Raw genomic sequence first — 144,179 nt, 5'->3', positions numbered from 1 at the left:
TTAAATTAAACAGTTAAAAAACAGAGAGAACATGCTAATTATCTCATTCTCCTAAATTTTGAGTAAGTGCTTTTTAAGAAATGGGGGGGAAGAGTAAAAATGAAAGTAACTTGTATCCCTGAAGTCACTCTTTGAGACAGAGTGTTGAAAGCTGGCATGCAGGATTTTTTTAGAACGTTCTCTCTGTTGTCATTATGTTTTCCTGTGGAGAATGTGTTTGCCACACCTCTCAGTGGAATCACTATAATTGAATGAGCAGGTAAGTTGAATTATGGATGTTGAAGCCACATCTTGCTAAAGGGAACCAAAGCCCTAACATCTCCTTGAACAGAACACTAGGGCTGCTGCAGTGTGATCAAATTCCATTTTGCCCATTTTTAAGTGATTTTTGACTGCACTGGGGTATCTGCAGGAATCACTTCTCTAGATCACGTGGGAGAAATGAAGGGAAGCTTGAGAGATATTAAATGTTCATTACTTTCACCTTTATGATATTTAATTAGTAGTTGTGTATAATACTCATTCCTCTTTATGAACTTAACATTTTTATTAAAAACATTATGTGCTCATATAAACAGGGATTGAATATTTATGTTATTATTTGTTGTTTTTTAATGTTGTACGTAAGTTGAAAATTCATAAACAATTTTGATTGGTATTGAGGTGTGTCAGGATTAGATAAAAGTACTCTTTTTTACTTTGAAGTTGTGTTTTCAAGTGTATTTTATGACACATAATTCAGTCTACTTAATATATTTATTTGGGAATATCTTTTCCTACAAGATAGGCCTCAACTCTCAAACCTCTATACCAACTAGCTTGCTTGTTCTTGTCAAATACACAATCAATATTGGTTGAATGAATAAGCAATTATTGCCAAGTAGAATTCACTACCAACATAAACCATGGGCTTACACAATCTGTAATAATTCCTTAAATTAACTAGACCTTAATGATATACACCAACATTTTCAGAAAAGCTGTTTATGGGGATGTGAATAAAGCATGGGCAGTAAATATAATATTGGTATAAAGTAATTCATTGTTTAAGAAAATGGGAGTTACAAATAGATTGTTAGGAAATGAGAAGAAAGAAATAGGGGGGAAAAAATCTTTGTGGCATTTTGTGAGCCGTTTGACTGAAGTCAGAAAGTTCTACCCAAGGGAGAGGACAGGGCATCCTAGCCCAGCAGGTATGGCTTGACAAGAAGGCAGATTAAAGAGTGGTAAAGGAAACCATCAACAAGTATAGATTGGCTGTCTACTGTGTGCAAGTCATAGTGCAAGGGAGAAGGAAGATAAATATTTAAGATGGGAGAGGATAGTCATAACCCTTCAGGAATGTAAAATTGACAGAGAACGGCAAGATAGGAGAAAACCCACCAACATTTGTGAAAAGTACAATGTTTGAAAGTCACTGCTGAGAGATTTGGATAATAGAAATCCCAGGAAGCCACAGGCTTGTGAGCAATATATTATATGAGATAATGGATATGGAAATGCTTTGTAAACTGCAAGGTGCTGTAAAAGTGTGAGATGTAATCATTATGTGGCTCACTAGAAAGAAGTCTACAATTTTCTGGCAAGCCCTTTTGGAATGATGTATGAGTTAGCCCTAGGAGATAGAGGTTATAGATCCAACCCACCAGTTGGATAATGGCAGGTTAAGCTGATCTGAGATAACAGAGGAAGCAGGAGACAGGGGTTATTAGCAAGAATTTACATTTTCTTCTTATTAGGCCTTGAGAGTTTCTAATATACATATTGCTAATACAAGAGTTTATACATTTGTCATAATTCAAATGACTTATTTACAAACGATGTTCTTCCAGTCATTGGTATAAATGGTAGATCTCTCAGCCTGTCTATAGAGCTGTGTTAACTTTGTATATATAAATCATAATATCCGCATGTAAATCAAGAGCACTCAGCAAGTTCTCTTGGAAATTGCTTAGTAAAAATATTTCAAGAATATATAACTTATATATATTATAAATTATTTGCTTGTATTTTATACTAATATATTGTGTACCTTTAAAATATTCATAAAAGTCCAAAAGGATGAGACTAAAGAATAAATGTAAAATTCTACTTTTCTATTTTTTCTATTGATTTAATTTTTATTTTAATTTTTATAATACCTTTTTGAAGTTGTAATCCACATACCATAAAAATGGCATACAACTCACTGTTTTTTGTTCACAGAGTTGTATAACCATTACCACTAATTCCAGAAAAGTTTTATTTATTTATTTTTTTATTCTACTCCAAGGATCCTCTTGTGTATGTAGAATTCTGTTTTTATATTACTATGACAAGTGTTGTTTTATATGGTATTATAGCATACAACCAAAACTGGTAATAATAAAGGCATGGCCATTAGAACACCCATATCCATTTCTTGCTTGAGATGCCCCAGACACATTTCTTGAAAAGCAGACCCTCTCTAGTTGAACATTCTTATCAGTTTGGTGAGGACATGGAGACTCCTCCAAATTTTACACAGTTTTTGTGCTTTTAGGCAGATCCTCTAACAAGGTGGGCTTTGGGGACATACAGATAAAAAGGGAGTGGAGGTCAGTGAACTTTTTAAGAGTTAACAGGGGTCACTGCACTTTGTAGGACACCCTTAGTCTATTTATGAAATACCACCTCTAGATAACTAAACAAAGCATTAAGTTTTATTTTACATGGGCAAAGTCTTAGCATAACATTTGAAATTTAGATTTTGCACTTTAGTAGCTTAGTTCCTTAATTTTTCAGTTACCCCCCTTTATGAAAGAAGTTATCAAAGCAGTCTTATTGCTGGGCTCTGTGGTACACTCCTGTAATCCCAGTGGCTTGGTAGTCTGAGGCAGGAGAATCAGGAGTTCAAAGCCAGTCTCAGCAAAAGAGAGGCACTAAGCAACTCAGTAAGACTCTATCTATCTCTTTAAAAAGTACAAAACAGGACTGAAATTTGGCTCAGTGCCCCAGTGCCCCTGTGTTCAATCCCCACTACCCTGGAAAAAAAAAAAAGCAGTCCTATTTACATGTTAGTAAACCTAATACCACCTCTCAATATTTTAGATGGTTCATACTATACTTGGGCTTCCAATTCATACTTCTGAAGTAGCCCCTAGCTTGTAAGCACAATTTAAAATATACCAATATTGTTAATAAGCTAGTGATTCAAGCCTGCATTTAAACGGCATATTCCTGACTGATTATATCTCTACTCCATTCCAACAGTGGAGACATGGAGGATTGTTTATTTCTAGGTGCCTCATAAGGAGCATCATTTTAAATTTTGAACAATATTCAGAAGTTGGGGAAACCAGAGTAGGAATACCTATTATTGGCAACAAATGGGACTTCTTTCCAGGGAGTGTGAAGCCAAAGTGTCAATAATAAGTACTATGAGAGAGAAAGCAAACTGCCAGGGAGACCTAGGTATAGGTATTAAGCCTGTGAAGCAGGAAATTGAGAAGTATGGCAGCTGATATGGCGAAATGTCCATTCTAGGTGACTAGCTTCAGGGTCATAAAACAGAAGTTATCATTTCTTTATGGGTCAAGTTATGTTCTTAGGATAACTGGGGTAGTGAAACAGAATATCATGCCAGGACTTGCTGTGACAGAAAAGTAAGAATCAAGTTGCTGACAATTTCTCGACCTCATCTCTATGATATAGATAACAACCATTCCTCCCAAATAGAAGCCAGTCCCATGTTCTCAGAGTAGGCAATGCCCAAGGGAGCCCACTGAGTTCTCTATACATCCCATGTAACCTGTACTCCTCACCACGTGCACGCTCACTTCCCAGTGTATTTTGTTCCTCTCAAACTGAACTCTTGGCAGCTTGCTTTTTCATCCCTTGCTTTTATCTTTTCCCCCCAGTATTTTATAAGTATATAAAAATGCAAACACATTAAGAGTCTCCCAGAAAACTGTTCAAGAATACAATTAAGAAACAGCTTCAGGATCTTTTCCTGCTTCTTGTTCTATAAAACAAAGTCCTCTCAGGTTCCACATTGTTACAACTTTCATCATGGTCCCCTCAAAACATATTCTGCTTAGAAGAAAAAGACCTATAGTAGTGGTCCCATGTTTCTTCAAATGCCCTGCTGCTGGAAGTTTAAATATAACTCAAAAAACTATAATTTTTAGATCTTAACTCTATCGATCTCATGACTTTACTGCTAAAACCAAATGAATCAATTGTAACCATCAAACTATTCCATGCATCAAACAAGTAACCCTAGGAAACACAAAATATAGCAGGAATAAATGACAGGCAATGCATGTTTTATAGCCCATCATTTAATGCTTTAACTACAGTATGCACTCATTTAAAGATATTGCTTTGCTCTAGCAAACAATAAAAGCAACTGAGTATTTATTTCATTGTTGCCAAATGCAATGATCCCATCACAGTGATTTAAGGAGATGAAATTGTAGCCCCTAACTGGCAGGGTTTATTTTTTTAGACACTTGAAAAGTGGTCAATATTGTTGCCGTGAAAGCATCATTACTAACTAGCTGGGAAAATAAAAACAATTATGGAGGGAGTGACTAATCATGTGTGGGAAATAGCAAATTTGGAGTATATCATATTTGTTGTAGGGGATAAGAATGAGACCTACCCACATAATTTGTAAATAAGGGAAATAAGATTTTCTTATTAGTTATTTAATAATAATTCATTTGGTTATTTATTGCTACTTACAAGAATCCCAAGGCATAGAATGCCAGCTAGAAGTTCTGTCTTCATAAATCATAGCCATGTTGTCTCAAATATACATCCTAAATTTCCAGGTGATTTTTTTTTTTTTTTTTTGTACATTGGAAAGATGGGATGTCACAGTCAGGGTTAAAGATCTGGGACGGGTTTCCTGAGATCTCCTGGATGTGGTCTATGAGAGCAGTATTTTCCTCAGCCCACCCTCAGATTCAACAGGTTTATATATTTAGTCATTCTCTCCAGTGATTCAAGAAAAGCATTGAGCCTACTCTATGTGCCAAGCACAGTGTTAAGTTCAATTTCCTGCTTCAGGGAATGCATCCGCCTTGTTCCAGCGCCCTCAGGCTCTCCTACCTAAAAACCCTTTTGTGATCTGGAGGGTTAGAACACCTGCTACCAGGCCCACCTACTCCTTTCTCCTTTTCTTATTGTACAACGCCAACTTTGAAGCTGGACCCTGACTATGCATTGTGACAAAGTCTGCATCAGGAACTAGGATAGATTATTATATTTCAAGAACATTGGATGTAGGTTTTGGGAGAATTTCAGTTAAAAAAAAGAAAGGTCTTTGGAGTTCTCTTTATCATATAGTAAAAAAGAAGAAAAAGCATGTCAAATACTACAGACTGCTGTGAGCTTTGTCAGCAAAAATACAAGATTAACTTTTCCCCTTAGATACAAGGATGTCATATGTTATTTGGCCAACATAATTAATCTAATTCTTTTCTAATAACACTGATATGTTACCAAAGTAATGCAAAGAGATTAAACCCACTTGTCCTCCTCCTGGAACCTTAAATGTATCTCTATGGTAACAAATCTATGCTGGCACCAACAGCACATAAAGCCAATTAAGATAAATAATGAGAGATCAGTGTGCACAGATCACTCTAGCATAAACTTTTTAGGAAGTTATGGGTATCACTGGGTTACAAACTGGGTTTCAAACTTAAAATAGTTTGAAACATAAACCTGTTTGATGTATTTAAACAATTGTGATTACACTGTGGAAAATATGCTATTCAAACCTACATTTTATAAATATATTCTTCGCAAGGAGATTTTCATCCTTTGTCACATTTTAAAAATGTATCCATGTTGTCCTAAAAATTATCAACTAAGGTAGACATTTTTTTTCTAGATTATAAAAAATGTTTTTCAACTTCCTCATGTCATTAGTTATTAATATAAATTAACACACACACACACACACATATATATAGGTTTCTTTATTTCTGCTTAAATATATAATGATCTCTTGCTCATCAAAAATATACTGTTGTTACTTTTTATTAAAAGTATGTCAGCTGAGGTTAGAAATTTGGAAGAAAGTTGTCATAGTTTATTTTCAAGAATCACCTACTTTAGGTAATTATATTAAATTAACATATACGTAGCAACCTGTTTTTGTATTAGGGCTCAATACCAACAACAAAATCTCTCTTGGTTTTTGTGCTGTCTTGCATGTATAGATCAATTGTCCACTTAACATATTTTTATTCTTTTCAAATTGTCTATTCTGTTCTATGACATTCATGGATTCTAGATTCCATAGTAGCCTATGAGAGAACTAGTAAAAACACTTCCATCAGAAATTTGTCCCACGAAGTCTACTTCAATATCCATTTCTAGAACCAACCAAAGAACATTGAAAGATAAATTTGGGGGAGAAGTGAAACACTTATTTTATCTGAAAGAGGTATAGATTATAATATTACATGAATGATTTTTTTAGGTAATTTAGATACAGAGGTGAGCTTTTTGAATATTGATATTGATCTTAGCAGCAAACAATTAAATTCATAATAGTAAACTCAGTTTCAAGATTTGTTAAGCATATCTGATAAAATCAGGGGATGTTTTGCATACATTAATGAAGATAATCACAAAAATCAGATACCTTTGGAAGTTTCTCCTATTAGAAGTTGTCTAAAACACAAACAAATCTCCCTGTAGCTAGCTTCTCACTTACACTGAAATATTGAGATATAGTCATGGGAATGTCCCTTTTGAGCCAGCTCAGGCTGAAAAGGCTTGTCAACCTTTTGTTCCATTCAGCTACCACCAACTGATTGGAATGTCACCGAAGTGAGAAACTAAATGCCACCCTCACTTCACATCTTGCCTGTTAAGTTACACTGCCATGTCAAGACTTTAAACTTTCTATTGTCTTTCATAATTATGATCCCATATGCCTTGAATAATGGAACTTAGCTATACTTAGTCTGTTCCATTGTTACATACAGTCTCTCTAGGTGAACACAGAATCCCACATGTGCTTTCACAAGAGATATTTGTTGAGTGCTTTTTACTGTGAGGAATTATACTAAGTGTTTTAAACGCTATTTCATTCAATCCTCATAGAAGCTATGAGGTAAACATTATCATTGTCCCCACTTACATGAAAAAAATTGAGACTTAAAGTTATGTAACTGGCTAAGGTTATAAGTAGATTTCAGACAGGAGATTCTAACCATGGCTATCTGCAGCTAAAGTCCACCTGCCATAAATAAAACCATTGTTTATTTTATTTTGTATGTTTCAATTATAATAATTGATATAAATATAGTACAAAAATTAGGCTTCTCCATAATAACTTCCATATAATAGCTTATATTCTGACCTCAGTTTCTTCACCTATAAAATGAGGTTCTACTAACTAGTTATGTAGGATTATTATTTTTACAACAGACCCTGGGAGAGTCCATGTAAAATCACATTGACTGAGAGACAATGAAATTGTCAAATATCTCAAAAGAAGTACAACTTAAGCACTGAGATTGCAGTTCATAGTAAAGTTCATGCTCAGTGTACGTGAGTCCCTTGGTTCAATCCTCAATACCACACACACATTAAAAAGCAGAATTTAATAAGTAAATGTAGAGAAAGTATTATACACCTCTCAGGAAAAGAGGAAGGAAAAAAACTCAGAAATGAAGAGATTTATTATAGGATTCCAAGGATCTAAAGAGACTGCACAAAGCTTAAGGTAAAAAATCCTAAGTCAATAGGAAAAAAAAACACATTAATGGCATATGATTAAAAATAAATCTAACCAACTAACCATGCTATTAAAATTGCCTATTCACTTTATATTTCAAATTTTAAATTTTATTTTTATTTTTCTGTCCTAAATTTGTGACTTATCTGGGACTTTGTATTTTTTTAAGCACTCTTTATAATTCATTGTTTATGAGCAAAACTTTTAAAGCTACAATTTTATTATCAGAGACAAGATTTCAGAATAGTGTAATCTATTAACTTATCTATTTATCTTATTTCATTTTAATCAGGAAAGGTGTTTGTAAGATTGAAAATAGTGCACTGCAAACTGTACCCTATAATAAGAGTGTAGAGAAATTCCTATATCCTTTGGATGTATTTTTTTCCCTATTTCTACCCAGTTTTGTGTGTGTGTGTATACATATGTACACACACATATGCATAATACAGAGCATATATATTTATATGTATTTACATATATTTATAGATATTTATATGTGTGTGTATGCATACACATGAATATATTACTCATCAATAAATCTTGCTGCTACCTTCAACTAAGTATAAGATCTCAGGAAAATAATTTAAGCTATTAAGTTCAGTTTCACATTTCATGAAATTAAAATATTAAATTAGAATTTCAGTATCATTAGAATTTCTGTATAATTATTTTGTTTCCTTTTCTTTTAAGTCCCTAAGTGTCTATCACTAAAGAGAGAGAGAGAGAGAGAGAGAGAGAAAAGAAAAAGAAAAACAGGAATATTATGAACATTGAATAGTTTCTGGAAAATTTTGAATAAATAAAAATAAATAAATAATTGAGAATAGAAAAGAGTTTGCAAGAGAGGTCACAGTTTGAATTGCTCTAGATTGTTTTTCACAAGTGGTTCTGTTTTGTTTCTCATGGTTCTTCTGAGAGCAGTGAGAGTTATGGACCCACTTAGGCTTTTCTCTGCAAATCACAGAGCAGGGAGAAGAATTAGGAAAATAGGCTCATCTTTTTTTTTTTTTTTTTAAGTGCCATCTGGTGAAGAATCATTCCAACTGAAGACAAAATCATATAAGTCAAAGTAAATTTCAACAGGGTTGAAACTAACTGAAATAATGGTCATGAGATTCAAAAGCCAAGTACACAAAAATGATCACAAACTGTCTCTGTCTTTGAGGACTTTGCAGACATGTGGAAAATGAAACAGTAAAAAACTCTGAAAAAAGGAAAGAGAAGAAAAATAAGACTGTCTTATGATTAAACATTTACATCAAGATTAAAATATAACTTTTTAATTGTATTTTCAGAATTTCTAGAGTATTTAGGCTTACAGATATTCAGATTTCAATAAAATTAAAATATTAGTTCTCAGACTTTAATTGTGCACAAAAAATCACCTGGATGCTGTGTTAAAACACAGACTGTTGCCCACCGGTCCCAGAATTTCTGACTCTGTGGCTTATGGAAAAAGTCTGAGAATGTCTAGTTCTAACAATTTCCCAATTAATGGTATTGAAAACACAGTTTGGAACCACTGCTCAAAAATTTTTCTCAAATGGGAAGTGCAGAAGTTGTTGAATCATATATAGAAGTATCACAATAACTTATAGTAACTTCAGTCAATTAAAAATTTATTTCCCATTGGAGTATTGATTTATATCATACTGACCAAGTACTGTATTAGCCTCTCTCTTACCATGTATACTGCTTTATTGTTGTTTGGTTTTGTTTTTGTGGTCCTGGGGATTGAACCCTGGAGTTCTTTATCACTAGTAAGTTTCTATGTCTCACAAACCCAACCCTCTGTTTTTTATTTTGAGGCAGGTTCTCACTAAGTTGTTTATGGCTTTGATAAATTTCTGAGGCTGGCTTTGAATTTGCAATCCTCTTGCCTCAGCCTCCCAAGTCGCTGGGATTACAGGTATGAGACATCATGCCTGGCTATATATTGCTTTTTAAGATGTTAAATATCCAGTTGTCTTCAACACAGGGAAAATAGGGCATTCTTATAGACCAAAGGCAGGGTAAGTAAAAATTCTCCTGATCCTGGTTAGTTTTTTAACAACGTAAAAACATTTCAAAAGTTGTCACTAATTATGGAATATATTCTAATAGTGACTGACTCAATTCAACTTTTGAAACATGTTTCCTCAATTCTTCTTTATTACCACTGCCCTAGTCTTTGGCAACATATGTCCTTTGAAATTAACTGAATTGAATACTTATGGAAAAAGGGCCCAAGACTTTGTTTTGTCACTCTCTTTAAAACTGACAATTAAATGTGGGAAGCATTGCAAAGGATCCTACTATATGACTATCATTTTCTAATATTATTTTTATTCAATAATAGTATTCCCTCCTTCTATAAACACTATAGTATGCTCCTTCTATAAACACTATAGTTACTTGGAATTCACAGATGAGTGAATGATTCTTTTTTTAGAAGGAATTCAGTGATAATGGATGAGTTGATAGTAAACAGATCAGAGCATACAAAATGCAGCTTTTTCTAGTAAAGACACACAGAGGACTGGGATTGCTCAAGGGGGATAGTGATGCTCTACCTGTGGAAAACAGAGAGACTTCAACAGAAATCATATTTGAGCAGGCTTTTAAAAATTAATAGAAAAGGAGAATTCCAGATCAAGAGAGAGAAAGGATCCTCCAGAGAGGTAGAAATGCATCCTTATTTAGCGATTACCAAAACAAAAACAAAAACAAAAAACTATCCTAAGCACCAAATTAATTTTGTAGACTTATTTGCCCAAAATAATGTGTAGCAACAATATACAGCTATTTATTATTTATTTTATTATTAGCATTACATTTTTAAAAGAATAAAACAAATATGCAAGAAATTATGTGGGTTATTAAATATTGTGACAAAGGCCATCATACACATTTGCCAAAATATTCGAAGGAAGAGTAGGCATGGTGGTTCACACCTGTAATCCCAACATTTTGGGAGATTGAGGCAAGAGGATAGCAAGTTCAAATCCAGCCTCATCATCTTAGAAAAACCTTGTCTCAAAATAAAAATTAAAAAAAAAATTAAAAGAGCCAAGGATGTGGTTCAGTGGTTAAAAACCCCTGGGTTTAATCCCTGTTACCAAAAAAGATTTGAAGCAAAAGGAAGATTTTATTTTATTTAAAAAGAAAGACATCAGACAAAAGCCTCCCCAGAGGAGGTGAGTCTTCAGTTAGTTCTCAGGGGACATTTGGGGTTGAGGATTCAAGTCTTAAAGGGGAGAGAGCAGGATGAATAGAAACAACCCAGATTTGCAAGAAAATAACATGACTGAGAGCACTTTCTGATCCTGATCTGCTTTAGAATATCACTGCTGGGAAAATAATAGTGTATTTAAAATGCAGTTTTTCTTTATATGCATTGAACCTGGATAATTTTGTTTTAGAATTTTGGTTTTTAAAGGGCAATTCTCACTATAGTTTTTTTTTTTTTTTGGACATTTCTATTTTCAAACGATATAAGATTCATGATTTTGGCAAGGAAGAATGATTTCTACTCCAACTCCTGTTAGTGTTTTTTAAACTGTTTAAAAAAAAAACTAGTAAGTTTTTATGTCTCACAAACCAAAATAATAAGTTCATTTTAAAAAGCTGTCTGAAAATATCCTGAATAACGGCAAAGGAATTTTTTATACATGTTCCAAAAGGGTTTTTAAATGCCTTTCATCTTGGGAATCCTGTGACTGGCTTACTTTCTTTTCTTTCTTTAATCAGTAAAGGCAAATCAGCTAGTCATAGGGCGTGATGGAAATTGGAACTGGGCTCCAGGAAAGGCAAGCCTATTCCTGCTAGGTGCCCAAAAGTCAAGGTCAATACAATAATTCCTGACAAAGAGATGAATGCCTCTGCTGATCCCCTTTATGTTATCCAGACCTATCTTCCCTGCACTAACACATAATTTGAAGTTTATTATACTTACTATCTACTCTGAAAGTCCCTGTCTCCTAAAAACAAGGGCTATTTTTAAGTGAAAATAATTACTAAATTGGAATTTATATTTGTTGTTTCACTTTGCTGTTCAAAGAGAATTTTCCCATCTCCCAATCTACTTTGAAGATGCCAATAAAGTCAGCAAGTTATATTCTCTTCCTGAATTACTTTCTAATTAATTGTATTTTAGATTTACTACCTGTCTTTCCTTCTCTCAGTTTAAAGTCCTTTCTTTATATTTGCTTCTGATGTAATCCATATGAGTCAAGAAGCCAAGTGGTGCCAAGACGGGAAAAAAAAAAAAAAAAAAACAACACCAATTAGGATGAAGTGTTCATGCCTTGAAGAAAGCTATGTGTTAGCAGAGGGATAGTTAGGAAGCTCACTTCATAGCTCTTATGTGAAAAAAAAAAAGGAGCTAAAGTGAGTTATTATCATTTAAAGAGTCCAGCAGTCCGATTAACTGCCAGCATAAATAGTATTAGACATAATACTACTTTTATGTGTCACTAGATTAATAGGATGACATAAAACCTTATTTGTCAGTGTGTGCTTAAGGAACACATATACATATTATATGAATAAGGGGTGAATTGATTTGAGAAGGGTAAGTTCATTTTAAAAACTGTCATGGAAAGATCGTGAATAATGGCTAAAAAAAAAAAAAAGAGTTTTGTATGTGAAGGTATACATCAATACATGCTATCCTCTTACCCAGAGAAACACTGTATTCCTAGACTGATAAGCCAGGAGCCAGAAATTTTTTTGAGTGGGATCTCTCTGATTACCAATTTTAAATTTGAGGACCTTCATTTTAATGAGCTTAACTACCTTAATCTACCTGGAAAATCTAGTTTAGAAAATATCAGGAACCAAACATTCTTATTGCCTGACATTCATCCATGAAATATACAGTAAGTTTCTAATTTGTGTTAGGTATGTATGCAGTGATCAGTAAAACTGTCTTGGCTTTTGTCTTCATGGGGTTTTTGGTCCAGTGGAATATGATCATTATGAGTAATTCCAGTTAATAATACTAAACATAATATCAGAGGAAACATTCAGTTTGGCTTGCCTCCTTCTTAAGGGAAGATAAAAACGACTTTCTGAACAATGAAAATTCTCCCTTGAGGACTGATAGTATTCTATTGTCATCTCCTTGGAGGGTGGAGAACAGGATGAAGAGGTTCTAAACACAAATAGAATTCACAAATCTTCTGTAAATGGTGAAGTATGTTTTTGGATTAGAGTTCCAGACTTCTTTCTGTGATAGTTTGAAGAGGACATTCTGGAAATTATCATACCCTTCTACTCTTTACATACAATGTAGGGTTTGATCAGTCCTTTATGAGTTTCAGCAAATATTTACTGAGTGTTTATTCTGTTTCAGACAACTAGGGAGATCACAGATTTTTGGAAGATTTTCAATAACATATTTTGAAATATATAAGATCCCTGGAAATGTTTCATTTGGCTAGAAAAGCCAAATTATTAAAATATTGTGTTCTCAAAGCAATCTGTTAGTAATCATGTTTTCCCAAGGTGCTTGCTTCTCTCGTTTTTAAATGGCCATGAAGCATAGCATTGGTTATGAGCTCATTCATAATTTATTATATGAAGGTCACATGCATTTTAAGACGCATTAATTTAAATTATAACATTAGTTGTAAATTCGGATCTTTTTCTAAATAAACAATCATTAATATTTTAAACAGATAATATTAATTTAATATCTAAGAAAGCGTAGCTTCCAAAGATTTGTAGAAATATACTCACCTCATATGGAGGTATATACTATACTCACATGCCAATAAAATTAAAAATATTTGTTTAAATATGAGACTTTTTTAACAATTTACTTTTTAAAAATACATATACCTTTATTTTATTTATTTTTATGTGGTGCTGAGGTTAGAATGCAGGGCCTCACATGTGCTAGACGAGTGCTCTACTGCTGAGCCATAACCCCAGCCCCTAAATGTTAAGACATATTTTAAAGCCTTGTTTCCATATCTACATACTTTCACAGATTGCATGATATATTACATTTGCTTAACTATCTGAAAATTGTTTAAATGTTAATTTAATCTACTTTTCTTGTGTGTAGTAACATTTAAGAGATTTAAAGATCTTTCGGGCATCAAAGTTTTTACACACTGATGAAAGTCATGGTTTGGGACTTAGTAAAGGGTGAGTTCCCATCACTTATACATTTGAAATGTTAAAGCTTTATTTTGAATGTACTCAGGCATATTAAAAATAAAATGGATGCTTTTATGTTTCATACATAGCCAAGGAGATTTACTCAAAATCATTTTGAATTCTCCCCAAATCTGAGGAGGGAATCCTTCAGGTAATATTTGAAACATTTTGAGCACTTGTATTTCTAAAAGACACACTTGAAATAAACAAACAAAATGCTTTTCAGCAAAAATAAATAAATAAATAATGAAAATAAAATAAAATAACAACAACAACATCAAAAGCCTAGATGATGATTGTGAAATATGGCAATATTGGGTCATTTTTATTATTAAAGTGATGACTCAAAATTTGTTTTACTTTTCCTGAAATAATCCAGAGAGAGTTAAAAACAATTCCTTTAAACATAATTACTCCTCTACCAATAAAAAAGTAATTAAGAAATACTATGAAAAGCTTTATGCAATGGACATCTTTTATCCTGTTGTAGACATTTATTAACAAAAAATCATGCATTAAACTCTGCTGACATCTTTGATGTGTCTCTAGTCCTTAATTATTTGTCAGCATACTGAGCTAAATATAGGCTACTTTTACTTTTGTTAAAAAAAATTAATGTCATCTTTCTCAAAACATGACAAGATGGTTAACAGAAGGGATAGGGTGGATACAATATTTGCTTATCAGAAAAGGACTAAGAATCTATATTGGTGCATCTGACAGCAGTAAGTGAAGATTTCCAAATAAGCAAGCAAGCTACGTGGAAAGATATCTGATCAAAAATACCACAATTTTTATTAGTGAGAATAACAATGCAGGACTGGGGACATAGCTCAATGATAGAGCACTTGCTAGCATACAGGAGTCCCTGGGTTAGATCTACTACAACCACACACACACACACACATACACATTAAACACTATATATTATATACACACACATATGTTCACACACACAGATATATGTAGTTAAGAATAACAATGGAAAGAAATAATTGCATCCTCATGATTTAGCTATATAAAATAAATCTTAACACACCCGATTTATGTCTAAAGAAAGAAAGAAAAATAAAGACATGTTCTTATGGTAATGTTACAAGATTTCAATTACAACAGAAAATTTCAACGTGTATTTAAGGGGGGAGCAAGAAAAGGATCTCTTCTTTCAGTTAACTGGCTATGTTATAAATTCTTGGGCACATTTATATATTTATATATCCATATGATTGGCAATGCTTACACAGAGGAAATGAAGATAAAGCAAAATGTATAGGGTTCATCAGGTCTTAAAAGACCCTGCCAAATTCTTGACCTCATTTCTTATAACTGTCTACTTGATCTTGGTCAACCACATGGCCACCATTCAGATGCAAAATTCTACCCTTCCCTGGCTCAGGATTTTCATAACTGCTTTGGTTCTTTCTTAAGCTCTTCACATAAACCTTCCCTTGGAATTGGGCTTCAGTTCCACATCACTGGGAAAACTTTCCAATCCTGTCCCCTTTGACTAACTCCAACTCCAATAGTTGCTTGCTAGCCCAGTGGATCACCCAGTCTACCTCATTCACAGTACTCCCAGCTATCTGAGCTCATATGGTACTGATTTTTATGTATTTGTTGGCTGTCTTGCCATATAAGCATGTAAGTACCAAGAGAAACAGCACTTTGCCTAGTTGACCTCTGTATTTCTAGTGCATGCCTAGAAAATTGTTCTGCCTGGTTTTAAATAAGGAGGCAAGAGATATTTTTAAATAAATCAACAGTTTGTCAATTCTCTGGTTGATCCACAATAATATATTAATCTCAAGTAAATTAAGTGGGGAAAAGATGGAGGAGTAACCTGAATGAATACTACATACCCTTAGATTTGGTTTTCACCAGAAACTACTCCCTATGTATTCATGTAGAGCTGATCCAAGTGACAGCACCTGACTCTGGCCTTGTTTTAATTTACTTTGATGGAAATCTGTCTGAGAGGCACTGAAGATGGGTGTGCTGTGGATAGTTACTTCCATGCACCAAGCAATAAAACAGTGGGATTGGCAAATCTGGACAGAAGTAACATAAAACCTTTTGGTCTGAGCAGCCTGTTTGTAATTCTAATGATTTTCTGTGTTAGATGACTTCTGAGAAGTTTACAGTCATCCATCTCAAGTCAAAAACTACACTTACAGGGATCAATGATACATTATAGACATGCCGTTTGGCACTGGATGAATATTCATTTGCAAAAACCTACAGCCTAAAAGGTCATCAAACAACATTTTTTAAAACTTTCAAAAATGCATTACTGTGTCTATGATAAGCGTGCGCCAAGATGTATTGTGCTAAACAAATATAATGCCCATACTTTAAAGATGTGTTGGATATTCATTCACATGAATGTTTTATTCCTTTTACAAAAAAAAAAAACTGGAAGTTCATTTTATTTCATGGCTTTATGTAAACATGTTACATAGAGATACACAGAATGCTTTCCTGAATCAGATGATGATAGTTCTTCATATGTGAAGAGAGAGGAAATACCTCCCCTTCTCTTGACCCCTTTATCTTCACCTACCCTTGTCCTTCATGCCAAAGTCTTTCCTTGTGTTTAGATGGCAGCAGCTTGCTTTGCAAAATGAAAAATTATAATACAATTGAAGGCACAGCTGTGGGGCCAAGGAAATGCTGTATTTTATAGTCCAGCAGCAATCTCACATGGGTGTACTCACAAGGGTATTATTAGGCAGTTTTCCCTACTGCAGCAATAGTGGGTCAGACTCTGAGCCAGAGAGCAGACAGTCCCCAATAGGCTGATTTCCCTATTGCTCACTGAGGTTCCAAATCCCAACTATAAATGAGCTAAGTCAGAGGTTCGGAAGAGATAGTTCATGAACCTATGAAGATACATGTCAAGAATGAGAATGTGCAAAGCAAGATTTTTATAAAATTAGATTTATGAAATCTCCTTCGTTTTAGGATTTTTATTTTTTATACTACTTTGTGTTACAAAGTTTGACATTTTATGATATGATGGCATTAGGAAGTCATAGAAGTGTAACTGTGATTTTAAAATGTATTAATTGTCTCCCCATATATCAAAAATGGACACTGTCCTTCCATCCTCCAATGGCATTGTAAATCATATTGATTCATCAAATTCCAAAATGGGGAGACTGCTGATTTAGAATTCACTCTTTATCCTTATAAAATATGTATATCATTTTGTTTTTAAAATAACTTTTTTAGCCTACTTCCCCATAGCTATTTTTCACTTCACCTCTCCCACCTTTATGATAAAGAAGCCCAGGTTGGGTATTTTCATATATCCGACCAAAAAAGCTACTTCTTATGCATGGCTCACACATATATGCAGGGTCTTATTTTCTAAGGAGTGAGCATGCCTTGTTTAATTTCATTACATTTTATTGATACAGTTTCAGTTTCAACTGCCAGAGAGAATGTGGCATTTGGAAATTCTGGTCTATGAATCATCCCAAGTACAGAAAGAATGCATACATTGCTTAATGAGTTTTTTAGGACTTGGCATTTTTGTCCCCAAATTAATCTGTTGGTACATGCAAGGTAATAGTATAAGAGTCATCTGTATCTTCATTTCCAAATTGAAATGAGATGATAACAAGTCTGTACTTACCATAAACGACATCAGTGTGATTGATGCAACTCAGTTTTCAACACTTACAGGTGACCTGACATGCTTATTGCCCTCTGTCTGAGGCAATATCCACACACTACCTGCTCCTGCCCACAAACCCAATCACTGACCATGGCCTTCCTTGTGAAGCACAAGCATTTCACTTTGTGATTTTTGTCCTCAGATTGTGCAATTTGAACTTCTTGAGGTCAGGGAACATCTTTTCTCATGTTGATATTCTCATTACTTGGCAAAGATCCTGGCATGATCTTTGATAGAGACAATGAATATGCAAAGAAATAATTACAAATTCTTTCCTGAGTCCTAGCTTTCTCACCAACTCTCCAGCTCCAAGTGTTTCGGTGGCTCTTGGGAGCTGAGTGTTTCAGGGTCAGATGCGCACTTTTATGAGAACAGCTTGCTTATAGTGATGTTAAAGAATGAAGCCTGTGATTTGTTTCACATCTAAACAGAGAATGCTTTCACAAAAAAATTACAAAGTTTGTGTTCATATAGCACCTAAAAATAAGTGCATCACTCAAAGAAAGTGGACTTTGCTATTAGGATTGTACTGAAACATTTATGCATAATTAAAAATTCCAATAAAGGCATCATTTAGAGCCATTCTTCAATGATTGGGTAGATTTGATTTGAAGAGAAATTGTAAATTGCGCTACTTAAGATGAAAATGAAATAATTCTGAGTCTGGGTATTTTGCATTATCTATTGAAATGTTTCTTTTCTAAAAATATCTGTTTTTATATATTCTCCCGAATTGCTATCTTTTCAGAAGTCATCTTATCAACAAATGTGTTTTCACAAAGCATAGCACTTTATGAGATTTGAATGAAGAAAGATAACACATTTATAAAAGCAATACATAGTAGTTGGAATACAAATTCTACCAGGCAGATATTTGTCATTAGTAACAACAGCTCATGGTTAAATGTGGCATAAATAAGTGTCAAAAGGGATCATTATAGAACTAAAATTAAGAATGTAGGCTTAGTGGAATCCAAGTATATTTTCCTCAGACAGTGAAACAATTAATTATCACATGAGTTATAAAAGAGGAAAGGAAAAAGGAAAGAAAATACTATTTATTGAGTTACTACTACATGCCATGCCAGGTATTTATACATCATAAATTTTATCTTTTATACTTCCAATACACTCCCAAATAGTTAATTCTCCTCAAAGGAAACTGGTGCTCAGGAATTTTATATAACTTTCTCAAGATTAAAGGTAGTAAGTGAAAGAACCAGAATTTATCTGACACTACTTTTTATAATCTTTCCACTTTTTCGTGATGCGCTGAGCAACTGATACTAGGAGCATTGCCACAATCTAAGGGTGAAGCTATGATTTAAAGATAGCCTTCATTAAGCATTGAGAATAGAGCAAAATGCTTTGTCAGAAGAAGCCAGCTTGAATTAAAATCAACAATGATAACATATGTGCAATGAGGAATTCATTTGTGTGGAAAGTGTCTCAAACTTAGGAGATGCTTCAGACAGAAGGTAACCAGGGAAAAGTCAATGAACTTGACCAGTGGTAGAGCTTTGAATCCTTGGTAATTTTTACATCTTTTTTGTTTGTGTATTTATTTATATATTTTTTGGTGCTGGAGATTGAACCCAGAGCCTCACCTATGCTAAGCAAATACTCTACCACTGAGCCACATCTCCAGGCCTGTCAATCCTTGGTGATTTTTTTTTAAGAAAGCAGTTTTGTGGCACAGGGTTAAGTGAGTACTAAATATTATAGTATGTGGATAAGAATAGCCATTCTGTTTGAGGTTTTATCACATGCCAGACATTACCAAGAGCTTGAATCTCACACTGTGCATTCTTTAGACTCTGAATTGTCAGGACCATTGTAGAAATGAAAATGAAAAAAAAAAAAAGTCAATGAGATTAAAAAAAAAATTACCCAAAGGCATCCAGCTATTAAGTGTCAAAACTGTGATTCACCTACAGATGTCCATATCCAAATATTTTCAACAACATCATCTTTGCCAGTCTAGGAAATTATGAATACAATTCGGAAGAACTAAAAGAGAGGTAACCTAAGTAATGGAAAGATATGCTGGTAAGAAGTAGGGAGAAGGAGAAGGGCATAGGTGAAGGAATTCATGTGAGGGAGGAGAGGGTTGATTCATTTTCCCAGAGTTCAGGAATGAAGTAGAGACCAGTGGATGTTCAACACAAAGCAGAAGCTGCCCCTGGAGACAGCAAAGAGCAACCTGTCTAACCTACATGCCCCTATCCTTCTTTCTTTACTGCTAGGAAAGGTCTTTTATAGCTGTCATGCATTGCTTGTCTGACCCTGTCACTGATGTTACCCCTGACAGAAAGTCACTCACCATCCACACTATCTTGTTAATGTCAGTTTCAACTGCACCTGATATTTCTATACAGGCTGCCCCTGACTGTGGAAAAATGTTGGCTGATTTACAAAAACTAAATAAAATGCACAGAGGGGGAAAATCATTACATTAGAACCTCTTCTTTCCCTGGTGAGTCATAAATAAAGGAAAATTTTCTCACCTAGCATATCTGAGTTTTAATCTCCTAATTGTTCAACAGGAAAATTCACTAAAGGAGAGGTATGCAGACACTGACCTGAGAGAAGACGTTTAAGGGCACTTCTCTTTTTGACACAATAAATTCTGTACTGTGCAGTCAAGTGAGGTTCTGAAGCAGAATATGGGCAACTTGGTGGGACAGGTATTCTCTGGCAGAAACTCTGGATATACTTTAATAGGACTCTATAGACCCATGTTTCTCAAAATTGAATGTGTAAATGAATCATCTGTACATCTCATATAATGCAGATTCTGATTGAGTGATTCTGGGAGAAATGTTTGAGATTTTGCATTTATAATAGATCTGTAGATGAAGTAAAGCTGTGGTCCCTCAGAGAATGCTTTGATGTGCAAGGTTTGGAGAAGATTGCCCCATTGCGTTTCCCTTAATGGTCCATTTCTATGTAGTTCCATGGGAGTAGCCTCCACTAGCTCTATCTTAAGCCAGCTTTAACACCTCTGCCTCTTGGATGCAAGGTGCTCATCCAGAGCTGATCATTTGCATCTCTTCACCACTCTGTGTTCAATGATCCCATGTGCTTGCTTGATAATGATGGGTGGGAGTATTTACCTTATGGAAATTGGCAATTCCCACCCATCAAAACTTTTGCAGGAAAGAGCTTCCTCTCTCTCACTATTTTGTGCATATTGGCAACCAACCCAATGATATAAATTGAAAATGTGTTTTCTTCTAATGCATTTATATCATGCCACAAGATGTTAACTTATAAGTATTTGTATTTGTAGGATGAAAGCTCTAGGCTGTTCAGTAGGCTATGTTCTCTGAAGTGCTTTGTCTGAAGTAAACTGAAGGAAGGGCCATGACTTCATAATATAAGATGGATCATGATGTGTCTAAGAAGACATTGAATTAGTAGTAGCAGAGCAGAATTTGGACCTCTTCTTGAAGAGGCCTTCTTGTACTCGGGCCTCTGTTTCTTTATATGCCCAATAAGGACATTTGCCACATTTAATTTATTTTTCTCAAAAATAAACATGGCAAACATATAGTCACAATGTAAATGATATTTTTAATGAGAAAAGGTATACTGAGATAAAAATAGCCAACCTATCGACATGTATGTGGATTTGAAATCACTTAGCAAGTTGGAGAGAATAATGAGACTTGGCTCAACTGTTCTTATTTCTTTACGGTTGTGCCAATATGCATAAAATTTAAAATAAAATCAATGTGTGTATTTGTTTATAGAGAGAAAAAGAAAAGGAATGACAGGAAAAGAAAAAGAAGGGAGGTAATCACTTGCTAGGCAAAGAAGCTTGCAACAAAGACTTGCTGAAACTAACTCAAAACTAAATGGCATAGCAGTTGATGTCAAGGGACTGAGAGGCACAGCAATCACAGATGGTGTGCAAAGCAGCATAAATCCCTGGAGATCTTGTAGGACCTGCTTTGGAATGGAAAAATGAACTTTACTGAATGTTTCCCTCTCTCTCTGCCCTCTTTCTGTTTGAATAAATGTGCTTAGGTGCAGTGAAATTATTCCAAGACTGGTAACAGAGGGTAGAGGGATGAAAAATGAAGAGGACCATTGTTAATTAATAAATGGATAATATGCTCTGAAGGTTGACTGTGCATGTGTGATACACATGAGGGAAAATAGCAAGACCACAGGAAAATTTGGAAGGGTTTAAAGTAAGTCTTCTTAAAAATGAGTTCATTATCGTGATTACCTCCTTATTATTCACCTTATCAACAAAGAGCATAAAATTAAATTTGAATATATTAATAGGGGATTGAGCAAAAATTCGAAGTCTTTATCAGTTAGCTCAACCAATTGAATATATATTGAGCTTACATGGATCATTCCGTCTATAAACAGCAATTCACAAGGCTAACATTTGTCTATCAGTTTCAATAGAGACAATAAACATCATGGAAAATATCTTAACTGCCTAGCACAAGTAACAAACACTACAGAATTGGGATTTGCTGTCAGTTTATTTTTCTTTAGCAATCGCTATAGTAATACATATGATTTCACAGCATTAGTGAAAGCAGAAAAGTGTAATAAAATGAAAAGTGGTGATGTTTAATCTGGGTTCTAACATGAACTTGTCATAAGAGACATTGACAAGTCATACATTACCTGGGCTGCTATCTCTTAACATGTAAAATAAGTATATTTTTATTCAAGGTCTCTATTATGCTAAGATTACCTAACACTATTATTATTCTCTAATATAAAGTGAAAAAAAAAAACCTTTCATAATAACATAACATTGGTCTGAGGATACCTACAAAGAGGAGTGCTGTATAATATAATCCAACCTTCCACCAGCTCTAGATCAGGCAGAGTATCTGACTATGCACTGTGGTAATGATAGAAAAGGCGAAAGTGACAAGTAGGAGATATAGCAAGTGACTCACTGTAGCCCAGGAAATGAGAGAAATGCTGGTCAGCGATTTTTCACAGACCAGTGTTAACAAACAAAGCTCACTCTATATTGAAGAAAATACTGCCAGGCTGAAACTCACCACATAACCTCGATTGATTCTCCATCATTGAAACATGATTACGCTTTGTCTATGAATCCGGAAACCTATATTCATATGCTAATTATTGAGTAACAAAATATGTTAATAAAATACTAGAATGTGAATCAGAACAGTACTTTTCAATTTTGCTTCCTTGGGGGATATTCCTTAAGATCTGAAAATATTTTTGGTTGTGATGAATGGGAGGATGGGACTGGTATCTGGTGGATGGAGGCAAAGGATGGTGTTGATCATCCCACAATGCTTAAGGCAGCTTCCTGTGATAAAGAACCACTCAGTAGTGCCAAGCCAAGAAACTCTGAAGTAGGAGAATTTTCTCCCAAACCACCTGACCCAATGTTCTACTTGAAAGGATTGAGCTCTTTTTAATTCCACAGCACAAGTAGGGCAACGATAAGGTACTGAAACATCACCCAGGGAGGGGTAATGAAATGACACCCTGAACCTAGTCTCTTAGCTCCCAGTTCAGTGTTCTTCCCTATAGTCCTGCTCAATGTGGTCAACAGGGAAGGACATTAGAACAACTGTAAAGATTTTTAAAAACAACATCTGATTCTCTGTTCTTTCTTTGCCACTTGACACTACTGAGTTGTGCAATTAGAATCTTTCCCAGGATAGGAAACCACGTTTCTGCATTTTTTAAACTCCCATATTAATTCACAGAAGCATTTGAGCCCTGGATTAGGCTAAACACTTTCTGTGCACCAAGAATTTTTCATGACACTGGATAGAAGCAATAAATATGTAGAGTAGGATGAGAGTTTCAAAGAGTTTCTTTAATTATGCCCCTACAAAAAGTTTCAAAATATGGACTCATGAAACAGTAAGTCCTGTGACATAATTATGTTTTATTTGTTCTTTTTAGGTATACATGATAGTAGAGTGCATTTTGACATATTAAACATGCATGGAGTATAACTTATTCTAATTAGGATCCCATTTTTGCAGTTGAACATCGTGGAGTTTCACTGGTCATGTGTTCATATGTGAACATAAGAAAATTATGCCTGATTCATTAACTATTTAATAATTTAAAAAATGTTAAAAAATAAAATCAATTAAAATATTTTGAATATCTGAATGTCTAGCTGAGAGGCTAAAAGAAAACTGGGAGAAATGTTTAAGGTGGCCAATTGTAAGAATATTTAACTTATAACCATAATCTTTATTTTATTCCCTGGCCCCTTAATTAACAGAAAATAATATGCTCTCTTGTCATATTGTTTGTAAGTTAATATTAATACTAAACCAAATGAAAGTAATGGGGGAACGTACTGCTTTGTTTCAATATTACTGCTTTTGCCCCAGTTCTTTTGCAGAGACTGTAATGAACTGCCTGCTTTAAGAATCGCTGATTTAGCGGATGGGGGGTAAGAATATTCCATGCCAGGCTAAATAATGTGCAGTTGGCAGTTACTGTATTATTCTTGCAACCTCCCTGTGTGTTTGCAGATTGCCCCTGCTAAGTAGAAAGGGTGCTGAAAGCAAATTGTGTGGTGATTTTTGATGAGTGCACAAACCCTAGAGGCACACAAGTGAATTTCTTTGGGAATTCTTGTTGTCCAGTGTTTGCAGACTCAAAGATATTCACATTTTCTAAGAACACTGATAACATGCATGTATTATAAGATCAGCATAAAACTTGAGTGGGTGAGAAATTCAGATGGTTCAATCTCCTAATAGTTACCCCAGGTTTGTATCCAAGGCAACACCAACATTTCTTACATTTACTTTTGTAATGCGAGAGTGAAAGATTCCTTCCACCCGAAAGTGAAAATTTAAAAGAATGTATTTTAGTTATACAAATATATACTTAAAGTACCTGAATCCCATAAAAAATAAAACTCCTTAACTATTTATCAATACAAACTTCAGTCATAAAATGCAGACAAATCAAGCTGTATTTAGAGTAAGAAAAAATTATGTTCATGTTAATTTTAATTTTTTAAAGAGTTCTTTGAGGTTTATTTTAAAAAGTAGATTTAAGGTCCAAAGAAAGTCATGTGTTTATACGTGGTGGTTATGATGATCGCTTATCTATAAGGTAGGAGCCCATGAATCAGTGATTCTCAAACCTGTCAGGGAGGACCATCAGCTGGGTGATTTTACAAAACACCCATGCCTCTAGCTTTAGTTCCAAGATTTTGGGGTAATTGGTATGTTGTGCTCCCAGTCAGGAGAATTTTTTTAAAAACCCTCTCCAGGTGATTATAATGTGCAGCTGGGGTTGAAAGTCACTTGTGAACAGAAACTTTTCTAGCTCTAGTATTTTACAGTTATCATGAAGCTGTTAATGGAATGCAAGCTTTCTGCTCTATTAACGATCTTCTGCCAGCCATTCAGGGAAAAAAATTGGCCTCTGCTTCAATAAGTGTCATCTGTATGGACCAACTTTAAAAAACATTATCTCTTAATTAGATTCTAACCTCTGTCGTTTCATTTCCCTGTGCAACTGGCAATGAATAAAGGGCAAGGGAAGAAGAAAAGTCATGTGGGTGACTAAAAATTCAAGGGTTAAAACTACATAAATCTTTACCTGTGGGTCAATATTTTGATAAGTGGTAAGCAGTATTAAAGAAGGATTTACAAATAAAGATTGTTTGAAGTAGTTGTTTATACTTGGTCTTGGAGAATGTGGTATAAGTGTTGTTTAAGCTGTTTTAAGCCCTCTGTGTGGTGAGGAATGCTTCAGCTGCATGTTTTATGATCCTAGGCTGAATACATTTTAAATTCAAATATATACAGGCTAGAAAACTCTTCATTTCTTTTATCATCAACACATTGTAATCAATATGGAAACCCCAGTGGACAAAGTAATCATAAGATCAACCCTCTAAGGATTTTAATGAAGAACCCACCCAAGATGTGACCCAAAATTCTTATGTGTATTTATTTACACACACACACACACACACACACACACACACACACACACAGGCAAACATGGATCTCCATGAGAGTGCACACTTGATTTACAAGTCTCATCATTGGTTTTTTCTGTTATTTATATTACAAACATATTGGTTTACTGTTTATTAGCAAATTGCTTATTTTTACTACTCTAATGAGAATAATTATTTTTGGTCTAAAGGGAATAATATGGATGCAAAGAGCTCAACTTTAAAAGTGTCAGTGGTGTTTGTATGACAGGTAATGAGGCAATTTGGCAGAACATCAGAAACTAATTGAGCTCAGCTCACATCAATGAGGCTTGTTCAGCTGAGGCTGTGCTTCCCAAAAAGAACAGTGGAATTAAATGAGACAATGTGACATGTACAATTTTAATTGGAAGCTCTAATTTAAAATATTTAAAAGTATGTTTAAAATAATTTGTGAATCCATACAGATGCATCCTTCCCCAACTAATTAAGAATATTCAGTGGGTCATATAATGTCTGAATGTCAAAAATATGAATTATTGAAGTCCCTGCACATATAAGTATACCTGCACCTTTAGGCAAGATCAAATTTAGTTTAACAGAGGGAAGAGGGAAAGAAACAACCCTCAAGACTGCAGAAGGGTAGGTGATTTTTAGCATGATATTTTTAAAGCCATTGAAATATCACACATATTTTGAAAAAAATGAAATTTTGTTTTACTGTATTTTGACATAAATCATCCAGATGAAACAAAATGTAATTTAGAGGTGTTTTGGGGCACTGCTATTTTGATATATGTATTCTTTTTATTTGTTTTGTTTGGTTCTGGATCTACATGATAAGCCATGATTTTAAAGACAGTCTTAAATAACCCTGAAATTTTTATGGTTTCTAATGGTGCTTAAAATCTGTGATCACTGATCAATTAGCAATTACTTGCTATGCTGATTTTTAAACAATTAAGGGTAAAATTGATAAATAAATTTCAATTTTACTTTTTCATTAATTAGTAAAAAAATAAATAAAAATAAATCACTGTTTAAAAAAAAAGAAAAATTTGTAAAACCGATCCCTGCTAACTGAAAGTGTAACAGAAAAATCACAATATATTAATGATGTACAATAGCACTAAAACAACTTTACTGAAATTGTAGCAATGTAACACAAGTTACTCCAGCAGGTTTAAAGAGATTTATTAAAGAGAATATTATAAATTGAAGTGTTTAGTCACATTTTTCATACATTAGTAAATGATATTGACAATGAATTATTAGAGAACAAGGTGTTTTGCCATGGTTTTGTTATTTACTTTTTTATTACTATGGGCTTCCAACTGTTAACTATGTAATGGATCAGTTTCTAAAGCACTAAAAATAGAGGACTTTTTAAAAAGGGAGAAATGCTTAATGAGATAAATGGAAAATTCTCAGGAAAAAATATGGAAGAAAGTGAAATATAATAAAAGAAGCAGAGCTGGGGTGGATGAGAAAAGGCAATGACTAGAAGTGATTTCATTTTTACTGGGGTCTAGAAAAGTGAATTAAGAAGACTAAAACATACTGGGAGAAAAATAGGACCTAATAACATGAAAACAGACAATTTTAAGTGAAACATTTATCTCAAAGCTGGTATATTCTTGCTCTTAAAACTGCAACAACTTGGAACATTATTTTGTACAGTATATATTATCCAGGGCCTTTCATTTATCTGGCAGAATTGCAGAAGGAAGCCAAAACTGAGGAAAAAATGGCATCTTCAAGGAAAAATAGAATGGAAATTTAATTGATTATAAACATACATACTTACACATATCATACAAAATTCCTACACCAGAGAGACATCGGGTATGCCCACATGCAGTGGACTACATACATATTGCACATATACCTTCCCCATGTACACACAGACATACATATATATGGCTACCTCAGTCATGCCTGAATGTTCTGAAGGAAGGTCACACTGACTCCATTTTTTTTTAAGTCAGGGTTTCTACATGGTACCAAAAGATGTTATTACTCTACTGATTTAATCTTTATTCTTGATATAAATATAAGAGCTACACTCAGATATAATCCTTTATATTCTATTGTGAACAGATGTGAAAACTTTCCCATTTTATTTCTTAATGAAACACAGCTTAATGTTCCCTCATCCCTGAAAGAAAATGATTAATCCCTCCCCCCAGGTTTATATTGTCTTGCCAGGTAAGAAACATAAAGACCAGGCAGCATTAGTACCCATGTGGCTTTGTCATGATGTTTTACAGTTAGCCCAGATTTACATAATTTTGAAAACAAATAGATTGAAACTCAGGAAAATCTTTCCTCGATTTAAAAAAATTAATGCTTCTTTTATAGCTCAAATGTTTTTCATATAACTAAAATTCCATCAGAGAATCATTACCTTTGTCAATCATCTATAGTGTTAACTGTTGTAAAAGCAAACTCAAAGAATAGCTCTTTTATTTTGTGAATAAGCTTCTAGTGTTCTTCAGTCATCTTTATAAATAATTATTATTGCATATACCAGTACTCATTTAAAAATGATTTATACTTAATCAGCATGTAACAATCCAAGGATTCAGAGGATGTAAATAAACGCTGGAAGTGAACCCCCAAGCATATGGACCATTGGTCTATTAAGTTCTGATTCTTTTTGAAAAATCACATATGGTCCCCTAAGACAAAGAAATCCCATCATCATTCTATTACTATATAAATTCTTAGAAACTGTGGGACTCTCAATTTGACAATACCTTAGTACATTCTCTGTTCTTTCTGTGTACACATGCAATGTCTACTTTTACAGATATTATGATATTTCAAAATACTAGCCTTTTGGGTTTTGTGATTCAAACTATTTCAAGAAAGAGAAAGAAAATGTATATAGTGTTTTATTGGTAAATTTTGTTTTGTTGTAAACATTTCTATATATTTCAATGTTTTATCCATAACTGTGCATTGAAAGAGGTTAAACTTAATTCCTTTCTATGCTAAAGGGAATGCACTTCTAGGTACATGGAGAGGAAAAAAATATCATAATTGAAAAATTCTCACAAAATTATTTCCTTATGTAGTTCTAGAATTAACCTCCCATTCCTTAGAAGAATCATGTAAGGTGAATTAGCAATAGTATCTATTTCCTGCAATTATAATTCTGTGATACCTTATATTTCATGCCTCTTAACAAGTTAGGGAACTAAGTGGTTAAATTTCATAAAGTAAAAATAAATATAGCAAATTTTATCTTGGGTTTTGACACTCCTCAAAACTTTCCTTCTATCTCTTACTTAACACCTCTGCCTAGGCTCAGTATTGCCAATTACATTATTAACTCCTAACATGGCTTGTGTTTTCAGTTTTTCAAAAGATCTAAAGATAGGCAATTGACAGATGAGATGGTTGTTAATATATTTATAAACAGATGAGATCAGTAAAGAGCAAACAAAACATATCAGTCAAAATCAAACATCAAATTTTTATATGAAATATTCTTTTTCTAACATGTCAGGCTACACAATTTTGTGATGTGAATAGATATTGTTACAATCTGTTATAACCCCACCAGATATGCTTAGTGTTTCCTTCTTTTGACATTTAAACTACTAGTTTGATTATTCCAAATTGAAGACAAATGTGCTCTTTTAAATGAACAAAACGAATTTAAAGTTAGCTTTTAGCCAAAAAAATTTCAGGAACCAATGGGAAACGAGTTTAGTTAGCATTTAGTTGTAGGATACAATGGTTAAAGCTGAAGTGATTTAGAAATATAATTAAGGTATTTTAACTATATTTGCCTGATTTCATTGTAAAGTCTCAAAAACTTGTGGTGCCTAGCTGCAGATTTATATCAGTATATAAATGTAACTGCAGCTTGGCAAACACTAACTTTTCCAGAAAAGTCATCTTGTGTTAGAGACTATAAAGTGTGTCCAGTGAAAGATGATTTGTGTCAGCTAAAACTGTAGCCTGGAGCCACACTTGGTGTGTTATTACTTTAATCTAGTTATTGCAGCCTTGAAGTGTATCTTAGCAAGTCCAGGGAAGAATGTCAAAAACACAACCCAGCCTGATCATTAAGAATTTCTAGGAATAACCAAAACCAAAGCCAAAAAATAATAAAGCAACCACCACCACCACCATCAACAACAACAACAAAAATCCCCACTGACATGTATTCTTCATTTGGTTATTTATTTGGGGACATGTAAATTCATTCTCTCTCTCTCTCTCTCTCTCTCTCTCTCTCTCGCTCTCTCTCACTCTATCTTTAAAAAAATATTTCTTTAGTTGTTGATGGACCTTTATTTTACTTATTTTTAATTTGTTTTGAGAATCCAAACCCAGTGCCTCACACATGCTAGGCAAATGCTTTTCCACTGTGCCATAACCCAGCCCTAAATTCCTATTTAAGATATAATATTCCCTAATATAACAGAATATTTAGAGTTTAACTTAGTGTAATACAGCCTTCATGATGAAGCCTGTGAGGATTTATTCTAAGTGATAGTATAAAAACTAAAAATGTAAACTCAAATGCACCCTTAAATACTGAAATGAGAAGATATATAATGCTATTCTAATGACTTATGCTGTGTATTACTAAATATAAAACAACTTTAATCATCACAAATGCTAGTCCATGTATAATTGCAGATAATTATAAGAAAATATCATAAATGCATTAATATCAAAGGCATATCATGGGTTAATATTAAATCATAAATATTAGAGTGAAAAACAAATTATAAGTCTGGTATTATTTAAAGATGGATATTTCAACAACAACTTGTGAGTTTTCAGCAATAAATCATGAGTTTTCTTGACAAAAGGAGACAGTCAGAATTTTTAGCTTTTTATATAAAAAACTTATAAAATGTACTCATTGAAAAAATAATTCACAAAAATAGTAAAATCTTATTTGATGTTTGAATTATAAACAGCATAATGTTTGCTATTTGTGTTCTATTTTTGTTCAAGATACTGAAATATCTTTAGTTTTATTTCACAAAGTGATATTAGCTAGGTTATTTCATAATATTTGAGTTGAATTCTTAAATTTGGAAATTAACTCACTATATTGAAAATGCTTATCAAAATTACCAAAAGAATAAACCAGTTTGCATACTCAAATTCATTACTGTAATATTATATTAATAATTCCATTCTATTTATATACACTGATATAATATTTTATATTATAAGGCAAATTAAACACTTTCATAAGAAATACAAAATTAAATATACTATTGGTTAGTATGAAAATAAAATTCAAATGTGACTTTATTGACTCTGATAAGCAATTTATTAACTACTTATATTAATTGTACCAAGTTAGGGATACAATTAAATATAGTAATTTTATCAGTCTGAGATTATAGTATGATGATATTTCAATCAGGCATGAATAGGAAGCAACGCTTATGGAATCATGATTATATAAATATATTGTGAACATAGACTTACTGTGAAATATTAAACATTTAACAAATAATTCTTTATATAGGACAAATTAAACAATTAATAAATAAGATAAAAAGTCCATGTAAATTCATTGATATCTAAAAATAAATTGTGATCATTTTCTCTCTTTCTTCATGAATAAAAGGGAAATTATTTATATGTTGAATTGATATGATTAATTAATAATTTCAATACAAATTTTGTTTCAAATACTGGAGTGTCAAGTGAGTGCCTCTTTTGTGTTCATTCATACAAGTTTCCAGGATAGCCACATAGGCAACATAAAGACATTCTTATATAATATTTGCTTAAACTAATTAGACCACATGAACAGATAACATGGAAGCACCTTGAAGTTGACTGTAAAACACTTTAAAATTGCTTTCTGAAATTGAAGAAACTAGAAATTCAGTCATTCAACAGAAAATTTCCCCAACCCTCCCTAGTAAATATACAATGTATGCAAGTGATATGGTGGTAAGAATTTTTTTTTCAGTGCAATACTGTATGGACTGTTAATTGAATTTGGATTAGATTTATAATTTTAAAAACCTGTTTCAGTTTCAAATATTGTGTCAGAAATTTAAATTCTGTTGAAAATAAAATAAAATGTTTGAAAGGATTCTAATTTATTTTATCATATTGCATGTTTTAATTATCTGCATATCTGTGAGAAAGTAAAGGAAAAACAGTATGTCTATTTGAAAAATCCCACATGGTACTTTTTAGTTTTATTGTTATATTTAGCATGATGAGTGAATAACACTTTCAGTTAGATTAAGAAAAGAAATTTTCAGTAATAAATATGTTTGTGAGCAATAGAATGACAGAATAATCTTATACATCACTGCCTACACATTTTTAGTTAATTTCTTCTCACTCCTTCTATTATAGTAATCAAAAAATTTTAAAAGCTTACCTATCAACATCCCCAGGAAGGGTTCATTACGTATTTGGCATTAGGAAGTTCCATATTTTATTTGTAGCAAGTATTCTGAGATACTATAACCTGAGGGGAGACACCTGGTGGGGTTAATTAGATTGCATCTGGCAAACAAAGGATAAAAGTTGAAGCAGCTGTTATAATCTGGGTGACTTCGATTGTATTGAGAGAGTGCAGCACAAGATTCCTGACCCTGAGAAACAATGAAGAGCTCTTTAAAAGAATTAGAGTGGGCTGGGATTGTGGCTCAGTAGTAGAGCACTTACCTCATTTGTGTGAGGCACTGGGTTTGATCCTCAGCAACATATAAAAAAATAAGCAAACAAATAAAATAAAGGCATTGAATCCATCTACAGCTATTTTTTTTTAAATTTAGAGTACTGAAGGATGTTTGAAAATAGTTTTGTGAGGTTGCATCCTACCTGAGTGGATGGGAGCCAGAATGAAGTAGTGAGCATTTGAAAACTATGTCTACATTGGAGTTCTTATTATTCTGGTGATTTAAATAAGTTCAAAACCCAAGTAAGAATTTAAAGAGGTCTAATTCGCTTGGTTGCCCATCAACCTCAATTGTTCTGTGTGTGTATTATTATTTCATTTTGCATATGTTGATGCAAGGATAGAAATTTCAATGTTACATACATGTGACTATTTGATGCCAGAATCTCTATATATACATTTTATAAAGATCTGGAGTAGTTTGCAGTATTGGGGGAGTTCAGGGTAGATAATGCCGAAAGTTTTAATTTGGGTTTTCATTTTTAAAACAGATGATTTTGTGTATATCCTGCATAATTATAAAATGCCCAAATGGTTCTTCTTCCACTGTGCCATTCTTCACTCTTGCCCTTCGCCAAAACTTGATTTGTGTTCAAGTGTGAGTTCTTGTTCAAATCAAATGAATCTGTTGAGATGAGCATTGTGATCTAGTTTGTTGTTGCTATTATTGCTTTGTCTTTAAGTAGAAATGTATCAATCATTTGGGCTGAGAAGTTCTGATGTATTGAATGAGAAACCATCATCATCATCAAAATTACCTTTTTTTTTTCCTGTCTTTTATGCACATACTCTCATATACCTAAGGTGAAAGACTGCTGTCTATAGAATCTTGTTGACATGTGAGTCATTTCTAAAACTGAAAATGTTCATCTAAAATCATTTTTTCTATATATGCAGTTGGAATACCACCCAAAAAAACCCTTACATATATGACTCAACATTTACCTAATTAAATTCGTGACTAAATTATGCCATATGTTATTGCTACAGATTAGTCATATGTAGATCAGATTATCACTTGTTCTGCCTTCTAATTTATTTCCCCTGCAAAAAAACACTTAAAATTAATTTTGTAGAAGCAAAGTTAATTTAAGAGATGGAGTGTTTCCATCACTGCAAAACGTGATACAAGGCAAAGAACTCTGGTTCAGCCCTGTTTAAAAAACTTTCTGCAATAATGGGAATATTCTCTTGCCCTGACCAATAATATGGTAGACACTTATCACAGGTGGCTGTTGAGCACTTGAAATGTAGCAAGGGTGACTGGAGCACAAAAATGTTTATTTTAATTTGATGTTCATTAATTAGAGTTTAAGTAGATAAGTGTGGTTAGTGTCTATCATACTGTCAGGGACCTAATTCTTGACCTGAACTAGACGTGGATACAGGCACCCTATGTAACAGAATCACAAAGGAAGTCAGAATATCATTGTTTCTTTCATGTTTGCATGTCTTCTGATTTATTTCTATTCTCCATTCCTTGAAAACAGGAGCAATGCCTTATCATTTTTTATGCATTCAAAAAATAATTTCTAAATTGAATTTAAGGAGTTATATAAAAAAGAGAATGTGAGGAGGACAATGTGTTGTATGGATAATAATGAGTGTAGAGAGAGGCAAATGAAGGAAAAGGAGAATAATTCAGAACAATAGGAAGAAAGGTTTTAAAGGCCAGGGGTTTTTCAGAGTTGTTTCTTTATCACAAAGGAAGAGAAATTACATCCTGCTTATGGCTTTATAATAGAAGAAAGGAGCAGAATTTTGCATAGTGGAGAGATTTAACTTTGGGACCAGTGTCAGCTACAGTAGAAAACTGCAGCTATACCAAAACAGCAGATCAGGGGGATTCTCAGAACATGGCTCTGATTCTTCCTGCTGCTCTTCTTAGCCAGACACACCTCCTGAAAAGCCCAGGCTAGTTCCTCTGGCTTTAGAAACTGTGTCTAGTTGACAGACAAGGAAGGGATGTTTTAGTCAGCTTTTTCACTGCTGGGACTAAAAAACCCAAGCACAACAATTTTAAAGGAGAAAAAGGTTATTTAAAGGTTCATGGTTTCAGAGGTCTTAGTCCATAGAAGACCAGCTCCATTCCTGGGGGCTTGAGGTGAGGCAGAACATCATGGCAGAACAGTGTGGCAGAGAGAAGCAGCTCACATGGTGATGGTTATGTTATGATCTCTATGATCAGTATGTTAAGATCTCCACTTGCCAGATACAAATATATACCCCAAAGCCATGCTCCGAATTCCCTCCTTCTTCAGCTACACTCTGTTACTTCGATTATCACTCAGTTGATCCCTGTCAGAGGATTAATCCACTGATTGAGTTAAGACTCTCACAACCCAATCATTTCTCCTCTGAAACTTCTTGCATTGTCTCACACTCAAGCTTTGGGGGGACACCTCATATCCAAACCATAACAAAAGGCTAACACATTCGGGGTAATATTGAAGAGACAAAAGCTAGTATAATTGAGATAATGAGTAGCTATGATTATGATGATGATGTTGATGATGAAGGTGATTGTGATAATTTTTACAAGTTGGAAGTTATGCTTTACAAATTAAAGAAAAAAAAAAGAAGGAAATTATACCAAACAGTGTAGCACATGCCTATAATCCCAGCAACTTGGGAGACTGAGGTAGGAGGAATTCAAGTTTGAAGCCAGCCTGGGCAATTTAGCAAGACCTTGCCTCAAAATAAAACAAAACAAACAAAGGAAAGTAGAAAGGCTGGGAATGTAGCTGAGTAGGAAAGCATCCCTGGGTTCAATCCCCATTGCCAATTAAAAAATTAAATAAATAAAAAAGAAAACCTAAGACAGTTTGAGCAGCTATTTTTGCCAATCAGTATGTTAAGTCTTTTACAAGAATTAGTTCTTGTCTCCCACAAAATAATCCAATATGTAGAAATTACGAACCAACCAATGCCCAGTCTATGGGCACAGCTAACATTCTGTTTTGATTTCTTAGGAAAAGAGATTGATTCATATTCCCAAAATACACAGCAAAATCATAGATTTCACTGTATGTAGGAATAGTTTCTGAATTTGAGAAATAAACTAAAGGGTATGATTTTCCAAATAATCATTTCTTTAAGAAATATTTTGGGTATAGTAACCCATGCTATATCATTTGGCTTGATCCTGTCAATCTTCTGTTGAAATTGCTTCATTTCCAATCACAGCTTTGACGTGTCCACAGAATCTTCTGGGACTATGCACACATTTGAAAAGGCAAGTTTGTCATTAAACTGTAGAGAACTGTCATTATTTCTCAAATTTGCTTCAAAAAAATGTTTTGATCTTCTTCATTGCTAAATCTGGAAAGCATATTAAAATGAAGATTGATTTGTTTCATGAAAGGTATATTAAATTTTAAAAAATTTTGAAATAAAATATAAATTAGAAATATTCTGCCTCTGTTCAATCATGTAGGACAAATGTCCATTACCTCAGAAGAGTAGAGATCACAAGACATTCAGGAAATTACAGGGTTAATATATCACAAATGCAGACTGTCTCTCCACTGTCAGAGAAGATCATTACTTAATTAAACAACTGAACCAAAAGTTGGATTTTTTTTCATATATTTCAATAGCAAGCCTATTACTGAAAAGTTGTTATAAAATAATTTGAGTGTCATGACTATTCTAAGAAATACCTTTGAGATCATCCCCTCTGCTTTTTTTTTTTTTTCTTTTTTAAGAGATGTGGAAGTTGAGGCTTAAAGAGTTTGAGAAGTCACAGACAAGAGCTAGAATGGCTAGAGTCAGAACCCAAACCAAGTGGTCCAGATTGGCTGGAGGGGTGCTTCTGCTCTCCACTGGAATAATACATATTTCCTGAAACATTACTCACGTGTTTTTTTTCTCTTCTATGGAATACTATTTCCTTAAATAGTGTTGAATGAGAGAGAGAGAAAATTCTCAAGATTTCTGATCATCTAATTATTTCTAAAACATATAATAATACAACTCATCACATTTCAATATTTAAAATTTAAATGTATTTTTATTTTCAAAAACAATTTTAAACACTGTACTATAATAGTACTAACATTTTGTAATACCTTTCACAAAATTTAATTAGAATATCAGTGTGGATATAACCTCTAATTTGAAAGCATGTTTAAAGTTTGTCCATTTTGATGACTGAAAAATATAATGATATTTTATTAAACATATAAATTATTTGCACTTTTGATATTCTGCTTTTGAAGTTTTTCATGTAATCTGTATTCAGTTGCCCTAATTTAAGTGGGATTTACTGGGGTAAAAGAATAACTTTTTATTTTACACATTATTGTGCAAATAATTAGAATAATTCTCTTCCTATAATCAGAATTTAGCACAAGGTAATATATTGTAAGCCATCCAATTATGCTGTTTAGTAGAGAATTTTGCCCATTAACATGATATACTGCCATTTATTTTCTGCTTGGGCAGCTGCGTAACCTCTGCAGAAGCTTCAATATCTAACTTGCCTAGTAAAGATGAGGATCATTTGTGAATAATATATGAGGTAAATAGTTGCTGAGCCTGGCACAAAATCGGCACTCCCTTACTGGGACTTATTATTATTAATATTGCTGCTGTTGTTGTTATATCAAGGTGAAAATTTCAAATATATTTAACGAGTTTTTGTTCATTCCCAAATTCACGTATGCTCTTTTTCCTAAGACAGAGAGATCAATCAGCAATCTCCAGAATTTAGAAAGACAGGATGGAGAGGAAATGCAGAAATCAATAACTGATTGAGTCTTCCATAATAACTCTTATTTCCTACTTTGGAGATAATTTCCTTTGAAAGTTAGATTTTTTTTCATTGCAAGAGCTAGAGTCTGAAGGCAGGTATTCCCAAAGCATTTCTTTGTAGGTAACTGAAAGAGTGGGACCTAGATTTTTATTATAAGGTACAGAATGGAAAGTGTGTGCACTCCACTCTATGGTGTAGGCAATTGCCTATTTTGCAGGAAATGACAGTAATAAATAAAAAAAATTCTTCCTGTGGAAGGGGAAAACCTGGAGATATGGAAAGGAGATACTGAGATAGTCTGTAAGGCTTCCGCTGAATCCCCTGGAGAGTGCATGTAGGCCTAAGTCAGGGTAAGATCAAGAACCAAGGTTAAGGCAGACATCTGAGTTTTTGAGTCTATTTACTTGGTTCTTGGGTACAAAGCAGAAGGATAATATAGTTTCAAATACTTGGAGGAAAAAAAAAAAAACACTTCTGATATCCTGCCAGAGTGGTCTTCCACTTAGTTTTGGATTAGAGTAAAATAATCTTCACACAATTGGATGAGATGATCATGTATTATTTTTCAGTTTTTTTCATGTGTGAGATTGAAACCAGGGCCTTGTGCATACTAATGGTGCTCTATCACTGAACAACATCCCCATCCCACCTCCTGTATACTTTTTAAATGACATTTAAAAATAGATTAAAACATGAAATGCTTTTCCAGTGATTTTGCACTATTCCCTGTATGTGTTAAGCTCGTACTGGTTCAATTCAGGAGTAGTATTAATTGGGAAGAGAATTAAGTACCACTTTACATCCCTTGGCAGAGTGTATGTTGAACTAAGTGATTAAGTACCACTTTATGGCCAATGGCAGAGTACGTGTTTTCACAGATAAAAAGTGCAAACAGATTACTTGGTTTAATGATATAGTCAATACAGATTTTCCAGCAGTCAATATGTAAGATACAGGAGGATGCATTTCCTGCCCACAAGAAACTCACTGTCTGGCAAGGAAGAAAGATACATGAATGCAAACTGCAATGCAAGTAATATGATTTATAACAGACTTAAGTGTGAAATGCTACAGGAGTATAGGAAAGCAATTATTTCCTCTGCCTGGGAAAGAAAAGAACCAACCCAAGGGAAGTAACTTTTCAAATAAGGTTTGAAGATGTGATATGGGTATATCATAGACTTGGCAAAGTTTTAAATGTGATTTCACTGTGTATTTAAAGTCTGTTATTGGGAAGACATGAAGGGGTTTGAATTCTGAAGACATCAATTTTAAAGGTTCTCTTTAAAACAGGAGTATAGCTCAAGAACTCCTCTTGTCCTCAATTTCCAGGAATTGTTTTGGGACCCACAGAGGAGGTAGGCTCTTGAACTCATGCATGAAATCATTTCAAAAGACAGATGACATACATATCAAGAATGATTCTGGAGCCAGACACAGTGGTGCACTCCTGTAATCCCAGTGGCTTGGGAGGCTGAAGCAGGAAGATCTCAAGTTCAAAGCCAGCCTCAGCAAAAGTGAGGTGCTAAGCAACTCAGTGAGACCCTGTCTCTCAATGAAATACAAAATAGGGCTGGGGCTGTGGCTCAGTGGCTGAGTGCTCCTGAGTTCAATCCCTAGTACAAAAAATAAAAAAAGTGATTCTCGAATACATTGTGAAAACAGGGAGAACAATACTAAAACAATGAAATATAGGCTTGTAAAGAGATTAAATTATGCAGTATAAAATAAAGAGAGGGCATAGGAAACAAGATTTACATAAAAAACTGAGTAAAATACCACGGATTTCTTTTTGTTGTTGTATGTTTGGAATTTTACCTTTTATATCATGTGACAATATTGTTTCCATCATGAGGAGATGAATACCTTCACCAAAACTCAGTAAACTGCCCCTACATTAAGAATAGAAGAAAGGTATTCCCCAAACCACGGCAACATTCTTACAGACTTGACATTGGTAAAAATTTGAAGTTACATGTGTCTAAATGTAACATAAACATTCCATTAATATGTTAAATGCAGTAAAAGCAACAGTGGGTTTTCCATGATAATGTTGCCATTTTGGTGTTCATGGAATGATTATTAACATGTCTCCATGAATGTGACATTAGGCTAACAATATATTCAAATACATGGAAAATATCAGATACTTTATTAAAATAAAAACCAAAATAATTATATAAATAAGATAAATCACATCCTAAATACATAGTAGAATGTATATATAAAGTTTCTATCCTAAAGAATTAAAAACTGTCTTATTGCAATATCAATTATAGCAAAATTGCAAAGTAATCTATTTATCCAGAGTAAATGGAAAGGGGTGGATGGACCGGGCAGCCAGGAGGATTGACAGTTGTCAATGTTCTGTGCAGAGTGCCATTTGAGTATCGCAGTTGCTCAAAGGGTAGAGGGACACTGGGTTTCTGCCAAAGTATGCAACTATCATGGGAATACGGTGATCTGTAAACCAACCTCCTCTGTCCAACTGGTTCAGTAAGACTAAGGAAAGATTGACACATGAGGATGTGAGGCTGTATCTATAAGAGCCATGGAAACCATTCTACTGGTGTCTGAGCAGTTGTGACTCCCAAAGCTGCATGGTTTATGAAAACTTTTTGACAAGCTCTAGTCAAGATTCCTTGATTCCTTGGTAAATGAATAGCTTCTTTCTTTTACCTGAGGCACAAAGTAATGCCAGATAGACCTGACCTGACTGAAGGAACATATACTACAATACGGAAACACTGCAATTCATTAGAGCACATCTATTTTCTAGTCCTTTTTAAAAAGAAAAAAACACTAGGGAAATAGTTAGTCTAGAAACTTTATCTTCAATAAGTCAGTTTCACCATTATATCTAGAAAGATGCAAGTTTAAGGTTTTAAGACCCAGTTGAATTAACTACCTGTCACTGAAAATTCTATCAAGGCCCAGTCCATCATTTATTCTCTAATGCAATAAAGAAAGATGGTAGTGCTATAAACACTTGTCATATGAGCCATTTTAGTCTCCATACTATAGGCATTGTCAAAACAGTGGATGTCGGTTAGCATCATGATGATGCATTTGAGAGAGAATCACAACAGAAATGATCCATTTGTCTCTTCATGGGAAGGTCCTGCAGATCCTAGTGTAATCCAGCAGTTCCTAGGCAGTGAACCAGCAGGGTTTTGAAGAATCCCAGGAGGCCCAAAGCTACTGGTTGATTTTTCTGCTTACTGCTTCTAATTCTGGATTTGTGCTGTCAACAGAAGTCTGATAAAATCTTCTTGGGCTCTAAAGAACAGTCTTCTCCTGCAGAGGAATTTTATGCAATGTGCAGGAACTGGCCTTTTCAGTGGTAGGTAGCATTTAGTCAGATGTATTCTTTATTTTTATTATAATTACACACAACTGCAATGGGAAGCTGCCAAGAGCTTTATATTTTTATAAATTTTCTCTGAAGAAACTGTCTTATGACTACATGGATATGAGTCACATTTTGTCCAAAACCAATATGGGATGTAATGTAGAACTCAAAGAGTCTGACTTCTAAAATCTGTGATTTTTTTTTGTATGAAAAAAAAAGATGAGAATCAATGACTTTCAAGCTTTAAGAAATAAACATAAAAAAAAATCTTATGAAATAGTTCTCCTTAAAGAAATTTTAAATTTTCATTAAAAAATGACCCCATAAACTGTTTTTATACATTCTTATATATAATGGGATTTTTCAAAGCAATGTTCTTAAGTAAATACAAGTCAGTGTTTTCTAAGAGCATTATCCTGTGTTCGCTTCTCATAAATTAGATTCTGACACTCTATAGGCTGATTTTACAAGACCTAGTAAATTCAGGACTTTATCTTTTAAGTTATCTGCAAGATGTACTTCTTTGAAAGCACATATGCAGTAATACAGGCATATTGTAGGGCAATTTAAGGCTGGAGAAGTAGTTTAGTTATATCACTTTACTGACATCATTTTAGTCATTATCTGGACTCATAGAAGTTTTTAGATATGAAAGGAAAAGGAGTCTGCGATCAAGTCAGAACTCCATCATTTTAGAAGTGGTAAAATTAGTGCTTCTGCAGTGATTTGCCAAGGCCACACACAGAGCTGTCTAAGGATCTAAATCCAGATCATCGGTCTCCAGGTTCCCTGTCCTTTGCTCTCGAAATTATAAATAGATAGTTCCTGTCATGAAAATAGTGGAGTACTTTCACAAAATTATGTATTCAACAAAATAAAAGTTCTTAATTTAGGAACTTAATTTATCTTTGTTAAATATCCTCTTGTCAGTTACTGCCTGTCACTCCATCTGCCAAGATCTTTTTCAATCCTAATATTCTCATCCAATGCATTAATTGACTTGGTGCTTAGAGACACTAAGCTGTTATATTTATCTTCCTTTTTTATCTTTTAGGCATAATTATTGTTACTTTCCTAAGATACTGGCAATTATAGCAGCAGACACAACAACAGAGATGAATTCTTGTTTTCTAGATTTCTACTCTCTGAACATTATCCCTATTTACTAAACCACCTGCTTAATGGTTCACTTAACCTCATCTCCCTATTAAAATAGATATTTAAAGTTAGAATACTGTCTAAGAAACAGCTCCCTGTTTGAGGGAAATAAAGCATGTTTGTATTGACATTCACATATTATTAGAATGAGAAGTTGACCCAGAATTATTGTTTATCAGAAATGTTACATAAGGAATAATTGAAACAAAGATGGGTCACCTTTGAATTGTATTTTTTTTTCACGTAAACAAGCTCTTCAGAGACACATAGAGTTGCAGAAGTGTTGATTTTGAATTTATGGCTTATAATGCACGTAAATTATCTCAAGGTTTTAATAATTCCAAGTTAAAGAGAAAAAATGCTATAAGAGGAAATATAATTTGAAAGTGACCATATTCTACTCAGAAAAATGATCTAAATAATGCACTTCAAATGACTCTGTACCTCAAATGCATGCAAAAAGTGAAAAGCTCAAGTATTTGTCTGCGCTAAAGGAACACCTGTACTATGCCCTTGGTAAATGCTTCAGTTAACAACCATCCACTCAGAGTGAAGCCAAATAGCTTCCTCATTTAGGGTCAGCCTCTATCAATTGGTAATTGTTGCTAGTCCTCTACTGAGAAGGACTTTGTGCCTGCACTAGAGTTCAAGGAAAGAATGCTATGATTATTGCAAATGACATCAAGAAATACAAGAAAAATATGAGATGTGAAGTCTAATGTTGTCATTGGTCTTTTCCTTAACCACCAGAATGCACAGGGGCAGGGACACAGAGTCAAGACACAGATACTGGGAACTGGTGAGAGCAGGCAAGTGGCAGACCTCCAGCAAACTCCTTTAATATGGAAGAGGTTACAACTGATATAGGGTGTATCCTCCAATCATACATAAGCAAGCAGGTTACCTAACATTTAGAAACCAATCATCTTATGATTAATCTAACCACACTATGAGGAAGCTCTAGATATTGCTATGTAATGAAAGGCTGTCTGGAAGGATCATTGTCCCTATGAAAGGGGGCCTTATGAGTTGGGGGAATCATGCCCTGAGGCCTTTGTCTCTTGGTTCCCTGGCAATGCTGACATCAATCACTGAGGATGTGGTTTTGCTCAAATTGTTCACTAGTGCAAAGTTCCCCATCCTGCAAGTGTGCCTGTCAGGCCTGTATGAATGTAGGTTGTCCTAGCACTCTGAGCTACTCATAGCTGCTAGCTGCAAGCCAAAAGTTACTCCCACAATCTAATAGGTATCTGAAACTCAATGCAGCCAGCTCCTGACTCCTGTTTCTCCCTAATCTCACCTCACACCAAAACTCAGACCCTGCAGATTTCTCTATCACCTATTGGGTCATCCTGTTAACTCTAACTAAAAATAAAATACTTCCCACCACTTTGTGCTACATAGACAAAACTATGATCATCTCTTACCAGGATTAACAGAATAGCATCCTGACTAGTCTCCATGTTTCCCTTTTTCTTTGTTCTAAAGTCCATTTTGAATAGAGCAGCCAAAGGGATTTGTAGAAAATTATTAGACCATGGCCTTATTAGACTTTGTCATTTCTATACTCAAGCACTCTTGGTGGCTACCATTTCCATTAAAGTAAAAGGCAAATGTCCAGTTGATGGTACATGGGTCCTTTCATGATTTACCAGCCTCCTCCACCATCTCAGCTCTCTTTTCTTAATCTGCTCTCAACTTGCTGTCTTTAAAGCCTTTTTCCTGGTAATTCTCTTCACCTGCTGACATCTTCTCTGTTGTATTTACATAATTATCTCCTCACTTCCTTCCAGTCATTGATCAAATGTCTTTTTCTCAATAAAATCTTCCTTGGCAATTCTATTAAAAATTACAGTTACACTCTCATTCTTTTCCCCTAATCTACTGATCTCCTTTAGCTTATTCTGTTTTTCATAAAACTGATTTCTTTCCAAAATGCTAATACAATTTATTGTTTATTGTGTTTATTAAATGTTGTCTTCCTCTATCCAGACTGCAAGCAACAAAAGGGTATTCTCTTTTTTGTTGATATACAGTTGTTTGAAAACATTTAACAAAATGTTTCTAAGAAACATGTACAAAACTTCTTTTGAGGAAAAAAATTATGTTTTTAAAAATATAACTGATATTTATTTTTGAAAATATGAGTGGAAATGAATTGAGTGATAACATTCAGCTGTGAGGAACAGGAAACACTTAGAATCTTCCTGACACAAAAAAGGTAATGCTTCTCATATGGGAGTATGGGGTGAGCAGACATGATCATGCATGAGAGGATGCTCCCATCTAGCTCTTTTGAGGACACCACTGCCTGTCATTCAGTCAGGAGCACAATAAACTACCATTGAGCACACAGGTACTACATGGTGCAGTGGAACACACCTATAATCACAGTGACTTGGGAGGAGCCTCAGCAACTTAGTGAGGCCCTAAGCAACTTAGCAAGACCTGTATCAAAATAAATAAATAAAATTTTTAAAAAAGGGTTGGGGATATGGCTCAATGGTTAAGGGCCCCTGGATTCAATCCCTAGTACCAAAAAAAAAGCAAATATTCACTAAATAAATTAGACCTTCAAACCCAGACTAATGCTAAGAAGGTATTTTCTAGTTTCTCCAAAATGCAGTAAGATAGTATGTAACATATCTCAGGAATTTATTAATTATTTCTGCCAAGAATTTACCATCATTGGTGGAGATTCCTAGAGAGCAGCACACATGCTCTCAATTATTAAGGCATTAAACTTTTTAAGAGTATATCAGATAACAAGTTAAGTAGCAAATCACTAAAATATTCATGTCAACCTTAGGAAAATTAGAGAGGGGTTAAGCATATTCAGGGCACCATCTATCCTATACCTGGCCAGATTCAGCAAAGTTAATAAGTAACAGGCTTTTAATTTTCAAAAACTTACCCCATATTGAGCACTTTCTTTTTTCTAGAGGTGTTCAGTATCTAGTGGCTAAAACACAAGGTGAAGTTAGTTATATTTCTTTCTCATCACTTACCAATTATACAACTATCTGCAAGTTGACTCATTCACCATGAATCTCTATTTCCTCACTTGTAAAATGGAATTGATCATCTAATTCTTATTTAAAAATGAAGATGAGATGAGAAAAAAATTAAGCATTCATAGTATAGTCCCGGACCATAATAAATATTTATTTGAAAACAGCTATTTTCTGGAAGAAATTAAGCCTTTTATATAAGATTCACAGTCTCAAAGACAATTTATTATATTATCTCCTTTGAATGACTCAATATTACTGTGTGTTAGAGTTTGCCTAAATCTGTTGACTTTAACAGTCTTTGTGCCTCCAAGTCAATTACTTGAGGTAATTTAAAATATATTGAATTAAGTTATGCAAAAGATATTAAAATGGAAATATACAGTATTACATGAAATTCTTTTCAGTGGTAAAGTGACAGGATCAAAATAGAGATAGAGACCTGTGGTAACCAACATGATACATAATTTTCTAAATAAGCATTCAGAAGCTCTTAAATTATTGTGTTTTGAAAGTAAACACATTACAATGATTTTCTGCACCGCTTTTTAAAGAAAAGAAATGAATACTCATTTAAGAATGTGAACTTTCCAAATATGTTTGTGAAATTGGATAACTTCAGAAACTATTGGTTAAGAGGAACAGTTCCCTAAACCCATCTGTAGCCTGTTGAAGGGGGAAATGAAACAGACAAGCCATTGTCATACCATTTGGGGACCAGCATAGCTGTGATTATCAAGCAAGTGAGGAAGTTCAGTCCTGAGTTTGTGTCATTAATTCAGTGAGTGAATTGCATGTAATTTCTTTTAACAATGAAGGTAGCCTTTGGCTTGGTTATCATGTAAAGAGTGGCACATGAGGTATTCTGTTAGAAAGGATGATAGACAGTGCTGTCATCTTCCCCTGCCCTCAAGCCCCTCTTACTCAGAGAAACTGCAATAAGCAAAGAAGCCCTAGGCAGGCCTTTTCTTTATAGTCATTTCTACTCCTGTTCTTAAGGTAAAATAAACACATCAGAAAGGAAAATGTGAGTGTAGCAAACCATGTTAGTGGAAACTTTCTGGTTCCTGATAACAGACACTTCCCAAAACCATTAATACTACATTTTTTAAAATTCTTTCTTACTTTTTCCTGTCAACAGTAGTGACAAAATGAGAATTAAGAAAGATCCTAATAGTGTAGGTGTCTTAATAAGAGCAAAATAATTCACATTATTATGATGTTTCAATTTTAATATATTAAAAAGCTTGTTTATTTTCTACCTGCCAAATTAGAATTCTTTAATTTGTTTGGTAACTTCTAGAACACCCATTGTGGTTTTTAAAAGATAACTTTCATAAAAAGAAAATTTATTATGTACTAATATTTTGATTAAGTTTCAAAACATACAGAACCTTAAAGTTTTCAACTTAATATCAGAACATGTAAAAATCAAAGCTATAGGTAAACTTTGAGACAAAATTATTATTAGAATTTTATTATCAGAAGGGTATGTTTATAAATACAGAATTAGTAGGACAAAAGCAAGGAATCTGTCGTTTCCATGATGAAAAATGACACAGACACAAATGTTTTTTTCAAAATGCTATCAAACATTATTGGCTTCATCATTAGCATTGAACAGAAAGTAGAATGGCTCATTTATGTGACTATTGGTTTCCTTTATTAATAAAATAAAATTGTCCTATTGGTAATTGCTTCATGTAAATCTAGAAATCCGAGTTCTCTTGAAAAATTATACAAAGCAACATTGTACTTAGCATTTTTATATTTAATCTCTCTATATATGAGACAACAAAATGTTTTAGTTAATTGAATGTTTTCTATTTTATCTTTAGTCATTTTTAAAGTTTTGGGTAGAATGGGCACCCAACCACTGAGCTAGACCCACAGCCCTTTTTGTTTTGTATCTCTCCAGAGTAGCTAGGATTACAGGCATGCACTACTGTGCCCAGAAGTCATTTGCTTTTTATTTCGTCCCTTCAACAAATATGTATTCACTGTCTATCAGAAACCAGATTTTCTTCTAGGCACTAAGGATATTGAAGAGAGGGAGATAGAGAAAGAGGTGGGGGGTGAAAGGAAACAAAACAAAAGAGAAGATTTCTTTTGCTGGACGTGTTTGTACATGCCTATAATCCCAGCAGCTCTGGAGGCTGAGGCAGGAGGATATCAAGTTCAAAGCCAGCCTCAGCAACTTAGCAAGGCCCTAAGCAACTTGATGAGACCCTGTCTCAAATAAAACATACAAAGCGCTGGGGATGTGGTTCAGTGGTTAAGTGCTCCTGGGTTCAATCCCTAGCACTCCCCCAAAAAAATGTTTTGGTAAAATGTTCATTCTAGTAGAAAAAATAAATAGCAAAAAAAAAAAAATAGTATAAATAAATAATAAGACTAAGTTATTAGTGAAGGAAAGAAAGATAAATTTGTACAAAGAGATAGAAACATGTTAGGGATGCCTTTTAGAGAGGAAAATTGGAGAATTTCTCTCTGAGAAATTATATGAATGATGTTAAAGGAATAGCTATGGGGAAATATGGAAGAAGGTCCCCGAGAAAGAGGGAGAAAGTGAAATACCTGCTGTTTAGAGAAACTGTAGCACAAGGTGGGGTCAAGAGGCTTTCCAGACACCAGTTCACATAGAATCTTGTACCTTATGGTAATGTTTTGAATTTCTTTTTCTTATGGTGATGAGAAGCCACTGGAAGATAAAAGACATGTGAGTGACTTAACATGACTCTAAAAATACAGTTTTATTGCCACCTATTGAATAAAGAGTTTGGTTAGAAATGTGGGTTTCAAAGCACTGACATAGGGGAGGGAGTATTTTTTGAATGAAAAGAGCTCATGATGCCTAATGATATGGTGATGGTAGTCAGGGCAGTATTTAGGAAAGATTGAAAGCTAAAATGCTTACTGATGGGTTCAGTGTTGAGGCTGAAGAAAAGTAAGGACTAAGGAACAAACTCCTAGTTTTTTAGTGAGAACAACCGAATGCAAGGAAGAAGCTCTTAACTAGAAGGTAGTGAGGACAGAAGGCTGAGGGATGAAGGGTGTTTTTAACCTATTCAATTGAAATGCCTGTTAAACATCAGAGTGTATAATCGAGATATTATTCAAGACAGGCACTGATAGAAATATGTGAAATCAATTGGGGACAAGAGATATGATGCTGTGTGTATAAATAAGATAACATACTTCTTTGCATTACATCTTAAAAAGGTCTATTACTACTTTCAAAATTTTTTCTAATTGTGCCACATTAGTTCATATTTTGTGATGAGATTTAGTGCTATTGATGTGTATGATATTTTTCTTGTAAAGTGAAAATCTGTGATTATTAGTAAATATAAAGCTACATAGATGATAGTTTCAGATGAACTATTAGTGAGTTGTTGGTAGAACTGTCAGAAAATAGGAATGATTGGGGGTAACAGGTTATGTGCAGAAGATTTTTTGGTTCCTTCTCATTAATTTATGTGAGTATATTTGTGTTGAATTTCTTAGATATTTGATCATTTTTCATTCTTACAAATTTTCTAAAATTCTTTAGCAATCAGTATTAAAAGGAATTTTGTTGTTGAACTTTGCAGTCAATTCATTAAAGCAAACACAATGCATGAAGGTAGAGGGGATTTTCTTGCAAGAAATAAGTATTTTGAGTAAATGTTGCCAGTGTGGGCTAAATGCATGGAAGTATGTTTTAGGGTGTATTGCTTCATGATCAAAAATAGCTATGTCAGAACCTTAGCTGAAACTAGGAAACAGTCAAGAAATACTTCTTCATGTTTCTTCTGAGCAATGCTGGACTGGACTTACTATTGTCTGAGTTCTTTCACAACTCTGTAGAGGCAGAAGTTAATTTGTAAGTTTTTGTGCAGTGGAGATGGAGATAATTTTATCAGATGGAACAGATAACCCCAAATGTTACAATTTATGCCCTTCTTGGACATCAACACCTTTTATATATAACCCAGACACTTTATACCAACATTGCCTATAAATGCCTAGTTTCTTAAATGCTCTTTTGACCAGTTTTAACATTTCAAGTTCCATCAATAATTTAGTTGCATAAAAATTAAACACTGTTTCCTCTAATAGTCATCATATAAGAGTTCTGATTTTGTCTTTTTGAAAAATTTTATTTTAACTGCTTATAGACATCGGAAAATTTTCCTCCTGCAAAATATTGTAAAATGTAATACCTAGTTTCATTATATGTTTGAAAACACCATTCATCCCTTAGTCCTGACTTCTCATTATATGTTTGAAAACATGTTTTTGGTAATGACTTGTAATTATTCTTTCCTATACAAAATATTTAATACACTAATATAACAATTTAATGATGGAAAAATGCTAAAGCATTTCAAGATAATAAATAGGTTCAACACTGTACCCCAAATAAAAACATGCTTAAATTTGTATGCTTCATTTTGAAGGTAAGCCCTGCAAACATTATAAGTTGTAGAAAATTTCTTTTCCAAACTTACTTCAAAAACATGACTGGAAACATACCTGACAAAGTATATATGTGGTAAACTTTTATAATTAATATAAAATACATAGAAAATTGTTTCGTGAATGACTGAATTATTTACTTGTCCTTTTTGAATATTCTCTCTGCACTAAATATTTAAAAATAGTTCAGGTAAGAAAATAATTTCCCTTCATGGTCCCCTCCTTCCCATGCCTTTTACCTGAGTTTATGCTGTTTTATATTCTTCTAGAAAACTTTATAGAGCTTTGTTGTTTGTTAGATTCTGAATTACTCTTAGACTCAATTTTCATCCAGATATAATGGGATCAAAACAAATTATTTAATGTCCAAAATGACAATATGAATAATATTCATTCTTAAAGAGGGGTATAAATGTTTTATAAGAGAAATGAGGCAAGAAGAATGAAAGGTGAAAAGATTGCAGATAGTTTGCAATTAAAACTCTGAGATCATATGTTAGCTGTATTCAAATCTGGTGTTGCCCCTGTCTTGAAATACTGTCCCTGCAAAGCCTCAGGGAAACTAGAACAGGTCATTGGGCAAAGTGTTTGCTCCCAGGGGCATCACAGGTGTGAGAGGGTTTCATGGGGCAAACTATCTTATTGTCTTGTCAATTATGTGATAATTAGGAGTCCCAGAAAATGGAGAAAGTGTCTGACAGGGGAATGTTTGGAAGCACTAAAGAATATGTGTTCAAGGGCTGGGTTGTAGCTCAGAGGTAGAGCGCTCGCCTACCATGTGTGAGACACTGAGTCCGATCCTCAGCACCACATAAAAATAAAATAAAGATATGTATCCACGTGTAACTAAAAAGTAAATATTTAAAAAAGAATATGTGTTCAGTATGACTGTTGCTATAGAAACTCTATAGTCCAAAGAGAGCAAAATGTGTATGAGGAAAAAAAGAATCCAAGATAGGCTGGGCACAGTAGCCAGCCCAAAAGATCACTCTGAGATCTGAGGCAATGCTGAGGAGCTCTTAGAGCACAAGTTATATTTTTAGGAAGTGTAGTACATCTATATATTCATTCATAGAGGATTCATTTATTGAAGGTCAAGTACCATAGGCAAAGGCCTGTTTTAGAACCCGTCAAAAATAATGGAACACAAGAGCATATCTACAATAAGTTTCTCCTTACAATATTCATTATTATTATGGCTAGCCTTTATTGCATACCTGCAATATGCCATGTACTTTGCAAGGTACTTTACATTATTTATCACATTTAATTTTATGGATGAGAAAAATGAAGACTCCAAGAGGTTAAGTAACTTGAACAAGCTGTTATAGTCCACAAATGGCAGATCCATCTTATTTCAAAATCTTGATCTTTACATTATGCCAATTCCCTTGTAATGAGAAAAGGTCTCTGTATGTGTGCATGCACAAGAGAGAGAGAGAGAGAGAGAGAGAGAGAGAGAGAGAGAGAGAGAAACTGTAAAAAGCTGTTGTTAAGACATTGCAAAATATTCTATGTTTGAAAGTTTTGCACACAGTTTCCTGGAAATTCGTAGAAGAAAACTTATGTTTAGGTAGAAAGATTAGTAAATATTACTTGACAATTAAGGTATTATCTAAACCTGGATAGCATATAGGTGTTCAATTTTCTGAACCAGAAACCAGAGTAATTCAGAAGAAGAAAAAAAAAATTAGCTCAGAGACAAGACATGTTTGGGAAATGCCATGCAGCCCAATTTGATTGAGAGTGGGTGTGTGTTAAGGAGGAATTGGAAATAGGTTGTGGCTCATCCTGGAGAGTCTTTAATAAGTGCTAAGGGAGAAGGAGTGAAAGTGAGGTAGAAGGAGAAAAATTATTGCAGAATTACAAAAAGAAATGAACATGAATGGTACAGGCATATAAAGAAAGTGGCTTATCCAAATCATGAAGTAAAACTATAAGAAACTGTCTACTAGTACAATAAAGGATAGATATGAGACTTCCAGTTTGGAGGACTGGAAAAATAGTGATGCAATGAGAAGCAATGAGAAGAAAACAAGAAGGAACTACTTCAAGAGCCTATAGAGCTTGCTCTAGTGCATGCCATAGTTTTATCTATGGATATATTTCTAACTTGTGAGTTGTACAAGGACAGAAGCTGTGTCCTGCTTAGCTTTGGATCCTCCAGGAGAGCAGAGCATCTGGCTCATACTGGATTCATTATCCAAGGATGACAGAGCTAGACTGAGGCCCAGGAGTTCAACTTCCTGTAGGATATTCATTCATTCGAGTGTGTGTGTGTATGTGTGTGTGTGTGTGTGTGTGTGCACGTGGAGAAATACTACATGAAATTTGAAATTCATGACTGGTTCTTGGAAGAGAAATAGAAGTCTAGGTGTATATTTTGGAGTCAAACACATAGAGATTATAGCCGAAATTCTAAAGGCAGTAGATGAGCATGAAGTAGAGCAAGGCAGAAGAAGAAAAGGGATAAAAATGAAAAGCAGAACCCTAGAGCATGTCCATTGGTTTTGGGATGAGATAAAGGTGAGGGGATAAAATCTAACACCATAGAAGATCCTAAATGAACTCTTCAGTGAGAAGAGAGCAAGTAGAATGTAGTCCAACAGCAACCCATCATAGGAGAATTTTAGATACTATAGCTGGTGCCATCCTGTGGACTTTCAAAAGGTATTTGTTTGGATAACCACAAGGTCATTACTCACTACTGAAAAGTCTTCAAAACCCTTAAAATGCAAAGGGTTAAGGAGTAAGTGGAAACTTTTAAAAAGACATACTTTATCTTACTTTCAGTGGTAAAAATCAGACACATTAGAACGGTGGCACGGCGTGTATGGTTGGTATAAAGATGAGAAATTACAGGGTTCAATGATAGGTTGATTTTCACCTTATTCATTTGGTGGGAGAAACTGTTTCACCTCATTGATTTTTCAGCGCTAAACAAGTCATGTTCGCCTGTTCATTAGAGATTGCTTCATTTCTTTTCAATTCGCTTTTTTTTTTCCATCAGTTTGGCAGTTCTATGTGTTAGGGCTCTGCTGCATAGCAAGTGTAATTCCCAACTATTGATGGATGTGACATCCCCACTCTGAAATATGAAAGAGTACAAAATGCAACATCATCACAAGGAACACAGATGCAAATTCACTGGAGTAGACTGAATGGTTATTTGGTTTCACTATATTTATCAATGCCCTTATAGAATAGTTCTCATGCCAAGATATGAAATAACAATAAATATTAAGGAAATAAAGATCTATACAAGCATTTATTTGAATACAATAAAAGAAATAAGTACAAATCCCTTAGCTTACTCTTAACAAATTTTATTGGGCATGTATATTCTACTTTATTACAGAACTATAAAACAGCTCAAGAAAAATTAAGTGAGCTAATTCTGCACTATTTACTAAAGGAAACTTCTCATCAAATTCATTGGGAGGTTTGCCTGGGAAAATAGTAAATAATCATGTTGGTTTTTTTCCCCCATAGAATATTCACACTGTAGTACAGAAAGTAGTTTTTCAGTGTTTAAGTGCTAGTGTATTTCTGCATGAAAAGTCACCCCTTTCATAACTCTGTATTACGGCCACAACTGCTATGTAACTTATGATGTGAATTATGGCTTCAACCTACTGCTATTAACTCCACTTGAGGGATCAGAGTGTTATCATCAACTAGCTTTTTTATTATTATTATCCAAAGAATTGTAGTCAGTATATGATTTTGGCAGAAATGTGCCATCAGAGACAAACTAGTATATCAAATGTACTCCTGGGGCAGAAATACATTCCTTACTCAAACCTAAGAGAAATATTGTGTGTTATAACTTAAGTACATGATTGGGGAATGTAAAGAAAGCTTTTTATCCATGCCTGGGTCTTATCCTAATTAACTGACAAGCAAAGATTTAGGAAATAAACTGAACTCCACTATTAAGCCCTATCAGGACACAATTAGCAATCAAATAAAGAAAATGAGTTAAAATTAACTTTTGCCCAATTTTAGCAGTATTTATTTTCTCATTCTTTAGTCTTTAGTAAAATTGCATTCTCTCATGGTATGCAAAAATCAAATTGTCTGACTTGTGTAACCAGTTATGGTTCTATGCAAAAATAACCCATGATGTTTTATGGTAGTGGTGAGCCTGAATAACTTATTTATCATCTGTACCATCTGGAACCATGCAAGGGAGACAACGATGGATAGAACATAAGTGAAAAAAACAATTTTTCTCTCTGTGATCAAGAGTTAAAATGTGTTTACGAGAAGGTAACTCTCATACATGAAGTATAGAATATTATCACAATCTTACGTGTATAATGCTGTAAAATTAAACACAGATTTTACTCAATATACATGTACACCCACATATAATGTCTGAATTTTGGACGGACAAACTACAGTTCAGAAAGTATTTTTCTTGGTCTAATAGATTGGAATTACTAAAGTGTTTTTCCTACTCTAAAACATCACTCAACACAGTATTTCTAAAATACATATAGGAATCTTTTCTCCATATACTAAGCAGGTCTTTAACAGACACCAAATGAATGTCCCTTAATTCAGCTCAATTCTGACACTACCTGGAATTAATATCAGATTCCATAGGTTAAAGGCTGAGTGACATAAGTATCTTCCAGTTCAGATACCAATTATAAGCCAAGGTTATGACCTACGGCTCTGATTGATAAGCTATCAATTCAGGTTCCCATGATCCCTTCTTTGGGTTTGATTAATATGTTAGAACAGCTCACAAAACTCAGGGGAATACCACTTATGTTTACTTACTTATGATCATCAAATATATTGTAAAGTATACAAGTAAACAGCCAACAGAATAGGTGCAACTGGCAAGACACGTGAAAAGAGGTGAGGAGTTCCCAGGCTGATGGACTCTACAAACACAGTCCTTTGTGATTTTTATGGAGGGTTCATTATCTAGGCACAATTAATTAAATATTTGGTCATTGGTGATCAACTTATCTTTAGTCTGTCTGGTAGGGTTCAAAGTACAATTCATCTAATTAAGTCTTTCTAGGGACCAGAACCTATGCTGAAGCTATTTAAGGACCCCTAGCTACCAGCCATCTCATTTACATACAGGAGACATTCTTATCACTGCCAAAGTTCAAAGAATTTTAGGAACCATGTGGCAAAAAATTGGGGCAGAGTTTAAATTTATGTATTTTTATGATGTCACAATTTCACATGGGTCAAATGACATAATGCTTTTAGTTGGATTATTCAAAAGGTATTAATTAAAGTTGTGACTTTCCCCTAATGCTTCTTAATTCATAGGAAAAACAAATCTTTCCTTCAGAGTCCTGTTTAGATCAGATGACCTGGATAGTTATTATTTGAAGCATGCTACTTGCCAAGAAAGAAGATAAACAATACCTTTGGAATGCAATTCAAACTACATCTGGTGTTACATGACTTAAATCTTGAATATGTGAAGATAATTTTTTCCCCAAAACAAATTTTGTGAAATATCCACTTTGGTAAATCTGGGTAAATATATCAGGACACTCCTCCATAATTTAGGTACAAGGGTTAGATGTGACTGAAATATTGTTTGAGTTGTTTTGATGATTTTTTGTTCTATGCAAGTTACCAATCTTGTATAAGCATGGACCCTTCTTCCTCTGGCTGACAGTCATTTTTGATGGTGGTAGGATTTTGTTCCTGTATTTTCTCCCCACCTATTTATTTTATCAGCTATTTACTAAAAACCCACAATGAGCCATTTACAAATCTCAGTGTTGGGAATTTTGACAAAAATCAAACTGGTCCTACCACTCGGGGACTCAAAGTCTAGGGGGCACTACTTATAAACAACCATTGAAGCACTGTGTTGCATGCAGTACGAGGGGCCTGAGCCTGCATCTCCAGAGCCTAGAAGATCCAGGAAAGCTTTACAGAAGAGATGCTATTTGGCTCTTAGAGGCTAAGTGGATATGGGCCTAAAGTCAGAGAAATGGAATAATGGGAATGACAGACTACGAGAACAATACACAAATGAGGAAATGTCTCCAAAGGTAGAAATGTTAGCTCTATTGAGAAAAGAAAATACATCTGTGGAAAATGGAGGTGACCTTGATATGATGGCATAATTGAGAAATGAGCAGAATCTTAAAATTTCTTCTATATCATGCTTAGAGTTTGAACCTTATTCTTCATCTGGAAACTCTTGAGATTTTAAGCAAGGGAATGGTATGAAAGAGAGTGTTTTTAGACAGATCATTCGGAGTAGCAAGATGCAGGCACCTAAATTAGTGTTGAGAATTTTGTAATGCTGGCAACTAGTCAGAAATTAGCCAAGATAATCAATTAAATTCCCATGTGAAGTCTTGTTTGGGGGAGGGTATTTTGTTATTTTTCGTTTGTTGGTTGTTTTTTGTTGTTGTTGTTGTTTTTTAACCTGGTGGTATTTGACCATCTAGCCAAAGAGGGAGACTCTGGAGGAAGACTAAAGATAAAGATGAGAGTTTTCCTTATTACCTAATTCAGTTTGTTACCCCATAATACATTTTATGCATTAATTACATTCCTGATTTCTTTTTTTCCACCCTTTCTAGTTTTCCTTGATTACTTCTCCTATTCCAGTTGAGATATATATATATATATATCAAATGGATCTTTTATTTTATTTATTTATTTATCTATATGTGGTGCTGAGGATCAAATCCAGGGCTTCACACTTGCCAGGCAAGTACTCTACCACTGAACTACAACTCCAGCCCCTCTAGTTTATTTCTATTTCCTATTTTAGTTTGCTGTGATCTACGTACTTAGGAGCTTCTGTAACCCCTTTTCTTAAATAACATGGAAACAAATTTTGCCTTAATCAAAGCAAAAAAAAACCAACCAACCAACAAACAAAAGCTTACTTATAGATTCACTTTTGTCTTTGAGTCCATTGGTGAGTTTATACCCATAGAAAAGAATACACGTAAGTCAAGGCTTTTATTTCCTCTCTAAAATATAATAGAAGTTAAGAATGGAAAAAAAAAATTAGTCTTTATCTTTCTTTTGATTTTCTTAAATTATAACATGTATTGATTACTACTCCTTTACATTTTAAACCCTCTTCTTCACAAATGATGATAGGATTCACTCAAGCAAATATCTTCAGAAATATATCACCTGTCCAAATTATTACTTTTTCATGATTATCAAAATTTCTATTATATGACTGTTGATTTTTACATTCTCTTTCCAAAACACTGTAAACTCATTGAAAATAAAGTCCCATCTGCCCCTGAAAGATAAAACCAATGTGTGATTTCTTTTGCCAATTCATTTCCCCATTTTATGTTAATTATGCATATTTTGCCTACTGAAATTGACATGTCTCTGATTAACCTGACATTGACCTCTTTTTGCATAGTCTTTGGATTTATTAGAATGTTTTGTGTAATGTGCCTTGGGTGAAAAAGGATTGAATGAGTTGCAGGAATGCATATGTTTCATTGCCAGCAGCTAAAATATACAACAAACTTGCACGAAGAATTCTATATCCTAAACTCTGAAAGAGAATTTGGTCAGTCATCAGCAGTGTTTCATAAAGCCAGGTGTAGAAATCCTTCTGGAGTTGCTAAATAACATGAATCTTCCCTTTACATCCCACTATATTTGTTGAAAAGAAAAAATTAAATTGCAAGGAATATATTATCCTTGAGCAACGCAAATGATTTAATGTACAATATAAAAATTTAATGAGATGATTGATTCCTACATGAACTATGAAAACCCATGGCAATTGATTTCAAGGCAAAAAAGACATAGGAAAATTTTTTTTAAATGCCTCTAGGTTTTGTTTTGTAGCCATAACACCTTCATATTGAGGATGTTCAGATTTGTAAAAAAATATATATGTATATATATATATATCAATCTCTTCTCATGTTTAAAAATTTACAGCTTCTGTAAATTTTGATTACAGAATTAGATACAGAATGAAATTATGGCACAATGTTTGCACCACAGTGTTCAGTATAAAAGATCCCAGGAAGATCTTATGAACTAGTTTGTTATTAAAATTCAAAAAATATTTATAATTAGAAAACATCTTATTAAAGTAATGAACTAAATTATGGAACTTCCATTTCCCAATTTGAATATCAGACTGGATGTTTCCATTACAGTGTCATTTTTTTTCCTTTGGCAAGAGAATTAAAATAATAAATTATATATTATGGACAGCAGTTTGTTGTAGCAAAGAGTATAGCTTTAGAGTTATAGAGACTCAAGTGTGATCTTTAGGCTACTACTCTTACTGGGCCATCTTTGGTAGTTGATTTACCCCCTTTAAATTTTATTTTCTTCAACTGTACAAAAAAAAAAAAGATAACAGTATCTTATCCATAGGGTTATTAGGAAAAATGAGTATTGTCTTTATATTATTTAACTAAAGGAAAACATAGTAAATGGCTGCTGCCATCATCATCAAGATCCATATCATGAAGTTGCTAAAAGGACCATCATCTAGGAATTTCTTATCTACATTATTAAATTGAATTTCCTAATATTGAATCAAAGTAAGAAGAAGAAGCAAGATTAAATAGCATAAGAATTATGTCAAGGGCATTATAGATACAAATCTTGTCTACATTCTTTAAGGAAGTGCCATGAAAATCTCATCAGTTAAAAACAAAGCCCAATCTGTTTTCTGATTTTTTGAAATTTCAATGAATTTCATAATTGTCAATCCAATCATGCCTGCAGATAAAACATCATTTTCAGGGTAATGTATTTTAATTGCTATCGAAGCTCTGTCTTGACAATATAACTATGCCTGAATTGAGCTGTTTTATTTGCTTTCAAATATTTCCCCCTACATAGATATATGTGTGGTAAGATACATGTGGAAAGCACATCCCAAATAAACAAATTTAGGCTAGATTTCAGACATATAACTGTGAAATGAAGTCCTTTCTTTCACTTCCCCACTGAATGTATCCTCTATTAAAAAATAAACAAATCACAATATAAATAAAACGATCACCAGAAAAGCAACATTCAACAGATATAAGCAAGTACTTTGATGAACAAAATCAGTTTCCATATTTAGAAACTAAATCTCTTTGTAATTATGAAACATACCACTTTTTCTCTTCCTCAAGAATTATTTTTAGTCCTATGCAATTTAAAGGAAATACAGAAGAAAAATTAATAAAGTAGATGTGTATGTGTTTGCGTAATTTTTAGATTGAGTTTACCACTTGATGAAGCAAACAAGTTAAAAAAGTAAGTAATAGTTTCTAATTTTGGAAAAAAGGCTTACATTTGGTAGGAGGAGTAATCTTTGTTGTTTTGTAAGGAAAGACCTGGTATCCCAACCATCCTGTTCTTCCTCCCACTCATATTGCATAATAATATTGGGGCAGTTAAAATTAGTGCAGAATCACTTGAGCAACCTTGCAGATAATCCCTCTGCTCCATCTGTGCAGGTCAATGAAATGATATTACTGTGGAAGTGTTAGCCTCAGGTCCAATGACCAGAGCAGAGCTGGATGCACAAGACAAGGCCTTGAAGTTATGTGGCTCACATTGCATTTTTGCTCTACCATTGACTATGTGGGTGAACATGGTCTTTGCAGTTAATTTTTCTGCCTCCTTTTTTCTTATCAGTATAATGGAGTGTTTTAGTCAACTTTTGTGTTACTGTGACCAAAGAACCTGACAAGAGGAACTTAGGGGAGAAGAAGTTTATTTTCATTCATGATTTCAGAAGTTCATTCCATGGTCAGCCAACATCTTTGCTCTGAGCCAAGATGTTTGCTCTGAGGCATAACATCATTGAGAAATGGTGTGGTAAAGGAAAATAGTTCATGAAATGGTAACCAGGAAGGAGAGCACTGACTTCATTCACCAAGGACAAAATATAAACCCCAAAGGCACTCACACCCTGGTGACCTACTTCCTCCAGTCAAACCCTAGCTGCCTATGATTACCACCCAGTTAATCCATGTCATTGGGTTAAGCCACTGGATATGTCACACCTCTCATAATCTAATCATTTAAAAGCTCTGAAAAATCTTGCATTGTCCTACCCATGAATTTTGCAGAAACTCATATCTAAACCATAACATGGAATAAGAGTAAGTACATTTATCATGGAATATGGGTTATTGAGTTAATCACATGTAGGTACCTGGAACATGCTGTGATACATATATAGTAAGTACTCAGTAAGTTAACGTTTTTTATGATTGGGTATACAAGGAGATCTGAAATTGAGGGATCCAACTAAAGATTGTAAGGCTATCCACATACTTGACTAATCCCCAACCCAGGAAGGACTGAGGCTGTTCTAGACCTGATGCCATACATGTTCATTAACTCATCTATGACTGGGAGTGGAGGAAAATGTGGTAGCTTGATTGTCATGCTAAAAGTACTAGAATTATATCATCCTGTTAATTCAAGTAGCTACAGGAGGAAGAAGCATAACCTGTGTACCCTTAACTGTTAGATTAGGGCTAGGGTTCAATTTCACTTCTTGGAACTTTGCATACCAGTGACTAAACACAGGGAACACAGTGAAGGTGTTTTCTACAAGATTTGTTGAATCTGACAGTGAGGACATGCCTGTTTATCCCTTAGTGCATGATTTTGCAAAATTCAATCTTCATTTTCACTATTAGATTACACAGGAAACATCTTTTCACTGTTTCAATTATTTCCCTTATGTCATGTTTGAAAAGGCATTATGTTACCCTCTCTTCTAAGGTGAACTAAGATTTGAGAACCAATGTCGGTAAATAGTGTTGAAAAAATATTTCCTGTTTTCAGACACATTCTCATAAAAGAAGGAAAGAAGGAAATGATGACGTGGGGATTTTCCAGGACACAATGAAGTTGGCATTAAAAATGGCCCATATTTCAAAATGGGAATACAAAAACATCAGAAGAAAACCCTGAGCTTTAAAGCATAAAAGATGTTTCTAACCCATTTATGTTCTTCCAATGTTGCTGATTGAAAGTTCCCCAAATAAGTGTATTTTTTTTTCCAAAACTAGGTCCTCCAGTAAACAAGGGCCAAATCAATCTTGGAAGATGCAGAAAAACTTACTTCTAGAAGAGTATTTCCAACCAGACCTCTAGTACAAAGGAAGACAATATGTCACTGGTTGTCTGCCTTTTATTGGAGAACCAGTTTGTGCAAATCCTATATAGTGACCCCATGTGGTAGGTTGAAATGCAAAACACTTGGAGAAAAAGATGTCCTTTGAAATAAGGTAGTTTGTTGGGAATGAGTTTACAAGAGGATTGCAAAAGATTATTGACTTTTATGAGCTTCCTTCCTTCCTTCCTTCCTTCCTTCCTTCCTTCCTTCCTTCCTTCCTTCCTTCCTTCCTTCCTTCCTTTCTGTCTTTCTTTTTAGTTGTAGATGAACAGCCTACCTTTATTTTATTTATTTTTATGTGGTGCTGAGGACCAAACCAGTACCTCACATATGCTAGGCAAGCACTGTGTCACTGATCTTCAATCTAGCCCAGTTTTCTTTATTTTTAGAAGTTTTTTTCCCTTATTCTCCTCCTAGTTCACCAATACACACAGATTCCAGGAATTCAAGAAAGCAATTCTCCTTACCAGATGGCACTCTGAAAATTCAGTAAAATAAATTAAAACCTCACAACCAATGACAAGAAGTTTGGAGGACCAATACTAGAAAGAAGACTAAAAGAGTGACACTTAGATCTAAGCCTTAAAATGGTAGTTTTAATTTTGTAAAGTGATTCCAATTTTTTTCATGGAAGTTAACATATTTCCTTTATGTTATAGGAAGAGAGGTTTTTAAATATAAAATGACTGATGTGTGAAGTTTCATCCTTGGATCTTCTATTAATAATGACACAAAGGTAATCATTTAGGTTACTTATTGTAAATTGTTCATTAATTATAAGTTCAGCCATGTTAATGTTTCAAATGTTAGATTCCAATGCTAACCTCTCCTGGCTAAATGAATTTACTGTGTCAATTTTTGAACATCACATCAATAAATTCAATAAGCTCCATTTTCACCTCTGGAGCCAATGTGATGTGAGTCCATCCAAGTCATAGCTGACAAACTGTGTTTGTCAACAAACAACTCACACATTGAATTAATGGCATAAACTCAAAGTCAGAACTGAATTTCTTTATATGCTGGCTGCTTTAGTTAGATTTCCTTCTCTATGACAAAATAATTGATAAAAAATAGCATAACAAAGGAAAGATTTATTTTGACTCACAGTTTCAGAGGTTTCACTCCATCAATACTTGACTCTGTTAAGTCTAGGCCTGTGGTAAGCCATACAACATGGCAGGGAGGGCAGGGTGTAGCAAAGTTTCTCAGCTCATGGCCATCAGGAGGCAAAGAGAAGTAAAGGAGAGCAAGATTTAGTCCCCAAGGTCACACATTCAAGGATCCACTCCCTTCAACTAGTTCCCACCTCCTGTAGTTTTCACCACTTCCCAATAGTCCATTAAGCCATGAATGGACATATCCATTGATGAGGTTAGAGCCCTCATGATCCAGTCACTTGCCAAAAGCTACACCTCTGAACACTGCTTCACTGGGATGAAGCTATCAATGCATGAACTTTTGGGGGACATTCCAGATCCAAGCCATAACAGAAGCTGTTCACATATGATAATAATGGCCTATTTTGGCTCAGTTCTTCTCTAGAACTTGTTCTCCTTAACCCTCTCATATAAATGGGTTTAGGAAACTGTTTCCATTACTAATAGTTTGAAGAGTTCCAGTTCACAAAGATATTCTGAAGTTTCACTTCCTTAAGTGTATATCAATTTCCACTCTTTAAAAAGTAGAGCAGAAAATAATCATGTTAATGTATTTACTTTCAAAAGTCAGAAGAATTCAGAAATTCTTATTTAGAAAATGGAGTGCCACTTTGTTTACCACAGTTCACATTTTTCTGATTTTTATTCATCCTGTCATTTAGTTTGTCACTGCAGATAATTTTACTTGATGTGGTTTATGTGCCTTGGCCAGCTCACCTACTTCTTTTCCATAGAAGCTGAATATGGTACTCAAATTAATTTGAGGCCAATAATATTCCTATCAGTCCTGCCTCTGTTTCCTATAGGGATTTTTTTTGTTTTATTCCTACCTTCAAATTCTGGTCTCTATATATCTTATTAGTAAAAACTGCTTTATCTTTTTTTACATGTTTAAATTATAGTCATTGTCCCTCTAGTGTCAGATATTTTCCAATCTCATTTATTTTTGGTGGAGAAATAATGGAATGAATGCAGGACAATATCAATTCATTAAATCATTTAAGAAGTATTTTCTCAACATGCTCTGACTATTATATTTGTGATGGAGGATTTCAGGAGATGATGAAGGCTAAGTACATTCTTGAAAGTTAATATACAATGCATATCCAAAATATAAAAAATATCACTAATGATCAAAAGATAATTTTGTATGAATAAAATTCCAGTAGCAACTAGAGCTGTTAACTGAAAAGGTCATGAAAGACATTTTAGTATTATAAAATGTATTTTGAATGGTTACATAATAAGAAGCTATGAGATATGATAATGACATATAGACTAGGTGAGTAGTGTATGCAGAGATCAGGAAAATAACATGAGCATACCCCTCACCTCATATTTAAGTAGCATATGTGAGAGGAGAACACTTTAAAAGCACTGGTGTTAGAGGACTATGAATCACATACTAAAGAGAGTATAAGTAAGTATGAGATCATTGCAATTTTTTTCAATGAATGAAGCTGAAAGTATTTATTAACACTGCTTTGGGTATAATGTACAGTCTTAGCTGTCTGCATTCACTTGTGGACTCTTTCAACACGAGGATACTATTGCATGCATCTATGGATTTCCTATGATGTTGAGTAAATATTTGCTTAATGAGTAGAAGAAAAACAACAGTAGTGCTTATTTGGATGTATTTGCAGAAAAGATAGATTAGAAGACGAGCCTTACTTAAGTCAAAAAGGCATCATAGCTCACTCAAAGGGACTGTAGGAGAAGAGACCCTGGTAGTTATGAAAACAAATGCTAATTTCTTAAGAATTTGATGGATACTGATCTAAATAGAATGTTATAGAAGGCTAGAATTTCCTCTTGGTCATGTAAGATTTCAAACTGAAAGAGCAGAAGAATGAATGAATCAAAAGTCAGACAACTTTAAGTGACTCACAGGATTATCTAGCATTTTTTATCATCATTTCTAAAATTAATGCAAATTATGGAAAACCTTAGTTAATAGTTTAGAATTTATTCAGATTTTTCAAGTATTAACTAATGTTAATGAAGAAATCCAATTTACTAAAGGTAAATGTCTCACAATTGTGTTGTCTTCTCATAAAATTGTGTTGAATTCCTACATTCCAAAGATAAACATCACATATAATTTTATCAACTATGTACCTATGAAAAAATTTCAAAAATAATCACTATTTTATATTGATATTGTCCTACTTAGTGTATAAAATATTTCACATTTTATCTAAAATATTGCTGTATGTCCTGGTTTTCCCCTTCCCAATAATTTTTTGCCACTGTAAACTTTGGAATATAATAAACCCTGTATAATTATTTAAATATAAAGTATAAACCCTGTATAATCATTTAAATATAAATCTTTTTCCTAATTCCAGTGCTAAAAAATATGTGTATACTTAACACAACTTAAAGTATGTTATTTTCTTCACATTTAAAACATAAGAATTTAGCATTGTCTGCTGAGATTTAATGTGTTTGGATTGAATTCACACTTGCCGTCTACATTATAAAAGCTTTTCCAAAGATACTGTGGGAACAACTGTTATTTCCTGTTGTCATACTGGCTTTTTAATAGTGATAGTTTAATATTAATGCTTCTGTGACTTGAAATAAGTTCATTTTTACAACATCCCTTTGTGGACACTTAACATCTATTATGCATGGTGAAAATACAAGTTATAAAACATCATGGTAGTGAAATAAAAACTTGTTTCCTAAAATCAAAGGTCACACACACACACACATACACACACACACACACATAATGTCACATCACATAACATCATATCATGTTGATTTCACTCACATATTTTGGGAGTCTGGAGTCTTTCTTTTGCTCTCCATAAGTGATTCATTCATTATGGTGTATTCAAACCTAATTGATTCCTAGTCCTTTCTTTTCTTCCTCTCCTTCCCATGTATGTGTCCAGATAGACACCTCACCTAACTAATTGCATCCTCAATAAAACTAGTCTTTCTCTTTAAGTTCTGCTAAGTAATAGTCTGTTTGCTTGGGCCACTATAACAAAATGCTCTAGACTATGCAGTTTAAACAAAATATATATTTTTTTTCATAGTTATGGAGGCTGGGAAGTCAAGATAAAAGTTGTCAGTTCATTGGGTTCCTGGCATGGGCATTCTTTGTTTCTTGCAGATAACCATCTTTTTTCTGTGTCCTCACATGGTTGACAGGAAGAGAGTAATAATCCCGTTATGAGGTATCTACCTTCATGATTTGATCACTTCCAAAGATCCAAGCACATGGAATGTTAGGGCTCTAACATCTACATTTTATATATACACAGATCAGTCCACCTATGAGTACTGATTTCTCTAGAATTAATATAAATCATATAAGCAATTCATTAATGATGTAGTGCTGCTGGGAACATTCCTTCATAATCACTTGCCATTCTTATATGCCTTCATTCTCTTAATAGGATTAAAATTCTAACAATTAATGATAGTTTTCATTTTACCATCTCGTTTACCATCAGATCTCATTTAGTATATGCCTGCAATCCCTTCCCCCAAAGAGTGATTAATGTGGTCAGTTCAAAGAGTGTATCAAAGTTGGGAGAGCAACAAGCATGTCATGGAACCAACCTTCCTTCTCATCTGAAGCTAAAGTCTATACATGTCCCTGGAATTTCATTCTTACTTTTAAAAACTCATTAAATATGTGTCCCTTTTCATTCATTAGTTTATTTATACAACAAATCTATTTTGAGAACTGTACTAAGAACTGTATTGATTGTTGGGGATAAAAATGAGTAGGACAAAGTCCTTCCTTCAAAGAGGTCATATTTCATTCAGCAAGAATTCATAAGCATATCATTGTTAGACCATACAATTTTCACATTCATAATTATGTATAAATTCTAAGAATTTAAAATCAGTTTATTTTATATTTGTTTACCTTTGTTTTATTTTGTGGCTTTATCTAGAAGTTTTGAATCTTTTATTTGTATAACAATGGGTGGCCCAAGGATTAATTTTACTTGGTTATTATGAAGTTTAAGGTACAATATAATCTATATTTTGACCCTAGGGACATAAATTTAGCTCTAGTATAGGATTACAATGCTTCCAAAGATATGTAAGAAAAATCATTCCTGTACTAAATAATAGCAGGTAATATAATAATATTTATTATATTACCATTATAGGAAGCCATAAGGACCCCAGATCAAAGGGCTGCTCCTCTGTTATGTCTGTGGCATTAACTATGTGAATATTAAGACCAAAACATACAAAACAGTTTGGCTCTCTCAGCATTTAGGCTGTCTCAGACATGTTTTAAAATCACAAATGTTTAGACTTTCAAAATTCTATCTTCTATGCTTCAAAAGGATGCTAGGGTGTTTTCCTCCACTGTTTGTACAGATGAGTGGGTATGACCAAGAAATGCATCTGCGCTATGACCTAACCTTCTTGTTGCTTTCTTCAAGGATTTATGCTGGCCTTTAAAGAAAATAGCTTTTGTTGATATCTCAGAGACATCTTAAAAAAATTAATTTCATTTATTCATGTTGTAAAAGAACGCACTATTACAGTTTGCCAAAAGTAACTGAATAGATAAGTAAATACAAAAGCATGGATGACAGTGAGAGTAGTGTAGATTTTGTTGACAATAGCAATATGAGAAACAGCTATTCTGTAATAACATATGAAAATGTAAAGTTGGAAGTTTAAGCTAGGAAACTGTCCAAGTTTATGCAAAAAAGTGAAGAGTTAAGCAGGACCCAAATTTTGCTCTCTCTGACCTCAAATAGAAGTGCTAAGCAAGAAAGAGAATGAACACAGGGAAGATGAGAATCCTGGCTTCCCCATGCCTAAATAGAACTGGTTTGACCTAGAACTTCCTCTGTTTTCTTTACTTCCTGCTCTCACTTCCTCTCCAACTGGTCTGTCTAATCACAAGTAGTATCAGGAAGTTATGCATGCTTGTAACATGGGGGATCCAGGAATCACTCCTGCTAATTCTTTAAAAATACAAATACAGAAATCCTTGAGGAAACATAAATGGATGGGGAAAACATCTTGGTTCAAATACCAAGATGATCTTTATACCTATTCATGCTTCCTGCATAACATTGACCTTAACAAGTTGAGCACACACTCATAGTTGTGAGTATACACACGTGCACATATGTATCTACATAATTTAGTTTGGGATTGAATGAGTTGTTGAATATTTCAATGTAATTTTGCAAAAACTTTACTTATATTGAAAAAAATGTGTGTTAAGTTATTTAGATTGAGTTGGAAAGATGTTTAAAATAAACTAACACAGTGCATAATTTATCCTCAAACCCCCATTGCCTAGTGAAGTGCCTGGCAAATATTTTGGCTTCGGTAAATGTTTGCTGAACTGAATTAAGAGTGCTAAACTGACATTTCTTACTTAGTTTACAAAATCTGAATCAAGGGCTCTTAACTATTTAAAATGTATGGCCTAATACTTCATTTCCATTGAGTAATTTACATTTTAACTGCCAAATTAATTGATGCTGTGATGTTGCCTAAGAACTTAACATTCTTTCACTGAAGGATTATTTATGTTGGTATTTTTCCCATCCTACTATTCTTTAAGAAACAGGGTGAGGTAGAATTTCAGATGACAAGTACCTTTCTGCAGTGACATAAGGTTGTTGTCTAGTGTGAAGGTTTAATTTATTTCAGGCCAGAGTTCCATCAATGCGTCAGATTTTCAAGTAGCAACAAATGATTCATATTGTTGGTACTGGTAGTTTATAAAAGTAAAAGTCGTCATTTAACTCTCGTAAATAAAACCGAGCATTTTTTTCTTCTGACTCCAGTTTATAAGTACTTGTTCTGAAAACACCACTCTGCAGAGCTAACATGCCTTACTATTCTTTCCACTCTTCTCTTACGTTAAGACCATTTATGGCAACTGCAGCCAAAGATTCAAAAATGATAACTATTTGTTTCTCTGTTTGAGTAGACTGACTGCCAAGGTGGATGGCTGGCACTTCATAGTTCTGCCATGTCATATTTGAATTTGTGCTTCCTGGTATTTCTGGTGCCTCCTCTGTTTACTGTTACCCCTCAGCTCAGCCCAGAATGCTTGCTAGGGTATTACACTGTCCTCTCTAGTTCAGACACATCAAGTGCAGAGCTTCTGAGTTACAGCACATACTGCTTAAGGCCTGGAAGAGTGGGTTTGTTATGAATAGGCATTGATCATTCTGGCATGTCGTTTGAGGTTGCATTTGCTTTAAATACAATTCTGATTTCTTCTCAAAAATCCAAAGAGCTACTCAGAATGTCTATGGCATGTTCTGAATTTACCCCTGCTGGCATCTCAGATCTGTGATATTTCCTCAGGAAAGGAAAAATGAATAAAGAAGTTGTGAATACTATTCAACTTTAGGAGGAGGATGTGAATAAGAGTGGACACTGCAGGTTGAAATTTTGTATGGTTGAGTTACTGGAAAGCTCTTCTGGGAAATAAGTTAACTCATTGTGAAGCCTTTGCTTAGACAATACCTTTCATTTCAGCCTCCAAATTTCTAGGACCTTCCAAAATGTATCACCTTCTTTCTTCCCCCTTTTCTTATTATCATAATATAATCATGGAGATGGGAAACATTTAGATTTATGATATAAAATTTATTTATTTTATTTTTTTATATAAAATTTAGACAAAACTTTTTTCATCCAAGATTTCAGTTTGATCTAGAAGTGATATCTCATTCACATGAATTTATGACCCATTTGTCAAAGAGTAGACAATACCCTTTGTATATAGTTTTGTGATGTTTTATCAAATGGTGCCAATTTTGTTTCTGTGATTGACGTTGTCAGTTGAAATGTGAGAATATCTTGGTTATTAGGTAAGAGAAATGTTCATATTGCATAAATAGTGTGTCATTATATGAGGACTTATCAAAGAGAAAATACTTTTAACCATTGATATTATTAGTATTATGACTTCTACTATAAAATAAGACTGTGTTTTTATTCAAAGTAATATTCCATGAAATGCAATATTTTATTTATTGATATGAATACATTAAAATTGAAAATTCAAGACAAGACTTTACCTTAAGAATGAAGAATACATAGGCTCCAATAGCATGCAGTTTTTAAATCTCTTTTGCATCCTGACCAGTGAAATTTCAGCTTCTACTTAAGAGCTATAATTTGTTCATATTCTAGATTGTATTATTTTGACATTATATACTATTTGACATAATTTTACATGCAGAGCCATAAAGTTTACTGTCTTAATTTCTCCAGGCAAAATTACTAATAAATCAAACACAACTATATTTGAAACAATAAAATGTGGTGTTTATGTCATTAAAATACATTGCCTTCCTAATTAAGAATACTTTATAAGTGGCTATTTTGCAAATAGTTGGTATTTTTATTTGTTCCATAGTAAACTTCGTCTGTAAAATATTTATATATTATATATATGTATATTTCATTTTCAAAGAATAGCAAGAAGTATGTGTACTTTTTTCAAGTGTAAAGAGCACAAATTGTTATGTTTGTAAAATGCCTCCATAGTGTTTTAAAATCATACGTGAGAATAGGCTAAAAATAATAATAATAAATATGGCTGGATTAAGTCACTAAATAAATTCATACTACAAATTACTTTCAAAAGAGCTAGGAAATTAACTGCTTCCTGCTCCATATCCATGGACAGAAGTCTTTAAAAAGTGTGAGACATCTTACATAGAATTGGCAGACTCTAAAATCTTATCTAGAGTTAAGAGCAATATGCTAGCCAGTAGAGGCTAGTCCAGAGGTACATCAAGAATTCTAGTCCAATAATAAGGATGATGTAACTGCAAATGTGAAATAATGTTAAAACATTTTTTAAAACAAGTCCATTAACTAGGAATCAAAGATGGCAGCTGTAGCAATGATCTCAAAATAACAGTGATTTAAACAAGTTGGAAATTCATTTTTTTTCTCCTGTGACAATCTAAGTGTAAGCAGTTCAGTGCTACTACAGTGGCTGTTTTGTCAGGGACCTGGGTTCCTGCTATTCTTTTGCTCAGTTATCCTCAGCATGCATTTCTAATCATAGGTTTCTAAGATTACTACTCTCATAATTACCATCCCTTTGTATACAGATAGCACTAAGGTAGAGGAATGAAAGTCATGCCCTTTCCCTATAAAAATAGGGTCTGAAATTACAAATTTACTTCTGCTTGTATACCATTATCCTCCTTATTTATATATACATGCCTACTTGTAAGAAAGACTGTGAAAGGCAGAGTTTCAATGGTCAGTCAAGAGCCCAACTAAAATCCCTGCAATTCCATTTTTAAAGAAAGAAGGCCAATAATGGATATCGAAGAAACAACATACTTTTTGTCATGTTAGATCAGTCATATTTATTAATAATTATCATAATTATTTTAGTTTAAACTTGAAAACCTAGTGTTTTGTTTTTATGTCTATGCCTAGACATCTATATAGAATACTTGTCTTCAGTTTCACCTTACCTGGTTAAGTTCTATGCAAATTTTAGAATTTTCCTAGGTAGTAAGTCCTTAAGAAACTATCACTGACACTCAAAAATGGCTTAATCCACCATATTTCCACAATACCAGTGCATGTCTATTTGGTTGCAGTTAAAATAACATATTTCAATTGTTTCCTCCATATCTTTACCATCTGCTACTCTTAAGATCCTTTAGGCAAGGACTGTTCTATTCTTTATATTCTCAGACCAAGACCCTGTATATGATATACACTCCTATGCTTTTTAAATGAGCAAATGAGTGAATACATAAACAAGGTTTCTCTTAGGTATTGCAGAGTGTTCAGTTCAGTGCAGTGCAATCTCAGCATAAAAAATGTATCTGCCTCAGGTTTTTATTTTCAGAACCAAAGGCTAGTATTCTGTCATTAGTGAACATGTTTCATTCTTGACACTTGGTATGGGATGCGCCATATATTCCTCAGAAATGTTCAACAAAAAATTCAAAGATGGTGACAAACTTTCAATGGCTGGGTACAGAGGTATGCATCTATGCCAGTTTTGCACTGCATACCTCCAGGAGGTGCCATTCACAGGGACTGTAATGTCATAAGCTGACAACTTGTACAAATAGAGAGGCCCTAATCATGTAAACATATTTAACTTTCTTATAAAGAGAACAATTCTTATAAATTAAACATTCTTTAATTAGGTTTTAAAAAATACTGTAAGGTATTAAGTATAACACTGTGAGAAATCAAATGTCTAAGATAATGAGTGTAATTTATAATTTTTCTTTGCAAATCTACTTAATGTGTCAGTTATTGTTGATGAGGAGATATTTAGAAAGAGATATGGGGTTATATGAAAGAGAAAGAACACTGATTGCAACAATTCTCAAGTGCAAAAATAACGAGTTAAAATGTAATTTCTGAAAACACAAGTTGAAGTACAGTGGATAAAAATCTAATCACAATCCTTAATATATATGTATATATAAAATTAATTGACCCCTGGAGAGTATTTTATTTACTTCATCTCATTTTACTATTAATCTAGATTGGATTTTTTTCCTGCCTTGAGATATTTAAAATTTAATCAACAGCATATTAAATATATGTGAATAAAAGTATATCATAGTCTGTTTATAATTGGGTATATTTAACACTTTGATACTGAAAATTCTACTTTTTGGTAAGTTCTTTTTAAAGGTTGACAAATAAACAGTATTTTTAATTCTCAAAATAGAATAATCTGTAATATGTATCAGTTTTTTTTAAACAGACAAACCAGCAAATTGGTTATAACTTTGGCTTTAAGTTATTATAATCACCAAAAATAGTACTTGGCCTATAGTATCCAACAAAAGCTAATTTTTATTTTTAAGTATTATGTTTGTTACATTACTGTATCCCAAAATTCAGACATTAGAAAAATAAAATAATGTTCTGGAACAACACTCTTTGATAGAACTTTCTGTGATAATGGAAATGTATAAATCTCTACTATCCAGTGTAACAACCACTATGACTTGTGACTATCCAGCACTTAGTTGTGACTAATGCACCTGAATAATTAAATTTACAACTGAATTTAAGTAATTGAATGTAAAGTTGAGCAGTCTCATGTAGTAAATGGCTACCACTGGACAATACAAATCTAAATAATCCTATAAAAGCTTCTTTAAAAGTTATCCTTAGTAGCCCAGTGTGGTAGCACACTTCTGTAATCTCAGCAGCTCAGGAGTCTAAGGCAGGAGGACCACGAGTTCAAAGCCAGGCTCAGCGACTTAGCAATGCCATAAGCAACTTAGTAAGACCTGGTCTCAAAATGAAAACTAAAAGGGCTGGGGATGTGACTCAGTGGTTAAACACACCTAATTTTCAATGCCCTGGTACCAAAAATAAAAAAGTTATCCTTTGTATTTAGCATAAGAATTCACCATTTTGCATGCGTTCATAAGACTATTAGTGTCTAATAAATACCTTTGAATTTGTGTTTAGAAAAGATTAAGTGATATAATTTTGTAAATTATAGCATTTTTTAAAAAAACAAAACTACCATTAGGTTATTTTCTATTGAATTTTAAAAGCTACTCTAACATAAGGATTCTGCTTTTTAAAAATTCCATCATAATAAACATGATAAAAAAATAATGCCAGGTACAGATGCATATTTTGAATAATTAATAGTTTATATTATGCCAGTAAACTCTGATTCATACTATTGTGAAATTCCAGGTTTTTGAGTGGGGAAAAAAATCTACCTGAGGATAAGTCTTTAAGGAAACACTCACGTTTATTGATTTATAAAATACTGTATTTAGATGAAACAAATTACTTTTTCATGGTGGTGAAACAGTAACTTACTGCTTTTAAATTAGATTCAAAGTGATTTTTCTCTATAGAAATGTCTTATTTAAAAAGAGTTAGAAATATCAGGCAGATTAGATTAAAATCTAAAGCGTTAAATGATTAGCAGATAGCATCTGGCAACCAACTCAGGTACTATGTCTTATTGCTTTCTGAGATAGAGATACGATCAAATGAAAAGCAAATGGGAAAAAAGCAAAATGTACATTAGGTTCTTGGTTTACCAAAAAAAAAAAAAAAAAAAAATGCTGTCTGCAATCAGTTACAGTTGACTGCAATAAAAATTAGTTTCCAGGGATCAAAGGAAACGAAAGGCTGACCAGGACAACCAGAATATCCCACAGTGTGTTAAATATTTATTACTGTGCCACTCTGCCCAAAACAATCTGAATCCTGGCATATTTCCACAAAAATAGCTCATCAGTAATTAATTTGGCATGTCATTTTGCATAAAATTAATGATTAATATTAGTCTTCGTGCATTATATTGAACTTTTTTTCACAAAGGGATTCTGTCTCCATCCCTTAAAAAACAGAATAGAACAGTCATTTTATGTTTTGTTCTCAAACTGGGCCCATATATTAAAAAGAAAGACGAAAAAGCATTGTAGTCTCCATGAAGGCGACATCAAAGTTTATAGACCCCATTTATTTGAGGTTTTTCAAGGTCACTGCATTTTTTCCCTTCCACTGCTTGATATTATGAGTACTATAATATGAATGGATCTTTCAGCCAGTCCCCGAGCTTTAATGAACTATTAAGGCATGTTCATGAGATTTTCTTTTCAATGGGTCTCTCTCAAAGTTTTAACAGGTTCTAAATGGAGCCTCTGCAAAATGCATCATTTTGCATAGGCCATTTTCCTGGTCTTTTGAAATTAATCCTTTTCCTAAGTAAGGACAATATTATAAGTGAAAAGAAAATAGCTACACTGAGTGATCTTGCCTTCTGAAATACCTCACCCTGTCCCATCTTTTATAAATTTTAGCAAAATCACTATAATAAGTCCCATATGCCTTATGGAGTTTGAATGAACAAAATGTTTTATTTAATGTGGTTATTTGAAGTTAAACTAGTTTACCTAAATAAAAACAGGCTCAGCAAATTGTTCACATCTCTTGGTGATACTTCCTTTCAAATCTTTGCTCCAACTGTGAGCAGAAGTTGATTTCTCCCTCTTCCTTCCTCCTTCTTTCTCTCTCTCCACTTCCCCAAACATAACTTTTGGAGAATGCTATTTTTGAAAAAATATATTTTATGTAGTCTTATTTTTCCCCCTAAAGGCATGAGGTTAAGTGTCAACCAAAGTTCAATACCCACGTATTTGTTCTGTCCCTCTTCTTCCAAGATGTTGCCCCAGGTCCTATCATCTTGTAGTATCAGGTCATAATTTTTGCTATCCCATTTCTTTCCCTCTCCTTCGATTTCTCTGTTCTGAAATGCTATCCAGTTAGAGACAAGCTGGTTGGATGGTAGAGAAATATTAATAGTACAACTATGAATGCCACCTACGTTTCTAATTGTGTTTCTGCATGACTACTATATGCCCTTTATTTAATATCCGGACCTGGTACTGAACGAAGCACTTAGAATGTTTTTATCTCCTTTGTATCTCACAGTATCCTCATAAAATATCTATTACTATCCCCCCATACTAATTGAGGAAACTAGGGCTCAATTAGGGGAAATCACTTGCTTAAGGTTATGCAGCAATGGAGAAAGCCAAGATTCAAGTTCACCAGCATTAAACTCTACATACGTTTGTGTATTTGTATCTGTTTGTGGATGGTGCATTTACTAATAACCTTGTTATCCTCATTCTGTATATAATGCAATACCATTTTGTTCTCTGATATCTAATACAAAATTTAATTTCAAGTTTGTGCTAACATATCATTCTTTTTGTCATTGTTTTCCATAAAACTATGATAATATTAGCTGTCTTCTTGCCAGGAAAAATTTTACTAATTGTTTCCCAGTTGAATTCTGGCCATTTCTCCCAAAGCCAGACTTCTTTCATTTGCTTATGTTACATGACAATGATGCTTCTGCCCCAGCCTGCTACTAAAACTAAAACTGTCAATCTTTGCCATAATCCTGTGGCTCTTCTTTTCCCTTCCACTTGCTTTCTCTGTCCCTTAGACTGTGTTGCCTTTCTAACTTCTGTCTTTTAGATCTGCACTCTCTGTTCTTTCCAAGGAGATGGGACATTTGATGTTCATGTATACTAGCCATCTCAAGACATTTTGAAATAATAAGACCTAAATAAACTGATGCCTACAATACAAAGAGGGAGCAGGTAGAGTGTCAGAGGGACCCTTTACTCTCCTGCTTAAAAAATATGTTTTAGAAAATGTCTCTGGTAATTTGATGGGATTACTATTAATAAATTTTAGATGTTTTAATGGTAAGGTGTTTATATTTTTAAGAGCCTTTTGGAATGCATACTGTAAGTAATCTAGTGGAAAGAAGAAGGAAATATAAATGAAAGAGAACAAGATTGGCCAAGAGTGATATATTATTCACTCTGAGTGATGAGTACATGGGGGCTTATTACTGTTCTTTCTACTTTAATATATGCTTGAAATATTTGATAATAATTTAAAAAATCTCTTTAAAAGGAAGTGCATAAAATGTTTCTTTTGTTTTAACCTGTTATGTAGAGAATCCTTTCTGAAACTTACTCTTCCAACCCTTTCAAATGAACATTTTCTTCTTTTAATGTAAGGGAGGGAGGCATAGTGTTTGGGATTTGGGGTACATCACTTGATCAAAGTCCAAAAGTCATGTCAATAAAAATCTCTGAAAATGATTTTGGTTATTTTCTTAAATATATTAGAAGCCTGGAAGGCTTATGTAAAACCTTGCTTCTATACTTTATCAGAGTTTTTTTTAATTTTCTTTTTTTCATTACTCCTATAAAAATGATGTTGGTAACTAGATGCAGTTGCATATGCCTGTAAGCCCTGTGGCTTGGGAGGCTAAGGCAGTAGGATTGAGAGTTCAAAGCCAGCCTTAGCAATGGCAAGGCACTAAGCAACTCAGTAAGATCCTGTCTCTAAATAAAATGCAAAATAGGGCTGGAGATGTGGCTCAGTGGTCAAGTGCCCATGAGTTCAAGTGCCCCGGTACCTTAAAAAAAATGATGTTGGTGGTGATGATAACAACACATAAATATTCTATGTAATTTATACTTAGAGGACTTACATCCTCTTTATACCAACTCAATGAGGAAGGTGTTATCACTATCTCTGTTTCACAGGTGGAGAAACTATAGCATGGAGAAGTAACTGCTTTGGCCACATAGTCCTCAAGTGACAGAACTAGGCTTGGAATCCAGGATGTCAATCACTATTCACCCAAGTGACCCCCACCACATATTTCCTCATAGAGTGTGTCAATGTAATAATTTTTTCAAACTATTTTTAGGTTATCAAATCTTCTTTAAACAATTAACAGATTCAGCACCCCACACTTTGGCTTTCTCACTTCTGGAATGTCTGTCTTCTTGAACTGGCTACACTACCATGCACCCTCCCTGAGACTCCAACTTTCCCACAATGCGGGATGCTAGTCACTGATCTTGCAGTGCTTCTGATCTCCGCCTTCTGCAGGAGGCAGGTGGGCAGAGCAAAATTCAAAGATGCACTCACTGATCTTCCACACACCAGCAGACTCATTTGAATGGCTCTCTGCTCCTGGCTGGACCCACGTGCTTCGGGATCAGACCAAGAGATCTGAGGCACTGCAGGAGGAGCCCGACAATGCAGGACCCCATGAGTCCTGCTTCTACTCTAAGAAGTTTCCGCAGTACAGTACTATCCCCATGGTCCTGTAACTTGTAAGGGCAGCTTTTATAATATTACTGGACTTCTCATGCCTAACTCGACTGCACCTGAAATGGAATCAGTATGACACAGAATGTTAGTTTGGTTAATTTGTTAAACAAGTTGTAGCATCCTTTAACTGGCAACTAGTTAATGCATTAGGAACTTTCTTTACTTTTTAACATGTTTATATATTCTATGCCTGATGCCAGTAAATTAAGTTACAAGTTAAAATTAACCACGAATATAAATGATCTGCTGGGCAGTAAGCTACATACCAGGTAATTAAAGTCAAATGGAAGAGTTTGCAGTTTAGAACACTGCCACAGAATATTTTATGGGAAGTATATGTTGAATGACAACATTTAAACAAGTGAAACTTTTGGAAATGAGGCAAATATAAATAATTAAGGAATAGGCTTCGGTCTGCCAATAATGACAACTAAATGAAAACTTTTTTTTTTTTTTTTGTAAATGAGAAGTCAAGCTTTGCTCTTTGGAATAAACATCATCAGATCATTCATTCATTTTGTCCACAAACTCGAGTACCTACTATCTAAACCCATTCTAATGGTTGTAGACACCGTTTCCCTCACAGTTTTCCAGTACAAAAGAAAAGGCACAAATGACCATGGCCTATACAAGTGATAATATAAGAATACTATGAAATATTTTGGAACCACCTCTGCAAATATTAAAGTGAAGCCTACAGTTTAAGGGCTCAGATCCACATTCACTGTTGACAGATGCTTTCTTTGTATTCACACAATACCAATGAAAAGGAAAGAACTTTTAGAAATGTAGAATAAGTGGATACTGTTTAATTTTTAAGATTAAAGAGTAATTAGAAAAATATTAGTCATAATAGGTACATGTTCTTATCTTGTTGGGTTGCAAACTTATATTTTCCTGTTGTGACTCTTGGAGCTACTACTTACCCAGGTCTGTTGGAAAGCAGATTAAACCCTTCAACCCCCGTTTTTCCTCCTTTTTTTTTTTTTTTTGACAATATGTGTATATTTTCCAAGTAACCATTGGAAAACACACACACACACACACACACACACACACATCAATCAGCTGGATAATTTTGCTTCTCAGCATCTGGTATAAACAACTCTCCTCCTCCTCTACCCCCACACTGATTGACTGATTGTTTTGCCTTTATATAAAAGCCCATATGAGTCAGATTTTCCCTTGTGAATTTCATTTACTGGTAATGTCAAGTACAAATCCTTATTAGACCACAGTGATGCACTGTGTAAACCTCTTTAATCACCTAATTGTTTTGCCAGGAGAAACAACTCTAGTCGGAAGAATAAAATTCCTTTAGTGATTATAGCCCTACCCTCTAGGCTTCTAGATTAAGAAACATCAGAAAAATGAAGACTCTGAACTCCTTCAGAGTACCAATTTATTATCAGATCTTAAATCCTTTATTTTATTTTTCTTGTTTTGCAGAAGAACTTTTATCTTTTTGAACTGTGTATGATTAATTATAACACAATACATTAAGAAAGCATTTTTTTTCCCTGAGTAAGCTATATTTCAGAGGGGTTTTGTGATATATAGATAAGCTTATCTTGACATACGGAATGATTTAGAAACAGAGACAGCAGAGCCGCTCAGGAAAAATGTTCTTCATGGCTTAATAGTAAGCTCACCAATATTTGTCAAGAGAGAAAACTGAGGCTACCTTCAAACCGTATATTTCTTTTCCTTTTTTAAGCTGTATAACAAAAGATTTTATTTTTGCAGCATTTGATATAATATTTCTGGGTTTAATACCTTAAGGACTTTTTTTAAGACCTGGGTCATGAAATGCCATACCAGTGAGATAGCATAAAGCAATCAATGTTTCAATTGCATAAAATTTGCCCAATGGTGGTTGCAAAGGAGGTGGGGCAGTGAATCAAGCTTTATTTAACTTATTTGTTCATACTATAAGAAAATAAATCAAACACAATTGAGATTTTTCTAAGACTGTTTAAATTAAGAACAGAGAAAATATTTCTGATATCTAAAAGGGTTAATATAAAACACTAGAAATCACCATTTGTCTTGGAAAAGGTAAAATGACAGAACTAAGGGAAGTAATGAGAAATATAGTGGCCATGAGACTTTGAATATGCAAATGCTACAAAAGAATTATATGATGTTAAATTGCTATTACAGCAGTAAAAGGAGAGATATGGTGCATCTATGTTCTGATTCAGCAAATTCTTGGTCTGAGGCTTGCAGATTATGTATCATTTGCAGAGATACATCCTGCCTAGAAGCCCTGTGTGAACTTGGTGTTGTCCCTTCTCCTGCTGCCCGTCCCATTTAATGCAGCAGAAGCTGTTCATTCAGGGGCACTCCCAACTGTGTCGATCTCTTGCTCTCAATGCCATTCTTTATTGATTCATTGTTAAAGGGCTTTTGCAGCTTTTAAGCCAAGGCCACCTTTGGTTACTGAAGGTGTGCAACATTTAAATTCAGTAAAAGTGTGGAAAGAAATTAGGTTCCAATAAACCCTTCCTCCAATACCAAGGTGCATGTACACTAATTATTATTAGCATTGGCTCCCCAGAACATGATGGCATAAAGGAAAGGGGAAAAGGGAGAGACTGCTTACAGAATGATGATTTGACCTGAAAAGGCCTAGGATATTTAGGGAGTCATGAATACAGGTAGAAGACTTTAGAAGAAGCACCATCAACAATAAATGGAGAGTTTTATTGCTTCATATCTGCATAACTCAAAGTTCTTCCCATAGTGATTTTTAACTTTGCGGAAACCCCTTGAGTGAAGCAGTGGTTAGATACTCAGTGATCTGAGCAAGAGGTCGAAAGAACCAATGGTGACATTTTGAAGTTGTTTAGTTGCCATTTTTTGAGGACCAACTCTGTGTTTTATAACTCCATAGTTGTTCACACTCAGTATTTTAACCAAAGCTCATTGTTATCTGTAACTCTCTCTCTTCATTGTTGACATATTGAAAATTGTTTATACAGATTTCTTGGCCACTATATTGGGCAATGATTCCTGAGTTAGTCAGCTTTCCATGATTATAATGAAGTGACTGAGATAATTAACCCAGATAATTAGAGAAAAGGTTTATTTTGGTTCAGTTTTGAAGGCTCCAGTCCATGATCAATTGACACTGATACTCTGAGCCAGCACACCATGGTGGGTCATGTCACAGAGCAAAACCATTCACTTCATGGATAGGATGCAAAACAAAAAGGAAGAAGTGGAGTCAGGACATATTCTTAATGACTCAAAGACCTTCCACTAAATCCCACATCTTAAAGGTTCCATTATCTCCTAATAGCGCCACCCTGGGGGGAATAAAATCTTTAAAACATGGCATTTGGATAGGGCAGAGGGGTGGGAGGGAAAGGGTGGGGCAGGGGATTAACAATGATGGTGGAATATGATGGACATCATTATCCAAAATACATATATGAAGACATGAATTGGTGTCAACATGCTGTATATACAGATATGAAAATTGTGTTCTATAAGTGTAATAAGAATTGTGATGTATTCTGCAATCAGGTATTTAAAAAATAAAAGAAATTTTTAAAAATGGGCATTTGGGACATTCAACATCTAAAACTATAGCAGATTCCAAGGCAGTCTATAGAGATTATTAGTTAGAAAATCAGGTGAAAACAATTAGATTACAAACAGGTCAAAAAAGTAAGATTAAAGGAACTAAGCTTCATTTTGGTTCTCTTTGTTACAAGGGATCAGGACAGATAGGAAATCTTTAGCACAGTGCTTGCAGAGCCAGTTAACTGCAGTATATGCCATCCCTGTCCTTGGTGACCCTAGTGTTCCTGGTCTCTGGAGAGCCTTTGTGGAATAGAAAGACTAAAATATGTTTAAGTTGATTTCAAAACAAAAGCTATAATACTCATTGTATGTAAGTGATATTTCTAATGTGATATTAAACCAAGAAAAAATAGACCATAACAACTTATTTGCAACCTCTTTGTTTGAACGTATTAGGCCTTTTGTGTAGACTTTTTTATCTATAATATATTTTGCTTAATTTTTAAAACACATGACCTCTTTTTCACATATAACTGGCATATGAAGAAAAACTTACAGTGATAATACCTTGGTTTATTGAGTTCTTAGACCTTTAGCAAATCACAAACTTTCTTAGTCTCAGTTTCCTCAACTTTAAAACAGCATAAAGAACCCTTGCTCTGGGGTAAAACTTAAGCATGAAAATGTACATAGACGTTTGGACATGATAAAGCACTATATTACCAAAAAGTATTGATAAAGCGACTAAGAAAACTTCTAAAGCTAGATAATTTTATTCCTAAGATATCCAAAAAAAAAAAAAAGCAGGAGAAATGTAAACAACATCATGTATAAAGAATGATCACATCACCAGGATGACAATAAAAATTTGTAAAGGGAGAGCAGGTACTGTAATCCAGGATGTAAGCAAAGCCGACAGTCAAAGGGAAGTCATTCCTGATCCCCTTCAACGCCTGTCTAGGATGTGTTACCAGATTTTCTCCTTTGTATATTCTTGCACTTATCAAGCTTGCCATTACTCAGCCAGTCTGTCTTTCTCTAGGTCTATGCTGTGTCTGCCTTGATTTCAATTTTATTCCAAATGCCTAGCATGCTGGATGACACATTGTAAGTGCTCAGTACTATTTGCTAAATAAATGAGTATTGAATAAGTTAAGAAATGCACAATTGTAACAGAGAACAAAATACTAATTTTACAAGTTCATTAACCTGCCCAAAGACTGTTGAATAAAATTTAAGGTTTGCTATAAATTTCAAATACTGATAACAACTAGTCACTGATGATTTAAAAAACCACACGTAAAATTTAATGTTCAAAAATTTAAAGAAATTAAAAAATTTATTAGACTAATACAACTTTAGTCTCTGATTTTAAAATGTAAGGGAAATTCTAACACATACTTCAGCAGCTAATGCTAAGTCATCCTGTAAATGATATTCACAATCTCCGTCTAAAGAAAACATGGAACATGTGCCACCATTTGGTGAGATTATGGAGTTGCAAATAATTATTGCTAATTTCCACATCAAAATATAGTGGAGAAGTTCTTTGCCTAGTGTGAGAATTTATAGTGTTTGAAATTAGAAATAATTCTTATAGTTTTAAACTATGTCATACATTATGCATAAAATATAAGATAAAAATAAATCTATGAATTTAATATGGGTCACATTTCAAATTTTAAGAGATTTAACAGTTTGGGTAAAAATGGAAAGAGAAATTCTTTTGTGCCTGATCATGAAGGATTGTATTATATGTTATTTTCTAACTAGTGTAAATAGGGCTGAAGAGATTCATAGCTATGAAGTATCATTGCTTGTCAAAGTAGAAAGGACCTAAGAGGCCTCACTTTTTTCATGTATGAGGCATGGTTTTCAGCTATTGAAACCAGATCTTCTTGTGTGGGTCATAAAGTTGCTGTGGGCTGGGCGTGGTGGTGCACACCTGTAATCTCAGCAGCTTGAGAGGCTGAGGCAGCAGGATTGCATTTCAAAACCAGCCTCAGCGATTTAGCAAAGAACCAAGGAATTCAGCAAGACTCTATATCTAAATAAAATACAAAAAATAAAGGCGGGGCTGTGAATGTGTCTCAGTGGTTACATGCCCCTGGGTTCAATCCCCAGTGCCTAAAAACTAAATAAATACAATAAAATAATTATGAAATTATTTCTAAAAGAGGAGCTCCCCAAATCAATTGGGCAAGGACGGTATTCCAAGAATAAGTGTTTTTCCCTTCTGAGGGCACACCATCATTGGACAAAGAGGTCAAGGTTACTTCAAAATAAGTTCTGTGAAGATATAGCCTCACCAAATATCTTTTTTTTTTTTTGCAAAATTCTTAAATTCTTCCCTACAGTCCCCTGCAGATTTCTTGCTATGCTGCCAGCTCTCATTGAGTCTTATTTGCGGATATATGTGCCAGGGGACGCTGCCCTCCACAGATGGGCTTCCAGGGAAAGCCCAGCAGCATCAGCTCCAAGGGACCACAAAGAAAAATGTGATGGGATGGCAGAACTTGAATTCCACCTACTTTTTGGCATCTTCTTCTATCTGATTTCTTTGTCATGTGTTAACTTAGGCACAGCTACTGCTACATTTCAAATTGTTCTGGCAAGAGTAAATTTGAAAAACTACGTGTTCCCATTAATTTTATCTTATTCTTACATTCTTTTTTGTTTGTTTTCTGTTTTTTAAATTCATATTTTAAATAAACACACACACACAGGCACCTATGCGCACAAACACACACACACACACACACACATACACACACACAGACACCTTAAAGTCCTGTTCAAAAAATTTAGAGGAATGCTAAAATTTTGATATATATCTTTTAAGGTAAAATTTATTTCTGTAACATAAGTTACTGAACAATACAGCTAAGTTACTGAACAATTCTGATATATGGAATATAATTCAATACTCCTGAATAAATCAATTCTATGTGTTACATTGATGTAATAAATAAGCCCCATGTTAGGAAAGAAGGATTAGAATTGTGCTGAACAATGAATAGATTCTTAACTAATTTGGACACAGTTTTGAAAACTATCATATAAAATTAGCAGTCTAATTAATTGAGTTCTATAGAACTAAATAATCCTTTTGTCACTAAATAAAGTTGTTCAGTTTTGTGAAAATTACCTTAATTTTACCTGCAGAATACGTAATAATCTCACATATGCCATTCAGTTAATAATAAAAATAAATATTCTATACAATTCAGGAAAAATAATCTCTCCTATTATTACTGTCTAGAAGTCATAGTCAAACTATGCAGAGATAAGTGTGTGCTGAAGATAGATACTAAATAGATTTTTTTAATCTTAAGATAAATCAATTATTTTTAAAACAAATTTGGGGTGTTTTTGGCTATATATGCAATTAATTTAATAAGTTCCATTTGAACTTCATTGGTTTTATAGAACACATACAAGCATATCTTACTGAGCAACTTACATAATTTCCAGAAATTAAAACAATAGTCTATGATTATTTTAAAAAATAAAAATTATATGCTATGATTATTTCAAAAAATAAAATTTTATGCTATGATTATTTAACAAATAAAAATATGTCGTTGTACTTTTGTTTGATCCCCAAAATGTTACTTTGTTATTTTTAGCACTGATTAATATTGCTTAATAGTCCCCAGTATAAAGGATTCAAGAGCTGAAGTGATAGAGCTGTTTTTGTTTTCCTTTATGTATGCTGTTTGCAAAAAATGCAGCTGGATTTGATGTTTGGTACCCAGGTTTCATGTGAATTTTGTAAACCATCTGCACTGTGATTCCATAGGATTGGCAGGCTAAAGCCTCTGAAGATTTCACCTTCAGAGAAAGGTTGTATGCAGTTTCTTTGTTGTTGTGTATTATATTTTGAGATGAAAATGCTCTGGTATGAACTGGGTGATATTTTTCTAGTGTTTGAATGTTTGGTCAGTACTGGCCTAGTATAGCAATGAGGAAAGTAAAATTGGAAGAAAAACAACTCTGTGGAAAGAGCAAAATAAAACAGTCAAATAAAAATAAAATTAAGACTGGATTTCGAACTCCGTGTATCATAGGAAATTTTATTAGAAACAAGATTTCTGTGTGGATTTTAAGCCCATTAAATATAAACAGCAGTAAATATAAACCTCATCTGAGCCACTTTAGCACTCTCTAGCTCTTAATAACATGTGTATTTTAAAATTATTTTTAAAACTTTCAGAGTATTAATTAAATTATGATTGCAACAAACATCTGACTAGTCAAGTAAACCAATAAAAGGAACTTTAACACAATTATAAAATACATTATGAAATAAATGGTTTATATCTAGGTTTTGGCCACAGATCTCAGAAATATATGTATGTTCTTTATCTTAAATTATTTTGCTTTTTTATTCCCCCCTTGCATCAGTGTATATTAGGGTCACCAAAAAAAAAAGTCTCTTTCTTTTTGGCTGATTTTGCTTCTTTTGGAAAATAAGCACCTGGATTAATAAATCACCCAAAACTATTCATTGTGCATTCCCTGTTGTTTTCTTACAAAGAAATCCAAAGAATTAGCAAAAATTGGTGTCACCATTTGTTTTAGAATGGATAGCTTCGAATAGTTACTTTTATTGTAGAGCGGACCATAAATTAATGACATTTGAAATTTTACTAGCTAAGTGTAATAATGGTTTGTTTATCATCAAAAGTCAATTGGGAGTGGGGGCTGGGAGCTGCTGGGAGTTTGAAGACTGTTTTAGCGCTTAACTGCTAAAAGCACTTCATACTTTAGGTTATTTCTCCTAACTCATGCTCATTTTTTAAGTATGAGATAGGGATGGAAGAAAAGGTAAAGCATGCACAATCTACATTTTAAGGCTGCAAATGGCACACCAAAGTGGATGTACTAATATGGATTTGAATACTTTCCAGGTGTGACTGTGCCAAGAAAAGCACCTGGATTTATTTTGTTCTCTTTTGGATTAAATTTCAATATTGCAAACACAAGGTGCTTGAAATTCCGAACTACCTTATCTCCACTGCCATTTGCCTCTTAAGAAGCAAGGAATAGCCCAACAACAGTTGTAAATCAGTTTACTAGATCCCCTTGAAACTCAACTCCTGTTTTATTTCCCCTTATCATTTTCCAAGGAAAAATCATAGAGTCTGTAGAGCTGGCAGTGAATAAGGTAACCCTGGCACGCCGAGTGGTATTTGCTTTATGCCATGAATTTTCTCCTTGTTTCTGCTATGTAACCGATATATGAAAATGTCCAAGGGTGGGACTGATTGTTCCCATTTGTAGGTGGACACAGCAAAGAGAGCAACTCAGCTCACAGCTAGTATAGAAAAAGGCAGGTCAAACCTGGTTTGCAAATAGATGAATATTTTTTCTCCCCTTACTTTTTTTTTTAATTTTTTTCCTTTGCTGGCTAATGGCTCCCTCCAACCACCAATATTTTTCTCCTTTCATCTTAGACTATGCTATAAACTACAAAGAAATTGTTAACAGCTAATATATCAGACTTATGGTATTTGGCCAACTATTCCGCATCATTGTGGTTATAACATTGACCCTGGGACCAAACAGTGAAAGAAGGTGTTGAGAAAGTACCTGGTAGGTATATTTCATAATATGACATGCTATTTTTCACAGATTATTAGTAATATTGCTTAGATCATATAACCATGGACACATCTTTACATGTAAAGTGAAGATTTAAGAAAATCATCGCAATAATTTCAACCTAAAGTACAACTCCATATTATATATTCTGGTATTCTAATATGGTTAGATAATTGATGATAGGCTATTACACATATTATGGTATACTTTATTGAGAGTTCAAATTTTAAAACCCACATAAAGTTTTTCTCTAATTAACCATATATGAATCATACAAGTTATGGCTTTCGGAAGATTCAAAGTCATAGATATGTTTGCTTGAAATATTTAGTAAATATATTTTTACTTGAATTCTCTTAACAGTTTCTTGTCCCATATAAAGTGAAATAGATAAAATTTACCTACTTCTGACAGAGCAATTATTTACCTTCATTTCTCTAGCAATATTTAATAATTTTGAAAATCTGAATAAATTGTGAAAAAAGGCAAATATCAATCTTGATGATATGTCTATGACTTCCTAAAGTCCCTTTGAATGTGAAAATTGTATTGAAATGAATCAAGTGCTATCAATTAGTGCTGCATGTGAAGAAAAGACCCATAAACTTCTGTATATCTCACAAGTTTAATGAGACCAAGACTTTGTTTCCATGAATTTGAAATAAAAACTATTTGCAAGGCACATGGGCACAATTTTCTCTTCTACTTGACTCTGGAGATTCTTTCAGCATTTTACTGCTTTGAAGTATTTTTTTTTTTTCGGGTCTCTATCTTGGTTGGCACAGAATCAAAGTTATTTAGGAAGAAAAAAGAATATACATCAAATATCAGAATTACCACTCAGAAAACATCATCTGCCACAGTGTGTAGTGGAGCTTTTCATGTTTGTTTTCTGGTCAAGATATACTGCATATTGTTCAGACTTCATGCTGATAAGTACAGACACAGGATTAGAGCAAATTTGCCTTTAATCAGCCATGGGTATTTGGGTACATCTTGGAACGTTCAATCATATGATAGAGTTTTGTACATTTTATTATTTTGGATAGCTTAGAAAATGGAGCAACAAGGATAAAAAACAGGGATCTGCTGTTTGGCTGTTCCACAACATCATTATCATTTATCATTTATTGTTTTTGAGTGTAAATTATAAGAATCATTGACTCTCCGTTTAAAAACTTTTTGTTCCATTTGAAATTAAAATTTAATAGAATCAAAAAGCTTGTTCCCAGTTTAATTTTTTCAATATTACCTTTACAATTTCAAATATTCATTGCAATAATTTTTCATTTATTTTTATAAAGTGTTTTGAATAGCAGGTGGTAATTAATAATATATTAAGCTTTTTTCTCAAAAAATTCAGAGTGTATACTAAATTGTCAGGCAATTATTTAATACTGCTTTTATATTTGTTATTTATTTATTTACTGACTTACTTCATTTTAAAAGAGAGCATTTGTAAACTGTAGCCTTCCTCTAGGTCTGTGACATTTAGAAGGATCTTGGATTAAGTCATAATGATTACTGAGGGAAAGAATGCTATCTTAAAATGCATGAGTGATAAATGTCCAAATTGGTACTGTGAAGGCGTTTGAAGGTTTAAATCTCCTTCTACTAAAGCCACCATTTAAAGTTTGCAGAAAATTGCTCTCTTCTCTCCTTTAATTGCATTATTTAAGTTGAATATTGTCGCTACTAAATAAAGCACAAGTAATAAAATCATTTTCATTTATTATGCAAAGTCCTCTTCAAACAAATTATGGGGACTACAGAGAAGTCAGGCATTCTTCATTGAATCAAATAAAAAATGAAGCATCTAGACAGATTCGTGAACACAAGAGAATTTTAATTTAGTTAAGACAAATAGCAGTGCATGATGAAAAGAGGAAAAAGGCAGTCAGTATGCTTATAGGATCGTTGTTTTCTTTTCATAATTTACATTCAGCCTTTGTATATTATAAAAATCTCAAGACAAATATTTTTTTCTGAAAAAATATATCAAGCAATGGAAAATTACTTCCTTGGTGTAAAGGTATATGACTATAGTCAACATTCCTTTATCCTTTCAAAAGTAATAAGTGTTCCTCCATTTTAATACCTTTGTAAAGTACGGCATATTGCTGTTTCTTCAATTTATTCAATTTAGTAATATTTTTTTTAATAGAAATCATTATAAAATGCACTTACTGGGCTGGGGCTGTAGCTTAGTGGCAAAGAGCTTGCCTAGTAGGGTTAGGCGCTGGGTTCAATTCTCTGCATCATATAAAAATAAACAAATAAAATAAAGGCATTGTGTCCATTCATAACTATAAAAAAAAGTTTAAAAAATGCAATTACTTTTTTAATTGGCAAACTAAATTAGTTTAAATATTATAAGAATTAGACAAGATGGGCTTAATTAGACCATTTTAATAATTTGATTTTATGTGGACTTCCAATGTTATTTAATATAAATTGATGAATTCTACTTAAATATTAGAATACTGTATAGTGTTTGAAGCAGTCCTACTCATAAGTGAAGTTTTGTTGATATTTTCCACATGCCTGGGCATATTTATTTTTTTCTAGGAGGCCTTAGGGAAGAAATTGAACATGTTATTTGCATTCTCAAACTGCTGGTGGCTTTTTAAAAATGCTGTCACTTTTTAAGAAAAGGAATGTATAACTTCCATAGATTCAGCAGCTTTCCCATCAATAAGATAAGAATAATAAAGTAAAAAAATGTGTGTGTGAAAATGTTACAAGTTATGAGACAATTTTTCAATGTTGATTGATAGCATTACGATTATTTTTAATTTTAAGTAATAGCTATAGTATTTACTATTACCAGGATTATTTGAATTAAAAAAAAAAGTTTCCTCTGTCAGTATCCATGACATATAATGCAGATGTAACAAGAAATTAGGGAACAACATGGATCAACAGATGACAAATGTCAATCAAATAGTCAATGGAATAGTTTCCAAGTCAACATTCAGTGTAAATTTCAAGACTTAAAATATAAGGGAACTTTAGGATTTTGCTAATATATTCTATTACCTGAGTAAATGACAGCTTTTTTTTGTCATCAACACAGAAACATAGTGTTTGAATATCATGTGTGCTTTTTTTCTTTTTCTCAATATTTGCTTTTTTGTCATTTGCAATCCAGTTCATTCTATAAGATTTCACAAATAATTCAGAACTAAATAAAAAATTGTACATAGGGACTGAGATCAATAAACAGAGAGCTTAAACAGTGGAAATAAATCCTGTGGATGATAAACATTATCTTAAAATCTCAGTTGGTATTCTAATATTTGATTAAAAATAAATGTATTACAACTTAGAGTAGCAATTGATTGTGACTGATCAGCCTGGTTTATTCTGTGCCTCTAACTCCACCATTTTACAAAATGCTTTTCTTTAGAGGCTAAAACAAAATTAAAAAAATAATAATAATACTAATTTCTGTGAACAGACAAAATGTTTTTTGAGGTCAATTTTTTAAATAACTAATATTGTTTTAAAAGCAGTAATGACATATGATTGACAAAATTATCCTTCTTTTGTGGAGTGTTTCACAAAACAAGCATTGTCCTTACCTACGTGGTTTTCTGTTCCATAATTAAAATAATAAATGCCATTGAAGGCAATAGCAATCTCAGACTGAAAGCAAGAATTTTAAAAATATTTTAGAATCATGAAAATATTTAAGTTGTAAACAACCTATTAAACCAAATAAATGATAAATATTCCAATGAAAAAATTGTTGCTACCAATAATTGCCAACAAGTTTAAAGCCACAGCTAGTAAATAGGCCACAGGACAGGGCTTTTCCCCGAATATCAGTCTCCATTTCCTATCCCTGTGCCTACCTTTCCCTCTTCCTCTCTTTTTTTCCTCTGGATCCGACAGTGTCTATATCTCTGTGAGCCCTGTAATCTGTCTTTCTCCCATGTGTCAGCAGCCCTCAGAGGAAAACAAATTCCTGACTTTGGGCTTGGAGTAAATCATAAAAACGAATTTGTGCATGTCCAAATGGGATTTTGACACCAACTGTATCACCACAAAATTGAGACATACACATCACCACTGGGCCATCGAGTATAACAAAATCCAGACACAATTTTGAAGTGGGTAAAAATGTTCCCTGTTCCTCTTCAGTAACACTTCCTTCCTTTGGCAGACACCGCTCTCAGGCACTGTAGGCATCTTTTGAACTGGGTGTTTTCTGTTGCATAGAAGAGCATTCATTGCCACTGAACAACAAAGAACATAGACCTCTTTCACAAATTTTGAAATGGAATTTTAAAGAAAACCCCATGGGGAAAAAACTTCCTTAATGCAAAGGGTTGTTAGCTATGAGGGGAATTTCTAATTTTGATTTGGGTTTTAATGTGGTGAAAACGCTTTTCTTCACTCATTTCAAATCCTAGCATGGGCAACGGTGACAACCTCCTTGTCCTTCTCCTCCTCTTGCTCCCCCTCCTCTTCTTTCTCTTCCTCTTTTCCTTAATCAATACCTGCTTTCATGACAGCCTTTATAATTTATTCTTCAAAACTGCTTGTTGAGCAATAGAGCTTCCTTGTGAATTTAATCCGAGTATAAGTATATAATTATTATATCTAAAGCATAATTTTGTTGTATTGTATAGTTGGTGGATTCGAAACCAATATCTATGAAGTTCTTTCCTTCTCTTTTCCTGTTTGAAAAACATGTTCCATAAGAGAGATATTTTATGCTTGGCTTTTGTTATCTTTTGTGAAACTGGCAGCAAAGAACAGTTTATATACAGTAACTTTTAAATAGATTATTGGAAACATTTTAAAATATCCTGAGTGACTCATTATATTTGTGAATTTCTTTCTTTTAATATCTGCATTAAAGAAACTTTTAAAACTTTGATATTGGGCTGGAGTTATGGCTCAGTGCTAGAGCACTTTCCTGGCAGGTGTGAGGCACTGGGCTTGATCCTCAGCACCACTTTAAATAAATAAATAAATAAATAAAGTATTGTATCTATCTATAACTTAAAAAAATGTTTCAAAAACATATAAGACTTATATGCCAAATATAGGGATTATTGAAAGAAATGATTTCTACACAATGAAAAAGCACTTAAGTGCTCTAAAAACATAACACTTGTGTGTTTATGTTTTAGTATGTTGCCTTTTTAAGTCTCTCAAGTTAAAATGGGAAAGATTTTTTTAAATTGGGATTCATCTATTTATACTGATGTAAAACTATAACAATGTTTAGTTAAAATAATGTTCATTATTTCTTGAAAATTGACGGAACCAATTCTTAAAAATTTCTTTGAAGATGTATATATGTGCAAAAAGTGGGGTGGTTTTTATACATGACATCCCAAGCTTCTGTTCACTTAACTATATATAATGAATAGTATTGTCATGAGCTCTAAGTGACATGCCACATAGAAAGCATAAAGTTCAGATCCAAAAAATTATGCTGCTCTGAGTATGTCTTTTCTCAATAGAAATGAAATGGCATAACCTCTCTCTTACTGGTCTATATCTCCTCTAACACTGAGTGAAACCCTGACATGATCCTAGAGAAAAAGACACCACACCACTTCCGTTAATGACAAGTCCTATTGTGTATACACAGGAAATTAGATACTTCCATATTTTAGTTAGGGTTACTGGTATGTAGCAATAGGATTGAAGAGTGTCACATGCTTGTGCCAGAGCAGAGTCCTGCCGTTATCTAGCAAATTTTCAGGAGTGAGGAAGTTACAGTGATTGAATCAAAGATTGTAAATCTGAGCCGCATGGGATAGAGTTAAGGTTTTTTAAATTAATTAATTAATTATACCAGAGATTAAACCCAGAGGAGCTTAACCACAGGGCAACATCTCTATCCTTTTTTTATATTTTATTGAGAGACAGGATTTCGCTAAATTGCTTATGGTCTCACTATGTTGCTGAGGCTGGCCTTGAACCCATGATCGTCTGGCCTCAGCCTCCCAAGCCATTAGGATTACAAGCATGGCCACTGTGCCTGGCTAGTTGTTTTTATTTAAACTCTAAAATGAAGACAATGACAGCACTCGCCTCCTAAATTTTCCTGAGAACTGGATAAATTTACAGACACACATACATGTAGCCCACACTCCTACATTTATGCACTTACAACAGTATTTGATGCATAATGGCAAATCTGGAGAACTGAGTTAGCTAGTTTCAGTCATTGGTCAGTATATAGGAACATTAACTCTTGGTCATGGTCCGCTGTGACAGAGGAATGTGTAATAGATCATTTAAAAAGAAAACTGGTTGAGCTCTGTGAATGTGTTAGGCATTACTTTGCTTATGCTAATCCAAAGAATAAAACATAAAATATCTCAATATAGGTCTATTCTGGGGTCATGGATCAGAGCTTGAGTATATTTTTCCTTTATGAAAATGAGTTTATTATTATTGCTCTTCACAATCACTTCATGACTAGAAATCAACACATGTCTGAGTAAACCCATTCTGAATTTGGGCAGAAGGAGGCGAATTCAATCTGTATTTACAAATGCGGAATCAAGTGATTATTGTTGATGGGACACTTATCTAGAATTGTGGTAGGAATGGGTTACAAAACTGATTAAGATGTGTTTCCTCATCTTAGGAAGCTTACATCCTAATGGGCTTCATAATATAACACACAGGGGAACAAAGCACAACATATGATATTAAAAACTCACCTATTAGTTGAAATAGCATAGAAATAATTTTGTACTCTGGTGAAAAGATGTTTCATGAAGGAGGCAGGATTTGATATTCTCATTGAAGATGAGGAAGATGAAAATGGAGAAAAAGGAGGAGGGCCAGAAATAATTGAGGGTATAGAGAAAATATTGAAAGTAAAGGCACAGCTAACATAAGCAGCAGGGAAGCCTGCATTGGGAAATTATGAGTTTACAGAAAGGATATGCAATGAGTTGGGTAAACTGAAAACTGCAAGGCACCATCTCCACCAGACTGACATTTCTTTCCACATCACCTTAAAGTTCAGGGGTCTTCAAACCACTCATATTTTACACCACCTGACTGCAAATTCAGGGTTCCTGCTACTCCCCTCAGGTTTGGTAATTTGACTAGGAAGACTCATGAAACTCCCTGAAGGCTGTTGTATGCATGATCACATTTATTATAGGAAAAGAATACAAATTAGAAGAAGCCAAACAAATATGCATAGCCAACATGTAGGAGGAATCCATACTTGATATTTTCAGTCATCCAGCCTCACGGTGTCTTGATGTCATTACCTCCTCCCTGCCAGGAGCTATGGCAATGAACATAGAGCACTGCCAACCAGGGAAGCTTACTCAAGCCACTGGTGTCCACAAGTTTTCCTAGGGCTCTATTACATGCTGCTTACCTGCCTGATTTGGGGTTCCCAGTACTTCCTGGAGATTTAGTTAAAACCTTTAGTCTCCAGTTTCTCCAAAGATTAGAGTCAAATAGATGACTATCCTGTGGTCAGAGTCTCCAAGCAAATAAAAAAAAAAATTAATATCAAGCAACACATTCTAGGAGCCTAGAGATCATCTCCTGATCATTGAAGACAAATGCTGCACTGCATTCCAGGTACGATTGATTCTTTATTGTATAGGATGGCATAGCCATTTCAGATCAAAGCAGGTGGTACTGTGGAAAGCACAGTAATTTATTGAAATTGAGGCAGGCATAATAGAGGCAATCTTTTAGCAAGCTGATTGTATTACTGGTATGTGGAGTGGAAAAAAGAAAAGTGAAATCTTCTTGCAATAACATAGGTCTAATGAAATAGGGATCTAAAAAGGGAACATGTCATGAATCTGTGATATTAACTCTGCTTCCCATTGTACCTAAAGCATCTAGCACAATGCCTGGCACATGACCAATAAATACATTAGCAAAAGAGTACCTTGTTTGAATACTAAACAGATGTGAATTCATTGTATAATCTGGGAGTGTGAGGAGAATTGTGTCATGGAAAGACTTCCAGAAGGTTTGTAAATGGAATTTAGAATGGGGCATAATTCCATATATGTTGAGTTGGAGATAATGAGCAATTCTCTTATAAATGTTATTCAACCCATTGAGACTGCAGAATTTAAACATAGCCAGAAGATCAATAAAGACATATGTTGCTTGAGTGATAAGTATATGGTTATCGTATTGGGAGTCTTAAATGCAAAATATTCTTCAAATATCTGAATGTTTCAGAATAAAATTGGGTCACACTTGAACCATAGTTTATTTTTTTAACCAGGTATTTAGATTATATTTTTTTCTAATTTGCTCATAGGAAAGTCAACATCTCCTCCATATATCATAAGATTGAGTTATTTGAAAACACATCAATCTGTGTACCAACAGGAACTAGCCACACATGCTCCCTTACCATTGTTGTACCATCTGTTGCAGGTTGTGGGGAATTAGCTCTCAAGTAAGAGAATAGAAATTATGATTTCCTTATACTATTATAGGACAGGCAGTGGTTGGTTCATCTGGACTCCATTATACAATGTCATTTCATTGCCAGCTTCCACAGGGTGAGCACATGGCCAATCTCTTAGATAGGACAGGGACAAGGGTCCACCACGTACTTCTGGGTGAGCTTTTGTTTTTCTAATATAGTATCATTTCCCTTCTTCTTCTACCTTCTTCTTGTTGAAATGCAGCCACTCCAAAGTCCTGAAAAAAAAGAAAGAATTTATAAGGCTTTGGTGCTGACATTGAACTAGTGAATGAGCCAGAACTAGCTACTGCCTAACTTCAGACTATCCATTGCATAAACAATGGAGGTCTGCATTCTCAAGATATCTTTTTCTTTCTTTTTTTTCATAGCCATGTACTGAATTTTAACCTATCCAACTCAGATCCCTCATTAGTAAAATGTAGCTGATCTCAATAGCACGTGGATAAGAATGTGGCAATAAGAAGTGGGTTATATTTATGAATACAGCTTAACACGTTGTAAAGTACTATACAAATGTGAGTTGTTATTGCTCATCAAATTATGGGTGTCTTCTCTCCACAATCCAATGTTAAAGCTTGATATAAATGGTTATGTGGGGAATGAGCTTTCTGAAAGAGAAAGGAATGATTGTTAATGAATTATTAACAGCAATTGTCTTCTGTGACTATAAGCCTCCATCTGCCCACTAGGGTGCAATGTTCTTGGATGCAACCCAAGAATACATAAGAGGAGGTGATCATAATCTTGTTTCTTCCACCTTCAGATGTTCTGTCATAGAAGTACTACTGGAAGTTCTGTGGGAGGAAAAGAACAATGTGTAGATCAGTAGCTAAAAGGGAGGTTTTTAGAAGAAAGTATGCAAAAGGTGAAACCATGTCTTTTTTAAATTTGATATCAGAAGAGGTGCCACAATTACAAATTCATACATTTAGTTTCTCTAAGTCAGATAACAATATAAACACAAATATTTTCCTTACTTCATTTAAGGCAGACAAACTATAATAAGATTATGAAGTACAGAGTTCATTTGCTAGGCCAAGGCAATTACTGAAGAATACAGTTAATCCAAAAGGTACAAGTCATTACAGACAACATGTAGATGTTTACTTTCTTCACAAATGAATGGGCAAAAATGGAGTTACAAGTTGCAATCTCTCATTTAATTGTCATAGAATTCCACATAGAATGAACTATTCTGAGTGAGCCTCCTTCTGCTCATGAATCTAGATTATAAACTCCAAGTACTCAGGCAGGTAGTTGCTTATTGAATCCCATACGGTGCATTGACTAGGACACTGAAAAGGAGCTCCTGACTGCACCCTGACCTCGGATGCTATTCTAGATTCCTTTATAGGAGGTAAAAGTAAACCTTGTTGCAGTCATGATTGCAGTCTGTTGTCCACCACCATCAGGAATTATGGTACAGAACAGATACTGGGGTGAGGTGAATGAGATGCAAAATTAAGAGGGCATTCTTATGTCCAAGGCAAGTTTCTCATTGACCTTACCCTGGTTCTCACTTCAATGAAGTAAAATAACTTTAATTTCATTTTTTATTGATTTTTTTAAAAAAAATGACAGCAGAATGCATTACAATTCTTATTACACATATACATCACAATATTTCATATCTCTGGTTGTATATAAAATATGCTAATACCAGAGAAAAATGTAAATCTCTGTATTCCTCCACCATATGGCTCAATGTTCACCAGTGTGGGAGATTCCTTAATGCCAATAAAATGGTCAGTCTGCCTCTTTCATTCTTTGGATCTGAACATCTATGGAAACTGGAGGATGCCAACCCATTCTCCATTCCTGGAAACTCTCAGGCATGCTGTATAGTGATACAGGATGAGTGTCATGAGCTCAATGATCCTCACTTCCCAAGTCCTTCCTGCTAATTACTGCCATGTGCAGGTTTCAAAAATATGCTTTATGCATATCTCAGTCCAAATTCATATTGGCATGGACGTTAGAGGTCATCCAGCAATAGTGAAACTGCCAGTGTTTACTCCCTATCATGCTTGGTAATATTGTCTTACAGTATCAGTGTTGTCATGCATTGTCCCTATTGTTAATTATTGTAATATTGTCAATGTTGCCATATGATTTCAGTTTTCCAAAGAATTAGCTATCCTACCACAGTCCACAAATTTTGGACTTCAGTGCCTAATATTTTAGTGGGGTGGCTGGTTCCCTTTGATAAAGAAGTTGATAAGGATAAGTATCACTTTAAAATGTTTTATTTCATTAATATTACTTGTAATAGTATTAATAATTATTTGTCTATCAGAAAATCACTTTTTAGCACCTTCTCTGGACCAGGAAGTATGCTACTGTGAGTGATATAAGAGTTAACAACACAGACTTGGGCTCTTCTCCAACAGAGTTTCTAAAGAAGGAGAAAATACAGATTTGAACAATTACAACATTATAAAGGCAATGAAGAGGTATAGAATATGACATTTTCTGCATGATTGGAATAACGGTTCTAGTTCTTTGGATCAGGGATGACTTCTCCAGGGCAAGTGAGGTTTAACTTTACTAGGGAAGTGATTTAAAAGCACTTGATGTTTGAGAAAAGGAAATGAGATGGAGCAGCAAAAACTAAATCCACGAGGTGGCAAAGTGTTTGGGATGTTTCAGGAAATAAAAATAAGAACAGTGTGAAGTGTTGAAATGGGAGCAGAAAATTGGCTTAGATGTCGCCAGGCAGATAAGCAGGAGTCAGATCAGACAAGGTCTAGCAGAACAGATAAAGGAATTTGGAGTTTTTTCCTTAGGCACACACAAAAAAGTGATCTTAGAGGGTCAAGTGGCAATAGGAGATTTGTGTTTTAAATAAAATCCTTCTAACTGTAAAGATTGGAGTAGAGGTGACTTAAGACAATTGGTTAGGAGGCTGTTTTAAAAGACAATGCAAGACATAATAGACATCACAAGAGAGCTTTGGTGGTTGGCAATGTTCAAATAATACAGAGATATCAAGACAGTACAATTAGCAAGATTTGGTAATTGATTGGATGAGGTCAGGGAAAGAATGTTTACAGTGATACCCAGATTCCTGAGCAAGTGAATACCGAGCCATGAGCCATGACCTTTTACTAAGATTGTTTCTGATGTGGCCAGATGACAATAAATCTCCTCCTGGGAAACAGTTAACATTCTGTGTACAAATCCAAATGTTGCTCAGATTTGGTGGTCCTCTCAGGAGTATTCTGAAGGTCCCAACCACAATGGAGAGTTTATTAGTTCAGAAATTCTGACCTGAAATTTGGGAGACTTTACAAAAAGAAAACACTCTTGAGGTCAAATGGAAATTTCAGAACATCTGATCCAACACACACATAGTGTTTGGAAGGAAGATGTAGTCGTTGTAAACTCATGACCCATTGCCCCTAGTTTGGTGCTTCCTGAACTTTCAGTGAATACTATTAAAAGATATGGAGTCCCTCCATGTCCCCGTCTGTCTTCCTTCCTCACAGTGCATCTTCTTCTTCGTCCTTGTTCAAGGGCGATTCATTCTGGTATAAATGACAAATGTATTCTTCTATGCCCACATGTGTTTGGCTACTTCCCGATTCTTTTATATGACCTTGAGAGCTTTAATTTTAAATATTTGTCTACCATTCAAAGTACCACACAAAATATATGTGTTCCCTTTGATAAAGAAGTTTATAAGAATGAGTTTTACTTTCAAATGTTTTATTTTAGTAATAGTATTTGCAATAGCATTAATAATTACTTGTCCATTAGAAAATGGACACACAAAAAATGTGTTGTTGGTGACACTTCTCACCTCATTGAAATACCACAATCTATTTTTGCTGATCCCTACTTGCTCCTTTACATGAGTCACCTATGTAAGTCTGTCTTCCATTATATTTCATAAATCCTGTTATATAGGAAGACTATGTTCCTCAAATATGTTGTCTGTAATATCTGATGTATGTAAAGCACTGATATAATGCCACATAGATTATGAACACAAATCATTAATATTAGTTTGAAATTGCTTAAATGATACAATGGTACTAATGATAAAAAATGTGTATTAATCGGTATCCAATTCCAAAAGGCGTAAAGAGAGCTGTTCTCACCTACCCTGCAAATTGACTTCCACTGACAGGTCACCCACACGCATTTAGAAGAGCTAGCCACCTTTCCATACTCCAAAGGGTGACATAGCTGAAGAATTTTCTCTTCTGTGCACTCTCTTTTGGGACCCATTAATTCTCTTCAAGTAATAGAATCACTTTTATAAGTTCTGAAACCAGAACTCCACTCTACTGTATATTTGATCTATTTTTCTCAGTCTATCTCTGTGCTTATATGTTCTAGTCTCCACTAAGACTGTTCTAATAATTAGTCCAGGTTTACAAAATATATTTATATGATATAGATTAGGTGAGTCCTCTACCTAATCTAACACTTTCTAACAATATTGATCTGACTAATCCCCAACACTAGAGAATTGAGAAATTGTTTTCAAAAGGTTACATTTTGACTTTCTTTCACAGATTCGTAATCAACCCAGAGGAAGATATTTGTCTCAGACTTTGAAGCCAAGGGGTAAAGCTAGACAGCTCTGAATTTCTGCAGAAATGTTATTGTAAATATTCCCAGTGCCTCTATTTTCTTACTTACAACTAACTCTAAGCCCACTCCCTGCATTGCATGTTTCTGTGATTGTACTTAATACACATATATTAAAAGAAAATAGGAAAAAAATGAGTTCATTGTGACATCTCCATAGAAACCTTAAAATGTTCGTGATATGATTTCTCATCTCAAAAACTTTGGGTTCTTTCTTTATAATTAATAAACCAAATGTTATATAACTGACTCTCTGCTCAAGCAAAAATTAACTTGGCAGTCATTTTCTTTCAACAATCTAGAACACTGCATTAGTAAGACCTGTTCAGACAGAGGCATTTAACTGACTCTAACAATAACATTGCATGCCATACAATGTCTGTAAAAGAAGTAGTATCTAAGACCAATGTGGTTTTATCATAATTACAGTGTACTGGGATCTGCATCACCTACATCTTATTTGATTCATTTCCAAATCAGTTCACAGCAAAAGCAGCAGATGTATTATATAGAAGTGTTATTTTATGTGCTCATGTACATAGACACTATTTCTTTGCTAGATCAGTAGTGTTATGGATTATTGGTTTGATGGTGTTATTTTTTTAAAAGATGTGTTTTTACAGTGAAGAAAAAATGGAATATTTTTTAAAAATTTTATGATCTTCTCCAGATAGTCACCAACGCATTTTGAACAGTTCTATGAATGTTCAGTACAAATAATATATGGTGTAAATATTTCACATGTTGAAAATACAGCATATTGAAATATCAGTTCCTTAAGCAATGAAAAAAATTAGATTTAAATATAAATCAATCACTTAGTTAGTGTCAAGAAGGTATTCTGATAACAATGTACCCAAAAGCCAAGAGTTATTTAGTGATAACAGTTAGTAAAAAACATGGTGCTCCCACTGCCCATTGTGGGCACCCCCACCCCTGTCATTACTTTGCCATCACATCTTACCATGTAATGAAGGAAACAATACTATTATTACTTGCTCATGAAGGGTCTGCTTTTTGATTTCTCTCGTAATTTATCTTCAGTTGAACTGATATTGATTTCTTGAGGAAAATTGCATAATCTCCAAGGACATTTTTAAAGGATTAATCTTAGTTTGTGCTTTATTTTTTCCCCCACTGGTTTATTCTTCACAGTGATTTATCTACCTAATAACATTATAGATAAAAACCTGGTCTTTCAATTTATTTCTTCAAGAGCTGTTCATGTTTGAGCACGCTTTGTCCTTAATTGCCTGGGGATTTTTAGATGGCCTTGTCTTTAGTGGTCTGAAACAAGTTGCAATATAAGTAATTAAGGCACTGAGCAACAGAAGTCTACAAATTGCTGTTTTGCCTCCACGTGTGATATTTAACTAATTGCTCATTGCTGTGAAAAACCTTTAACTTCATAGATGTCATGACTTTAAAGTGAATAAACATTGCTTTTATATTTATTAAAATAATGTTAGCGTATAGTGACTACCAAAGCTTCCAAACACTTGAAAATACCATCCTCTGCTAAATGCAGTGAAGTTTAATTCCAGATTTTTGAGATTATCAACCATTCCTTAGAAAACTGTAAAAATACATTTGACTTCACAGAGGCTATAGGCTGCGAGGCAAATTAAGTTGCCAGGGAGTAAGAGAATTGGACCCTAGACCATTCCTGCCTAACTATACTACCTTTGTTTCTTTGGTCTTTTTCTTTAATAAAATTAGGGATTACATTAAGTGACCATAAATGGACTCTTCAGAATGTCTTCATAGAATAAAGGACATTTACCTGGAATGAAATGAATGCTGGTATCATTCAGATATTATAATCATAATATGTACAGTGCTACTTGGGAGAAGTTTCTTGAAAAAATATTAAGTAGAGGTTTCCTTTGCCTTTGACTATTAATACATTGGTAAAGCCTTTTCCTGAACTTGAATATTAAACAAGTATTCACAGTCAGTCTGAAAAAATGCTGCTGAGTTGTACAATTTTATTTGGTTTAGAATGAAGAATGGTCTTTGTGTCTACTTAAAACATATTCAGGAAGTGGGATGAATGAACTTGTGGTTCTTAAGTTCACATCGGGCACTGTGAATTCTGTACTAGCTATTTATTTTTTATTGCAGTTATTTCCCTAGAAATTTTTTTTTGCAGTTTTTCTCCCCCCTATGGTTTGGTGCCTGCTGTAATAACAATGACCCAAGAAACAAATCCACAATAAGTAAATAGCAATGGTTCTTTTAACCCTCTCTCAAAGAAGAACTTGATGCCTCGCAAGATATTTTCTTCTTCCTCGGGCCTTTAAAGTAACCTTAAACTGCAGACACAATCTGGCATCATTGCTGCCTGTAATAGAGATGTCAATATTGGAAGGCACTCCTTTCAACAGTTTGTATCCTGGATTGATCACAAGTTGGATGATTTTATTCCTAGAAGGCTGACTGATGAGGGCAGGGGAGGCGCAGTTGAAACCTCTGTAAGGATTTTTATGTGTATGTGTGCGTAGTTTCGGGGGAGTTTTGTTTCCAACTAAGAAAAGAAAACAGATTTGAATCTTATGCAGACATTATAAAAGAGAGACTGCTTTAAAGCAGTAAAAAATAACAATATTTTTATTCAAAGACACTTGAAGCTTGTTTTCATCCATAGCTGCCTGGGGTGCTGAGTTTGCTGAGCTTGTCTGCAGACCCCTAAAGTTTTCATCAATGAGAATCCTGAAGCCTAGGAGAAAGAATACATAAGAGAAGAGAGATAACTGCTCTTATTAGGCCTCTTTAGCCATCTGGTATAGAATTCTTTTTTTATTTTTATGAAAGAAACATTTGTTTGTGAGACTGCCTCTGACTTTTGTCATCCATCTTTACTGGAAGGCTGATTCTTGAGACCACTAGGTGGCAGTGTAGTCACACACTTATGGTTATTCATGTGCCTGCTTCTAAATAGGACTTCAGGCTTCAGTGTTTCTAAGCACCTCTTGCATCCTAATACATATGTCTTATCATTCAAAGGGCAAGCATATCTGAACTTAAATGATTTACTCTGTACATCAAGCTCTGTAAAATTTCCACTTATGTTTGCATTTATTTTCAATGAAAACACTTGAGCAAATTTTCAAAAGAATATTACACGTACTATGTACTTCTTCAACTAATTATATTTTTTATTTAAAATGCTCAACATAAAAACATTTTATGACAACATGCAAAATAAAAACCATGAGATGCTATCATTTAAAAATGTATTCTAAAGTCACAAAAATAAGCTTCAATCTGTCTCTTGAAAATTTGTCTTAAAGGAGGAAACAACCATTATTTATAATTATAATTTAAATCCTGAAGTACGATCAAGGACATTGCTGTGTGGATTATCTGATGTATTCATTTCAAATATTTTCTGCAATAGACTTACCAGAACTAATTATGTTTAGAAGAATGCATTTTACATGACTGTACTGTTACTATGATTTGAAACAATTCAGGTAGATCATTATAGAGCCTTCTTTAGAAACAGCTGAGTTTCTTAGGAACTGAGTTAGTTCTCTTGGATTCCTAGAGAATGTTCTGTAAAGAACATGGTAGCATTTCATTTCATAAATTTTTGGCAGACTTCCATGTCCCAGGCTGTATTTATCACCTTCTTTAACACACCAAAGTGCAGTATTTGCAATTCAGAGGGAAAAAAAAAATCAATAAAATTATTTCCTGTTTCTCATCTCTTTCCTTGTACTAAAATAAAAATACATTCAGAGCCTAGTAGGTAAACATGGTATCTGACAATGTTTCTGCATTTTCCAAATCTAAACTGTTTAATTAATCTGACTACCTGTGCAGTCTTATTCTGATACTTTGTAGAGAAGCTGATCTAGAGACACTAGTGGAAAGACACATTGCTCCTCCAGTTACACAAGCAAGAGCAAAGAACAGATCTTCCAGTTTCTTTTTTAAGAGTGACCCCAAATCTGCCACCTTTTCCTTGTCACTTACATACCTTATTACCATGGAATTCTGCCATTCTGTGGGATCTGGCAATGTATTCTGTCCTGTTTCCTCTGAAACTCCCTTGGATGGAAGGAATATAGAAAAAGACAGTGGGAAAAGCTAGATGTTATTTATTTGGGGCACACTAGAATATTTTTTAGACCACAGATAGGTAAACAGTGATAGGCTACTCAAATTTTATAATGGGGTAAAAGAAGGTGTTAAACCTAGAAAAATACAGTTTTTCCTGAATCTCTCTTCACAACATCAATTTTCAAGGATTCATAAGTCTCCGATTTCCTTTTCATCTCCTCTACTTTGTTTGTTTTCTTACACATTTCCTTTTCTTTACAGGTCCGGAGTGGGAATATGGATAGAAAAGACGCATCACATATCCCCATAGGAAGTTTTCTTTGGTGTTCAGGGGCCCGGCTTCCTCTATTCTCACAGTGCCCCCTGGTGGCTCTGTGAAATATGCTCTGAAATCTAAGGCTCTATGGCTAATGTACATTATGACCTGTTTTAATCCTTTTTGATCTGATTACTTTGGAGATAGGCTTCATGAGAACATCTTTTATATTTATGTGAATAATCAGATTAATTTATAAGCTTTTTCATCAAGCACTTTTAGGCATATCGGGAACCAGAGAAAACGTGAAAGAGGCAAGAGTCTCTGGCAAACATTTTTCCACTCTATCTGCACCCACCCAGCTACCATCTGGGTTGCAGGGGATTAGACATGGTCACTTTGGTTCTTACTTTTTTGTGAGGTTCTTACTAGACTTGTAAGGGTGTTAGAAAAAATAAAATAAAAAGCAGTGCATAAACCAGGATGTATAATTTATTCCCAGAGAACAATTTAGTTCTTGGGGTATTCTAGCATGCAACATAGAGGAACACATAGATTTTCTTTCATCTCCATATTTCATTACTCTGGTCATTTAAATTTAATGCCCAAACAATTGACTTTTGAATATTTAAATTCCCCCAAATTGAATGACATGACCACCCTCTCGCTTGTCACATTTTGGCTTTTCCTAAAGACTTTCATTATTTATCTACATTGATTGGATGGCCTTTGCCATCTATTTGCTAGGCTTTAAAAGATTTAAGTCTTCCATAGCCATAATCTGGCTGCATTCTTCCCCAAATTAATTAGTATTATTGGTCTCCTGTCATTTATTTATGAATTGTGCTTCCTTTACTTTTGCACCTGTTCAAACTAACTTCAAACCTGTGTTGTACTAATAAAATATAAAGATTGGTCTTTGCTAAACAACCTAAAGAAAAATGCACTAATTTTTTGTAACCCAAATTTAATGTAATTTTATAATTTCTATCAAGATAGATGTTTGCTTTACGACCATTGAGAATATTGTTAGCACTAGTTACTACGTAAAAACATACAGAGAAAAGTTTGTGAGTACACTAATGCAATGTAAAGTTGATTAAAATGAAAGTAATTTTCTATTTTTTTCTGGCTAAAAACAAAAGAAAGCTTTTTCACAGCTTTGAATGGCCTTAATTGTCTCAGTTTGCTTCAGGGTTTCACAGTACCAAAATTATCACTGAACTACTTTAAATTCCCCGATTTTACAAGGAGAAGTGATAAAAGTATATTTGTTGGGACCTAAAATAAGTATAGTTAGAATACTGAAAAAATACATACTGTGATTCCTTCATGTAGGAAATCAGAAATTGGAAGTGCAGTAAGTCTAAAGAGATTTGTAAAGGTGTCTGGGAGAAGTGTGGATGCATGAATTTCTAAATAGTTTTCCAGAAATTACTAAGTCAGTGACTTCTTGCTGTGCTCAGGTATGGAGGTGCATTTTTACTAATCGTGAAATTTAACTTTGAGGTCCACCTGTGTCTCTAGAACCATGTCTTTATCTTCCAGAATGTGGTACAGATCTCAAATTAATTAAGAACAGCACATCTCTTAAAATAAGGCTGCTTTTTAAATGAAATGCTTATATCCAAGTGTATCTTGTGAATCACTAATTCTATTCACTTATAGAAATGCAAAATTAAAATATTTGTTTCTTTTGCACATGATGCTGTTAAAACATTGCTGCTACAGTGAAATCTGCGCTTTAGGAGCCTGCAACACATGGTCAACCTTAATCATAGACCCAGTGAGCAAGGCATTATATCAAGTACACAGTAACCCATATGTAAAACATAAAATAGCATGAATATTTTGCTGAATTCTAGCTTGAGATAGCATATGCTGCCAAATACTAGGTAAAGTTTCTGTTTCTAGTGTAAAATTTTGTCTCTAAGTGTTTTAGCTCATCAAACTCTTGAGACTCTTTCCTTCCATCGTTCATTTTTCCCATTCTTCTTTTCTTTTATCCCCCTGTCCAAGGCTAGATCTCTTAAACTCTGGTGTGTTAAAGAGTTAATACTACCACACCAGGATAGGCTTGTTTTTATAGTAACTTATTAACGTAGTTCATGGCTAAGAACTGTGGATATGGAATAAGACCGTTTTGATGGGGCTTAAAGGAAAATTCAATTGCCAGAATCTAGTGACCCAGAGAGCATGGGAGGACTTTTGGCAGAACAAAACTGGGAGTACCTAGTCCTCAGGGGATGGCATAGTATTATTAGTAATAATGAAGAAAGAAGGGACCTACTTTGGACTCTTCCCATCTGTTTTACAAGGTTCCTGTTGATTAGAGTAAGAACAAATGCACTACATGATTGACGGCAGGTCTGGGAAACCCAAAGATTCATTTCTGCCTCACTTCTGGATCCCCTCCATTACCTCTAATTTCAACATGACCTTATTTGGACTCCTTATACTGTCTTTAATTCTGGCCCAGAATTATTCAAATTTACCTTAATTTAATGTTACTTATGATTACTTTCAAAGAAAAGGGAAGATCAATCACAGATCTTAAAAAAAATCAATATATTTAGATATGTATTTGCATTAGCCATATTTATATCAAGTGCAATAAAGCACAGTGAATTTAAGTGACTCGACCAATAGCACTCGGCCAGAACCAAGGCTTCTTGTTCCTCTGCACAGTTATTTCCAAAGCACAAAGGTGGCTTGTCAATATAAGACTATGTCTTATTCATTTATGATTTATCTGTCTGGATTACCTGTACTAGGAACTCCTCAGCTCAGAAAGTTGCAACATTTCATTCACTACACTGCATAATGGTGACCTTAGGGAATTCAAGTTCACTTGCTAGAATTATAGCACATACATTTTAGATACTGGTGAAATACTCCTACAAGTATTCATTCTACTTTCTGTTTGGGAACAGTTTATTCATCAAATACTATATACTATTCAGCAAGCAAAAATAATACTAAGAAATAGCTCCTTGAGAGTGTGTGGTGGGGGAAAGGAAGGATCAACTGTAGTAATTTATTGTCTCTGTTAGTTCTACTTTTCAAGATTTCCAAAGCACAAAAAGTCTAGCTAAAACTAAGTAAAAACAGAGATACAAGGCTGGCACAGTGGTGCATGCCTGTAATCCCAGGGCCTCAGGAGGCTGAGGTAGGAGGATCCTGAGTCAAAGCCAACAGTGAGGCACTAAACAACTCAATAAAGACCCTGAGTTGTTGTCTAAATAAAGTACAAAATGGGACTGGGGATATGGATCAGTGGATGAGTGCCCCTGAGTTCAATCCCTGGTACCTAACAAAACAAAAACAGAAACATTGCAACTCTGATAGTATCTTCCTGAAGATCTTCAAACTGGAAGCAAAGTACAATTTCACTTTTGCCAAGTTGTATTTTCAGAGATTTCTTTCCCCTAAACTTCTGCAGGCATTTTTATCTTATTTTATTACATAATGAGCATTGTTTAGTCTCAAGGTTAATTGGTGACTTTGTATAATATTTGTATTAGTTTCTCTAATCCCATTTGCTGCAAAAATCTGTTAAGTGGGTGAAGACAAGAGTGCACCAACAATGAGCAGATGAAATGTATTGTTTATGGAAATAAATCAACAATTAGATAACAAATTTTAAAATTTCTCAAAAAATTACACTTTTTGAAAGGCATGAAAAAAAGATGCTTCCTCTTAAAACAAACCTTGAGTCAGATAATGGGTCATTCTTGCTCTGATAGAAACCTTCAGTTTAGGATTCTGAAGCCTTTAGGGTGTTGTCTTGTGTTTCTGGACCGTACAGAGACTTTTCCTGACTGAATCTCTGGATGGTTTTCTGGAGTCCAGAGGTAGGAATCAGACAAAGAAAAGCAGTCCAAAGCTGCAAATGGTTACAGAAAAGAAAAGTCCCCCTGGAACTCAGTCCTTTAACTCCAATCCAAAGACTGAAAGTTGTATCTGGGAACTTCAGGGCACGTTTCTCCATTTCACCCTTAAATGCAGCATGCTCACCTCAGTCTAAGGAGGTGTGGAATTTTTTCTCTAGTGTTATGGTGCTTACCCACAAAGAACCAGAGTACCAAGTAAGTTCCAATATCTTAGGTATTTCCGGGAAACGTCCAATATTGTCTCTGTTAGTCATGGTTAATGCTCATATGACTTGGAAGATTAAACATTTATCATTATCTTGTTTAATGAATATTTTATCTTGTGTGAGAATATGGCATATTTACATAAGAAAAACAGATAAAATACATATTTATTTGCATTATGTTACTCTCTTCAGTATTACTTGGTGATCAGAAATAATCCAGTTACTTTCCGAAGCATCTGATAAATTAATGTCATTTTCATTTTGGACAAATCTAATTCAATAAAATTTACATTATATGCACCTACCTTGTCAAGTGCTAAAGTAAATATGTTTTTTCACAAAAAATATTATTTCTTCACCTCTACCTATGGTGTCCACTGATACACAATTAATTAGCCTAGCATAAGAATTTCAAGGTGACAAAATGTCATTTATATAATAAATGTTACTTTCCTATTCAGTTTCACGGATTTCTTATCAATAATTTAGAAAGAATTAATAATATATTTATAGCACATGCTAGAAGTAGGATAAAATTATTTATAAATGCTTAATAAATGTTTGATAATGCTTTTGCCATCCATGTTATAAATGATAAATAGGTGACTATAGATACCTTGTTAAAAATTAATGTCCCGTGGTTATGGTTATTCTGTAACGGCTTGAAAAAAGTTATTAAAAGAGTGAATTAACATCGTGCATACATTCTATAAACCAATTATGGCAAAATATGTAAGCTTTGAAGTAGTTTGTAGGAATTGTTGGGTTATTATAGCTAATGATATTTATTCAGTAGTAGTAGTTTACTGTGCATAATACCAAGTACACTAAGATTCTGTTTCTCTTAGACCTAAATTCCAGATCAATCTTTGCCAAACTTTGATTGGCTATGTCCTCGGACATCACAATTTCAAGAAAATTGCTTGTAAGTCATTTATTTTCAGATATAAACTTGAAATTGTACTTTTAGTTAAGGAGGAAATAGATTATAGTGTATAACTACAGTTTCCTAATGTTTTTATTTCAGAATCATCACCTCCTATTGATCTTTGATGAGAAATGTGGAGTCCCGAGTAAGAAGGGGGCCTCATACAGATTAGGGAATCAACTCTAGGCAATCATTAGGATGACACATATGTCATTCAGTTCTCTCTTGCATTCCAGAAAACAGGTGGAGCTAAGTTAGGGTGCTAGCGTATATAATGTGGAGAAGTAGTCCCTGAACAATCCAAATTGCTTATACATATAATAACATCTGTGAGCATGTGCATGATGCTTCATAAAACTCATCCCATCACTTTTGTTAAAACTATATCCTTATCTACATCCACATCTGATAAAGTTATATTCTTACTTAACTTTCTCAATGGCCCCCTGTTATTTTCAGAATGTTTAAGCTAATTTGCATTTTAATACCATGAGGGTGCCAGGACTCCAGATGAAAGTTTCAATTTAGGGGTCAAAGGTACATCAGAGAGAAAGGAAAAAAGGGGAGAGGAAATCTCATCAAAATGGAGGAAGGATCAGTAGAGCAGACAAGAGGTTTGAGGAGGAGGAAGAAGGGACAGGGAAAGTGAAGAACCGTGGAATGAAACTGACTGAACTTTCATATGTGTGTGCATGCATGTGTCACAGTGGTCCTGGCTTAGAACACTAATTTTAAAAAGAAAGAGAGTAAACTGTAAATGGATTGATGTGGGATCAGTGGAGGGAGGAGGTGGGGTTGGGGGGAATGCTGGAGATTATATTTTGAAGTCAATTTTGTTCAGTGCTTTTGTGATTATCTCAGGGTATATTCTGTTGTTGTATTCACTAAAAAGAGTTTTTAAAAATAAAAATAAGGATGAATGCATTCATATTTTTAAAAAAGATATACAAAATACAAAGAGTGAGGAGATAGGTCACAATGCAAATATATTTGGAGAGAGAGATGCCTTGGGAGTCCTCCTGGCTCAATTCAGGAGGAAGAGTAGGTCTGCCACCCCCTCAATTCAAGTCTCCTGCAAGAGGCTTTAAAGAGACCAATTTGGAGGATGTGCTGTGTCCACTTATCTGGTTTAAAGATGAAAGGTCATAGCCATTGGCCTAACAGAGTGCAGAATGAGGAGGAGTCACTGGATCCATCATCATGTCAAAGGTATATGAATTCTAGGGGAAAATGTGAAGCCATCAAAAAGAAAGTTTATTGGGTTATTCTAAAAGGACCTTTCTGAAAGAATGTTGGGCAAAGGGTAAGTGGCTCCTAAAAGAGTCTGTGTGGGGAGCAGGAGGAGCCAAATATGAGTGATTCAGGAAGCTTTCTTGAAAGAGGCACCTTTAGGCAGCTACAGACATTCATTTCCTTTCACCCTGTGAACTCAGGATTTAGGTAACCAAGAATACTCACTGTATCTTGCAAGGGGAAGTGCTGTGGGAAATTATTAATGTACACTTTCTATCCACAGTGCTGCACTGACAATGCACAAAGAAAGAAAGATGTAAACCCAGCCTCAGCGCTGTTAGGTTTATTAGAGTAATAAGAACAATTCAAAAACTTAATAGCTATACAGAAATGGATTTGGGGTCGGGACATAGCTCAGTGATAGAGCATTTGCTTAGCATGGTTAAGGCCTGAAGTTCCATCCTCAGTACTGCAAAAATATAAATACACATACACACACAAATTATATAGAAATAGATATAAGTGTAGAATGATAAAAAAATATTTTAAAAAATGATGTAACTGGAGAGCATTTAAAGGATTAGAACCAGGTAAGGAAGAGCAACTTTTCCATAGACAAAAAGAAGTAGATAATAAATATTGATGGAGAAGATAAAGATTTAACGTGGAAAAGTAAAATATTCAAGGAAGGACATTATATGCTGCACAGATTAACCCAGGTTATGAGAAAATGAGTCATTTGTGAAATGCAAATTAGATATGCTTTTTTGATGCAAAAGCTGAGAGACTAACATATAAGAAATTTAAGAGATTCCAGAGTGAACTAAAAACTGTAAAAGATAAGCAATGGCTTTCATCTCCCCTGTATCCACATGTCATGGATCATCTGAGCTATTTATTTTATACATACACCAAAATGCCTTTGTTCCATTAATAGTATTTAAACTTCTGTCTCTTTAATTAATCATAAGCTTTTTGAGAGTAGAAACTTGCTGCAATTCTTTGCCTGATCAGAAGGCACCAAGCATTGAGCTGAGTACCTAGCAGGCATTCAGTAATTATTTGTGGATTTCAGGATTAGTCACAACATCAGGCAAAGACAGTTACTTCTGCTTCTTTACTTAGCTGTATTGGAGGCAGTTGCAGTAATTTATTCAGGCAGGTCAGGCCAGGACTCTGGCAGACCATGAAAATGGAAATGAAGAGACTGACTTGAGAAATATGGAGAAAAGCATCAGGAGAATTTAGTGACAGACTGGATAGAATATGACAGAAATTCAGGTGCCATTTTGGAAAATGCCAAAAGCATTGTTGAGGGCAAAATCACCTAAGCAGATGCCCTTATGCAATCAGGCAATGCCATGGAAGATCTAGTTATCACAGAAGGCTTTTTCTCTGTCTCCTTCCTGGCTTGCAAATACTGTCAAGCTACATTAGCACCAAAAGGAGTTAGATTGCAATGACCTTTACTAATCCACCACATTTATGTTTGTACTTTTCTAGCAATAAAGGTAACATTACAGTTATTAATGTCAGCATTTTCTTTGGAAACAGTGGTGAACTCATTAAGAACACTGCCAGGTGTTGCCAACCCCAGGTGTGAACCTAGTGGTTAGTGAGATGTAAATAACTCTTTATGGAAAATTTGCAGTCTAACGAATTAGCAAGCCTCACACAAAGCCAAACTAGCTTCCTGTGATTAGCTTCATTACTCCACTAGCTGCTTTTGTGCAGGTCAAAGAAAAAAGTGGCATATGCCCCTCCTTTTAGCATATAAATCAGATTAGTATCTACCTCATTGCCCACTGTTTCCAAGGAGAGCTGTCAGCCTTTCCACAAAAAACTATGAAAAGATCCACACTGAAGTGCATCTCAGGTCTCTGGTATGATTTCGTTCCCTTTCTCTGAGAGGCATGCTGTTAGCAGTGATATTCTGTCCAACTACAAAGATACAGCTTCTATATTACTTGCTATTTAGGAGAATGTCATCTGCTGGTGGAGGTAAAGAGGAACAATACTTTTGGGTTCTTGTTCAACAGCTGCTCAGTGGTTAGCAGCTGTTTCAAGGTCCCTTTCCTGGTTTAGATGCTGTTTTTCATTTCTCTTCCTATAATCTCTGAAACAAATGTCAACATGATTAAGATACCAAATAAGAATGAGAGACAGACAGACAGACAGACAGACTGAGAGAGGGAGATAAGCATTTGGGCATCTTCAAGTCCAGATGAGGAAATCTGCTACTGTGACTGTTTTGTTAGTACTTGATACAGTCTTTAAATGTGAGCAGACACTTGAAGCACTTGAAAGGTTTATGTATTCCCATGAATGTCACTATAACAGTAATGACAAAGGAAATGTCTTTATGTGCCATGACAGCAGTATTAACTATGTGATAATCTAGAAACATATTTGATCAATGTAGTTTACACATGATAACTTTTAAAACTGCCATTTTTACCTTTTTGCTTTAACCTGAATTGACTGCATATTTTTACATATTTGATGCCCCTTTAACTCATACAGGTACTAAAGGATGATTTCAGTGAAATAGGGTAGTATTGTGGAATTCAACCACCTTGCTATAAGGTGTTAGACAAGGTATTTAACCTCTCAGGAAAAACAGAGGCAATAATTCCAACCTAGTGAGTAATAAATGAAACATTATGTTATTTATCTATCAGTTCATATTAAGTAGAGTATGTGTTCATAAATTCTGGTGTCCTACTGTTTCAAGAAAATAGCAATCAATGTAACAGTGTGCTTATTTTGGGTCTTCAGTAAATACACTTCATTTAAGATAATTATGTTGTTGTTGATATTCATCTGTAAATATTCATCATGCCAAGTGTATTACTTGCCCAATATTCTCACCTTCAATAATAGTCTCAGAAATCACTCACATTTAGGAAGAAGACTAACTCTGCACCACACAAGAGTGCCCTGCTGCCATAACATCAGAACACACCATAAGCCCTGTGAAAAGTGTTTAGCAAAGGAGAAATAAGATGAACTTAGAATATGTGTCTACAGGGGCTAGGCTTGTGGCTCAGGGGTAGAGTGCTCACCTAGCACGTCCGAGGCCCTGGGTTTGATCCTCAGCAACATATAAAAATAAATAAAATAAAGGTATTGTGTCCAACTATAACTAAAAAAATAAAATATTAAAAAGAATATGTGTCTACCAAGCTCTGCCCAGTAGACTCAGTGAAACATTTCGCAGTGTTGTATCATTTTGGATCTGAATTTCCCCCACGGCCTATGTTTTACAGGAATGGTGGTACCATTGGGAAGTGGTGGGACCTTTAAGAAATGTGGTCAAGTGGAGAGTCTTTAGGCCTTTTGTACCTCCAAGGAGGATAGTGGGATCCCAGCTCCTTCTTTCTCTGTTTAGATTTCTTGGTCATGCACAGTTTTACACCATTAAGTGCTCCTGCCACACATATGTGCATATATTGTATTCTTTTTTAATATTTATTTTTTTAGTTATAGGTGGGCACAATATCTTTATTTTATTATTTTATTTTTATGTGATTCTGAGGGTCAAACCCAGTGCCTCATGCATGCTAGGCGAGCACTCTACCACTGAGCCCCAGCCCCAGCCCATATATATTGTATTGTATTCTTAGTGTATGCTCCACACTGTGTTAACAGTTATTTATAAAAGTGAAGTGAAAGGTATTTCTTAATCCCAGGGAGCACACTGGGTAAGGTAGAATGAAGGATAACTTGTGTGTAGTGGAAAGGATCTGGTGTTAAGAGTTGTCTTAGCACATTTTGTGTTGCCATAACAGAATATCTAAGTATGGGGATTTTATGAAGAAAGGGAGTTTATTTAGCTCACATTTCCAAAGGTTAGAAATCCAAGACCAGGTAGTCATGTCTGCCTGGCATATGGTAAGGGCTTTGTGCTACTCCACACATGCTAGAAAAGAGAGATGGTTAGCGGAGAATTAGAGAACAGGTAAAACACAATGAGTAGCCTGATTCTATAACAATCTCACAAGAACTCAGCCATCTGCACAAAAACTAACACAGTTTAAAGACAACTAATGCATCTCTTGAGACAAATATTAACCCATTCATGGAAACAGCCCTCATGACCTAATTATCCCTTAAAAATCTCATACCCCAGCACCTTTAAAGTAGCAATAAAATTTAATCATGAGTTATGGCAATGATAAACCACATTCAAACTGGAGCAAGAGTGAAAGAACTTGGATTTCAATCTTAGTCCTATATATATATATTTGAATTTGAGGAAAATAAAACTATTTTTAAGGTTCGGTTTTCTCATCTGTATTATTAGATTATAGTAATAATAAAACAGGTTTTGACTTTTATCATATTGCAAATAAAATTTTAGTGAATGTGAAGAGAAGATTTTTATAAACTGAAAGAATATATTCTCTAGATTTAGCCATGTGAAGGAAGGCTTTTTTTTTTTTTTTTAATCATATTGTATCCATCTCTCAGGCCAGTACATTTAGTGGAAATTCAACATTGAGAGAATGGTAGGATGAAGAAGCCAGGATCATTTTAAGCACAATTACTGAAATAAGCTTAACAAGAAGTTCTCATTGATGGGTAACTTATAGTATCTTCTCTGCTGACTATAAACAAATATTTAGAAGGAATTAAAATGGCAGCTACAGATTAGTTTTAGAAAAATTTATGAAGTTCTCTTAATCTGGTCCTGGAAAGAAGTAGTGTTAATTATTTTTAAATTTACAAAATAGCTAGATAAAAGTTTGCCATATGCCATCATTAGTTCATTCAATTCTTTTAAAAATTCTGAAAAATAGGTAATTTACTATCCCTACTATATAGAAAGGAAGTAAAGGCATAAACCAGTTTGGTCCCTTGCCTATGGTAACCCAGACAATGGACCATCACAGTCTGTTTCCTTCCTTGCAACATTCTGCCATTCTGCCTGTCTTGACAGAATGTGATGGATTGTTTTATATAATGGACACTTGGGGGAGCAACAAAGTAAAACAAGGATTAAAAAATAACATTTAAAAAATCATTCTGAAAGGAAACATGGAAAGTGCTACTACCATTGAGAAAACCCAAGAATTAGGATTTACAGTAGTGATTAGACTTTTGAGCACAGCATTGTGGTCCATGCCTACAATCCCAGTGACATGTAAGGCAGGAGGATCATTAGCAAGTAAATTTTAGTATAGAATACATGTTCTTTACGATCTAGTTTCTATTATTACATCTTCAACTGTATGCTGCCTCCATGCATGACTTATCCTCCTCCATGAATTATCCATACTATCAATGTTTTCTAGGATATATTTTGTCTCCCTCACCTATCTTTCTCTATACTCACTGTTCTATCTGTACCCTTGACCTAGCCCCAGCCTCACACTTCTCCTGAGGTGCAGCTCACACTCCACTTCGATAATGGTCTCCCACACAATTGGACTATTTCTCCTTTGTCTCAATAGCACTTTTTGAGAACTCTGTTACAACTATCATGTCATATTGCATAAAGACCAGACTTGTTATTAAAAGATTTGTTTCCTTGACAAAATAAGTAGTCTTGAAAAAAGAAAGGATGCCATTTTCATTGTAGAGGATGAAAGCATCTGAATTCCAATTGAGCTATTGTGATTTTCAATAATATGGAAGATGATAATGTCTTAAAAATTTTTCAGTCTTTCTTCATTCAATGCCATGGCTCTAGTTTAAAAAAAAAAAAGTGTTAGCTAGAGGACTGCTTCTACTTGGATACACTTTAATAAAATATTCTTAGCAACAAAGCTAGTATTTATTGACCACTTACCAAGTGTTAAGCAGATGCAAAGCACTTTTTCTGGAAAATTATAGGCAATAACAATATTATTATTGCTAAACCTACCTAAGGAAATCAAATAAAATCCAAAAATCACCTACTTGGTAAAGTATGGAGCCAGGATCCAAACCCAGTCTAATCCCAGAAATTAAGCTCATTATCAATTTGCTATAGGGTCCCCAATTCTATCTTTCCTTTTAAAATAACTATAAAAGGGGGGAATATCCTTGGTGTGGAGTGCTAATCTGCACTAGGACTCAAAAAATGGTCTACGTTTGTCAATGGGTTGGTTGTTACTTAATGTGGGTAGGAACAGAATGTAGTTGGTGCTGTGGGAAGAGAAACCTATAAAGATGAAGGTAAAAAACAGCAGGTGAAGGAGTCAGCCAATGAAGAAAGCATGTGGGTAGAAAGGATAGAGGGGCCCTGCCAACCCTGTTCTGCAAAACTGTGGAAATACTGCTACAGCAGAAGCATATTTCCATCATGCTCAATGAACAAGAAGGGAAACACAAGTGGTTTGTGGGAGGCCTATGGATATATACTCTTAGCACTTCATTTACATTATATTAAGAGAGAAACTAAATACATCTATTGTTTTCAACAAATATTCTGGTTTTAAACATTATAAACAAAGTACTTCAGTAAACAGGAGCTGACTTACCCCAATCTATTAAATAAGGGCCACTGGAGGCAATATAATTAGATAAAGAGTCTAGCAATATCTTAGGCCTCTGCTCTTCTAATTCCCACATGGAATAATTCTTCAGAAGCTGTTCTTCTGTTTGCTCAGATCAAAGGTAGCTACACTACAGGGATATTGTACTTGGTAATTGTGGAACTAGGGGACAGAGGTAGGGAGTCACTTGATCTCATGGCAGTTTACCCATGGTACAGTAGCAGGTTAATCTCTAAGACTAAGATGCAGGGATTTAATCAAGAGAGCACAGAGGTTTCCTTCGCAGGCATATGTAGCATATGTAGCAAAACAGGGAGTTTCTGATTGTAAGGAGAGTATATTGTAAGTTCCATGTTTCCATGGCCATAAAAGGCAGAGCCATACACTGAAATACCTTCCTAGGAGGGACATCTCAGTTTTCGAGTTTTATTTACCTCACACCAACTTGCATATAAGTGACAGCTATGGTTTTACATAAAACAATTAGTTTAAAGGCCATTCTGGAAAAATAAAAAGCAGTTTTGGAAACATGTTCATAAATCTTTCTCTTCCATATGTATCAGAAGGAAACAGTGCAGTGAGAAAAAAAAAATAGTCCTGTTAGTTCAAGTTGCAAGGTCAGCAATTGCCAGGTCTTAACGGATTTTTTTAAACATCTTTATGATGATACCCATCTCTCATCCTCTGCTTCAGTAGTGGAGATATATGGCCATTATTAACCAAACAGACAGGGTCCCAGGGCTCTAAATTTGCGTTAGAGTCCATATCCCACTGTCCTTAGTACTTCGAGGTCACCAGCATTTTAATTCAGTATTTGCATTTCATTCCTTGTGATGAAGAAACATGAGACCTTGAGTAGGTTCCACAATGTTCATAGTGTATTTTACTTTGTCCCACACTGGCCCCTCTGGGTGTTCACCTCTCTGATGTGAAATTGTCTACCTGGTGATACACGGTGTAGTGGGGACAAAAGAGGAAGACTGGTTTGGATCAAATAGGAAAATATGGTTTCTAGAGATGGCATTCATATTTATCTTCTAATCAGAAACTGTGAGGACTGGGGAAAAGTGATTGATGGAAATGATGCACATTATGTTTATTACTAAAGAAAACTTTAAGGGCTGAGGATGGTGGAGTGTTTGCCTTTCATGTGTGAGGCCCTGGATTCAATCTCCAGTACTACAAAGATAAAGAAATAACTAAAAATGGAAAAGTTTATTGTATTTTTACTTATAATAGTTGTTTTTTTTTTGAAGCAAGTCTAATTATATAAATTACTTTAAAATAAGCATAAAAGGTAGAGTATATCAAAATAAGTGATTCAATTAGATTTCATTTATTTGTAAGATAATCCTATTAAAACAGCAATTTATATAATCTCTAAATATTCAAGGAATATAATAATTACTCTATATAATTAACATTTCAAATCATTTTATGTGAAATAAAATGGACTGTTGACAAGAAACAAATAAATACTTCTTCATGACTGCGATGCTATTATTTAGCATTTTAAAGCAAATTGTATAACCCTTCCAGGAATCTACTATCTAAGTAAGATAACATATAAAAGTAAGATATTTGCTCAGAATGTTGTCTTTGTTCCTTCAGTCCCTGGGATATTATTTAGGACATAATTGCTGCTGTGAGTAATTTTTCATAAATAGTATATGATGTATTCTATAGTGTAGAGATGGAATTCGTGTTTAAATATGCAGAAAGATAGACTAGAACGCAATGTTTGTTTCCAATTTGTTCTTTTTCAGCACAGCAGGGCACTAATAATAGGGCAGGGAAAGGATACAATGACTTTTCAAGGTAGCTTCCAACTTTCCTTTTCTACTTTCTATAATATGAGGTGGCAAGTCAATTGAAACACAAAGAAATCATTTTGAAACGAAAAAGAATGTGTCTATTCCAAACTTTCATATATTTGAAGCAGACATCTTTTATGACCTATTCTGTCTTTTTGGCAAGTCATTACTACAATTGAGCTAATTTTCCTATCTGTGATCTTTAGTATTGTAATAGACTACTAGGGACTGCCAGATAATTCTTAGTTGTCCTCAGGTTAATTGTGCAGGAAAGGCATAGTAGAAGAGTGTGCCAGGTTGGGTTTGATAGAGTTGTTTCTCCCAATTATTATTTTAAAGTGACTCCATTGTATGACCTTGGACAAGATAAGAAATCTCTTTAGCTACCCTCATGTGTAAATTATAGCCAGAGATTATGCTAACGACACAGGGACTTCATGAACCTTATAATCTAGTTAGGGAGATTGCAAATATATGCATATTGTGTGTATATATATATATATATATATATATATATATATATATATAAATGTATGTATATGTTTATAAACATATAAAATTGGTCTTTTATAAAAAAATATATAAGACATATAAATATAAAATATATAAATTTAAATATGACTGTTATAAGTTGTCATTGTTGCCCTAAAATAAACTTGCTGTTCTGGGAGAAAATTCAAAGGGTGGATCTATTTTAGAATACGTGCTTTAGGAAGGTATCGATTAGGAACATGTAAATGCAGAGAGATCCAAAACCATCTGATCAACGTCTCTTTGGAGCTTGTTGCAAGATTGGTAGGATGAGATAGCAGTGGAGGCCATTAAAACTTAAAGTGAAATATAAATGTACAATGTTGTGAATCTTCAAGAGGGAATGGGAGAATGGTTTTTCTCCTCCACTTCTCAGAGCATTATGTAAAGATGACCAACCTTAGTTCACTGCTAGGAGAGCAACCAGAATAGATGTCTCAGAAAGTGACTCTAATTTCAAGAACCTTGCTTGATTTGGCACTATATGATGCCACCTAAAGCCTAGCTCCATTATTCTAGTTTATAAAATCATTTGGTTTAATGTTACTTTTTAATATAGTAAAATCCATTATAATATAAATGCATGCAATTTTTCATATTCCTGAATTTTATCATAGGGTTATTTAAGTTTTTAAAGATTTAATAAACACTAATGTAGAAAGCCAAGCTGTAGCACAAAAACATTTTTCTCTAACAGCAGGGCCCATTTAATTTAATCTTGGAATACATGATTTATCCTTAAAGAGAGATACTGTTAGAAAAAAATGAAAAACATTGTTCATGGCCATATGTTATTGTAAAACAGCATATTTGAATATTTTAAAGACACTAAATTTGGTCCAAATTGAAGTAGGCTTTTTTCTTTTGTTGACACTATGAAACATATGCTGGGAATATGAGCCATAATTAAGCAGTAAGAGACAACAGGGTGTGTGTTGTGTTGGGAATGTGCCATGTACTGGGTGTGTATTGTGTAAGGCCAAAGAGAGAGAAGCCCACAGCCACCACCGTGGTGGCACAGTTCCAATCCAACATCTGAGCATATGCCTTGCAGCATGCTTCTGCCTTATTAACATGCCCTTATTATGAATAGTGCTACTTTATGGTATAAGAACATTGCAAACCTTTAATACTTGTGGCCAAACTCAGAAGAATGCAAATTCTACATGGAGACCTTTCTTTCCTTTGATAATGTTAACGGGTTTGCTTTCCTATATTTTAAAGACATACTTCAGTTGGCAGGTGTAGCTTCTCTGCTGAATGTCCAAGTAGGCTACTGGAAAGTATAGAGGTGATTTGAACCCAACAGGGAAGTGCTAGCTCAGAGTTAAAACTTGAACACTCCAGCACAATTGAAAACCGAAGTAATTTGTTTTGCTTCTCCAATTTCAGGTAATAGGTTTGACCCTCTGAAGTTCTTAAATAAGACAAACACACATCTTGTTCCAAGGATCTCTTGAGCTTTAAAAAATGGTACATAAAGGAAAAGAGCAGAACCAATTTAAAATTTACTGTTTTCTTGTTACACTTAAGAATGTGTATTCAGAAATGGGCAGAAAGTTATTTGCCTTTTACTTTAATTAATATTGTGGTTTTCATTTTAATTTAATTATTTGATATTAATTTTAACTTTGTCTTTCCATCTGCTTCTTTAAAAATGCACTCTGGCAAGGGATACCTTAAGAGGTAGAAAACATTATTCAGTGTCAAGGCAGTATTACTCAGAAAGAGTGGACCTGTGTACGTTGACTACCTAAATTCTGACCAGGAAAGACAGTGTGTAGAACCCAGCACACTTAATTTGATAAAACTAGATCTGGTTTAGGTTATGGAAAGAAAAAAGAAAAAATTTGTGTATTTCTCTTTTTTGGGAGAAGACAGCAATTAAGACAATATTTGTGGCTGTGTACGGTAATCAAAATGCCAATACAAATGAATAATAGTACTGATATTACTTGGCCTGAGAAAAGTTAAAGAATTATAAACTTCTTATTAAACTTGTTGAATTTTGGGAATCTTTTATAAAAAGAGAAGGAAAAAAAACAGAAAAATATCAAAATCTGAGAACTATATTTCAGTGTTAAATTTCCTAAATTTATGCTTTTTATAACACATCTCTTAAAATAGTTTATAATTAAAACATGATATATATATGCATAATATAATATAATGCATGTAAACTATTTGTAACATAGAACATGTACACAGTTGAAAAAAACAGTAAAATATAATTCTTATTGTCAGGAAGCTTAAAATGTAGTAAATAGGATTAGAAAATGCATAGGGGATTGTAATAAAAGGAGAAAGTAGGTCAAATGCCATAAGAAATTATGTCAGAAATTCAGAGGGAAAATCCTACTCTGTATTGGGACAGTGGGGAGGAGATCTCTTCAGGGAGTGGTACTTGAGTTTGTATTTCTGGTGTAGATGGGTTATAAGTAAGTACAGAAGAGTCAATTAAGGCATAGATATTCAACAGCTTTGGATGGAGTAAGAGCACCATGAAGTGGAGAGGGATAGAGGTCCAGTTTTCTTGGAAGTAGATGAGACAATAAGAGAGACAAAATGCTTTTGCTCACCAAATTTGCAGGTGGGAGATACAGTGCCTACACAGTTGGCTTCAATAGACACATAATCAGAATAATAGGAAACCTGAATTTGTGGTCTATACAGTCCACTACTTTTTTCATACTGTGAATGAACTTGAAAGACAGATTGAAGAAATGCTTTATTTTAGCCCAATGGAAAACATATCAATTTGTCTAATAAGTATGAAGGATTCTTCAAGGTAGGCTGAGAGAAGAACGTAGAGAAGATTCTTTGAATAATTGTATGTAGGAAGGATTGCCCATTTCTGTCTGAATAAGTCAACAAAGCAATCAGATATATTTATGGGGACAGAAATTCAGTAGAACAATAAATGAGGTATTTGGTGGTGCACTTTTTATGTAGCATGTGAAACAGTGCAATGTACTTCTCAGACCTAAGAAATCAATGATAGAGTCTACCAGAGAATCTTAATTTTCTCACATTTGGAGAAAACCTCCCACACATTCATAAGCTGTCTCCTTCTCTCTCTCAAATGTAGCTCATGATCTTGAGAAAAATAAAATATACATCAAAAGATATAAAGATATTATCAGAGAGACATGGGGAAATAGAGAGATATGAAGATATTTTTATTCTTAGATATCCTTACTTGTCATTTTAAACTAAGACAAAATGAAGACTAGTCCTTAGTCGAGGGAATAAAATTGGTAACAAATTTAAAAACATATAAAGCCAAACAAAATCTGGAATGTCATATTTTGGACTTGAACAAAATTAATAAGCACATTTGGCATATGAGGACATCATAAACATCATGCAAAAGGTTCCTTTAGAGAAATGCACCTTCCGACAATAGCATCCACGTCACAGCTATCTTGAATAACAGTACTGATCAATGAAAATGGTGCTTTGGAAATATATCCTTTAGGTCAGAGCCTGTGAAGCCAGGTTCCTTTATTTCTCTCTCGTGGCAAAACTTATATGATTACTTTGCTCCTTTTTCCCCTGCTGTGTGGCTTCAACCTGAGGAGAAGCAGTTGCAAATGACCAGAAATGCAAGACTCTTTTTCTCTCTTTATAGCATGGTGGGTATGACTGGAGGGAATTCTTTGTAGAAGACACCAGAACAGGAGCTCTATGGTTTTTATGGTAGGAAACAACCAGAAAAATGAGCAGATAACTAAGGATGCAAATAAAGGTGAAATTAAATTCATGGGAATAAGCTGAAAAAGGAGAGATCACTTTTTGCAAAAGAGTTACTTTGGGCAAGCAAATAAGAAGTAAGTCTATCGTCATGGAAATGTCATTCCTGTATCACATTTGCTTTTATTCTCCTAACAGCAGACTGGAAAATAAAATTTTCTCCAGAAAATAAGGGAAATTTGTTCATTCCTTTATTCACCGTAATTGAGCCTGAAAATTTGAACACTGCTTAGATGGAAAATGCCACAGAAAACAAAATACTGGTTGAGTTCAAGTACCAGATGTGATGCATTTGCTAAGCAAAATACACCTTTCAAATATACTTGAAAATATAAACAGGGAGATAGGAATAGTTCATAACATTTCTTTATTTTTATATTATTTCAGGTTTGCATAAGTTTACCAAAGACATGTGAGGAATTTTATTTAGACTCTTAAATATAAATTTATTTGGAGAGGATTAAAACTATTGTATTTTATAACTATCAAGGTTTAGGGACATTTTGATGATTGCAAAGGTAATTCCATGAAATTCTTTGTTAATACTGGACCTTGAGTTGTAGAAGTGCATGTTGGGAAAAATGTGGAAAAGACCAGTTGATACAATGAGAAAGTTTTTCCAACAGTTTTGGAAATAATAATGCTAACTATTGCTTGTTAGGGGTTACTGGATGCCTGGCATTCTGCTAATGCTTTATATTCACCATTCACTGTGCATAAGCTTAAATTTATGATTGTATTTTTATTTTTTAAATCTGGTAGTCCTCCTCACATTAGGAATGAGAAAGTCAAGGTGAAAGATCTTTCCCAAAACTACAGAGTTGCTAAGAAGTGAGACAGAAGTTGGAAATAAGATCTTTTAATTTTTTTTTTCTATTTCAGAGCCTATAGTTTAACTTCTGTGCTGTAATTTAGCAGGCTCTAATGAAACAATTCAAAATTTCAATATGCTGAAAGACTTAATGACAAAAATGATGGGCAGAATTTATCTCATTGACAATGACAGGCTAATACTATTACAATGAAGAAAAGTGTAGTTCAGTCTTCTTTGAATTTAGACTTGACATGTTTATTGTTTCTTCCTAGAAGGATGGGTTTCCCTTCAACTTGATTTGAATAGACACTGAATAAGCACAGCTGCTTTATCTTTTAACTTTGGCACAAACAGGAATGCATGAAAAGTTCCAAATGAGAATGAACAGAAATTCTTTGGAGAGAAATAGAGCAACAGAATACAGTTCCACTACTAGTGAAGAGACACATTCTTACCATAAACTCCACCAGACTTAACGCCATCTAGGAATAAAGAAATGAATTAGTGATCAACCAGTTATTCATTAAATGCCCACATGTGCACTGGCAACAGGGAATCAAAAGGGTAGTAATAAAATCTGATGCTTGCCCACATCAAATTCAAGAGAGACACACAAGTAAGATGACACGTGGCATTAGGTAGCCCAGATGGATAAGGAGATGGCCTTTAGAGCCACTGTCTGGATCTCATTTCCTGTTCTTCTATTTACTAGCACTATATCTCTTCAATCAATTTCCTCATCTCTAAAATGGGGATAATAATAACAACAACAAGAGCAGCATTCAGCAACAATAAGAGTTTCTATTAGGAAATATAATTTTAAAACTTGGCCAATGCAGAAACTATACCATAAAGATGGAAGAGATAGAAAGCAGTTTTAACATTGGGATAACCATGAAACAAGAATGAGATATGCATCACAGGTAATCTGCTCAGAAAATTGCAAAGAAATTTCACCTTTTGCAGACTAAAACAGATACAACCAGTTACATCCATTTTCTTAAGGTAAATGATAACAAGTCCTCAAGTAAGAGGACTTGAGAGCACCATTTGTCATATGCAGTTCATCCTACCTTTACCTGGCTATTAGGAGACCATGTGTATTAGTTAATTGGCTTTTTCTAAGAAGAAAATAAACTTCTCATCTCTATGACAGAGGGCAGTTTTGCAACTTGAGCAGGGTGGCTATTAAAGTTATCTCCTACCCTCCCACAGAAACTGGGAGATGATTTTGGGAGGGCTCTCTTCCTTGATAGATATACCATAGATAAATGGTTCCACAGTGCTTCAGGAAAACATTCCTGGATCCTAAAGCAGGGATAAGTCTTTTTTCATTATAGAAGCTTTACATACATTTCAAAGTGACAGAGGAAGAACTTGCTGTCACAAATTCTCTAAAGTAAATGTATTACAAATAGATAGGAGCAAGATGGTGCCGGTGAGTATCTTCCTGTGTTTTCAACAGGAAGAATTAAATCTCTTACTTTTAATTTGTTTTCAACAGGAAGAATTAAACCTCTTATTTTTAATTTGTATTTACCAAATATGGAAGATCTTTGAATCAGTGACTAGGATATCAAAATCACTGTAAAATATTTCTATTATTACTATTTTCCTTGATTATAATGACTGGCCATTAATTTTTATATATGTAAAATAAGGTACCCCAAGGACAAGGGCATTGGGCTTGGGGTCAATCAGTAAATGTTAGAGAGAAAATTGAGCTGTAAATTGGAGTGGAAGTGATTGTTGGATATCTGCATAGTGGAGAGAAACATGTTACAGAAGTAAGGATAAAATTTTTAAACATATAAGAAAACATTAACACCTTCCCTAAGGTTAGATTCAGAGAATATAAATCAATGGATCTGGCCTCAGGGAAAGGCTATGTTTGGAAATAGTGAGAAAGAGGATGTTGGGACATTTTACTCTGATATATTTGCAGAAATCTTCTAGAATGAAATTTATATTTGATGAAATGGAAAAGTATTGTAGGGGAAGTGACAAAGGGGTAATGTGCTAAAAGTAGGTTTTTTTAAATATGCTAAGCACATAGTGGAGTGCTTATAAAATGAATTTCATGAAAGCAAGATGATCAGCTGGTATATGTTAAGTAGCATGTGTAACTAAGGTGGTGGTAGAAGAAGTGGAAGAATAGAATACCTTCATGTTGGGATAGAGGAACCAAAGTCAGAAGGACAGAAAAATGTTGAGAGCCACAGCCGAGTCGGAATGGACCCTGGCATTTTGCCAGAAGTAATGGTTGAGAGGTGAGCCATTAAGATGATTATTAAGTTAAGCTGTGTATAATTGCTGTGACTGGATGATGCTGGATTGAAACAGGCTGTGTATTCAATTGTATATAGACCCCTGCTGTCCGCCTCCGAGCCTGCTACTTTGGAGTTCTTGCAGGGATTCCTGGGGAGTTCTCGTTGGTTGGTGAAGTTCCGGTGGAGGGAGTTCTGGTTGATGTGTCGTGTCCCTGAGAGGGCCGCATGGGTGCATTCCGGGGAGTTCAGAAATAAAGTTTGTTCCTGCTTGAGTGGCTCCTGATTTGTGCCCAGCCAGATTGCGGCAGAAAAATGTTCTGCCTAGAAATTTTAAAGAGTAATGGCTTTAGAAAAATAAATAAATAGCAAGGAGGGTCTTCAGGACACTTCATCTATTCAAAATGTGAAGCTGAAAATGAAAACAGAAGAACTGAATGAAAAGCTACAAAAAGAAAAACAAAAACTACTATTAAGGGACAATTTTTATGTTAGGTTAAGTGATAGGAATAAATATTAACTTATGGAATAAAATATATATCCACAAGTGATTCCCAGGGGGGCCATTAGTCAAAGATTCTTCAACTTGTTCACAGATAAGCCCTCTTCTAAAACTGTCATGTAAGAGGTTAGATACCATCTTTGAAATTAAGATGGTGACAGTGAGGAACAGTAGGCTCATGACTGAAGAATGCATAGTGTTAACTCACACTGGGAAGCCGTCATCACTTCACAGACAAGCATTTGTCAGTCACTATTTTATGCAAGGTCAAGCCTTTGGTCTGGTGTTGATCTCCACAAAAGCTACTGAACTGAACTGTAGTGTCACAGTTCTTTAGGAAGCATGCCAATCTCTGCAAAATCAGAGGGAATTTTAGGGGAGCAAAGGTGGTTTGGTAGAGCTTCCCAAGCAACACCAAGGGCAACATGAACCTAGAATGGGTTAAAGCCACATGGCTATTAACATTTCTCCAAAATAATTTGGCAGAATGAAAGTAAAATAGAAGAAAGTGGAGAGGGTGTTAATATCAATGGAATTCTTAAGGAAAACTCAAATAGAATGTCAATAGAAGGAGAAGTTTGTTTTGAAAAACTTATTATATGGCTCCCACCCCATTCAGCTTTCTATTTGCAATTTAAGGGAAATTCTCTAGTCACTCTTCCCAGCAATAATTGTAGGTATCTCATTAAGTGACATCTAAATTGCATTGTATGAATATTTTATAAGGCAATTTTGTTCATCTAATCATCATATTGAGAAGGGAAGGATTGGTTTATTTCTGATATCCACACTATTTGTTGTTGTTGTTTAAGGGAAGTTTTCCCTTCCCTTGCAGATCTGACTTTCTTCTCCCAAGGACAAGCATGCTTTATTCAAAAATATCTGGCTATGGGAAATGGCTAATTCAGTACTGGTTCCTAGCAATGATATCTCAGTGGAATATTCTCTTTTTATGTTGTCAAAAGTTTTTCTTTCTATCATAGGGGGAAAAAAAATAACATGACTGGCCAAAGTGCCATAGGCTTTGGCAAATCATCCATCCTATATAGAAAAGTTCAATCTCTTTAAATTTTTATAAGGATCTGTCCTCCTTGCTAAGAAGAGTAAGAGTCTCCAAGAATAATGAATATGGTCAATATTCAAGGTACATTTCTTTTCCAGTTTTTAATAACCCTTTTGCCCTTTCATTACTTCCCTCTGTTTGGAGACAGTAATGTAATTTAATATCTATGAATATCTATGAATCAGAAAGAAACAAATCAAGGCAAAGACAGAAGAAGAAATTTTGTTTCTGACAGTATTGAGATGAATTAAATAGGAAACAGAGTAAAAAACTTACTTGTTTTTTTTCAAAAAGTACTATCTTTTTAACCCTACTAAAAGTAAAGTTTCTTCAGTTACAAATTACTGATATAGTACAATATTTTAAATAAACACCTAAAATTTTTCTGAAAGGGATTTTTTCCCCTAAGTTTATTAAAAAAAAAAGAGACATTTTCCTTGGTGATTATGAGGGGCTTGCATTGTGATTTATAATTATTTTAAGCTTTTGGTGAACTATTTTTATCACTTTAGGAATTAAAGAAAAAAAAAAGAATAGTCCCATTTACTCAGTTGGTTTCAACTCATTGAATAATATTCCTTCCTAAATCAATCTTTTCAGAGAAATGTTAAGAATTATAGCATGCAGCTGAGAAAGCCAAGAATGGTGAGAGGTTTAGGTCAACACAACTCTCATGTTTATCAAGAAGAAAAGAATCTGGGACAAACTGAACAATCAGATAAAATATGGGTAGGGCCAGCAAGAAAAACCTATGTTATTCAAACCCAGAGCACAGAGAAGTGATTGCACAGTACAGGTAAGCAAGTTCAGGAAAAATCATAAATAAGATTAATGGCTTCAACTAAACCAGATTGTGATGTATAACGCCAGAAGTAATTATTAAGACAAAGATATTTTCCATAGAATGCCCACAATGTTTAAATGAGTATGTTTAAAGCTTTTAATTCCTTTTAACAAAGTACAAAGATGGTCCCTTTTGATGAATACAGTACAAAGGAATTTTCAAACATACATTAGCTTATAGGACATTAGATCTTATGACTATAAGCTTTGAAATTTTATGAAAATATGCATATAGATTAAATATTAAACATGCATTTTATATAACATAAGCATTTTATTTACTATATTTTTTTTCTTTCTCAGTCTTTTATTTATTTAGGTATAAATGTATTTATTTGTTTTTAGAATATCACTCCTAACAAATGACCACATGAAAGGAAGTTATTCAATTTGTGCGAAAACTTGCTTTTTTATTAGCAATTATTTTTAGGCTAAAAATGCTTGACTTTCTATTTTCTTAGTTGGAGAAGATAGACTGAGTCAACCGATTTATATCATCTTGAATGTCTAAGAAGTACTGGAAGAATAAAATAGGATCTATGTCTCTAAAGGAGTATCTAAAGTATAGTTTGATCTGATAGGTATCTGATAATTATTTTGTTGGATAACTCATATTTGTAGAGTGTTTCCACATGAAACAAGCAGTCCAACTATATTTGATACAAAATGTAGCAATCCTACATTGTTTGTTTGAGTGTGTATAAGTTCACAAGAAAAGAAAATAGATGGAATATAGAGAAAGCAAGAGGTAATATACTGGATTCCAATCACTTAAGAGTCAAATGATGCATAGAAGTATATACACCAACATACCTGCTGAATTCCCACTCATTAGAGGTATGAAACTTGATTGATGTCATCTCTCTGAATAAAGGGTCAAATAATTTTGTAAAGAGAATGTTTTCAGAAACTCATAACCCTGTCATTAGAAATATTCTTCCCTAAAATATGATTTTGCTTCTCACAGATATTTATTGCACAGTATGTAGGACATTCAACCAGAAGTTGAGAATCAAAAAAGTGTCATTTCATGCCACCAAAAGGTTTACAAGTTCAATTTTATGATTATTGATAGGACTTATATTGAGGGAAAAGATATTAGAAATATCTTTTAAATAATAAATATCTTTGAATAAATAGAACTTAGAACTATCATGATTCAGTGATCCCATGTTAAAGTCTGTAAACAAGTCAGGATGGCGCCTGGCATTTTGCCAGAGGGAGTGGTTTGTGAAGTAACGCCAGCAAGCCATTAAGTGTGGAGATTCTTTATTGGTTGACTGTTGTATCTAGTTTATGTTAATTAAGATAAGCTGTGTGGAATGTATAAATACCTCTGTTGTCCTACAATAAATGGCTCCCACTCCTGCTGTATCAATCTACACAAGTTCCTCATCACCTCATCACCCTCCCCCCCCCCCCCCCCCCCGTTATTTTGCTGCAGTGGGACTGCCGCAATCCCACAAGTGGTGTATATGCAAAATTTTATTTTAGGTATATTTGAGCTGTAAAGCAATGGCAAATATATAGGTTAAGCAGAAGTTAAAGTCTCGTGCTCATTTAGATAGAAGTAGTCCATGATAGCAGAGAAAAAAAATGCCCAAGAAAGATGTAGGGGCTGCCCCTTTCTAAAGCAGTGGGATGACTGATAGCTAGTGAAAGAAGAAAGAATCTATTAGGTAATCTCTCAGGGAAATCAAAAGCTGAGAATATATTGAAAAATAATTCCTGCTGCCCTCCACATTGGCTGTCTCTATAATGCCACCATCTACCTCCAATCTATTGGTAAACATTTTCATTTGAACCAGGAATCCTCTTTAGATTATATATCATCCTACAGTGGATACCTTCAAGCTCATACTAGGTTCATTTCTGTTACCTTCCAAGGGTACTGAGGAAAACTACTCTGTTCTCAGAGGCATATGAATCACTCCACTAATGTTACAGAAAATTATTGTTAAAACTCAGGTAGAAAATCTGAGAAAATACTGTCACTCAGGCGTAACTGAGTTTGAGTACTTGTTATTGTGATGTACTGTGTTTAAGTGCCTACTAAGCCATATAGGAAATGTTAACACTTGTCATTTATATAATTTGACATTTCCCAACACAAAGACAAAATTGACAGATGGTATATTTAGAGTTTTAAAAGGTAATGATATATTCTGAGTACATATGGATAAACAAGAATATATGTTATATATAAACAAAAATAAATACTGAGAAACATATTAAACTAAAAATATATGGTTAAAAGAAACCTTAGAGGCTTGATTGATAGTTGTATGTAGTAGATTTTGAAGTAACTTTTGTACTTACAAGAGTTTCAGTAGAAATGTTTTTGTGACTTAAAGAACTATTAATCTTCATCGGTTTTAATTTACTTCATTATACCTGAGGATTTATGGCAAAGAACACAAGAAAAACAGATATTTCTTATAGTAAAAACCCTATTTTTTTTCTATATCAATTCACTTCAGATTTACCCATAGATTTAACTCCATTCATCACAATAACACAAATTTTACAAACCATAATTCAGGAAATAGGCTGCATTATCTTTATCTTTTATTCACTTTATTTTCCTAGTTCATGACTTGCCCTACCATATTAGAGTTATGATCAAATTTTTCATCTCAACATTTATGAAAAATCAATAGCAGGAACTCAGATAGACAGAATTTAAATTGGTGTCCAGAGAAATCCTCCAAGGCCTTCCTCTCTCTACAGAAGAAACTAAAGTTGTGACTCCAGAGAGTTTCTACCATTTACTGGCCAATTTTCAATGAAGTAATTCTAGTCATAAATCTTAGTAGGGAAACACTATTATTGGATATTATAGGTATTCCATTAATTGAGAGGAATGTTGGGTCTGGGATGAGTCTCTACTTACCCAAGGACCTTCTTACTATCCTGTGTTTGGGTAAACTCAGCTATTAGAGAGAGAGAGAGGGAGAGAGAAAAAGAGAAAAAAAATTCACTGATTTAACTCTGCCCATTGCAATTGGGATTTCCAAATGCTAAGTGCTAATGAATCATTTAAAAGTATGCTATTTCCTCATTCCTCTGGGTTGCCAAGCTTTTGTGTCTCTGCTAGAAACATCAAGGTCACTTGAAGGTCAGGCTGAGAATAAACCACATGATGTAAATATCTGTGGTTGGGTTATGTTCCATGAGCAATCCTGTGGTCTCTTGTATTTCAATGCTTTGAAAATGTTCATTTAGAGACTAGAAAAGCAAATTGCTTTGTTTTAGTTGATCCAATGTCTTCTGAAAGATTAAAATACCACTGGTTAGGCAGAATCAATAGTAAAAATAAAAGAAAATTATAATGTTTATAATCATTTTAGTTATGGCTATTAAGTTCTAGAAACCCGAACATAGAAAATTTCATAAATTAACCTTGAAATAATAATTTGAGTTGACAAATTATATAATTAATAAGATATCTCATGTCAAAGTATTCTAAAATTCTATGTAATTCTGACACATTTTCCATTTTTCATAGGCATGCAATTTTTTATAGAAACTCATTATTTGATGGGACACAAATCAAAAATTAAGAAAATTAAAATGCCAATCTGAGTCCCAAATTAAAGAATCTTTCCTTTTCCTATGATAGATGAGTCAGTCGAGGATAAGAGATGAAAGATACTTGAAACGTCCCTTGATATATAATTCTTTTTGAATTGCATCATTCCAATGTGTTTATGTGCCTTTCCTGTCACATTATGAGATATAATACAGCTCTAGAAAGATTGGCAATAAAGAAACATTAAGTACTAGAAATTAATTTCCTCAATGGTTCCTAAAAAATTTCATTAGCCTAGAGGGTTAATTTTACAGTTTTAGTGCAATCATTATTTATCATCTCTTGGTTTACGGGGGAAGAATTAGAGTTATTAGCTATTAAATTATCCATGAAAATCTGACACTCCTCTAGACCAAACAAACCCTGGGGCTTGCTGATTTTCCCAGTGTGAAACATCTGTGGCTTCAACTAGAAAGAACTTAACATTGTCTAATTAGATTTCCAAAATTTATAAGGTTCAAATACTCTGTTATTAGAAACCTGAAAATTAGCACAAAAGTTTAAATTCTCACTTATTAAAGTTTACTTAAAACATCCTAATAGTAACCATATTTTTATATCAGGAGATTGGGTTCTAATGCATTAAAAAACAACCAAGAAATACCTAGATATCTAAGACCAATCTTAGAACTCTCTCTGTAAAATATATACAACATTTTCTTTAAAATATTAGAAATAATAGATTGGATTGTACTGGAGAAATTTTAAACCCAACATTTACTCCAAATCATTGAATTGAATGTATAGATATACTTGCTAAAGATATTGACTTGTCTCTGATTCTTGATTTCTGAGGAATAGAAGACAAACAACTGTTTAAAAATTGTTAATTTTACTAACTTCTTGCACCTGTTTCTCTTTTGCATTTTTACTATGGAAATTTCTCAAAAGAAATAGAGGAGTTGTTAATGATACTGTGCTCTACATTTTATATTATTTTTGGGATATTCTCCAAAGCAAACCAACAGAATTGTCTCTCAGATAGAGGAGACAGTGAGATTCAAATGCTTTTGTGTTTTACAGTGTGAAGGGCATGTTCAGTGAGAAAGATCTGGAATGTCCACTCTTGTTCCAGAATGTTAAACAAGGCAGCAGAGTATTTTCTGCCAACTATGCTGCTACCCATCATTTAACCCTACATTTTCAGGAATTTATCTCATCCAAGTTGGCTGCAGGGGTTATGTTGATAACAGAACCCTGCTGCCACTATATGTGAGGGGGCTCCAAATAACTAAAACTAGACATACTGCCAAACAGAACATGCAGCTTTCTCCTCAGGAGTGGAACATGTTTTCCTTCCTAACTTGAAATAGATATTATGTCTTATTCTTATGAATTTGAAAGATATGTTGAATTAGCTCACCATTCAATACACAGACTGCCCCAGTTATTTAAATTATGAAATATAAATTCAAGAAAAATGAATTTTGTAGATAGTAAATAGTAATAATAGTAGATTTACAGATTCTTAAGTTGGTCTTGGACAAAAAAGGAAGATAATTTGTCCTTAGCATTAATTTTATTCAAATACCACTTTAAATCTTTCCTTTTTTGTTTTCAATAATTTTGGTATTATTCAAAAAAAGTGAATATAAAGATGTAGCAAATATTAGAGAAATTGTAAAACTTCAAATCAATATACAATATTTGTTAAAATGATTTAAAACCTTTATTCTACAATAATAAGATAAACAAAAGGAATGAATAAATAAAAGAGGAACCTAAATGCCTATAAGAATCTTTTCCTTTATCAAGTGGAATAAATAAGTAAAGTGGAAAGATAATCAAATTGTTTGTTAAGCCACTAGTAAAGAGTAAGAAATGTATGATCATTGATAACTGCCCTGTGGGAATCTTCAGTCAAGGAGACTGATATCATCAAACAAAATAGTGCCACAAAATGAGTGCTACTGAGAGGCAAAAATGATAACTGCTATACATCTGATAAGTGGTTAATATTCACAATATATAATAACCTCGAAAATATCAAAAATAAACAAATAATCTGATTGAAAAATGGGCCATAGAACTAAATAGATGTTATTCAAAGGAAGACATACAAATGCCTAATAGGCATATAAAAAAGATGCTCAGTATCACTAATCATCAGGAAAGGGCAACTCAAAATCACAGTAAGGTATCACCTCACTCTAGTAAAAATGGCTATTATCAAAAAGACTAAAGATAGCAAATGCTGGAGAGGATATGGAGAAAAGGCAATCCTTGCATGCTGTTGGTGGGAATGTTACTGAAAGCAGCCTATATGGAAAACAGAATGAAGGTTCCTCAAAAAATCAAAAATAGAACTTAGAACTATCATATGATTCAGTGATCCCACAAATGGTGTATATGCAAAGGAAATGGAATTAGTTTATCAAAGGGATATCTGCACTCCCATATTTATTGCAGCACTAGTCATGATAACAACCTAAGTGGCCATAAACTGATGAGTGGGTAAAAAAACAAAACAAACAAATAAACAACAACAACAAAAAACAAAAACCATGGTGCACATACACAATGGAGAATGCAATCCTATCATTTCAAACAAATTAGATGGAATTGGAGATATTATCATTATTCATCAGTTGAGATATTCCTGGCACAGGAAGATAAGTACTGTGTGATCTCACTCTGATGTAGAATATCAAAAGTTGACTTCGTAGAAGTGAATGGTAGACTGTGATGACCACAGTCCATAGAGAGCAGTGGGGAAAGAGACATGGGGAAATGTTTATCAACAGGTAGTAAGTTTCAGTGTGAGAAATGGAAAGTTCAGTGGTCCATTTTCAGAATATAGTATTTGGCTTTAATTGGGAAGTAAGAGCCAACTATAACTAATTTAATTATAGTTCTTTCCTTTGCCCTCCCCATTTTAAAATTAGCTAATCACATATATTGTAAACCCGAGCTCCTCCAATCAGGGTAAGGGAGAGTGCTGTATTAGGAATGAGAGCAGGCAGATCATCCACCCTGCTGTGCTTGCTAGTCAGGTTCAGTAGCATGCCCTTCTGGCAGAAGTAAAGTTCTCTTTGCCCATCAACATTGGATTTCTTGTGGCACCTCAGTATTTTTGGCAACAGTGAAAAAGGGATAAGAAGTATTGGTGTGCTATTGCACAGTATAGATAAAAAGTATATACCGTATATATCAAAAAATCTAGAAAAGATTTTGACTGTTTCCACTATAGGGAATGATAAATGTTTGAGGAGGTGGATTTGTCAATCCAATTTAAAAATTATACAGTGTATATGTGTGTTGAAATATCACATGAAATCCCACTAAATGTATGATTTTTATATATTATGTATTTGTTAAAAATAAATTTAAAAAAACAACTACAATAAGAATTTTTAGGAGGGAATAATCAATGTGAGCTCCTACAAAAAATAAATTGAAAGAAAATATAAAACATGAAAAATTTGATGGACAAAGTGAGCCAGGCAAGTTCTTCCTGGACAAGGTAACAAACATGGAGGAAAGACATTCAAAGAAAAGAAGCCATAGTTGTTACAGTAGTGGGTCAATGTAACTGAAGTGGGCAGTTCGGTTTTCTTGTAATCCTCATATTCCCTCTTGCACTGTCAGTATGTACATTTATTCCTTATATCTTTGTGAAAATTAAATCTCCACTACCTATATTACTCTGTTTAGGCTGCCAACAGCACAACATAGATTGGATGACTTAACCAAGTGATATTTACTTGATTTACTTTCTCAGTTCTGGAGACAAGTCCAAGATTGAGGTGTTTGTACAGTAGAAGTCTCCTGAGCCTCTATTCTCTTCCTGGTTTACAGACAAGTGCTTCTAGCTTTGTTCTCACATGGGTAATCACGTGGGTAATCACAAGGGTTTGCTTTTGTGTCTGTACATCTCTGAGGTCACTTTCTCTTACAGGGAATATAGTCTTATTGTTAGGGACCCTCCCTTATGACTTGGTTAACCACAATTACCTCTTTAAAGACTTTATTTCCAAAAGCATTGCCTTAGGGCTTAGGTATTCAACATAGGAATTTGTAAAAGACAGAATTCAGACCATAACACTATCTTTGCTATTTTGCCTTCAATTTCCCAAGGTTGGGTTAGACTGTGATCTCACAAGAAGAAAAATAGTCTCACTACCTTATCATGGACTCTCTGCCACTTGTGGTTTTCCAGACTTTCAGTGAGACATAGAATAGTGAATCTGAGGAAAGGAAGGGCTAATGTGCTTGGAAAGGATTTAATTAATTAAAGGAGAAATCTCTGAAAGTGTGGAATTAAAAAAAAAATTCTCCAGTGAAAATATAGTTATCAGTAACATTAGGATTTTTAAAAGCATATAATCTGTTTGTAGAGTTTCACTCTAGGTTACTGTTTCAAACGGCTCACTAATCAGAAGAGAAACTATGGTGAGTTTGGCTTATAAACTTATTCTATATTCCTGACATGGAGAGGAATATCCAGAATTTATAAATTTCAATACATGAAACAAAGCTTTACTTTTAACCCATACATTTTTAATAAAGCTTTTTTCTGATAGTTCTAAAAAGCCAAAAACTTTTTGAAAAAAAGAATAAAACATAATGATTTTTAGACTTCACCAACGAAATCTGTAATAGAAAAATGTTTCAGATCTCTGACTATAACAGGAAGTATAATACAATTCTAGATATTAAAATCAGTTTTCACATGCACAATTGGAAAGGTTGTATCCATTTCAAATATTATGTGAAAAAAGAAATGTGTCATACAATTGTCTCATTCTTCTAAAGACATGAACTATTTAAAGATTCAAAATATGCTGAAATTAATCGAGACTATTCTTTGGATTTTAAACTATTCTTTGGATTTTAAACTAACTCCTAATCATACAATAGGGGCACTTATTTCTTTGTCATCTGGAATTGATGAGGCTGTTAGATGCTAATTTCAGGGTGTCACTAGCAACCATTTGGGGAGTAAAGATTGATTTGAATAACAGTGGGTTTTCCTTGCGGTAAAGTAGAAATACAATTAGAGGAAGAAGCTCATAATTTATCTCAGCTTTATGTAAAAATATTATCAAGAAAAGAATAAGAGCAACTAACAAATGCTAAAATGTGCCAAGAATTCTCAATTTGTCAGGTTTAAACAAGGATTGGAATCAAATCCTCTTTGTGTTAGTTTTTTTTTTCTTCAAAATGTTAGTAAAAACACTGGTATAGATAAATTTAGATTGAGATATTATATCTAGAGTTGGTTAAGTCGAAATCTAAGAACACACTTGATAGTGCTGCTTAAACATACAGCTATTTGGAACTTAGATCATTGAAAAATATAGTGATGGTTTTCCAGAAGCTTCAATATTGCCATTACTATATGATAAAAAAAATTAGACAGCTAATATTAGCTATTCTTCAGGGTGAAAATTCATCTTTATAAACATAAAAATTGCATGAAGATATTTCTTTGCCTTGTAATATGATTGGTAAAAGTGGAAGTAAGAACTTTCTCTTCAATAGATGCAAATTCAGAGCAGAATATTTAGCTAAAATGTATTTGTTTTATGATTTATACTAGAATCTTTGTCCTTAAATTAGGTTTGGATATTTAAGGATTGTAATGATTCTTTATGCAATATTATTTTTTTAAACCAAAATCCATATATTAAAAGCTATACATAGTGCCATTTTTTGCCTATAGTTTGCTTATAAGCAAATTTTGTCCAATGATTCATCTTTGTTTTTAACAGCATAATTCTATAAACCTAAGATGAATTCCTATCTAATTTATATAATGTGTAGTATTACTGGAATTAAGGGCCGTGTGCTCATATTCAAGAAAGGGGAATTGGTAGAAAGGAGTCACATTTATCCAAGGGCTGGCATTTTTTAAAATAAAGGGGTTATTAGCCTCAAAGATCCATTTTAGGGAAGAAATTTAGGGGTTGTTGTAAGTGGTATTATTAATAATTATTCGGAGGCAGATTGTCTTTAAATGCAAGCATTTATTCGATCACTCCAATCATTAAATATAAACAATTACTATGAAAAGAGTTGGGTGTGCCAGAGCACCCCAACTAGCATTCAATGAATGCTAATTAAACACTATAAACAAATCACACAATCCTAGGGCAACCATGGAGCAAAACTCTTCATTGTGGCAGGACAAGCAATTTAAATACAGTTCCAAGTTGGTGGTGTATGTTGGTGATTGGTTACACCACTGAAAGTCAATGTCCAGTGAGGTGATGAAATTGCAACTGGGCATATTCTTTGGGCATGTCCATCAAGCTATGCTCCCCTGTTAATTGTAAACCAGTCATTGCTAAGCATGCCTATGGCCAATGCCCCTTACAGCTCTTTATCAATTGCAAGCAGATATGACTAAGCAGTTCAATGGCTACTATTTCTTATGGCCAGCAATTTAATGAATCCCAGCATGTCTATGGCAGATGCTCCTTACAGGGGTGAAAAGTGCTTTTATAGGTGGGGAAAGGCTTTACTAGGAGACAATAAACAGGAAGGCTACCTACTGAGCATAGTCTTATACAGATCATGTATCTTTTTGTTTTGTTTTTTTTCCCTCTTCCCAGAAAATTGCAATGAATCTTGACTTCCTGTGCCTGGTTCCTATATTTTCTTAAAACTGACAACTTATGTTCTGCAAGTTGAACCTCATAGTGATTTATATGCATCTAAGGAAGTCTGTTACAAAGATCAACAGGTCTTCCACTTTCTGTAAATGCAAAGAAAGATGTTTAGTTACTTTTTTATCTATTTAGGTGGAGCTCATCTTTGGACTTCGGAATGTTGGGCAAAAGGGAGGGGAAACCAAAGAATTAGGTAGGCAAAAGCCTTTCCAAAGAAAAAAAGGAATAACTGCCAAGGACAACTCTAAAGGATTAAAACTTGTGAAAGTATTAAACCATAAAATAATTGACAAAAGTGCAGTGGCACATGCCTATAATCCCAGCACCTCTGGAGGCTGAGTCAGGAGGATTCAAAGCCTCAGCGATGGCAAGGTGCTAAGCAACTCAATGAGACCCTGTCTCTAAATAAAATACAAAATAGGGCTGGGGGGTGTGACTCAGTGGTCGAGTGCCCCTGAGTTCAATCCTTAACACACACACACACACACACATACACACACACACACACACATACACAAAATCCAAAAATCTCAAAGATTCAGAGCTCCTATACCATTTTTAACAAAGGGTCATAAAATGTGGGCAGGGACTAGGAGATGTATGGGAGAAATTAATGATTGTAATTTTCTTTTGGCAAACTCAGCTCAGTTCCATATTTATCTCTGGATGTGCTCCTCCTGGTACTGGGGGATGCCCTTCACTTAGGTAGATAGGAGAAGGGCAGAGAGCTCTTCATGTGTCTACTTTTCCTCAATTGACTTTAGATTAAAAAAATCCTGATGCCAACATAACATATTTTGAGGTGGCATATTCTGATCCCTTTCAAATGCATTTTATTTCTTTTAATGAATGAATGGGTAAGATATTGCTTGCTGGCTTATATCTTGATTTAATACTAAAAAAAAGATTCTTTATCAGAGTCATTTTAAAAACTTTCATCTACAAACTTATTAATTGTTATTGTCAGGGTGTCCAGTTGGGATCTAGGTCCCTGAGGTTCTTGAACAAAGAATTGAATAACACACACACACACACACACACGTAATTGGCAAAGTACAAATTTATTGAAGTTGAAGTTGCAAGTAGAACTCTGTTAGGTAGAGCCAAGTGGAAAGAGCAAGATAGAGGAGCCAAGGCCCTGGCCTCTGGAAATCAGTGTCTTAAATGCTGAGCTGTGAGGTGTTCTCTTCCCTATAGGGACCTGACTGAAGAACTTTCCCTATTTTCTTCTTTTGGTTGCTTTATGATACCCGATTAGAGTATGGTTCAATTTTCCCCCACTGGTTAATTTAGAAACCTAATTAGAATACTGCCCACTTTACCCCCATTGGTCATTTTTAAATACTTAAACTGTGGGAGGAGTTGTCATGGTGATAAGTCCTCAGTAGCTGGGGTTGTCATGCAACTTTACCAAGGTAAACAGGGACATGATTTATCTCCCTGTCTTGTCCTCCAGCAGCATCCTTCTTATACCTGGCCTCCACCATCTTGGTGTCCCTAAACTCTATTGACACAATAACCTAAGAAATATAGTACAATTTTATGTCTGAAAATTAAGACATATTTTTAATTAAGGGGAATATTGATGTTTATTTTGTTTCTGTTTTTGCTTTTGTTTTGTATTTTTATTTCGTGATACTGGGGATTGAACTTGGGGACACTCAACCACTGAGCCCCATCCCCAGTCCTGTTTTGTATTTTATTTAGAGACAAGGTCTCAGAGTTGCTTAGTGCTTCACTATTGCTGAGGCTGGCTTTGAACTCGTGATCCTCCTACCTCAGCCTCCCAAGCTGCTGGGATTACAGGCTTTTTAAAATTATGATTTTATTTTTTAACTTTAGTTTCAATGTACTAAATATTAAGTTACTATTTAGTACATTGTTACAATAAAACAAATTTCTATGAAAGTAACTGAAGGGAAAGCAAGGAATGAGAGATGGATAAGCTAGAAATGAAAGACAGAGACCAGGCAGAGATACACAGGAGAGTTTATTTGTCAAAGCTGACAAAAAAGGCCATATCTCTATAGAGGAGAGAAACAAAACAGGCTTGGGTTCCAGGACTTTTATGGGGCAGACTCAGGAATCAGAGTTGTTAGGCGTTGGTTTGGTATGAGGGAATGGTGAGCCTTTCTCAGATATGCCCTTGGGCGGGAAAGTGAAACTTTTTCCTTAAAATGGCAGCTGTCATTTAAGATGGTCCTCTAGATGCTAAGCAAGGACCTTATAGTAGCTAGAATTCAGGCAAAAGTGTCAGAATCCCAAGACTTAAGCAATCCACTTAAGGCAACTGAGTATCAGTTTTCTTACAAAAAAAAAATGCAGACAATTTTTGATAATGCTGACAATTTTTATAACAGCAAGAAATATAAAACTTCCTTTTGTATTTCAGAAATTCTTTCAGTGTAATGGTCAGATTTTAAGGGATAATCTGTGCTTTAGTCTTTTTTTAATATTAATAAAACTCAATAAATTATATTTTGTTTAAATTTTCATAGATCATCCACCACATATATACACATAGTATAAAACTGTTAGATATAATTTCTTTTAAACTTTCCATGTGTCTGAAATATTATTTCCCTTTGATATACTAATATTGAATAGTTTTTATTCTTTATATCTTTTTTTTTTTTTTGGTATTAAGGATTGAACTCAGGGCCAATCGAACACTGAGTCACATCCCCAGCACTATTTTGTACTTTATTTAGAGACAGGGTCTAACTGTGTTACTTAGCACCTTGTCATTGTTGAGGCTGACTTTGAACTCAGGAACCTCCTGTCTCAGCTTCCTGAGCTGCTGGGATTACAGGCATGCCCCACTGTGCCTGACTATATAATCATATTTTAAAATAAACACTTTAAAAAAATATATAAATAAATTGAAGTTTTGCCCTTCAAATGATGCTGTTCTGAGAATGTGCATGCAAAGCACAATCTGGGAGAAATTACTTGTAAAACTTACATCTGACAGAGATTTAAGTTTTATCTAGAACTCATCATCCAATATGGCAGCCACCAGCCACATGTGATTATTGAGCTCCCGACAGGTACCTTCTCTGAAGTAAAAAGTGCTGCAAGTATGAAATACACACTAAATTTTAGAGTCTTAACAAAACATTTACATAGTTCATTGTTATGGTTTATAATTATTACATGTTGAAATGATCATATATTTATATATTTGGCTAAGTAAAATTTATTAATAAAGTTATCTTTTAAAAAAAGATAAACATTTTATTTCTTGAAAATCCCATACTGATTATTAACTAGACTGAAGTTCTACTAACATAGACCTTTACCCTAAAAATACTAATATATGCATGTCTGTTTAATATTAGGCATAATGAATCAGAAGAAAAGAACTATGCACCACTTAACATAATGTATGAAAAATTCAATAGAATATTTGGATTAGCATAGTTCTTTACTCTTTTTTCATACTTGAACTAAAATATTATATATATATATATATATATATATATATATATAGTGTATATATATACACACATGTGTGTATGTTTGTGTATATGTATAATTTGTATTATATCCATATAATGAAAATTAACATTCAGTTAATCTATTTTTACCTAAATATCTAGAAATAAAATATAGTTGCTATGAAGCAGGTCATTCTTTGAGAATCAGCACATTAATCTTGTTTATTTTTTCTTACTAAATACATGACAGCTAATATATAAAAACAAAGTGACTTTAAAGGATGAAAATTATTTTATGTTTATGAAATATGCTTGGGTAACAATGCATTTCAAATATGCGACTTTATGAATTTCTTTTGTGTTAGCACCTATCTGAATAAATTAATGTACTATTCATGTGAATCTTGCATGTATTTTCATTACTGTTTTAATATTCCATTGAAATGCTGCCATTTCTTTAAGAAGAAATTAATTAATATTGAATGGGTTTGTTCTTATTTTTCTAAATTGTTCTCCATAAAATTTGGCACTAGAGATTTCACTTTAGCTATGAAGTAATTAAAATCAGACCTTGCATTTTTTTTTTCTACATAGTATTATGGATCAAATGAAGAAGTCTCTTCCATGCTCAACACCATTAGTCATTATTCATCTATAAATAAAAACAACACACAAATTGTATATTTGTGTTTTGCCCACCATTTAAGAAAAGCAACCCCAGCCTCTTTTGTATTGAATGTTTTCTATCTTGGATTTCTAGCCAGAGGGGTAAAACACAGCAAGAAATTTTGCATACATGGCAAACTGAACTTCTTCTAGTAGCCAGTCCCCAGGTCAAAATGCAATTCCATCAGTGCCCCAGATACTACCCCAATCTCTGTTCTCTCCTTGGAATAGGGCCTGGTCCTGAGTCCTTATTGAATGGATTATTTTATCTATTTTGATGCATCTTATAAATGGAATCATTCACAATTAAACAGGTTGTATCTAGATTTCATCATTCACTTTTTTTTGTGAGATTCTCCATTTTATTTTTATCTTGTAGATGGACACAATATCTTTATTTATTTATTTTATTAGATTCTGAGGCTTGAACCCAGTGTCTCACACATGCTAGGCAAGTGCTCTACCACTGAGCTACAACCCCAGCCCTCATCCATATTTTTGGTTGCTGAAAGACAGTTGAGTTGTTTTCAGTTTGAAGTTATTGCACATAGTAATACTATAAAGATCCAAGTTGACAACTTTCGGTGAGCATGCATGCACATTGCTCTCGGCTGTATTTATTAGCTGTAGAATTGCTGGATCACAGAATATCCATGTGTTTAGCTTTACTAAATTTGGTCCAAAATTTTCTGAAACTCTTCCACTCTTTTATAATTCCAGCAAAATGTATGAAGTTCTAGTTGTTTCCATATCATTGACAAAGTATTGATAATTTTTTAACAATATTTATTTAAAACTTTCTACTTTTGTAGTATTTAGTTTGCATATCCCATGAAAGTGAGCACATTTTCATGTTTATTGGCCATTCTCTTCTGTAAAATGTCAATTCAAGTATTGTGCTCATTTTTTCCATTGAACTGTCAGTCTTTTTCTTATTGATTTGTATGATTTCTTTCTGTAATCTGGATATGAATATAATTATATGTTCCTAAATTATGGCTTGTAATAGAAGTTAATAATTACATTTAGTCATCTTATTTTTTTTTCCTTTTAGCATTGGAGTTTTTAAAAACTATCTTAAAAATATTTAACTATGCCAAACTCACAAAGATATTCTCAAATGATGATGGAATGAGACTTGATTATAAAATGAAATTATAAGAACATTATGATGAAGAATCAGTGCCTGGGGAAAAGTTAATTTTCCCCTCCCCACAGTTAGCTTCTCTCCAGGGAACCTAATTAACCAGGGGTCCCTATCTATTGGATTGTAAATAGCTTCTTCTCTATGTCTCTCTCTCTTGAAATGTAAATATCCCATGCTAGGCTTTCAAGGACAGACAGGTGCCTATAAAAGGAGTTGTTTCTTAAACTTTTGTAATTTTCTGAACTCTGTAGGAAAGTAGCTTCTGAATCACTCAATTGCTATGCCAATTAACCACTCTCTAAACTATAACCTCATAGGCTAAATTCTTAGAAATACAGCTCCTAGGGAGATAAACTCAAGTCATCTTGAGTTACTGCTGCCTATGGTGAAGGCCACTTCGCAATAACACTTGCAAGTGTTTAGTGTTTTACTGTCTTTGTTCTACACCTGTGAACTACTTATTGTAAATTTCCTGTGCATGGTCTTTGGTCATGGTCATATAGGCTAAGAATTCAAACCTACTGATGTTGTCATGGTTAACAAATGATGTCAGGGCTGGAGATACAGCTCAGTTTGTAGATTGCATGGCTTGCATGCACAAGGCCCTTGTTTCAATCCCCACCAAAAAAAAAAAGAGAGAGAGAGAGAGAGACAAGAAATGATGTCAAATTTCCTATAAAAGCCCCATGTAAACCTCCGCTTGGGGCCCAGAAATTCAGAGCACTAGATCATCTGCGTCCACTAGCGTAAATAGGTATAAATAAACCTGAGTTCTCCAACCCTCAGAGTGGTGCTCAGTCTCTTGCTGAGTGCAAATACTTTGAGAATATTTAATTATTTATTATTTAAATATTTACTATTTTACCTGTAATATTTACATGCATGATCTTCCTGAAATTGATTTTCGGTTTCTTATTAGTATGCAATTCTCTTAACACTATTTATAGTACATACTACTATTTTTTTTTTAACTACATCAAGTTTTCTTCATCGTGAATCAGATCACTGAATGTATGTGGGTATGTTTTAGATTCTCTACTCTGATAGTCAAGGTGATACCAGCGGTTATTGGTGATAAGTTCTGCTCCCTCACATGTTGAAGTTTGAACACTAGAGAAGCAAGCTGAGGCAAGCATATAAGGCGGGGTTTATTTAAAAAGGGGTAACACAGACTTCTCCTGGCAGGGAGAAGGGGGCCATAGCTGGTATCCTGGTATCCCAAGAAGCAAGGCATTCTGCCCTTTTTATATGTCCTAGGCTTCCTTTGTTCTCCTGCTCTCTTCCTCTGATCTTTTTCTTTCCTGGTTAGTGACTAGGCCTAGGAAATGCTTGATGGGTTGGCCAAAAGGTGGGAAACAGGTGGGCTGAAGAGGGAAGGGCAGGATGGTGCAGCCCTGGACCCATTAATTAACAACCTTATAGCTCCCCGTAGGGAGGGGCAATTCTTGGGACAGGTTACCTTAGCAACAGGTTGGAGCAGGGGCAGGTTTTTGATAAGGATGGAGGAAGGGCTCTGAAGGAATTAACATTTCAATTCCTTAGGGAACAGTCTCCTACTTGCTGTACTCACCCAAAATTGGCCTGCTTGATGCAACCAGACTCTATACTGACTTATCTATACTGACTGCCTAATTCTGTCTTCAAAAGTCTTTTAATATACCATCAACATAGTTTCTTAATAGAAATTTTGTTATATTAAATCTTGATAGATAGTATTAAATTACTGCAGTTTTGTTTTGCTTTCATGATTTTAATCAATTTTGAGTTAATTTTTGTAAATGGTATATTATGAGGGACTGATTTCATTGTTTTGTTTTTGTATATTTAGTTTTCCCAACATTATTTACTGAAGACATCTTTCTTCCTTCATTGTGTATTTGTGAGGTCCTTGTAAAGGATTAGTGGACCATGTATGCATGGATGTATTTCTAAGGTCTCTCTTCTGTTCCATTGACCCATCCATCTTGTCTTATGCCTGTACCACTCTGGTGAGATTTTTT

The sequence above is a fragment of the Marmota flaviventris genome, chromosome 3 (genome assembly GCF_047511675.1).
Source record: "Marmota flaviventris isolate mMarFla1 chromosome 3, mMarFla1.hap1, whole genome shotgun sequence".
Taxonomy (NCBI): domain Eukaryota; kingdom Metazoa; phylum Chordata; class Mammalia; order Rodentia; family Sciuridae; genus Marmota; species Marmota flaviventris.
The sequence above is the reverse complement of the archived record's forward strand: the minus strand, read 5'-3'. Positions refer to the sequence as shown.